At 41.3% G+C, this 144,179-nt stretch overlaps 1 protein-coding gene across 8 annotated transcripts; it reads left to right on the top strand.

Annotated features, from left to right (window-relative positions):
- The first annotated feature begins 37,017 nt into the window (after positions 1-37,017).
- KIT (KIT proto-oncogene, receptor tyrosine kinase) lies at positions 37,018-119,823 on the top strand. 8 transcript variants are annotated; one of them, XM_003806470.4, is made up of 21 exons: positions 37,018-37,210; positions 74,672-74,941; positions 77,444-77,725; positions 78,790-78,926; positions 82,892-83,060; positions 86,271-86,460; positions 88,596-88,711; positions 102,699-102,813; positions 104,972-105,153; positions 106,348-106,454; positions 106,546-106,672; positions 106,953-107,057; positions 107,141-107,251; positions 108,465-108,615; positions 110,458-110,549; positions 111,000-111,127; positions 112,195-112,317; positions 115,609-115,720; positions 115,832-115,931; positions 116,286-116,391; positions 117,539-119,823. In XM_003806470.4, the coding sequence occupies exons 1-21, from the start codon at positions 37,144-37,146 to the stop codon at positions 117,665-117,667; spliced, it is 2,919 nt and encodes a 972-aa protein (XP_003806518.3). In that variant the 5' UTR covers positions 37,018-37,143; the 3' UTR covers positions 117,668-119,823. The 8 variants fall into 8 exon arrangements, with proteins under 8 accessions (XP_003806518.3, XP_024784430.3, XP_054967524.2 ...); XM_024928662.4 differs by having other exon boundaries at positions 37,020-37,210; positions 110,461-110,549; XM_055111549.2 differs by having other exon boundaries at positions 37,027-37,210; positions 104,972-105,165; positions 110,461-110,549.
- Positions 119,824-144,179: the final 24,356 nt, after the last annotated feature.

Genomic DNA, 144,179 nt, shown 5'->3' with positions numbered 1-144,179 from the left:
TAATTCACAAACCCTAAAATTCAGCTTTTCAAAGTATAAAATTTAGTAGTTTTTAGTATACTCACAAAGTGATGCAACCATCACCACCATTCTAATTACAAATATTTTCATCATCCCAAAAAAGAAACCGTGTACCTTATTGGCAGTCACACCCCATTTCCCCTCTCCCAAGCCCCTGTCAATTACTAATCTATTTTCTGTCTCTGTGGATTTGTTTATTCTGAATATTTTGTACAAATGGAATCATACGATATGAGATCTTTTGTGTCTGGCTTCTTTCACTTAGCACAATGTTTTCAAGATTCATTCTTGTTCTAACAGGTATCAATACATCATTCCTTTTTATGGTTAATATTCCATTGTATAGATATGCCACATTTTGTTTATCCATTCATCCACTGAAGTATATGAAGTTTTGTGTTTTGTGATTTTGTGGGTTTTGTTTGTTTGTTTTTTGAGACAAGGTCTCATTCTGTTACCCTGGTTGGCGAGCAGTAGTGCAATCATGGTTCACTGTAGCCTCCACTCCCCAGGTCAGGCCATTCTCCTGCTTCAGCCTTCAGAGTAGCCGGGACTAAAGTCACACACCACTGGGCTTAGCTAATTTTGAAAAAATTTTTTGTAGAGACAGAATCCTGCTAAGTTGCCCAGGTTGGTCTCAAACCCCTGGGCTCAAGTTATCTCCCCCACCCCTACCCCACTTCAGACTCCCAAGGTGCTAGGATTATAGGCATGAGCCACCGCACCTGGCCTGCAGTCCATAAAGTTTTAATGAAATAAGAGTAGTCGGTCAGGTGCAGTGGCTCACGTCTATAATCTCAGGACTTTGGGAGGCCGAGGCAGGTGGATCACCTGAGGTCAAGAGTTCAAGACCAGCCTGGCCAACATGGCGAAACCCTGTCTCTACTAAAAATACAAAAAAAAAAAAAAATTAGCCAGACATGGAGGCAGGTGCCTGTAATCCCAGCTATTCCGGAGGCTGAGGCAGGAGGATCGCTTGAACCTGGGAGGGGGAGGTTACAGTGAGCCAAGATTGCGCCACTGCACTCCAGCCTGGATGACAAGAGCAAAAACTCCGTCTCAAAAAAAAAAAAAAAAGAGTAGTCGCTTGCTCCATTCTTTCCTACTTTTCCTACTCCCCAAAGGAAGCCACTTTCTAGTCTTTTGGTTACTTTTCCTGATATTTACCTGCGTTTCTATATATCATCTTTATACTCCTATTTATTTATAATTTATATATGTATTTATTATATTCTTACTTTGAGAGATGATCATGCATCATTTTTATACCTCTTCACATACTTATTCTTTCTTCTTCCTTTCTCTTAATAGAGTTACCTGGACAATTTTCAGTTGAATTACTATTTAGCAGTTAGATTACTGTGACCATGCCAAAGAATAGTCACTGCTGAGCCAAGAATTATATCCCTGTTACTTTTGCTTTTCTGAACTGGGAGAATCACCTCTCTTCCTGATCTCTCATGGGGAAATGCCACAGGGCCCAGGACTTTGGCTGCTGCTTTCCTCTGTCTACACTCCCTCCATAGCCATCCTCATGGCTTAAACAGTAATCATGTGCTTATGACTCCTAAATTCATACTGCCAGCCTGGTCTTCACCTGAATTCCAGTCTCTCTCTTTCTTTCATTTCTTTTTCTCTTTCTTTCTTTTCTTTCTTTCTTTCTTTCTTTCTTTCTTTCTTTCTTTCTTTCTTTCTTTCTTTCTTTCCTTCTTTCTTTCCTTCTTTGAAATAGAGTTTCTCTCTTGTTTCCCAGGCTGGAGTGCAATGGCGAGGCCTTGGCTCACTGCAACCTCCGCCTCCCGGGTTGAAGCGATTCACCTGCCTCAGCCTCCCAAGTAGCCTGGATTACAGGCGCCCGCCACCACGCCCGGCTAATTTTTGTATTTTTAGTAGAGAGTGTGTTTCACCATGTTGGCCAGGCTGGTCTCAAACTCGTGACCTCAGGTGATCTGCCCGCCTTGGCTTCCCAAAGTGCTGGGGTTACAGGTGTGAGTCACTGCGCCAGGCCTGAATTCCGGTCTTGAGTGGTTTTGTCCAAAGCTGACTTGACATTTGCTCTTGGATGTCTAACAGGCACCACGTACTTAAATTGTCCAAAACAGACCCATTTCCCCTCCTGGTGAGCCACAACCTTCACCATCTCAGTAAATGGCACTGCTATTTTTCCAGTTGGTTCATCCCCAAGCCTTGAAAAGATCCCTTTCTTGTTTTTCCTTTCGTACCCTATATCCAATCCACAGAAAATTCTGTTAACTCTATTATCAAAATATATCCAAAATCCAACCACTTCTCACCATCTCTACTAGTACCTTCCCAAAGCCAGAACAGCAGCATCATCCCTCACGGTTGTTACTGCAATAATCTCCTGATGGGTCTCCCTCCTGCCTTCCTGGCCCCCTGCAGTTTTAGACATCAGTCATTTTCACATCACCCCTATAGCCAAATCTCCCCAGTGATTTCCTATGTCACTCAGATAAAAGGTGGTGTAAGATCTGGCTCTGCTATCTTTGACCTCATCTCCTTCCACTCTCCCCCTCCTCACTCTGTTCCAGCAGCACTGGCTTCCTCGACATACTTGGAAGTTTCTAAGTTCATTCCAAGCTCAGGGCCTTTCCCCTTGCCATTCCTGCCTCCTGGAATGCTTTGCTCCCAAATAGCAGCATGACTTGCTCCCTTTCTTCTCAAAAGTCCTACTGGCTCAAATGTCACTTCATTGGAGTGGTTGTCCCTGATCAGCTTGTATAAATCAACACCCTACTATGACTCTCTCTATGCCTCTTATCCTGCTTTATTTCTCCCCATGATATCTATCACCCCCTGACACATTACTTATTTATTTATTGTCTGCTTTCTTCCTGTGGAAGGCAGGGATGTTGTCTGTTGTGTGTGCTATCATATCTCTAGTGTCTAGAATGTGCCTGGAATACAGTAAGCACTCAACAAATATTTGATGAGTAAATGAATTAATAGGAAGTGTCAATAAATGCATGTATTCAATCTACAAGTTGAATTTAGAAGCAGAGTTTCATATTCTGCATTAAATTCCATGTAGCTTCTCCTTATAAATGCATCCTTAGTCAGTAGGACTCCGTGTTTAAGTATCTTTCTCTCCACTAGAATGAAGCTTTGAGAGGAATTCTCAGTGCCTGCCTCAGAGGCTACCCTCAATAAAATGTTTGCGGGACTGTGCCACCTTAGAGAGCTGAAGAATTAATGGACATAACTGCTCATTAGAGTCACATGTTGCCCATCCCTAAAATATGTTTAGGAGTGAATGTAATACATCAAAGAAAGATGATTCCAAAACCTCATTCATCCATTCATTCATCCATTCAACAGTTATTGATCACATATGTATTAAGTACCTTCTCTGTGAAGTTTCTAGTTCCTAAACACTTTCTATTCTTGTGTCTAAATTACCACTCAATTCTCCCCCTCCTAGTGATCTAAAGCATTGTTTCTGGTTCTGACCTCAGTGGAGCTGGGGAACAGCTGGATACCAGCATCTACCTAATCACCCTTCATCCCTTGGCAACTGTTAAGACATGCCAGGATGCTCTTTGCTGATGCCTCTCAAATTTAAAATGGGAACACTGGGTATTCAATATAGAGGCCTTGACATTTAAAATACCTGACCCTTCTTTCTCAGCCTGAGAGAAATGCCTGGTTGTTGACATTCAGGGTCCAGCACAGGCCAGCCATCCTTCCTTGGGGCTGGTGTTTGGTTTGGTGGGTTGAGTTCACAGACAATGAGCACATTTTCCTAAGTCATCAAAGCAGGAGGAACCCACATCCTTGGAAGTAATTTATGGTAGCATGATAAAAGAGGAGTAATATTTTATATGAAAATTGAATTCTTTTTTTTCTTTTTCTTTTTCTTTTTTTTTTTTTGAGATGGAGTCTAACTCTGTCACCCAGGCTGGAGTGCAGTGATGCAATCTCCACTCACTGCAAGCTCCACCTCCCAGGTTCAAGCAATTCTCGTGCCTCAGCCTCCCTACTAGCTGGGACTACAGGTGCCTCCCACGATACTTGGCTAATTTTTTTGTATTTTTAGTAGAGACGGGGTTTCGCCATGTTGCCCAGGCTGATCTCCAACTCCTGGCTTCAAGTGATCCACCCACCTTAGCCTCCCGAAGTGCTGGGATTACAGGCGTGAGCTACCGCACCAGCACTGGAACTTGTATTCTATTCAGCTGGTATAGAACTATCTTATTTTATTTTATTTATTTTTTCTTTTTTTTTTTTTTGAGACGGAGTCTCACTCTGTTGCCCAGGCTGGAGCATGGCGACGTGATCTCGGCTCACTGAAACCTCCGCCTCCCGGGTTCAAGCAATTCTCCTCCCTTAGCCTCCCGAGTAGCTGGGATTACAGGCATGCGCCACCACGTCTGGCTAATTTTTTTGTATTTTTAGTAAAGATGGGGTTTCACCATGTTGGTCAGGCTGGTCTCGAATTCCTGACCTTAAATGATCCACCCACCTCGGCCTCCCAAAGTGCTGGTATTACAGGCACAAGTCACCACTCCCGGACAAATGGACCAATTTTAAAATGTGGGGAAAGAAATTAGGCCAAATTGGAAACAAAGCTCCCAAGTCATATAGGAGGGCTGTTTGTTGTCAGGAATTTGCAATTTCTCTACAGAGTCCCTGGCTCCTTGCACATTCTTCCAGACTTCTTGCTTTGGTTGGAATGAAAAGGTGTCCTTGGAATGAGTTTCCTGAAACTCTTCTCACTGTGTTACGTAAACAAACCAGTTTTATAAGAAAAGTGCCATGGGAGCCTTTTCCAGGATAGGTCAGAGGTCAAGCAAGGAGGACAATTAACAATAATATTTTGCAACATTTATTCACTGTTTTTGTTAGCATCATTTTAAAAAGCTGAGCACTTGCAGGTTAAAGATATGTTTCCTTCAAGAAAACAAGAGGCAAAAGTTTGTTCTTTAGAAATTTTTTTTTAAAAACCCTCAGAGACTAACTCTTTTAACTCAAGGAGGAAATCTGAAAAAGCAAGTTCCCCTGTTGTACTTGAGTGTTCTGTTTGCACATACGGGTTTACATACACACACTCTCTCACACAATTTGATTTATACCCGGCTTTTTGTTTGTTTTTTTTTCCTCTGGTTCAAAGGTATTGTGTAAAAGGAAGCTATAGCCATTGATTTGCCTGTGGGACATTAGTAGGGGAAATGGGCTCATCTGCCTGGAAGGGTGAGCGGGGATTTCAGGATATAGAACTGACTGGGACCTGATTCCTATCAGATACGTTTGCCCGTGAAATGACCCATTCAGCTGTAATGAGGTAGAGTTATTGCCGGTGGCCAGATTGTTGGGAGATCTCCCTGGAGCCGCTCAGGGACCTGCGGGTGAGGTGGGTGAGGTGAGCATTGGATGGGTTCCCCACACAGCTCCTGGGTTAAACTGGAGTCTTTTGTTTTCCTCTGGGAAGTTGGCTCAAGCCTTCGGAACCTTGCATGTGGCCAGTTCCCCTGCCAAGTGACTCGTCCTTGGGAAGGAATGGGCTGTAAACACAGGGACAGCCCAGGTAGGACACATGGTTTGTAATTTTTAACTAACACTGTGTTTCTCCCGATATGCCCAGCCTTTCTTCAGAATCATTCTTTCCTTTTGACCTCTTTCTACTAGGAGTGACTGTCTTTTTCTCTCTTTAAAGTATTTTCAAAATCCTGTGTTCTTTATCCTAACTTTACAAGTTTTACACTGTTCCCCATTGTTTCAGGGAAGAACACTCTCAAACTGCGTGTTTCCTCTGCTCTCAAACCACAACAGAAGACTTCTGTGACCAAAGATGTGGGGGTTTTTCCCCACGCACCAAGCAACAGAGATGGCTTGGTGGCCTCCAATTCAGTTCCGACACTATCTACCCAGAGATAATGTCAGATCCCACAGGTTGAGCGCTCAGTCCCACAAGACCTGTTCCCCCAATCCCCAGTCTCAAGTCCAAGCCTCCAGCACTTCTGACTCAGTGGCTTCAGGTTGGGGTTCCCACAACCCCCTCTTCAGGTTTGATTAATTTGCTAGAGCGGCTCACAGAACTCAGGGAAACACTTACTTATGTTTACCAGTTTCATAAGAAGAATATTTTATTTTATTTTTTTAAGAGATGGAGGTCTCACGATGTTGCCCAGGCTGGTCTTGAACTCCTGGCCTCAAGCGATCCCCTCCATCTCAGCCTCCCACAGTGCTGGGATTACAAGCATGAGCCACTGCACCCAGCCCTAGAAGGATATTTTTAAAAGTACAAATAAACAGGCAGACAAAGAGATACATCGGGGAGGACTGGAAGGGTGCCAGGCACAGGAGCTCCTGTCCTCATGAATTTGGGGTGTTCCACCCTCCTGGGTGCATGAGTTCTGCTATGCCTTCCTGTCAGCCTCCATGTATTCAGCTCTCCAGAAGCTCCCCAAAGCCTGTCCTTTGGGCCTTTTATGGAGACTTCATCAGTTGTCTGTGATGGAAGCATGGACAAATGTGAGGAAATGAGATTGGGCAAAAAGAGTGTGATCTAAACCCAGCAAGACCTGTCTGTTCAGATTCTTCTTAGCCTCTCTGTGCAGAATTTCTTCCTCCAGATTACGGGGCAGGACCCTCTTTAGAATGAGGGTCATAGGACCCACAATTAGGTTAGAGTCCTGCCTTGGGCAGGTGAAAGGAGGATAGGAGAAGGTCAGAGAGAGATATTTTGTTTCCTGAGCCCTGAAGTGCCCCCAACATTGTAACAAAAGACTGTAACAATGGCTATGAGAGTTAGGAGCTAGCAACCATGGACAAAAAATGATATTTATTAATATAATCATAATATCCCATCCATCCTACTCACCAGTTCCAGATCAGAATGTTCCACCCGCCTTGTGCCCTCAATTTCTATTTGAATCACATTTCCTCTTAGCAAGAATGCAAGCAGGTTGGGGATCTTTTGGACTGAGCCCTCCAAAGACCATGAGCAGTCAGGTCACCCATTGATACCTAACTAGACAAGCACTGTTTTTGATGCAGATAAATAATAAAGAAAAGAAAAGCAGCACATCTTAGGGAGTTAAGCAACAGAAACAGGTGACTGCAAATTCCTTTCTTAACTCTACCATCAACTCCCTGTGTGACCTTGAGTTTTTAAGACTTATCATGAATATAGAGAACCTCAGATAACTTCCTAGGGCTATTTTGAACAATACATATTAATTAATTGGTTAAATAATGCAGTGATTACAAATCATTTTGTATATGCAGAGCTTTCACTAAGTAATTCTGCATGACTTACTAAATGACTGAACTAAAAGCAATGGAGTGAAGTTCACATTGTTTTTTTCGCTATATAATGAAAGCTAACAAATATTAAATGTTTATTATATACCAGGTGCTTAGCTTAGATGATCTCGTTTAATTTTTCCCAACAGCCCTAAGTTGTCAATACTTTTGTTTTTCCCATTTTAGAGACGAGGACACTGAGGCACAAAGAAGTTAAATAACTTCCAAAAGTCTTGCAGCCAAAAGGAGCCAGAACGAGGATTTAGACTGTCATAGTTCATTTTTAAAGTTGATGCTTTTACTCATTCTGCCATAATGCTCACATACGTCTGTAAGTCTCTCAAACCATTGCAGGAAAGTTTTGACAATTCTTTCTTTAAAACATTCAGTCCCATGGATGAAATAATGAATAACTAACACTTATTGAACAATTACTATCTACAACTGCACATATTAAACCATTTAATTTTGACATTAACCCTATGAAGTTGGCATCGATATTATTCCCACTTTAAAGATGAGGCACAGAGATGTTAAGAAACTTGTCCAAGTTCCCACAGCTAGCAAGTGGCAGAGGCCAGCTTTGAACCCTGGGCTGTCTGGGTTCTGAGTTCATGCTCTTTATCAAGAAATATGCCCAATAAATGACTGAAAGTGTAGGGCAGCATGTAGAATGCTGTTATGGACTCAAGGAGTAGACTTGGCCACTAAACTAACTGTGTGACCTTAGGCTTGAGTTTCTTCATCTGAAAAATAGATGTTCTCCCTGACCCTGCCAGCTTTATAATTCTGTAATTTAACATGTGTGAATTTCTTTATCTTTTCTTCTTTCTTTCTTTTTTTTTTTTTTTTTTCTTCAGGGTCTGACTCTAATTGCCCAGGCTGGACTGCAGTGGCACAATTTTGGCTCACTGCAACCTCTGCCTCCCAGGGTCAAGCGATCCTCCCACCTCAGCCTCCTGAGTAGCTGGGATTAGGAGTGTGCATAACATATCCAGCTAATTTTTCTATTTTTTGTAGAGATGGGGTTTTGCCAAGTTGCCCAGGCTAGTCCTGAATTCCTGAACTCAAGCAATCCATCCTCCTTGGTCTCCCAAAGTGTTGGGATTACAGGCGTGAGCCACCACACCCAGCCATGTCTGCATTTAGTAATAAGAGTCCGGAGACAACCATTGCAGTTTCAGAAACAAATGGGTAGAAAAGATCAGTTTTAGGAATTTGAAAAGAGGCAGGAAGGATACACAGGTTTGGAGTTTCATTCAGGAGCCCTGGGATGCCGGAATCCAGTAGTGCTAGGGAGACTTCAAGGAGATGAAGCCACTTGGCAAGAGAACAGCATCTTGATTCCAGCAGGAGAGACAGCTGATGTGGCTTATGGAGATATGAACAGAGGGGCCCCACAGGATTCATCTGGAGCAGAGGTGCCAATGGAGAGGAAGGGGGGAAAAGTACAGTGTAGTAGACAACACTGGCATTGTGTTTTATGAACTGGGTCCTGATATTGGGGAAAGAGTAGTCACAAATCCATTATTCTTAAAATTCAAGGTTTTATTTATTTTTATTTTATTTTACTTTATTTTGTTTTATTTTATTTTATTTTTGAGACAAAGTCTTGCTCTGTTGCCCAGGCTGGCATGCAGTGGTGCTAACCCTAATCCCACTCCAGGTTCAAGCAATTCTCCTGCCTCAGCCTCCCGAGTAGCTGGGATTACAGGTGCACACCACCACACCTGGCTAATTTTTGTATTTTTAGTAGAGACAGGTTTCACTATTTTGGCCAGACTGGTCTCGAACTCCTGACCTCAGGTGATCCACCTGCCTTGGCCTCCCAAAGTGCTGGGATTACAGGCATGAGCTACCAAGCCCGGCCTAAAATTCAAGTTTTATGGTCAAGGCAGCATATAAAGAGCACCCCTAAGGGCTTTGCGGTGGGAGAGACATGGTTTGTTCCCTCCTCCACCACTTTTTAGCTTGGGATCCTGAGAAAGTGCCTTAATATTCTCCTTGGTAAAATAAGGATCATACAGACACTGAAGAGGGACTCAGTAAATGCTATTTTCCATCCCAACGGGCCAGGACGGCTTCTACCCAACCCCACCATAAACCTAAGAAAATCAAAACCCAACTAACTCCTAGCAGTGAGGAAAATCTTTGACCTTGAAGAGGAATGAAGATGTCATGTTTACTCCTGTTGTTCCTCTCAAGTTGCTGTAGATTTCTCAGAGAGCTTAGCCCTGATCTCAGAGAGGCAGGGATGGGAATACAGTGATAGGCAGCAAAACAAGCAACCCAAAATTAAAAGAGATGAACTTGCTCCCTATGGTAAGTACGGGAGGGTTCTAACAACATCGGAACAGGGGTTTCCCTTCCTCAGTCCTGTTTCCTCACCGCCATCCCAGGTAGAGTCAGCTAGGCAGATGCTGGCCGATGGCTGACCCACTTCAAAGGGCTGTTCAGAGAATGATATTTGCTTATACAGCTTCTCAGGGTCCCCCAAATGGAAGAAACATCAGGCTTCATGTCACTTCAGGGCAAAAGTGGGGAGATGAGAGTGTCACATACATAGATGCACGAGGACAAGAGGGAGAGAGTGGAAAAAGCCGACCTACATTAGCTTCCTATGGTTGCTACAACAAATTACCACAGACAGTGGCTTGAGACAACACAAATTTATTATCTCACGGCTCTTGAGGTCAGAAAGCTAAAATGGGTTAGCAGGGCACCACTCCTTCTAGAGGCTCTAGCGGGTAACTCGTTTCTTTGCCTTTTCCAGCTATTAGAGGCTGCCTGTGTTCCTTGACTATGGTTTTAAACCATTCCTACCTCTACTTCCTCTTCACATCTCTGACTCTGACTCTTCTGTTTCTCTCTTGCAAGAACCCTTGTGATTCCCTTGGGTCCATCTGGGTAATCCAAGATGTCTCCCTATCTCAAGATACTGAATTAAATCACATCTGCAAACTCGCTTTTGCCATGTGAAGTTAACATGTTCACAGATTCTGGGGATTAGGACGCAGACATCTTCAGGGTACCATTATTCAGGCTACCACGCTACCTAAATTTTGGTATCCAAAAATTTGGTTCATCTCCCTATTAATTTGTGACCTCAAACAAGTCACTTCTCTCTAACCTTGCCATCTATATCAGTAGCAGTATTTTACTTGATTTCTTTACTTTGAGGGTTTATGGGGTAATCCATATAAAATGTCTACCACTGAGCCTTGCATGGTGTAAGTGCTAGTTCCCCTCTCCCTTCTCTACCACATGAGTTAATATTGTGGAGATGATGGTTGGGAAAGGGCACTGGGACTCTTGCCAGCTGTCGCAGGCTGAATTCCTGAGAAAATTGACTTTGCAATGGAGATATGCATGCGGAAAGTATATTAAGGCATGGTCTTAAGGTGGACACCTGTACGGGGTGTGAAAGAAGCGGGACTTGGCAGAGGGAGAAGCTGGGCTGCCATGAAAAGGCAACAGAGGCCCATGGGGAACTCAGAGTTGACTCAAATTAGGACAAGGGGCCAGGCTTTTACATCCCTCCATGAACTAGTCATTATATGTGAGTTGCCCAGAGAGGGCCATGACATTGGCCAAGGTGGCTCTCTCCCATGGAGACAATCCTGGGGGGGAGGGACTCATCCGTGACCTACACTTCCAGCAGCTGGGGGAATGCATGCCCCAGTCATGCAGCAAAGACCTGGAGAATGTCCCATAGCATCCACTACAGCAGCTAACCCTCTTGGCTCATTAAGTGAAGACCAGAGAGAAAACAGAAGGTAAGTGTCCTAGCAAGGCTATATACCTCAGAGGTTCAGGGGTTTTGCTCCCAAGCAGGTAAGCCTGAATTCAAATCCCTTCTTCCCATTGTATGATTTGGGGCATGCCCTTTAACATCTTTGTGTCTCAGCTTCCTCATCTCTAATTTAGAGGATTTATCTCATAATTATTGTAAGGATTAAAAGGATAGTCAATGTCTCTGCAACCATGGACAGTTGGTCCCAAACATGTTAGATTTTGTGGTTAATAGCATTCTCAGAACCCCTTGCATACTTGTCCTTTTTGGCTCAAATCTAGATGTTTAAAATAGGGGCTGGAAAGAAAAAAGAAGACTCCTACAAGAACACTCATCATGATTTAAGACATGTTTCAGTAAAGACAGGGATCGGGGGTTGGAGGGTGGGAAGAGGGGGTGTTAATGAGAGGTGACAGCGTGCTGGCAGCCCTCGCAGCCCTCCCTCACTCTCGGCACCTCCTCTGCCTGGGCTCCCACTTTGGCGGCACTTGAGGAGCCCTTCAGCCCACTGCTGCACTGTGGGAGCTCCTTTCTGGGCTGGCCAAGGTTGGAGCCGGCTCCCCCAGCTTGCAGTGAGGCGTGGAGGGAGAGGCGAGAGCGGGAACCAGGGCTGCCGGCAGCACTTGTGGGCCAGCTGGAGTTCCGGGTGGGTGTGGGCTTGGCGGGCCCCGCACTCGAGCGACCGGCCGGCCCTGCCGGCCCCGGGTAATGAGGGGCTTAGCACCCGGGCCAGCGGCTGTGGAGGGTGTGCTGGGTCCCCCAGCAGTGCCGGCCCACTGGCGCTGCACTCGATTTCTCACGGGGCCTTAGCTGCCTCCCCACGGGGCAGGGCTCCGGACCCGCAGCCTGCCATGCCCGAGCCTCCCTCTGCCCCTTGGGCTCCTGTGTGGCCCAAGCCTCCCCGACGAGCGCTGCCCCCTGCTCCACGGCTCCCAGTCCCATTGACCACCCAAGGGCTGAGGAGTGCAGGCGCACAGCGCGGAACTGGCAGACAGCTCCACCTGCAGCCCCAGTGCGGGATCCACTGGGTGAAGCCAGCTGGGCTCCTGAGTCTGGTGGGGACGTGGAGAACTTTTGGGTCTAGCTCAGGGATTGTACACGCACCAATCAGCACCCTGTCAAAACGGACCAATCAGCACCCTGTCAAAACGGACCAATCAGCTCTCTGTAAAATGGACCAATCGGCTCTCTGTAAAATGGACCAATCAGCAGGATGAGGGTGAGGCCAGATAAGAGAATAAAAGCAGGGTGCCTCAGGTAGAAGTGGCAATCTGCTCGGTCGTCTTCCACGCTGCGGATGCTTTGTTCTTTCACTCTTTGCAATAAATGTTGCTGCTGCTCACTCTTTGGGTCCACACTGCCTTTGTGAGCTGTAACACTCACCTCGAAGGTCTGCAGTTTCACTTCTGAAGCTAGTGAGACCACGAACCCACCAGGAGGAACGAACAACTCCAGACGCACCGCCTTAAGAGCTGTAACACTCACCGCGAAGGTCTGCAGCTTCACTCCTGAGCCAGCAAGACCACGAACCCACCAGAAGGAAGAAACTCCGAACACATCCGAACATCAGAAGGAACAAACTCCAGTCACGTGTCCTTTAAGAACTGTAACACTCACCGCCAGGGTCCACGGCTTCATTGTTGAAGTCAGTGAGACCAAGAACCCACCAATTCCGGACGCATTAAGAGCACACAATCTGGAGCCAAGCTGTCTAGGTGAGATTCCCAGATGTGCCACTAACTACTAGCTGGATGACCTTGAAGGTCATTGTGAGAACTAAATAAGAGAAAGCAAGTAAATCTCGTAAGACACTGCCCGACACATACTAGGTGCCATATGTGTTATAATAGTATTCTTGAACTACAATATAATCCACAAAGGCAACATTGAGGGAAGATTCCAACCTCAAAGATTCTCCAAGAAGTTTAAAACACTGTAGATACACAAAACGGATTCCTAAAGTTGGCTACAGACCCTCTGTTTCATCTGTTACCAGGTTAATCCTTCGCTAGCACCAATTCTTTGGATTATGTATTTAATCATTCACAGTTACAACAGAATGGTCAAAGAGGATGATGTTTTCTATAGTTTCAGGGGGCATTAAGTGGAGAAAAGAGGTTCAGGAAAAATGATTCTAGGGATCAGCTAAAGGAATATGTATTCCTTGAGAATCCTGCCTGCCCCCACCCCCTTAAAGGTAAAACAAAGGTAAAAAAAGGTAAAAGAGTGTGGTAAGGTAGGCTGAAGTCTCCATGCATTATATGATCTTTTCATAATTGTTTTTTCCTACATGAAAAATTAAAACTTGTAGGCTGGGTGCACTGGCTTAACGCCTGTAATCCCAGCACTTTGGGAGGCCAAGGCAGGTGGATCACCTGAGGTCAGGAGTTTGAGACCAGCCTGGCTAACATGGAGAAACCCCGTCTCTACTAAAAATACAAAAATTAGCTAGGTGTGGTGGCGCACGCCTGTAGTCCCAGCTACTTGGGAGGCTGAGGTGGGAGAATTGCTTGAACCCAGGAGGCAGAGGTTGAAGTGAGCTGAGATTGTGCCACTGCACTCCAGCCTGGGCAACAGAGCGAGACTCCACCTCAAAAAATAAAAAAAATAAAAATTAAAACTTGAGGAACTTCAAACACCCTTGCAATTCTGCCATTTGCCCCCATTTTCGCTGTCTCCAATTCCTTTTTCCTCAATCCATCCTTGCCTGGCATACCCATGCTGGATAGGGCTGCAGAAGATTTGAATTATCAGAAAAAAGCTGGACCTATACTACTGGAATTGAGAGACACACAACATGGATTTAAGAGAACACTCCTCACAGATGGTCCAGGCTCCAAGCTGAGAGCACTTGCCCTAGCCTCTCTCCTCATCTTGCCCCTCGTTCTGCAACAGGTTGAAAAAAAAAAAATCAGATGTTTACTCTGATTTTACTTTTCACATGCTCTTGATTTTCAAGCCCAGCTTCTTTGGGATACTGCTCCACTAGGCCCAGGCTGGCTTTGTGGACGTGCTACTCCACAGAGTGAAAAAATACAAGTCACAGGAATCCCAAGTCACATAGCAAGTCAGTTTTTTGGGACTCATTTAAACTCTGTTCAAGATTAACTTTTCATTAGTTTTATTTGGTTAAATGTTGCTGTAAAGTTTCTTCTGCAACTATGGTATCAGATTATTTTTTATTTTATTTTTTTTAGCAAGTAAGCAGTAAAGTGCATGCACTAAGTATTTTCATAAAAGGGGAAACTATGCTGTTTCTATCTTTTATAATCTAACTCCTTGTGATGCATGATTTGGGCATTAAGGGAGCTATTTAGCAGACAGGATCACACCCCTGACTTTCATCTTTGTGGACTTAAAATCAGTGAAAGTTCACAGAGATGTTTTTATGAGGCTGCGGTGGACAGTTCCTTTCCTGCACTGACTTTTCATATCAGAAGACATAGTTAACTTTAAATCTTGTGATTTTTATTTCCTAGAAAAAGTCAAGAACAGCCTAACAAAGAGTCATGGGACTTGCGGAAAAAGCCCCTAAACAAACTACATCTGACATCTATGCCCTTCTCACTATCTGCAATGTCGCCATCCTAGGGCAGTCAGCCATACCTCTTCCTGAGGTCACTACTTACGATGGCCTCCTCATTGCTCTCTCTGTCAGTGAGCCTGATTCCTGTGTGCCTTCTGCACACAAAACAGCCAGGAGGATTTTTCAAAAAGTGTGAATTAGATCAAGTCATTCCCCAACTAAAATTCTATAGGAACTTCCCTTGTGCTTAGGGTAAACCTGAAGTTCTTACTGTGGACATATGTCTGTATGTGGTCTGGCTCCTGCTTGTCTCTCCAGGCTCAGTCCACTATTTTATAGCCCCACTGGATTTCAAGTTCTTGAGTAGCTCTTTCAGGCCTCAGGACCTTCACGCATGCTGCTCTATTTAGAAACTTTCTCTCCACCCCATCCCTTTCTTCCAAGTGATTTTGTCCTTATTCTTGAGACTTCAGCTTAAATAACATTTTCCCAGGGAGAACTTCCCTGACTATCCTATTTCAACTAGACTTCTCATTCTTGTCATTAGTCTATTTTAGACTTTTTCAGAGCATTTATCATGATTGTCATCATTTTTATTTTTCTTTTTTTCTGATTCCTGTGGTTGAATGTAGAGAGCCAAGATCATGATTTTGTCTTTTTCATTTGTATCCTTTTTGTGTAGGAGGCCACTTGGCACAAATTTAGGGACTCACCAAATAATTGTTGAATAAAGAAACACTTTATTCTGATAGAGAAAACGGCTGCATTTTCCAAGAAGTAGCCTTCTTTTTATTTATTTATTTAATTTTTATTCTTGGTTTTTTTTGTTGTTGTTGTTTTTGGAGGTAAGGTCGTGCTCTGTTGCCCAGGCTGGAGTGCAATGGTGCAATCACAGCTCATTGCAGCCTCAAACTCCTGGGCTCAAGCAATCCTCCTGCTTCAGCCTCCCAAGAAGCTAGGACTGCAGGTGCGTGCCACCATGCCCACCTATTTTTAAAAATTATTTTGTACAGACAGGGTCTTGCTGTGTTACCCTAGCTGGTCTTGAACTTCTCACCTCAAAAAATCCTCCTGCCTTGACCTCCCTAAGTGATGGGATTACGGGTATGAACCATCAAGCCTTGCCTGCCTTTAAAGCTTTAATTTTATTAAACTCTATATGACATTCTGAAGGGTCAAAATAGTCTAGTTATAACATTTTTTGAGATTTTTCCCATCCAATTCCTTATGTTTTGTGGTCTTGTCTATTGTGAATTCTATGAATATGAATGTAAGCTTCATTTTATCTGCCATATCTCCAGTATCTATAACAGTGCTTGGCATATAGTAGGTATTATATATGTACTGATGCTACACAAAAGCTATCCAGGATGAAATTTCTGAATTGATTTAGCACTAGGACCACAAACTCACAGAGCAGTGATTCTGAGAAAGTTTGCAAACTGGTAGCCTATCGGCTAGCAGTGTCCCAGAAAATTGTTATTATTTGACCTGGTTAATATTTTAACTTGTATTCAATCAGTTGCCAATATATTAGAATTGGGAGATTTCATATAAAAATCCTGATGTAACTTTTCTTAAAAAGCCACAAATCTGGCCATATGGGGCCCTCTTTGCCACGTGCCATAATGGGCTCAAGCTGCCCCTTTTGGGGGTGCATCTCCTCTCCATTTGCATTTTCTATTCATTTGTGTTGATGAAAGAATCATACCCCATTACAATCATCCTGAAAATAATAGTGGGGGATTTTAAAACTAGGTAAATATAGAATTCCAACAGAAAATTCATCAGAAATGAAGAACTAACTCAGGGAATATTTGTGCAAGACTGAGATGGCGTCAGGCCTGATCAGTTCTTCAGAGATTTGTTCAAAGCTCTCTGCAAGCGTTGCAGTAGGTAGTGGCTGGAATAGAAATTATTTACCCTTGAGGTCTTCTCTCTTGTTAAATTCTGGGCATGGAGTAAGAAGTTAAATCATTTTCTTCCTCTCAGGACCAAACTAACTTGGCTCATAGTTATTCAAGGATACCACACCCCTAACTTCCAAAGAAAGGAGGAAACAATATAAAGGCAATATTCAAATCTACTCCTGGGTCACATGCTTTGAAAGTTGGCAAACAACTAGTGCCTTGACGAGTCAAAGTGCACATTCCATCAATTGAGGATGAGTTAGCAGGAGCACAGCATCGCCTTCATCACCATCACCATCATTATCATCATTTTGGAAATCTGAGTTTTAATATGGACCTTTGGAAACAAGTTGCTATAAAGGGGGTGAAGTTAACATTTGATCAGAAAATACTTTGGCCATGTGGACAATAGGGTCAAAATAAGAAATGATCTATGAGAACTGGCGATGAGTTATTGGCTCAAGTAAATTTAGACTGACATCAAAATGATAATTAAGTTTATGATAATTTTGCTTTTAGAATTTGATTTTTTGCTTCCATTTACTGGTTTTGGTCATCATGGAAAAAAAATAGGCCTGATGAGGGTAAAAACATCCAGTATTGCTGAATTTGATTTGGCCTAGCAATTAGATACATTTTTATAAGTGCTACTAATTGTCCCTTAAAATAAACTGGAATGTCACAGTCTAAAATTACTCATCTATTTTGAAATCTAATTTATTGCTTCCACTTAAATGTTTACAGATTATAGTAAAAAATAAGAACTATCAAAATTATAAAATGTTTAAGTATAACTTTGAGGAATTTATCATTCATGATTTAATTAAGCAGTTTTTTGCAGCTGTTCATATTCATTCCTGGGTAAAAATATCTTGCTCCAGCAGTACTATTGAAAATCAGAATTTTTTCTACAACAAGATTTGCTCTTTTTTTTTTTCCTTAAAAATGTAAGAAAACAAGAATTTAGGAAATTAGAAAAGAATTATTTTTAAATGTGGAAAAAATTAACATGTAGTCACTCACTGGAATAGTAGCACTGCTCCATATTAACGGACCGCCACCTTGGATTGTGATTAATCTGCAATTTCTGGTCCACCTGGGCCCTTAGGATAGAGCAGCTGAGCTTCAGAATCACTGATGGAGTTAATTAAAATCATACATGTCCCTGGAGCTTCTAATTCCTTCATTCTAGGCTGAAACCTGAAAATCTGTATTTTTGTCAGGTGTATCTGAGGGTCACCCATATTAGGCAAGTGCTAGGCTAGTTCCAGAGGATTTAGAGACACTAGAGGGACCTGAAATGGATTTGTCATCTTGTTCTTCAAACTCAAGTGAGCCTGGAACCCATGATCTGAACCAGACAAGAGCCCCCCAGTCTGATTTGGTCCTTATATTCCATTAATCTCAGATTCAAATGCTTAATCTGAGTTGAATGATTTCAGGGGATTGGCAATCAGAAGACTTGGTTCTAGGCATCTTTTTGCTTCTAACTGGCGATATGTAGTCAATCTTTTTTTGGCATTACCATCTTGTAACTGTTACAGTTTTGTTGCCCAACGGCGCAGTGGTTCAACATACCAAGGAACCAGGGGTTGCAGCAGAGAAAGAGTTTAATCATCTCATAGGGCAGCAAAATGAGGAGATGGGAGGAAACCTCAAATCCACCTCCCTGAGAGATTGGGGTATGAAGTTTTTAAGGGATCTGGATGTGTAATGGGCCAAAGTGTGAGGATTGCTGATTGGTCACAAAGTAAGAGGTGAAACTGTGGAACAGAGAGATAAAGAATCTGCATTCTTATGCTGAGTCCCTTGGCAGGGTCTTCAGATGGGTTGGCGTTTGCTGGAATTCATAATCTGAAAAGTAATTTTGGGGAAAAAGGTCCAGTCCGAGATTCCATCTATAGGAGCAATGAAGGACCAGGTGGTCAGCGAGCTACCTGACTGTTGATTAGTTAGCAGCTGCAAGAAAGTGGGTCGAAGTGCACCAGCACAGCCTGATCAATGCCTCACTAAATCTGCCTAAAGCCTGGATTGTAATTCTCATTAACCCTGCGAGGGCAGTTTCAATCTGTAAAATAAAGAAGGTGGGATAAATGGTCCCTATGAAAAGGATTACAAAGCAGTGGTCCCAGGGCATATCCAACCTGCAGACTAATTCTACTTGGGCCTACATGGTCTTTGAAAATGAATTTCAGTTACGTTCCAAATAGGGATATCTCACCCTCTAAAAATCTGGATTTTCAGATTCTCTTGGAAAATTGAAAATTCTGGGCAATACTGGGTCTCCTGTTCTTATCTTGTAACTCTGCTGGGTAGAGTAGTATTTGTTCCTTTGAAATAGGCCATGTGTTCTTATATTCCAACAGTAGCTTCCGCTCTTCCCCAGCAGCCTGCTCATCCATTTATGTTTCCTGCTCAGCGCCTGGAGCCGCTGGAGCTGTTGACTCGCCCCTAGGTCATTTTCAGGGTTAAGGTTTCTGGATTCTCCAGTTTACATCTAAGAGCTGGGTCCTTTAACCAGGCCTGGCCTGAATGGCACCCTCCTTAATTTTTGAGTCTGAAAAGCAATTTTTGCTGTTTCTTTTTCAGGATACAGTGAGTCTTTAAAGAAGAGGTGGCCCTGCGTGCTTGCTCACACCTGTAATCCCAGCACTCTGGGAGGCCGGGGTGGGCGGATCATGAGGTCAAGAGATATTGAGACCATCCTGGCCTACATGGTGGAGCCCTGTCTCTACTGAAAATACAAAAATTAGCTGGGTGTGGTGCCGCGCGCCTGTAGTCCCAGCTACTCAGGAGGCTGAGGCAGGAGAATTGCTTGAACCCTGGAGGCGGAGGTTGCAGTGAGCCGAGATCGTGCCACGGCACTCCAGCCTGGTGACAGAGCGAGACTCCGTCTCAAAAAAAAAAAAAAAAAGGTGGGAGTGGTGGGCAAGACAGTAGAGGACTGAAGGAATGTGGTTGCTGCTTTTTCAGAAATGATCCAAAGAAACTAGAAAACTTCTATGTTTACAAATTCCTAAGTACAATATACCCAAGTGGATCTTATTTAGGCCAAATGTTTGTACCATGGGTTATGTGAAGTTCTAGCAAGAGCAAAGAGATTACTTAATTGCCAGGATTTTAATGACAATTGCACGGCACTGAGTCTAAAATCTTTGTACCAATATAATAATTGCTGGATGACTAGAATTACTGAAAGGAAGTGGCTTTTCTAGGAAAACAAACAGTGGGAAATTTTTTTTAGCTTTTTCAGAAGCATCTTAAGCCTAAAGGTGGGGCAGTTAGGGTTGAGAGGTATGTGTTTGAGATGCTGTGGAACTGATATAGACCTGCTTGTGAATTAATCAGATCTGACAGTTATCAAAGGGACTGACTTATCAGGATGTGCCCTTCACACCACTTCCACTTAAACTCAAAATATGCCTAATGCAGAGTGGGTAGAGCAGATATTCTTAGCTTCCCTAAGGCAAAGTGGTCTCAAAAGTACACTTCCTGTGATCTCTTACCTCAATTCAAATCAAGCATCCCTGGTCCCCAGTAATGGGCATGATTCTACGTTACAAAAGATGGACACAATTTGAGCCCAGAGCTAGTGTATGTTACAGATGTCTATGCATGTGACAATTTTTTTTTTTTTTTTTTTTTTTGAGACAGAGTCTCACTCTGTGGCCCAGGCTGGAGTGCAGTGGCGCGATCTTGGCTCACTGCAAGCTCCACCTCCCGGTTTCAAAGCATTCTCCTGCCTCAGCCTCGTGAGTAGCTGGGATTACAGGCGCCTGTCACCACGCCTGGCTAATTTTTTGTATTTTTTTTAGTAGAGGTGGGGTTTCACCGTGTTGGCCAGGATGGTCTCAATATCCTGATCTCGTGATCCGCCTGCCTTGGCCTCCCACAGTGCTGGGATTACAGGTGTGAGCCACCATGCCCGGCCAACTGTTGAATGTTTTAAAGGAGCCCATTTTTGAGAAATAAACAATGTGCTATGTAAATGAGAGAAGGATATCATTTAGATTGGGCCTGGAAGGATGAGTTGAGTTGGATGGTGAAATGACAAGGAGCATTTAGGCAAAGAATCTGTCAATAGCAACATGTGTTTTGGGGACCCCGAGTGATCTGCTGTGACTGGAGTTGAAGCTTCTTGGATGATGAGAGAAATAAAAAGGAATGAGAATTGGCAAGAAAAAAGGCTAGAAAGCTAAGTTATAGCCAAATTGAGTACAGTCTTGAATGCCATGCTATGGCATTGGAACATTATTTTTAGGTAATAGTGGGTGTCATTGAATGTTTTTGAGACAGGCGTCAGAAATACCTTTTTTTTTTTTTTTTTTTTGAGGTGGGGTTTCAGTCTGTTGCCCGGGCTGGAGTGCAGTGTTGCGATCATGGCTAACTGCAGTCTTAACCTTCCAGGCTGTGCCACCACACCTGGCTAATTTTTAAATTTTCTTCTGTAGACACAAAGCCTCGCTATGTTCCCCAGGCTGGTCTTGAATTCCTGGGCTCAAGCAATCTTCTCACCTTGTCCCCACAAATTGCTGGGATTACAGGTGTGAGTCACCATGCCCAGGCAGAAATATCGTATTTTTGTTTTAGAAAAATAACTCTCCCTGCAGTGTGCAGCATGGATTGGAGAGGCGGGAATGATGGAGGATGGGTGGGGCGCGGAAGAAGCAAAGTTCGATTGAGGTTTCTAACTTGGGTTTGTCATTATCTTCTGCCTTAAATCTAAAAAAATTAAAAAAGAAAACAAAAAAATTATCCATTCATATTTCGTTCATTAACATTTGTTAACTGTTAATTTAAGGTTAGATTTGAATAACAGTCCTTCCAGTAAATTGAATTATTCTGTTAAAATAAATAATATATATTATTTTATTCTAATATACTCTTTCATTAAAAGCATACATAAAAAATAATCACAGCTTAATTATTTAAGGATTCCTCTCACCTCCTTTATGAATTTCCCCTTTATGTCTTTCACTGTAGTCTAAGCAATTTTTTGGTACTTTATGAGCAATACAAGGAAGTTTGGCCACTGAATCAGTAATGGGAGTTTGAGGTTCAGGCTGGGGAACTGAATGATTCTGGATATCCCTGCTTTCATTTGCTGTCAAAGCTGAAAGTGTTGTAAGACATATAGAATGGAAATTATTAAGTCAAATGTAATAAACCAATAAGCAAGAAATCTTATTATGACAAGAAGTAACAATGAAAAAGATGCATAACCCATTGAGAAGGGGACGAAACATACATATTACTATTTCTAGCATGTTTTACATTGGTCCATTATATATGGGACCTGTTTCAGCCTCATAGAAAATGGATGATTTTCAGCAAAATCTACCAATGGCAGGCCTTTGGGGACACTGGAGGGAAAGGGAGCCCTTATGTATAAAATGCAATTATAGCCATGCAAAATGGCTTATTGCTGGGTCTGGCATTATTGTATTGCTCTGGTAGAGACATACTTAAAGGTTCTATTCCTATAAACTGTGGGAAATGATGGCTGGTAAAGAACATAAGGCTGTTTCATGAATTTCACATAACTTCAGATACATTCTGCCCACCAATATGCATGGGAAGAAGAATCCCATGGAATGAGAAAAGACTGAATTTGATATTTTATTACTTTGCTAATGCTTTTTATTATTTTGGAGAATTATAAACTTTATACGTGCCTTTATTAAGTAGGACTGTTACTAATTATAGATTCATATTATCTTAGTAAAAATAATACAATTTCAGAATGTTTTGGTTGGAAAGATGGCAAAGAGCAATTAATACACTCATAGAAATCACACTTTGAGCTAAGAGAACAGATGGAGTTGAAGACACCTGCCTCCAAGTTCCTATACGGTGACAGTGATGGACTCTAGGAATTTATGGCAGCAATTCTCTATCATGTAATCATAAAAGCCACAGTGTAACACAAGATTATTTGCTGCTTTCCTGCCAGTACACGGCGGTCAAGGTTAAGACCTCCAGAATCAGACAGGATTGCTCTGGAAAGCTGTTGTGCTGCTTACTAACTGTGTGGTCTGAAGCAACAGACCTACCTAGCCTTTCTGTAATTCAATTTTCTCATCTGTAAAATGGAAATGACACTATTCTAGGGTCGTTTTGGGTTTTAAATGAGATAATTTATTGAAAGCAGGATTTATCAACTTCAGCACTATTGCGATGTGGGCTGGATAATCCTTTGTTGTGGGAGGTTGTCCTGTGCATTGCAAGATGTTTAGCAGCACCCTGGCCTCCATCCACTAAATGCCAGTTTCACCTCCCCACTCTCCTCCTCCCCTAGTTGTGGCAACTGAAAATGTCTCCAGGCACTGCCAGATGTCCTCTGGTGTGCAAAACCACTCCTCCACTGTAACCAGTGATTTTAGGAATCTACCTGGCACACAGTAAACACACACAAAAAATTAGCTCTCACTATTATTATTAGTTTGTATTCCTATTAAGGAGCAGTAATTTTGTATTTACAAAATATTTGTTTCTTTTCTTGGCCTTCATGAAAATGTGTAGAAAACTGGTAAAATGCAAGGCATAGGGAAAAGATGAGCCACAAACTGTAGAACCAGCTTCTGAACAGTTTTGTTAAATGTAGTGATTATCTTTTTTTCTCGTTCTCTAAGGAGAAGAAGGTGACCCCATACCTAACCCTTGGATACTTTCTGATGTGTTCCAAATTTTACCATGCCCTGCAGATGCCTGAGTCAAGGGAATGTTGTCACCATACCAAGCCTGCTGTATGAGGAAAAGAGAAAAAGATAACATGGTTAAATCACTTGCATGCTATTAATACAAGTTGCGCTCTGGTGAGCCAAACCATCCCCGAATGTAATTTCCGTGTATTTCTTCACCTCTCACCTTCTACCATTGCTATTACTTAACCCACTGACCCAGATAGCTGCTTATTAACATTTAATACATGTTGAAGTGTTAGTGGGCTTTGAACAAAACATGAAGAAGTTTCTGATTTGCTTTTAGCTCATTGCCCTTGAACCATTACATGAGTAATTCTTTAAAGTCCTGCTCTGTCATTGCTATAACCGTGGTATGCATATTTTCTTTAAGATAAAAATGAACAATTTATGAAAAAGAATTTCCTCCTTTCTCCATGCATGCAAGCTTTCATTCATTTAATGAATGTTGATGAGTTCCTATTATGCTAGACATTCTAGGCTGGAGAGGTCACAATGAACAGACATGGTGTTTATTTTCCAGTTGCTTGTAGTAGGGGAGGTGGGAGGCTGGGAGACAGGAGCACGTAAGAGGGAGATTACAACACAGTGTGAGAAGTACAAAGACATAGAAGGTGTGTGTCTGTAGGCACACAGGGGACAAGTGAAATCCATCCAAGGGCCCCTAACCAGTCTTAGGGGTTAGAAATGTTTTCCCCATTTAAAAACAAATGAAAATAGAAGTATCCTCCTTCCCCTCCTAAATAAATAAATAGTCACACTGAGAAAAATACGGGATTCAATCAGGCGGGAACCTGAAAGTCTGTGACATCTGAAGTGTGTAGTCCTCATATATGGAAAATGCAAGAGCATTTCAGAATAGGGATGTTTAATTTGACATAAATATTTATTAATTCCTAAGTTCATTCCAGAAAATATTTGCCATAGCTAAATTGGGCAAATAGCAACTTATTTTTTTATTTCTTAAAATGTAAAAGTAATACATGAACATGTTTGAATAAAAGTTCAAACATTACAGAAACAAACAGAGGAAGAAGTGAACTCCTCTACCTAGCCCCCTCCCCCTCATTCCTTAATTTTACCCTCCTAGCCAAAGATGAGCAATTAACAGTTTGGTTCATGTCTTTTCAGAGATATATTTATATAAAGTCACATTATCAGCATCTTGGTATGATTTAAGCTAATATTTAACCTAATTCAAATTATCCTACACATATTATTCTGTGACTTTCTCTTTTCTTTCTTTTTGAGACGGAGTTTTGTTTTTGTTGCCCAGGCTGGAGTGCAATGGCGCAATCTCGGCTTACTGCAACCTCCGCCTCCCAGGTTCAAGCAATTCTCCTGCTGCTGCCTCCCAAGTAGCTGGGATTACAGGTGTGTGCCACCACACCTGGCTAATTTTTGTATTTTTAGTAGAGACGGGGTTTCACCATGTTGGTCAGGCCGGTGTCAAACTCCTGACCTCAGGTGATCCGCCGGCCTCAGCCTCCCAAAGTGCTGGGATTACAGGTGTGAGCCACCTCGCCTGGCCGACTTTCTCTTTTTCTTTAACAACACATCTTTAAACTTTGTGTGAACAAACAGAGATTAATCTTATTTCTTTGGCGCATGACATCTCTAAAAGCATTATTAAAAAATACTCTTGAGAAGATAGATTAATGCTACAGCAGAGATGCCAATGATGGAAGAGTTGCTGGAAAAATTACTAATAATAAGGGACAATTTCAAAAATAATTCCTGGTCACCTGAGGTCAGCCCAGAGGCCCAGTTCTTTCCAAAAGGCCCAGTGTACATGGTTAAGAAGCTTTTCAGTATGCAAACAAAAGAATGCCCCTGTCCCCTTCTCCCTGCTGGGCTGGCTTTTGCTGGCTGGTGTAATTTACCTTCCAGCCACCCAGCGCTCTCCAACTGCACTGTGCCAGGCTCCAAGCTGTCTGGAAGAGAGGCTGGCTGGCTCCAAGACCCAGAGGCCACAGTCTGAGACTCAGATGAAGTTTTTGTGGTTAACAACAAATGTTAACTTATTTTCTGATGACTGCTGGAGTCTTGGGATACTACCTGATCCTCCTAGATTGTTGTCTAGTATAATTTTTCATAATTTGCTTTTTTTCATAATAATGCCCTAAGAGGGCAATTTGAGTAGAAGCAACATTGGATTTATGGTTTAAACATTGCGTTTAAACGTCCACTCTCTCCACTGTTTATTAAAATGGATAGACTGGCTAAATCGCATATCCTCACTAAGCCACAATTAGTTTTAATAGCTATACAACTGGAATAGTAAAAAAATGTGTATCTGTCATTTATTGGGTGCTTCCTATATGCCAGGCACTGCTTTTAGCACTTTACATATATTAACTCATGTAATAGTCATCATAGCCCTAGGAGGTGGTTATGACCCTATTCTCACCCTATTTTACAGATGAAAAAATTGAGGTGCAGGAAGGTTAAATAACTTGCCCAAGGTCACATAGCTAGGGAGTGAAAGCAAAAGGTGCAGTGTTTGAAGAGGAATGAAGAGAGAAGTTGGAGTGGTTTCAGTAGCTCCACTTGGCCACCAGAGCTAGCCAGGACAAAGAGTTAGGGAACATTCTTTTTTCCTTTCACTTTTTTTTTCTTTTCTTTTCTTTTCTTTTCTTTTTGTTTTTTGAGACAGATTCTCACTTTGTTGCCCAGGCTGGAGTGCAATGGGTGAGCTCAGCTCACTGCAACCTCTGATTCCCGTGTTCAAGCCATTTTCCTGCCTCAGCCTCAAGCCATTTTCATGCCTCAGCCTCCTGAGTAGCTGGGACTACAGGAACATGCCACCATGCCTGGCTAATTTTTGTATCTTTAGTAGAGATGAGGTTTCACCATGTTGGCCATACTGTTCTTGAACTCCTGACCTCAGGTGATTCGCCTGCCTTGGCCTCCCAAAGTGCTGGGATTCCAGGCGTGAGCCACCGTACCCTGCCTTTTCCTTTAACTATTGCCCTCATATCAGATAATTAAAATTTTAGAGCTGGATGGTACCTTAGAGATAAGAGATCATCTGGGGCAAACCTCTCATTTTGAGAGGGACAACAGTAGGTCCAGAGCATTGAAGGGATTTGGACAAGGCTCAAACTTGCTGATAAGAGTGCAGGGCAAAGATTTTGCTGACTATGGTCCTGTCATTCCCTTGGTTTTCTCCATTTGGTTAAATACCATCAACAATTTAAAACCACTGTTTATTGTGGAAAAAGTTAAACATCTACAAAAGTATAACGAACCTCTGCAGCCTGCCTCCCAGACTTCAGCAACCATTTGGCCAATCCTGCTTCATCTATCTTCCCACCCACGTCCTACCGCCCCTCACCCCTGCTCCACTGGAAAATTTTGAAGTGACTCCCAGGCATCATAGGATTTCATCATAAGTACTGAATATATCACTAAACTATAAAGACTCTATTTTTAATGTTAGTACAATGCTATTATCACACCTTAAAAATTATCTTGCTTAAAATCATCAAATATCCTGTCGGTGTTCAAATTATCCCATTTGCCACACATATTTATTTTTATAGTTGGTCTGCAGGAAGCAAGTTTTGAACTTTTATTCAGTATAAGACACTGTAGAGGACACAGAGATGGCTAAAAAAAAAATCCCTTTGGTTCTAAACAGTAAAGTGTGAAGTTGAAAACCTACTATTAAAATGGAACAATAGTGCACTATAGTCCCGTGGTGCAGAGGGAGGCAGCAGTGTGGAGGTTTGCCTGGGTTCTTTTTATTTTATTTTATTCTATTCTATTCTATTCTATTCTATTCTATTCTATTCTATTCTATTCTATTCTATTCTATTCTATTCTATTCTATTTTTCTTTTTTTTTTTTGAGACGAAGTCTCGCTTTGTTGCCCAGGCTGGAGTGCAGTGGTGTGATCTCTGCTCACTGCAACCTCCATCTCCCGGGTTCAAACAATTCTCCTGCCTCAGCCTCCCGAGTAGCTGGGATTACAGGCGCCTACCACAATACCCAGCTAATTCTTGTATTTTTAGTAGAGATGGAGTTTCACCATGTTGGCTAGGCTGGTCTCGAACTCCTGACCTCAAGTGATCCACTGGCCTTGGCCTCCCAAAGTACTGGGATTACAGCTGTGAGCCACCACACCCGGCCTGTTTTATTTTATTTTATTTTATTTTGTTTTATTTTTGAGATAGAATCTTGCTATGTTGTCCAGGCTGATCTAGAACTCCTGGGCTCAAGTGATTCTCCTGCCTCAGCCTTCTGAGTAGCTGAGACTACAAGCATGGGTCCCGGCTGGCTACCTGGGTTCCAAGCCTACCTCCACCACTTCCTCACCAGGTGATCTCAAGTAAGTCACCTGACCTTTCAGTGCCTTCCTTTCCTTATCTGTAAAATGGGGCTAATGATAGACCTACCTCAAAGGGTTGTTTGAAGGAGAAATGCGATAATACAAGCAAACACTTCCATCAGCACATGAACCATCAGGATTAATTAATAAACATTAGCTAGTATTATATCTTGATATGGTTATGGCCCATAAATAAGTCTTAAAGTCACTTGTGTAGTAAAAAGATGGGTATTCCGATCATTATGCCATGAATATACAATTATGTATTATTATAATGATAATGAGAATGATGATTATTTTGGCCAGAAATTTTTTTTTTAATATGCAAGTGAATACTATTGGTGTTTTTCTTTCTTTCCTTTCCCTCTCTCTCTCTCTTTCTGGAGAGAGTCTTGCTCTGTCGCCCAGGCTGGAGTGCAGTAGCGTGATCTCGGCTCACCGCAACCTCCGCCTCCCGGGTTCAAGCGATTCTCCTGCTTCGGCCTCCCAAGTAGCTGAGAGCACGTGCCACCACACCCGGCTAATTTTTGTATTTTTAGTAGAGACGGGGTTTCACCATATTGGCCAGGCTGGTCTCGAACTCCTGACCTCATGATCCGCCTGCCTCTGCCTCCCAAAGTGCTGGGATTACAGGCGTGAGCCACTGTGCCCGGCCCCCTATTGGTGTTTTTCAACTGGCTTAAGCTCTTTCTCTCTCTCCCTGACACCCCACAATCTTCACACCTTCCTCCGAAGCTGAGGTCAAAAGCATTCAGTACTTGCAGCCACATTTCCAGGGCATTTCTGTCCTAAAGGGCCTTAGGGATAGAAGAGACCTGATTCCTAACTGAAAAGAGTGGCAGCAGAGAAGTTTCCACAACCCCTATCCTCAGGATAACCATTCATCCTGGAGTGCCTAGTTTATGCCTTTTGTTCTTTTTCACTACTAGAAGTGTCCTAGTATGGATGATAAATTATATGATCACCCTACTTATACGCAACTCAAAATATCAGGTGTGTTTTAAAAAACACACCTTGTAGAGTCAACCTTTCCTCATTTATCTCTTTCCTCTTGCCTCGGGGCCCTGCCAAGTAAATATCCCCAACTCCAGAGTCACTTTAACCACTGGAGGCCTGTGGTCTAGTGATGATCAGAGACTCCTGTCGCTCGGAATGGTTTATGCTACAGCACCTGTATAATAAAGGCCATGTTCATGTTGCTATTTTTCCATTGTGTTAATAGTTTCTGTCAATCAACAATGAGGGATAGATGGCTCATGCCTGTAATCCCAGCACTTTGGGAGGTTGAGGCAGGCGGATCATAAGGTCAGGAGTTCGAGACTAGCCTGTCCAACATGGTGAAACTCCATCTCTACTAAAAATATAGAAATTAGCTGGGTATTGTGGTGGGCGCCTGTAGTCCCAGCTACTCAGGAGGCTGAGGCAGGAGAATTGCTTAAACCCAGGAGGTGGAGGTTGCAGTGAGCTGAGATCATACCACTGCACTGTAGCCTGGGTGACGGAGCAAGATTCCATCTCAAAAAAAGAAAAAAAAAGAATGAGGGGCAGTCCCTAATCTGAGATCATTTAGTTGCAAATGTTAAGAATTGCATACAGATTATAAACAGTTCTGTCTCCCCAGTCCCCCACCAATCAGGAAACTTGATTTATCTTTACTCTTTCTTGTGTTAAACACATATTTACTCCTTGTATTTACTCAACCATTTAAGACTTTTATTCTTAAGAATAAAAAGAAGGGCCGGGCGAGGTGCTCACGCCTGTTATCCCAGCACTTTGGGAGGCTGAGTCCGGCAGATCACCTGAGGTTGGGAGTTTGAGACCAGCCTGACCGACATGCAGAAACCCTGTCTCTACTAAAAATACAAAAAATTAGCCGGGTGTGGTGGCACATGCCTGTAATCCCAGCTACTCGAGAGGCTGGAGACTGAGGCAGGAGAATCACTTGAACCTGGGAGGTGGAGGTTGCAGTGAGCCAAGATTATGCCATTGCACTCCAGCCTGGGCAACAAGAGCCAAACTCCATCTCAAAATAAAATAAAATAAAATAAAAATAAAAAGAAGAAGAAAACCAGGTTTTTCTCCTGCAGCAATGTAACTTCTTTATCAGATCAGAAGGAAAATAATAAAAGTAAAAAAAGTCATGATGTTCACTATGAGATTAACATAGATTTGGATTACACAAATTTATGACATAATAATAATATATTGGATTTCCTGGGGCCAAAACAAATCCTGATGAAGTAAAAAACATAGGGAAAAGCCTCCAGATGCATAATTTGTCAGCAATTATGGTTTTGTAAACACAGTGCCTATTGGGTGCCTGGCTTGCCTGGCTTTGATTTGGGCAAGCCCTTTGTTTGAGACTCACAGTTGACTTACAGTACAATTTCCTCAAATAATTTATTATTTAGTAAAGAGGCTGTGACAAGGTTACAAATAATTGTTATATAAGCCAGGAAAAGATGTATGACTTAAAAGATGTCTGAACCATGTGCTAAGGAGATTTACGGAACTCTAAAGTTTAGAAATACTCCTAAATCTGGGAAGCAACACAGATTTAGATAAGATGCCCTATTACTTTATGTATGTATGTACACGTGTATTTCTGTGCAGTGCCTGTGTTGTAGGAAGTTCTCAGGAATGATTGTTGATAATTATGAAAAAGTTATCTATTAGTATCATATTTTAAATACTCATATATACATTGGGACTCTAGGGTTTTTAAATTCACCCTACACACTTCCATTTCTCACTGGACTTGTTCCTTCTGGTTTCTAATGTTCATTCTTCCATCTTGGCTTCAGATTGTGTTTCCACTTCCCTTTTCAAATCACCCTCCCCCCTCACCTGGATCTTCCAGATCTGTTTTTTTTTTTTCTTTTTCTTTTTTTCTCTTTTGAGACAGGGTGTCACTCTGTTGCCCCGGCTCAAGCGATTCTCCCACCTCAGCCTCCTGAGTAGCTGAGAATATCAGCACACGCCACCAAACTCAGCCAATTTTTGTATTTTTTGTAGAGACGGGATTTTGCCATGTTACCTAGGCTGGTCTCAACTTCCAGGCTCAAGCCATCCTCCCACCTCAGCCTCTCAAAGTGCTGAGGTTATAGGAAAGAGCCACTGTGCCAGCCCAAGATCTGTTTTCTCTGGTGCTTTCAGTGGAGCCTACAAACACACAGGGCTCCCCAATCTTCCCTTAATCTCTTGCCTCTTCCCCCTCTTTCCTCATAACACCAAACCTGAAAACTTTCCAAGGAATAAATCCCTGGGCCTACCTCTTCACTTCTAACGTATTGTTCAACCCACTACATTCTGAATTCTGGCCCCACACACTGTGTATGTGTGTAGTGGGTGTGTAGGTGTGACAATATGTGTTTAAATTTACCAAAGACTTGTAGGTTTAGGGAAGTGAGATATTACAGTAATTAAGCACAGGGGCTATGTCAAGGGTTCCAATCCCTGCATAGGATTCAAATTTTGTGCCTTCCTTGTGCCTCAGTTTCCTCATTTGCAAAATGGGGAGAACAAGAGTATCTACCTGGTAGAGTTCTTGGGAACATTAAATGAGTTAGTGTATATAAAGAATTTAGAACTTTGGTAGATGTTGTCAGTTCTTATTATGATTACAAACTCCCGCTGATGCTTTTCTGCCCTTATCTTATTTGACCTCCCTAAGAGATATGATACAGTTGAACACTCCAGCTTTCCTGAAAATCTCCTTTTGCCACAGCCCTTTTTTGCCTTTCTGACCTCTGCTTATTGGGATCCTTTAAGGGGTATTTTTTTTTTTTCTTTTTTGAGACAAAGTATTGCTTTGTCACCCATGCTGGAGTGCAGTGGCACGATCTTGGTTCACTGCAACTTCCGCCTCCCAGACTCCAGTGATTCTCCTGCTTCAGCCTCCCGAGTAGCTGGGACTACAGAGGCCTGCCACCACACCCAGCTAATTTTTGTATTTTTAGTAGAGACAGGTTTCTGCCATGTTGGTCAGCCTGGTCTCAAAGTCCTGATCTCAAATGATCTGCTGCCTTGGCCTCCCAAAATGCTGGGATTACAGGTGTGAGGCACCATGCCCGGCCCCTTTATGGGGTACTCTCTGCCTGTCCCTTACGGGTATTCCCCAAGGAGAGGACATCTTTCCTCTGTTTTCTTTGTAATGTACATTTTATCCGGAGTGACCTCATGCAAATCTGAGGCTGCAGTCCCCTCTCTGCAGCCTGGTCCTGTGCTGAGCCCCAGGCTTCCATATCTAGTGTTAAGAAGTCTGGCCTGGTGCAGTGGCTCATGTCTGTAATCCCAGCACTTTGGGAGGCTGAGGTGGGAGGATCGCTTTAGCTCAGGAGTTTGAGATCAGCCTGGGCAACACAGTGAGACCTCATCTCTTTAAAAAAATTAGCGGAGTGTGATGGCATGTATCTGTACTCCCAGCTACTCAAGAGGCTGAGGCAGGAGGATGGCTTGATCCCAGGAGTTCGAGGCTGCAGGGAGCTATGAGGGCACCACTGCACTCCAGCCTGGACAACAGAAGGAGACCTTGTCTCTGAAAAAAATAATTAAAAAAAAAAAAAAGTCGGCCGGGCACAGTGGCTCATGCCTGTAATCCCAGCACTTTGGGAGGCTGAAGTCAGGAGACTGAGACCATCCTGGCTAACATGGTGAAACCCCATCTCTACTAAAAATACAAAAACAAAATTAGCCAGGCATGGTGGCGGGCGCCTGTAGTCCCAGCTACTCGGGAAGCTGAGGCAGGGGAATGGCGTGAACCCGGGAGGCGGAGCTTGCAGTGAGCTGAGATTGCACCACTGCACTCCAGCCTTGGCGACAGAGCGAGACTCCGTCTCAAAAAAAAAAAAAAAAAAAGTCCACAAGCATCTCGAAACAAACAGGCTCAACTCCAAATCCTTCACTGTCCACTAACAAGTTCCTCCATGTCTTGCTGGATGGGAGCACATGTAGCTCCACAATACTTTTGGTCACACAGGCCTATTGAATCTTAACTTCCTTATTCATCCCCTCTCACTATTCTCACCTCTGTGGACTTAATTCAGTTCCCTGTTTCTCCTGTGGATCACTGCATTAGGCTCCTTACCATTTTCTTCCTGCCTTAACTTTTGCCCCCTTTCAAGTCACCCTTCACTGAGTTTCTTCACTGTCTTTCCAAAAATATAAATCTTATCACAACAGGCTGCAGCTTAAAGTCCTTTAGTGACTCCTCGTAGCTCAGAGGATGAGGTTCTCATTTCGGAGTATTTACAGTTCTTGTCTATCTCTGTAGCCTCGACTCTCCCCACTCTCCTCCAAGCCCCATTTCCTTGACTGGGCAGCACTCCTTGTTCTTCCTATTCCTTATGCTGTTTCCTGCCTCTAGCCCCATGCATTTGTACTTCCCACTGCTGGAACATTCCTCTCTCCTTTCCCTTTCCCCCCTCCTGATCCTTCAGAGTCTAATACCCACCTCTCTGGGAGGCCACATGAGCTCACTGGACAGGTGCTCCTCTGTGTGCAAACATCACTGTGCATGGCTCTGTTAGAGTACTTCATGCCATGTAATTTTTGCCCCTTTATTCATCTCTCCCCTCATTTGCTGGAAATCCTGTGAGGGCAGCATCTGTGTCTTGTCTAACTTGGTATCCCTGACACCTAATATACTACATCTGACACAGAGATGTTCAATTAATACTGAATGAAAGCTGGAACGAAGACCATACATTATCTCCTTTCAGATTCACAAACTGTGAAGTGGTTATTGTTAGTATAGAATCTAACCGGGGGATTGTATTAATCTATTCATTTCTTCAACTTTATGGACAAAAGACTTTCAGATGATTGCTGAAAACCAAGAAAAGCTATTAAAAAGCAAACTTGAAAAGGATTATACTCTTGCTGTAGTAATTCCACCCCTGGTTAGGAATGCATACTTAATAACTAATCAGAAGCAGGCAAGTTTTATTCACCAAGACATTAATCATCAAGTAATTTATGATAGTAAAAAAATTGGAAAAAAAAGAGAGAGATGATTAAACACCCAGAATTATGGTACATCCATAAAATTGAACATTATACTGCCATTAAACAGTATGTTTCCAAAGGATTTTTAGTGATCTGTAATAATGCTCATGTTATTTGTGAAAAAACTGGATAGAAAACTGAAAATATACCAAGATCTTAAATTATGTAAAGGGAAAAAAACCTCACATATAAATAGAGAAAAAAGAAAGGAACATATTAAAACAAACTCTTCAGTGATTGTATCTTGAGTGCCTTTTTTGTTTTTTATAGTTTTTGGTATTTTCCAAATTTTCTTCAATAAGCATCTTTTACAGTCAGAAATATAATAAAATATTTTCAAGTTCGAGATTTTAGCTGTGTTAGTTGTATTTGTGTGGCATTATTACTCTTTCTTCTGTTGATGGTGCATCAATTTTTCTTTGGGGATGCACCCTTCCCCATCTCAGGCCTCTGGTGTGAAGTGGATCCCTGACCCCGGCTTCAGGGGTGGGCACATGACTCAGACATGGCCAATCAGCGTACTCCATCCCTCTGGCTCCTTCCCAATGGGCACATGATTTAAGCCAGGTCAGTGAGACTCGGTTTCTCCCATAAACTTTTATAGGAGATGTTTATGGGGGCAGGAAAACTCTACTTCCGTTGGTACTAGTGAGCTGTAAGCCTAGAGCTGCCCTGAGTGTATACAAGGTTGGCAAAACAACACAGGAAAGTATTGAGGATAAAGGTGGAGGAAAGTGTACGTGCACTTGTGCACACATGCATCCACACACACTCGCCCTTCAAGTCCTGATAACTTTGAGTCCTTGGATCTAGGAAAGTCTGAAACACTATCATCCCTGGATTTCTGGTTATAAGAGCCAATACATTTAGGCTTCTTTGTTTGCTTGCTTAATTTAAGCTGCTTCTATAAGTTGCAATCGAGAGTCCTTGCTAAAAGAATTATGAAAACAATGAAATACGTAAAGCACAATCCCTGAACATGCCCAGGACTATCACAAAATACAGTATAGAATTAATCCATACATCCTATCTGAGATATAAAACATTTCCATCATTGCCAATGTTCCATTGGACACTGCTGATCTATAATATAGTTCCTTATATATTACAGCATATATGTCCACTCATAGTGCCTTATATATATGCTTCCTTTCTTTATGTAACAGGCAGTGGGTATTATTAAAAACAGCTAACAACCCTAAAGGTACAAGTACTGGAGGCTCTCTGTTGTGGCCAGCATTAAAATTTTAATTCCTGGATCTAAGGAGATTTAGTGTGTCTCAAGGTTGGACTGGGAGATATTTTAGGGTATGGTTTTTTTTGTAATCAGTACAGAAGGATTTCAATATTGTGTCAACCAATAAGGCCAAATTGGTGTGTACTGGCTGAACATAAGCTCTGTTAGCAAATATTATAGTTTCTTACTTGAGTACCTATTTTCCCTGCTGGACTGTGAATTCCCCTAGACAGAGAGTTTGTCTTACTCATTTTTGTAGGTCTTATGCCTACCTAGGTGCTCAAAAGATATTTGCTGAATGAAAAACAGGAATGACAGTCCAACATGGTATAACTCCCTATTCAGTTTTTTTTTTTCCTGATAGAAGTTCCTTGCCTAGAATTAAATTGCAATATGGTCTCTTTTCACCCACTCTTTTGAAGATGTTATCCTCTCCAATATCAGCTGATTGAAGAAGAAAACTGTAAATTTTCTCTCTCAGGCATAATGTTGATATTTTAACTCATAGTGATTTTTTCTCAATACAAAATGAATTTTAGAAATAAATCAAGATCCCAGAAACTTATGATTGCTTTGAGTGGTATCTTTTATCTGTCATCCTAAGAAAAACATGAGATCTGATGGCCCAGAGCACAGAGACCTTCTGTATTTCAGTTCTCCTACAGCCGCATGACTCGAAACTTTTGCTGGGAGATTGGGATGTAGGTCCCCGTACTTGATTATAAGGACTGTGAGGGCAGGGGCCACATCTGCATATCTGTCTATTAATAATAGTACTCCTGGTACCTAGCTCCTCCTTGCTTCACAGCAGACACTAAACAAATGCTTGCTGAGTGAATAAATACTTACATTTAAAGAGACGCAATTATACACATTGATCATTTGATCACCCTCTAGCACTGATAATTTTTAAGTGATTAGCTTTAAAAATCATTTTTCTTACATCAACCTGGGTCCTCACACTATTAAACAACAGGAGAGCTTTCAATATTAAACGAAGTGGGGCAGCTGGGCAACTATAAATTTTGGATGCTACTTCAGAGAAGAGTCTAGATGTATCTGTTCTATCCCTTTTTCTGATGGGCATCTGCCATTTATTTTTCCATTCTTAAGCTCTCAGGAGGGATGTCTTATTAGTTTATCAGAATGCATAGGGAAAGCTCATCTTTCTTGGAGGAGGTCTTCCAATAAGTGTTCAAGCCCTGGGTCTTCCCTCACTACAATAATAAACATACCTGCTCTACCCTCCTCACAAAGCTGTTATCGTGAGCATGAAAAGACGAGTCGCTGTGGGGAAGAACTATTAACCCCTATACAGATACTGTTGTTGCTTTCCGTTCAAGGATCCACCATGAGACTGTGGGTAAGGCACTTTCTGGGCAGTGAAATCGGGCTTAAGAGAATCATTGTACTTTTATTTTGCTCCTGGGACCGGCGAGGGCAGTTAAGAGCAACACAGGGATCCCTAGCCCTAAAACTGTCGTCTGTTACAGAGGCAGAGAAATCATGACTGGGGTTGGCAGCGTTGGGGGGAGGGGGGAAAACGTGTATGAAAACCTGGGCTCCCAGAGCAAACTTAGCCACGCGCCCTCCATCGCCCCAGTCTCCGCACAAGTCCCGGCAGGGGCTTCTTGGGCGGAGGCCACGCCGACCAATAGGAACCCACTGTGTTCCTACAGGTTACGAAGCAGGTGGAGAAATTGAGCAGAAACAATTAGCGAAACCGGGCTCAGCCTTTACCGCGGTGCCAGGAGCTCCTAACAGGCCTGGAGGGGAATGTCGGGGCTCAATTTCCTAACGCTCCCCTCCCCATCCCCATGCCACCTCCACGAGCAGCGGCGTCCAGCCTCCTCCCGCCCGAACGTGCTCGAGGGGCGGGCAGCCGACCTTTATTGTCTGGGGAGCACCTGGCAGGTGGCGGGCCCGTGCCCTAACGTGTGCGTGGTGCCCAGCTTCACAAAGCGAGCGGGCAGCACCTCCTTGGTCCGGGAACGGCCTCAGCCTGGCCGTCCACATCCCAGGGGTGGAAAGGTGGAGAGAGAAAGGGGCTCCGGAGTCAAGAGCGGGGAGCGAGGGCGCGCGCGCCCTCCTCCTCCCGGCGGGCACAGCCCCCCGGCATTAACACGTCGAAAGAGCAGGGGCCAGACGCCGCCGGGAAGAAGCGAGACCCGGGCGGGCGCGAGGGAGGGGAGGCGAGGAGGGGCGTGGCCGGCGCGCAGAAGGAGGGCGCTGGGAGGAGGGGCTGCTGCTCGGCGCTCGCGGCTCTCGGGGCTCGGCTTTGCCGCGCTCGCTGCACTTGGGCGAGAGCTGGAACGTGGACCAGAGCTCGGATCCCATCGCAGCTACCGCGATGAGAGGCGCTCGCGGCGCCTGGGATTTTCTCTGCGTTCTGCTCCTACTGCTTCGCGTCCAGACAGGTGGGACACCGCGGCTGGCACCCCGACCGTGCGACTACTCGGCGAAGCCTGTGTCCGGGAGGGTGATACCCGCCAGGGTGCATCCGGAGAGAGGACTGCGGGCCCTCAGTGCCCGTGCGTTCCAGCCTCCGGGGAGACTCCAGGTGGCCCTCGGACTCTCCGGCGCCCTGCCTCGCTCACCTGCGCGAGGAGACCCCAGCTGCTGGTGGTGGGGGACGCGAATCCGGGGTTCTTCGGGAATGGGGACAGCAAGAGGGGGTTAGGCGTGAGCGAGGCTGCAGGCTGCGTGCGAGTTTGGGGTGGCTTTTGTGCCGACGTTGCGCCGGGGGCGGAGGCGGGGGGCTCAGGGGTTTGCACCGACCGCCTTCTCTTGCCGTGCGAGGCGCGGCCGCAGCTTCCTTTTGTTAAAAGTTGCGTGTGTGTGACCGGCGCCCGGGAGGACCTGCCTGCAGGTTCTCCGCCGCGCGGAGGGCAAAGTTAGCCCTTTCTCTGCTCTGCGGCTGCTGCCTTCCAACCGCAGGCGCTCTTTGTGCCCAGAGCTGGGGACCGACCCGCTGCCGCCTCTGCTCGCGGCGCCACCCGTGGAGACGAATCGAAGGCTGCGGCGTTTCCCCGCCTCCGGGTTAGGCTTTTGCGCTGGGAGTGCGCGGCGTGGGGCTGTTGTGGGGCCGGACTCCCGCGAGCCTGGAGGTGGTGGCGACAGGGACAACTTGGGCAGGGCGTGTGGAAAGCAGCCGCTAGGTTGCAGACTTTTTGCTTTCGTACATCCCGTGCTCGCCCCTTTCTGCCGCGGCGCCGTTTCATTCCTGCCGCGCGCCCCGGGGCGGCTGGAGGCTGTGTTTGCCGCCTGCTCCGGGAAGGCAAGGGACAGCGTGCTGGGACTCTGCGTTCCCTGACTCCGACCGCCTAGCACGCCGGCCAGAGTGCCCGGCCTGCCTGGCGGGTTCTGAAAGCCCCTAGTTCCCGGTGTCTGCGACCTGTATTCGCAGGTCCTGTTTTCTTCGGAAATTTTTGAGATTCGTGACCGCCCGCCTCCCCGCCCCCGGGACTTCTATACTTCAGGGCTGCCTGGGGGTGGGGTGGGAGATGGCGTGGAACTTTCTGCAAATCCTACTCAGTTCTTAAAGCTATAACAGAAATCCAGGTATATCCGCGCGGGAACTGGGTCTTAGGTGAAGGATTTGCAGGTTGCTGGAGCCCCTTGGTCAGATTCCTGCCTCCCGTTCCCTTTTTTCCAGGTGTCGCTGGTGCGGGCGAGTGCAGGTCGCCCAGCTCACCCCTGAAGCCCTGCTATCTCCCAGGTCATTTTTTAAAACAAACCTTTAAGGTTACCCTGATGATGTAAGGATAGAAAGTGAGTCTTAGCTGGAATCAAGCGCTTGAAAGGAAGCGGCACAATGAACGGTTGTGAGACTGTCGACTACCGGTCAGTTTCTCTATAAAGTCTCCAGGCGCAGTGTGCAGCGTCCTGGACTTGTAACTATTGTGAGGGCTTTCCTGTGGGGGGCAGAGAGGCCTTGCATCTGGACCCCTGTGCAGCAGGAGGGGTCAGCAGGGGTCACGAGGGAGTGTTCGGATTCCCTGGAGGATTTGATCACCTAGCTTGAAACAACACATCTGGTCTTTATGTTTTTGTGCCTTGACCTTTTTAATATCAGTTAAGCTATGTGAACTAGACCCTAGTAGGAGACTAGAAAGACCACATCGAATATCTCCCTTTTAAAAAATTAAAAGAATCAATGGTTTTCTTCTCCCCAATAGATTTTTGGCAAAGGGAATTTTAAGGTCTGTCTCCTGGGGGGGCAGTGTGGTGTAACGACAAAGCCTTGCTCTGTCCCCTGGGTTCTCGGTTTCTCTGCCATTTCTTGGCTGCGTGCCCTTGGCCAGGTTGCTTAGGGCAGGTTGCTTAAATTCTGGGAAACCCAGTGTCCTCCAGAGTACAAGGAGGCATCTGCATCATGAAGGATCCTTTGGGTCCAGAATTCTCCAATGTTCTGAGTGTAGACTCAGCACTCTTTTTAACTATTCCCCTGGCCCCTGTCTGCCTCTTTGAAATTCCTCTGCCTCTCCTGCTCACGGGGAAGTCATAGAGTATGGGTGCATCTGACCGGTCTGCCCCTGACTGAAGCAAGGAGCTGTGGCTTATGCTTACTGCCCTTCAATTCCCATATATTCCTCTGCATTGCCCTTTGAGGGCCCCCGCCCCCCCCAGTATTACAGCTCCTGTGCCTAACAGGATGAACCTGCAAGGAATAGTGAATCATACCTTCCCCGTTTCGTTCCTGCAGGTGTGAGGCTGGAGTCATTCTCAGCAGCTGGACACAAGGCACTCTAAATTATTATCCTGCTGGAAATAAGAGATCCCAGATAATTCATTTATCCCTATTCTGTTTTTTCACCCACTCGTTCCCATTTTTTTTCTGATGACTCTGTAAATCATGTAATGCTGTGCATTTATAGCATGCTTTCTTATGGGCCTTAAGTTTCGTATGACATGTGTGGTGTACATAGTTGTTGCTCTTCAGTTGGAAACTGTGTGCCAGGCCTTTTGCTTGGGGCTTTACCTATTTCTAGTAGTCTCAATGAGCCTAGGAAGTAGTACTATTATTACCCCTAACATTTTACAGCTTGAGAAACTGGCTAAGAATAAGCCCTAAATCATCAGTGGTGAAGCCTGATGAGATTGGCTGCATGTGCCCAGCTCTATATCCATTCACATGATTCACCAGAATCTGTTGTAAGACTCATTCAAAAATATTTAATGAGTTTTTACTATGTGCCAGGGATTGTTGGAAGTTCTGGGAATACAGGATGGCCAATGTCACTACCTTCCCAATTTTGGTGAAAAATATTTAGAATTGCTTGTCTTATGAAAGCGGAGTATTTGTGGAGGAAGGACTAATTAAATTTTAGCTTGGAGGAAGGGCTGTAGGCATTTGACCCTGTGGTATGCTGGCTTAGTTGTTAGCTGTCTCATTCCAGTTAGCGTCCCTCAGAAATGAAGGTAAGCTGTTTCTAAAATGATGATGCAAGCCAGTTAAAAATCCATCTCCCACTCCAAAACACAAAAATGGTCTTGTGCATAGGTGTGAAAGAGAACACCCCCAATAATGGCTGATGCCATTGGCTATTTACCCTGGATAGCACGGTGAGAAATAACGACAATCTACCATCCAAAGCCGTTTTTTCTCCCAAAAGAAATTCTCGTCAGAAATGTGCCAAGTATTCTGCGGGCTTCCCTTGGAACACATTTATGTACAGGTGTTGTGGTGCTGATGAATTCTGCTGCTGTTGTTGACAGCCCTTCGAAGTTACCCTTAGGGTTTTGACTCATTTCCTCAAGTCTCTTCCAGCTGATTAAAGAAGGACACGAGGAAATGAACCTCGGTGTCTCTAGCGGAATTCTCAGAGCTGGCCTGCAGTGTGGGGACCCCTTCAAGGTAGTGGTCAAGGCTGTGGCAGCTTTTTCTTCAGAATGAATGTAGTTTAAGAGTTGGCAGGCTAGGATGTGGGAAGTGCTTTCTTTTGCTGTATTAATGTGCGGTAACTTTTAAAAGTTGAGATTGAATGACATTTGCAGGAATCCAAATATGCAAATTTCATGTGCAGTTTTGGTAACTTGAATAGATATTGCCACAGCTATAAGTCCGGATTGAAGAAGGCCTGGGGAAGAGTTAGAGGAGGTAAAAGTTTGCCTGGAAGGCAAATCCAGTGTAAATCTTTGTTGTACTTAAAGAGGAATTGAGTTGAGTCATAGAGAGGAATTGAGTTGAGTCGGCTTGGCCCAGCAGCTCTGATTTCTGACATTTTTTGGACGTGATCATACAGCTCATCTTTTGACCTAAGACTCTTAATAAGTAAAGAGCAGTTGTAATCTGATAGCCCGCGGAGACATGTTTTCTTTGGCCTACATGATGCTTTTTAGAAAACATTGAGGCGATATTAAACAATCTAGAGATTTTTTTTAAATCAAGATCTCTATTTCTGTCTCCTCTTTAAGAATTGAAGGTCATGGCCCCTGTAGATGAGGCCTGTGCTCTTCAGGTTGCATTAGGCTCTAGGGCTTTATCCTGCCATCCCTTAGGCATTCCCTACTGGGCCCTGGTGAGTGCAGGATCCAAATATGCCCCTGGGACCAGGCAGATGACAATTGGGAGGAGACAGGCCGCCTACCTTGTGTTGGTCTGATGGCTTCATGACTGACAGCTCGATGGCCTTAGAGCAAATTGTTTAACCTTTTTGAGCTTTCATTGTCCATCCTAGTTTTGCCACTTATTAGCTCTGTGACTTTGGGCAGATTACTTAACCTCTCTGTGCCAGTAAATGTGTTGCTACATGTAAAACTTTTAGAATGGTGCCTCATAGTACAGGCTCAATATGTGTTAGCCATAATTATCATCTGTAAAACAGGAATTATTATTGTCCCTAAAATGGGAATAATGCCTACTCTTTTAAGATGATTGCCCTAAAGATTAGAAAGGCATTTTTTTTGTTTGTTTTAAAGACAGTATCTTGCCCTGTTGCCCAGGCTGGAGTGCAATAGCGCAATCTCGTCTCACTGCAACCTCCAACTCCTGGGTTCAAGCGATTCTCCTGCCTCAGCCTCCTGAGTAGCTGGGATTACAGGCACCCGCCACCATGCTCGGCTAATTTTTGTACTTTTAGTAGAGATGGGGTTTCACCATGTTGGCCAGGCTGGTCTCGAACCCCTGACCTCAGGTGATCCACCTGCCTCGGCCTCCCAAAGTGCTAGGATTACAGGCATGAGCCACCATGCCTGGCCTACAGTTTTTAAAATAAACTTTAATTTTTTTGGTCTTGTTTTATTTAGCTTTTGATAAGAGTTAGGAAATCACTAGTCCTAGAGATTGAATAGATCTTCAACTTTTTTTTTCTCTGGGGGAAAAAAAAACTACACATCTTGTAAGATTCTCCAACATAAACATTTGTGTCTGGTACTTTTCCCATTCATCTTATGTTTTAGCTTTCATGCTTACATTTTGGTTATGACACACTTTTGTTAGACATCTTCCCATGCATACCTTTCTGACAGGTTTTCAACATTTTTGCAAAATTTAAGGTTTAAGCCAAATTATTATTCAGGACATGTGGCATCAGTTAATTACGAGCTTGGGCTCTGAAATTGACACCCTGGATTTTTATTCCAGTTCTGCCTCTTCCCTGCTGTGTGCTCTGGGACAAGACACTTAACCTCTCCTTAAGCTTCATTTCCTCATCTGTAAAATGGAGATGATGACATAGGGCCCCTGTGAGGATTAAATGAGATTCTGCATGTAATATGCTTAGCATAGTGCCCCGCATAGAGGAAGTGTGTGGACTCCACTATCAGGCTGATTTTCTTATGTTCCCCTTTCAGCTTTGCCTCTTAGAAAAAAATTGAAAATGTGTAAACAGATATTTAGAGTGGGTTTTTTTTCGTTTTAAGATGAAGTTGTTACATTTAATTAATATACCACAATTAGTGGTAATGCATGTTTATCTGCTTGGCTCTTTGTTTAGCCGTATTCTTGGGTTACTTTCCACCAAAAGCGATACAAATTTCTTGATAAGAGTTTAGGTTGGGGGAATGTCTGCAAATGGCCATTTTCTATAGGTGAATAAGTACATGTAGTTCACCTAGGGTCCATGAAAGCAGTCAAGGAGCTTTTCCATGACTGCTTTCACTAGGAGTTCAAGGACCAAGCTGAACTTGTCCATTGCCCCAGGCTAGACACAGCGGTTAGTGTTCAGTAAGTATTAGTTTAACATCTTTTCTATTCTCCAGCACTTTAGACTAAGCTTTGAACATAATAAATGGTCAGTAAACATTTTGGATTCAGTTTAACAAAGGCTTATCAATCCGCATGCCTTGGTCCTACGTTACAGGCTGGGGGCGGAGGAGGGCCAGGGCAAGAGCACAGCCCCTGATTCGAAGTAGAATTTGGTTGTCTTAAGTGTAAAGTGCTCTGGGCAGGATTTTCAAGGAGATGAGCTTAAATCTTGATGGGCAGGTAATAGAGATCAGGAATCAGTAAAAGCATCCACATAGGAGATAATATTTGAGATTAATTTCTGAACCTTAAAGGAAGAGGGCAGTGTAGTTGTGGCTTCAGCTGAAAAAAACTACAGTACATGGAACAAGGCATTAGGATCTTACTTCAGGATTATCAAACCTTTCTATTGGTATGATGGCTGGGGGTAGGGAATTGGCTGGGAAGGTAAGACTCCTCCTACTAGCCTCAAGGAGCATGGAGGGAATGTGTATTTAGTGCTGAGTTTGGTCTCGGTTATGAAGAATGCTTTGAAGTCAAGGCTAAGGTGGACTTGACCCAGGAGTGGCCCCCCAGGCTTTGCGTACTAGTCCAGGGCTGCCTGTTCCACCATTCTGTCCAATTAGACATACTCCCCAGCCTGTTCCAATAGTCTGACGAAGCGAGAGGCCAAGCCCTGCCTTAAAACTTGGACACTCCCTTGCTGTGGGCAACCAACACTAAGGGAGAGTCTGTTTTTATTATTTATTTATTTATTTATTTATTTATTTATTTATTTATTTATGAGACAGGGTCTTGCTCTGTTGCCAGGCTGGAGTGCAGTGGCACGATCATAGTTCACCGCAGCCTCCACCTCCTGAACTCAAGTGATCCTCTCATCTCAGCCTCCTGAGTAGCTGGGACCCCAGGTGTGTGCCACCACACCGGCTAATTTTTTTATTTTTTATTTCGTAGAGAATAGTCTCGAACTTATGAGCTCAAGCGATCCCCCAGCCTCAGCCTCCCAAAATGCAGGGGTTACAGGTGTAAGCCACCACACCTGGCCTGTTTTTTTTTTAATAGTAAAACATACATAAAATGAAATTTACTATCTTAATCATCTTTAAATGTATATTTCAATAGTGTTAAGTACATTCATACTGTTGAACACTTTCATCTTGCAAAACTGAAATTCTATACCCATTGAAGAGCAGCTCCCCTCTCCTTCCCCCAGCTTCTGGCAACCACCATTCTACTTTCTGTCTCTGAATTTGACTATTCCAGGTACCTCGCAAATGCAGAACCATACTGAATTTGTCTGTTTTTTGACTGGTTTATTTCACATACCATAACATCCTCAAGGTTCACCCCTGTTGTAGTATAAGTCAGAATTTTCTTCCTTTTTAAGACTGAAAAATATTCCATTGTATGTATAGACCACATTCTGTTTACCTGTTCCTCCTTTGATGGACATTTGGGTTGCAAACAATGCTGTAATGAACATTTGCATATAAGTATCTAAGGGAGATTTTTTGTGGAGACTATTTAGGAGGGTTAAACTCATGGCTGCGAGCTACGTGGTGGGGAGCTGGGCAGGAGATGGGCTCTTTAGATTATCTCTGAGTGAAGGGGTAGTGGACCTGGGTATTAGGGTACATGCTTTGGAAAGAAAGCACCCTTAAGAGACACGAGGAGGATAAAGGTGCAGGTCTTCTCTCATTCGTCGTATTTATGGGCACCTTCTGTGTGTCAGGCACTGATGAGATTGAGGGGAAGGAGAACTGGAATTATCATGGGTGTAGGTAACTGGGAGTATTGTTGATACTATGGAATTAGTGGAAATAAAGCCAAGAGGAGGGGTGGCCTATTTGAGGGAGAGAATATGATGTTGGACTCTGCTGTGTTTATTCATTGATTATTTGTGAGCTGCATTTTCTTGAAACTCAATTTCACAGACATGGAGGGAAGACGTCAATGAAATCTTAGGGTCAGGTCCCTGTAAGAAATAAAACTGAACTCCAAAGTCACAAAACATGGCTCTATAATATTATGGTAGCATTGGGGATTATAAAGAATGGTGTGTTAACTGTGAACCAGTCTTATGGTGAAAAGTAAGTTTTCATGAAAAGGAGTGTATACTAGGAAGAGAATCCTGTATTCTTCTCTGCATTAGGCCATGTTTAAGGTATGTTTTTTGTTTTTCTCAGAATAAAATGGCCATATTGGGTATAGAGGAGGACATAGAATTGATGAAAGCTTTGGGAAATAGGTCCTTTGAAAGCAACTTAAAGAAATTAGATTTATTAAGCCTGGAGAAGATAAGGTGAGGGAAGGTTTAGTGAATGACAGTCTTCAAATATTTTTAGTGTGTGAGTGAAAAGTAGAACAAAATGAGAGTCATTTAAATTGCCCCAGAAGGAAATTGAAAATTTTTTTGTTTTTTTTTGGTTTTTTGTTTTGTTTTGTTTTGAGACAGAGTCTCGCTCTGTCGCCAGGCTGGAGTGCAGTGGTGTGATCTCCGCTCACTGCAGCCTCCACCTCCCGGGTTCAAGAGATTCTCCTGCCTCAGCCTCCTGAGTAGCTGGGACTACAGGCGCACGCCACCATGCCCAGCTAATTTTTGTATTTTTAGTAGAGACGGGGTTTCACCATGTTGGCCAGGATGGTCTTGATCTCTTGACCTCGTGATCCACCCACCTCGGCCTCCCAAAGTGCTGGGATTACAGGCGTGAGCCCTTGCACCCAGCAATTTTTTTTTTTTAAGGGAAAATTCTTTCATTAGAAGGGTTGGCAGAGACTTTATTCAGTTATAGGGCCTTTGCTGGAGCTGTGAAGAAAACCAAGTAATTGTCATTTTGAAATGGTTCTTAGGTCCTCCCCAACTCAGTTGGTTTGATGGCCCTTTAAGGGCCTGCCTGAAATCGTTTGGGAATAATTCAGAAATGGGAAAATAACCAACTGTTTTTCTTTCCTCACTGCCTTGGCTGTGGGGCAGAGTTTCTCATAAATGCTGAATAGACTCTAACATAATCCACTACTATAGTCACAATTTTGGCTATATTGATAACAGCAAGTAAAGAACCCACAGCCTAAAAATGGGTTATTGATCTGTTAGGTGTGGCGGGATCTAAACACAGAAGAAATTGTACGGTGTGGTAGCTTAAACTGAGTGTCAAAGTAAGACAAATAAAGGAAGCTCAAGGTCTAGAGAAATCCATAATCAATCATTTAGCCCTACCCTAAGAATCGCTGTGCTATAACGCAGCATGTAGGCAGAAAGTCTGTAAGGATGAAGGACGGCTCCCAAAGTCCTTTTCTCTTGATTACTCAGGGATGGATTGGTTACCCACCACTCTGACTACCCTTTCCATCTGTCCTTTCCCTCTGGTCATTTTGTGGTCATGGCTCAGTGGCACGTTTGAGATCAGCCCATGGTCCAGTGGGGAAGGTGGTAGAAATGACATTGCAATTCAGCAGCTACTGGTTGATAACATTTTATTAATACCTGTCACTTTGAAATTGATGAGTCTAAGATGAGATCCTTGCCTTTAAGGAGCCTAGGACCTATAGGAAGATGGTCCTGGGTAGGCGCCAATGTTACAGGATTTGTAATAAGATTTAAGTTAACAATTCCAGTCCTATTCATTACCATTGGTTTGGAGGACGTAGGCATCACTTCTTGAATGGCCAATTGAAAGGAAGATAGGGGCCTGAATTAAATCTTAAAAGAGTGGGGTGGAATTTGGTCAAGATGTGAAGAGGAAAAGCAAAGGTTAGAGTTAGCCGGAAGGCTCTGCTCCCGCCGACAGAACGTCTGTAGAGAGTAGCGGAAGATGAGATGGGATAATTTTTAGGGCACCTGGATTTTTATTCTTCAATAATTGAAGTCTTTCCTGCAGTGCTATATGTGATGAGATTTTTGTAAATGTAATCTGGCTAAGTAGTTGCCTATTCAGAGAAATAACTTTTAAAAATGGAAAAGTATGGATATCACTTTTGCATGTATTACCTGTGTTGTATGTTCAATGCACATCCAGTATGGATATGTATTTTGAGTTGTTTTTAAGTCCAAGGCTAATTCTGCTCCCTTCTCCCTACCGACCTTCCCCACTCCTAGCCAAGATTAGAGATTTTGTGGGCTCAACTTCTGATTGTGGCAGTAGATGACCTTTCATTTGCTTATTAACATATTTTAAATATTTAGCAAAATAATATACCTTGTTTATGTCAGTTTGTTCATTGAAGCAAAGATAGCAACAAACAAGCCTGCAAACCTTGATAAGGGGCCTGTGTGGTTTGGAACATCTTGAGATTCTTCCCTGGATCCCCCCCAGTCCTGTTTTAGAAAGCTATTAGGGGCACACTGGTGGCTGCCCTCCCCAACCCAGGGAGTCTTCGGAGGGAGGAGGAGGTGGCTGTTTGTGGTGGGCAGAACTCTGTCACTTAAGGAAGAGGCGTGTCTGATAGCACTTGCCAGTAGTGAATGCCTCATTCTTGACCAAGTAGAAAAAAGATAAGAGGGAAAATGAAAAAGGTGAAACGGTTCTCCTTTACCTTGTATTTTAAATTGCTTAGTGAGGCAAAATATCCACCTTCATTTGGGTTTACCCCAGGTAACTCATTTCAGAGGGTGTTAGAACATTTCAGAGGGTGTTAGAAAATTCCAAACAATGGCCAGGACTCCCGGTAATTTAAATATAATGGCCTATGCAGGTTCTTAAGCAGAGGAATTAGTTGACAGAGTTAGAACAAAGGAGAGCATTATCACAAAGAGCTCTGGAAGTTAATGTATCTCTTTTTATTGGAAAAGAAGTATTTCTAGAACAGGATTCAATTGGCTTCTGGGGAAACTATTTACTGGAGATTTTAGAAGTGTGAAAGGTGGCAGGAGACGTTGGCTGTCTGTTATTCTACTTGGCTAGTGCATACTTAAAAATAAAACAAGACTATGTTAAAAAGATCTTGAGAATTCTACTTGGAAAGACTGAAGTAAAGATAGTACAGGTACTTTTCAAAGGATATAAATTTTGGCTTATAAAGTATTTTAAATGCAATTCCATCCCAACTTTCACAATGCAGACTTTCTTTTTAATGGCTGATGTTGAAAGAAGGTACCTTAGAAAGATTTTCCATTTAAGAAATGGTTGATATTTATTTGGCTGATAAAACACCACAAGGACTGGTTTTTAGATTTTTTTGTCATTGTTAAATCAAGCCAGGATTCTTAACCTAAAATATGTTAGGATAGCTAATGAAAATACTTAATTGGAATGTTTCAATGTTTCTCTACTTATTTTAGTATAGTCTGTATATGTGCTGCTGGGAAATAGTATATACATTTTTAGCCGCACCAAAAAGCATCACTTTGATAAAAGAGGACCCCCCCCTTGCTTTTTTAAAATAAACCAGCATATGTAGAAGGGTTTGTGAGTTTTTTTAGTAGATCTGAATGTGTTGCCCAATTTACATTCCAGCATTTTCAAGGGATATTATTTAACACGATCATCTTGGTTTCAGAACCACTGCCTTTCAAAGAGTCTGGCCCAGAGCACTGTGTGTGCCTGCGAGTGAGGTGGGTCCCCCACGGGGTCTAGTGGCTTTGCGCCATACTGGCCACTGGGAACACCAGCTCTGGCGGTACAGCAGGGGTACTTAACATTACAGCTTTATTCTTCATTCTTTTGATCCCTTCTGTGTCTTTAATTTGCCCTTATACCAGAAATCCATAGATTTATTCACAAATAATTATTGAAGCATCGGAGGTGTGGCAGTGAACATACCAGGCAAAAGTCTTTGTCCTCTCTTGGGGCTTATGTTTTAGTGAATTATTTTTCTCTCCAGGAGAGAGAAAAGTCCAGGAGTCCAGAAGGAAAAAAAAAAAAAAAAAAGATGTAATTTGAGGGGCTGTCATAGAAAGCAGTTTAATTTAGACTTATTTTAGTTCCATATTATGGTTAGTTAAGGAAGAAAGAGAAAAGAAAGGTGATGCAGAGGGTCAGAGGGTACCAGTTCAAAAAAGGAAAGCCAAAGAAAGCAACTAGAACAACAGGAAAAGGAGATTCAGGGGCTGGGGGAGATGGGCAGGAGTGGAGTCAGGGAAGCTTTGTGAGGTGCTTTTCACTACCTGCCACCAGTGCTGCCCTCCAGAGGGCTGAGCACCAGCTCCATCCCGTCATGTCCCTGCCCCAGTTTCTGTAACTTCAGAGCAGCAGGCCTCTTGATTCAACAGGTGTTTTTGATGGAGGATTTACCCAAGAGGATTGACTAGTGATAGGTGTCTTCACTTTCAGGACCTTTGGAGCCTTTAATGTGCTTTAGTCTGCAGGTTTGGAACTGTTTGTTCTGGAATGTGCGGCAGTGCTCTTTCACAGCTGAGAGAGATGTTTCAGGGTCCAGGCTAGATGCTCTTTGGTATCTCTCCAAGGACTGGAGATTCTGCCCCTCTTTTTAAAATTCATTCATGTTTTTCTTAAAATATGACCGAACTCCTAACTCTTGCTAACCTTACACCTGGGATTCTTAGGCCCTCAGCTGAAGAACTTGATGAATTTCAGCTTTAAAGAGGTTCTTCTAACACTTGGCCATTTCAGCCAGGCTTTGCTATAAAGTCCTGTGAAATTGGGGGACTGAAAGCTAATTACTTGGATCACAAGTTGCCTGTGAAAACTGCAAGGACCTGCTGTCAGGGCTCATTAAACCCCAAAGTATGGCACCTTGGCGTGCGAACTACTCTGACCGAGAGGAGACTGGAAAGCCTCAGAAGCCAGGTCTCTGTTCTTTCCTCCTGGTTCCTGCTCCCTTTTCTCCCGCAAAGTGAGTCACAGAAACCAGAATTCTTTTTCCCCAAGGCAGGTCATAGAAACTAGAACTCCTCTCTCCCAAAGCCAGTCATAAAACCTAGCAAGTTCACTCTCCCTTCTTCCTGGAAGACCCTCATTCCTGAGGGGTCCTGCCCCATCCCCAGGGGAAGGGGAATTGTACAGAGCGGCCTTGCTGAGTTTCCCCACTCCGTCCATCACTGTTAGGCCAGATCCTTTGTGTCCAATCACATTTCTGCATGGCTGTTCATTCATCAAACCTAAATATAAAAACAAAGGTTTTCCCTGGGGAAAAAAATATGACAGACTTCAGTTTTAATAATAACTGTTGTAATAACTGTCGGTCTGTTTGACACGGTACCATTTAGCCACCATCAGCCCTACTGCATGTCAAGTTTCAATGCTCTTGTTACTGTAGCTGGCCTGGGTGAGGTGCCAGCAGAGAGGTGACAGGGTGACTTCATCCGGCTTTTTGTGTTTTCACTTTAGAGTGGCCTTTCACAGTTCCATGAAATGATAAGCTCTCCAGTTTCAAATGAAGGACGCCTCAAATTGAGAACTGACACCATTGCATTCCTCAGGATGGGAAAGTTCCTTCTCCATCAATTCTTGGGCACTGGAGTAGGACTCTTGCTGCAGATGGTATTGTTCTGGTTCTCGAGAAGGAATCCAAGATAAAGGCTGTCTGGGGATAAAAAGTGGTACCCTCTTGGAATATGGGCAGGAAGGCATCCCTAGTGACCATAGCCTTGGTTGAAGGTATTAAGGAGGAATCTTGAGGTGCTTGTCTGGGTGTCAGTTGACAATTTCAATGAAATTAGCAGCATTAGGTCTATAGGTGGCTGCTTAACTAATTATGAACTCAGCTGCTTAAATATATTTGCTCCAGGTTTCACAATTCCTTTTATTTACAGTAATTATCACTGGTTAGCAGCTATTGTTTTGGGTGAGAATTTCAGGGTCTACATTTAAGTAAACCCTATTTAAATTTATTAGTTGACTAGGGAAGGGTTAAAAAAGCAGTAAGGAGTCTATGACTTCTAGAGGATTCCCTGGCTTGTTTGAAAATGTGTTAGCAGCCATTTTTCAATATGAAAGAACTGAACTTTAAAAAAAAGTATATTTTTATTTATGGCAACATTTCAAATAGGATAGTGTAATGAACCCTCATATAACCATCTAGCTTCAACACTTACCAATACGGCCTCTACCCACTTTATCTTCCCATTATTGGGAAGCATGTCTCAAGCATCATAGAATTTCATCTATAAATATTTTCAGTATGTAGTCCTAAACTACAAAGACCTTCTTTTCTGAACATAATGATGATGCCAATGTCAAACACTTCCAAATAAATATAATTACATAATGTCATTGAATAGTATTCACATTTTCCTATTGAAGATAAATAAAAATATAAACAAATGTATGTACATTTAAAAGAAAGCAAACAAGATCTACACATTGTAATTGGTTGATATGTCCTTTAAGTCATTTCTTCTCTGTAGGTGTTAGCCCCGTTTTTGTTAAGGAAACTGCAGTTGTCCTGTGCAGCTTTTCATTCTGATTGCATTACTTGGTCTCTTCACCTGTACCATTTTGAATATTTCCTGTAAATTGGTGACTTAGACGTTTGATCATATTCAGTTTGGTTTTTTTTTTAATGAGGGTACTGTGTAAGTGGTGTGTTCTCTTGTTCTGCTTTCTCTTTTTGGTGTACCTTTGGGTATTTGTGAAGATTCATATTTTTTGTTAGATTTGTATTTTTGGTTTTAATGGTTGCCTTCAGACTGATACCTTTCTATAATACCCTTGTCTGCTGTTTTTTGGGGGACTATTTTCCATTGTTGCTACCATAATATTTAAATTAGCCAGCGTTTGTTCTTTGCTCTCTCTTTACTCTCCTGAGCTGGGGATTGGAAGTAATATTCTTTTACTTCCAGTTAATATCTAAAAGGCAATCAGCAAGCATATTCTACTTTTCGGAACTTCACCTATTCCCCATTTTTCTGATGGCTATACTCATTTTTCAGAGCATACAGCAATTATATACTCTGCTATCTCCCTTGTTACCATCATTTAGTCTTAGCTGTACAGGTAAATATCTGTTTAATGCTGGCGGCCAGTCTTTATATCATGGCTTTCCTGGCATTTTGGTTTTCTGAAACGCACCCTCTAATAGATGCCTTATGGGAAGTAGTTCCTGAATTATATGTCCACAACGGCGAGTGTGTAGTCTGTATATTTAAAGGTCAGATTGGCTAGTATAAAATTGCTGGCCCATCTTATCTTTGCTTGGATACCTTTATTATTTTACTGTATTGCATTTTGCCATAAAGTGGCGTCAAAATCTGATGATAATCTTATTTTCTATCCCTCAAATTTAACTTGGTATGTTTGCCTAGATACCCAAAGGAATGTTTCTCCACCTTTATTCTTTAAAGTCCACTAGTTAGTTTTATAGTATTGGCTGCTGTAGGTTGATTTTTTTTTTCCATACACACAATGTGCTTGCTGCTTTAATGTGTAATTTTAAGAGTTCTTTTTTATTTCCTCTCCAATAAAGATTTCATTTACCATTTGTTCTGATCTTTGTTGGCTTTAGGAACTCCCATTATTCATGTTAGACCTTCTTAGCCTGTATTCTGTATCTGCCACTTTCTCTCAAATCCTTTTAACCACGTCATAATTCATTTGAATTGAAAAATTTTCCTCCTTTCCATCTTCTGGTTCATTTAAGACACTGTTCATTTTTATTTGCTCTCGTGTTGTCTTTACCTGTCATTTCTGAAATGATTATTTTCTTTATTTTTAATTCTTAGTTCTTTTGCCTCCATTTTTAAATTTTAATTTTCTAATTTTCTTCAATCAACTCATTTCTGAGTTTTAAAAATTCTGATTTATGCTGTTCTTCATAGCTTTTTTCATTTAGTTAATTTCTCTTGGCTCCTTCTGAAATATTAGGTCATAGCTTTCCTTTGTGCCCTTCTGGCATGATTTTATTGTTTACACGATGGATGTCATTCTGCTCCTTAGTTTTTCTTTAAAAATAACTATATGGAATTCAACTGGATTCTTTTCTGTTGTTAACTGAGTTTTCCTATACTTTTAGGAGGGCCAGTGTAGATTTCCTAGCATCAGAGATTTAGGAGACTCTCTTAGTTGTTTTCATTTTATTTTATTTTATTTTTGAGACAGAGTCTTGCTCTGCCTCCCTGGTTCAAGTGATTCTCGTGCCTCAGCCTCCCGAGTAGCTGGGATTATAGGCATGTGCCACCACGCCCAGCTAATTTTTTGTATTTTTAGTAGAGACGGGGTTTCACCATGTTGGCCAGTCTGGTCTTGAACTCCTGAGCTCAGGCAATTCAGCCGCCTTGGCCTCCCAAAGTGCTAGGATTACAGGCATGAGCCACCGTGCCCGGCCTCATAGTTGTTTTCATAAAGTGGTAATAAAAATATGAACTCTACTTTCCTATATCCTAAGACTTTTTTTTTTGTCCCTACCCACACTGCTCACCTGCCCAGACTTTCCCTTACCTTTGCCCCTATTTCCTCATCTTAGATCTCATCCCCAGCAGCTTCTCCCCAGTGTGGGGCTTTGCCTTGGCTTGCTAATTCATAGGAATCAGACCCCTCCCACTCCAGAACATTCTGGCACATTGGACATACAGGTGGCACAGCCCTCTCCGCACTCACTAATTAAACTGGAACTTTTTTCTCTGTCTACTCTCAGGATGACCCTCTGAGCTTTCCAGTGAGTGCCTGATAGTGGTTCCTGTAGCTGATGGTAGTTTGTCATCTAGAGTTGTTGTGGATGTTGTCCATGGTTTTTGAGTCTGCTCTCTGTCAGTTTTTATGGTTGGGGAGAGTCAATAATTATGCTGCCACCACCATCTTCCCAGAATCTATATTGACATTTTAACATAAAATTTGGCAACCTTTGGGTCAACGAAATCTGGACTAAAGTCCTGTCTTGAAATCTCAACTCAGAGGTGTAGCTGTTTTTCAAAATGCTTTGCTTCCAAAATAAGTTATTAAAAATTTGTAACTATCTGAAAACTGATTACTATGGAAATGAACACTGTATGGCCTACCTAACATTAGCTTTCTAAGCTTATTGTTTATGAGAAAATATAGTGGCTGAAATCATCCGAGTGCCAGGAAACTCACTGCTGAGCTGTTATTTCTGAGAAAAATTTATAAGAACTGACATGCTTTTGTCATTATTTGTTTGGTGTGAGATTCCTTGAGTTCTGAAGGAGAGAGTGCTATTTTACAGTTCTAAAAGTATTAAATCACATTTATACTTAATATCATCTAATAAAGATAACAGCATTTCTTAATTAGGTGTATTTTTCTCTGATTTTTTTCCCCCACTGAAAAATTTGCATATCTCTAATTATAATCATTTCTGGAAAAAATGCTGCTAGGGATTGACATGATATTAATTTAGATTTCCAGAAATACTAAATTTCCTTCCTCCAACCTGAGTTTTCCTCCAATTGGCCATTGATTTAAATTACCTACTAAAAGGTTACAATTTTAGAATTGACCTCTTACCCCTCTGCTTTTGGGAATGGCCATTATCCTAAAGCCATATAAAGAATAAGGACAGATTTCTCAATAGACATACTGGAAACTTTTGTTATTTAAATTCTGGAAGATAGAGCAAGATTGTTTTTAGACATTTCCTCTTGTTTTCCACAAAAAGATTGAGAAGAAGTCATTTCAAACACAGGGCTGGTTGTTAAGAATTCTTTGCAAAGGGAAACAGGCTTAATGTATTGCTCTAAGTGAATGTCACCCAAGAAAAATTAAGGGAAAAGTGAATACTCATTAAGCAAATTGACCAGCAAGCGTTCTGATGAATGTTGAAACAAATTTGAATAAACCAATTTTGTCCATTAGTGTGCTTTTAAACCAATGTGATTGTTTTGGCCTAATTATTTTCTGTTTTGCTTATTCAAATGTAGAATGGCTGCAGAATTAACTATTGCAGCAATTATCTGATTAGCAATTTAGAAAATTGGTGAATGGTATCTGACTACTCACCAAGAAATATCTGGTATTTCATAGGGCTGTGTGGAAGAACACAGACTGTCCAAGGAGGATATTTGCTGTTTTTCACTCACTACAAATGGCAGCTCAGAGGATCTCACTGGATTAGTATGGGCTGTGGATGTGGGCTCCGGGCTCTCGGATGTAGTGCACCAGATTGAGGTCTGATGTGCTGCAGAAGTTGTATTTGCCACCCGGTGTCACTATTCTGGAGTCCCGTAGCTGTGACTGGAGAATTCTGCAACATTTCCCACTTCTAAAGCTTGGTGATTCGAGAAATCTGTGCCCGACTGGCTGCCAAAGCTTGTCAGGGGGACCCAGTGCTAGGCCGATTTCTAGGTGTAAAAGCCAGGCAGATTTGCTCACTCAAGAAAATCTGTTTTTGCAGGTTTGCTTTGAGTTCCAAGATACAGATCCTGGTAAAATTGTTTGCTGCGCTAATGCCCTGAGTTTCTTCTGGTAGCTGGGTTCCCGAGTGTGGTCTGGACCAGCAGCATCAGGATCACCTGGGACTTGTTAGAAATGCAAACTCTCCGCCCCCACCCGGGAACCCGCTGAGTTGGAAACTCTTGAGAGCAGGGCCCAGCCATCTGTTTTAACAAGCTCTCCAGGTGATTCTGCTGCAGGCGAAAGTTTGAGAACCACTGGCCTTGAGTGTAAAAATTACTGGGCTTTGTCACAGCTGTCAGGCTGTGCTAGTTAAAAGGTTAAAGCCCTCGTGGATTCTTCAATTCTCTTAATGTCAGAACGTCAGACCAGGGTGCAATTCTGAGTTCTCCTTGTGTCAGACTAAGAAAGATAGATATGAGTTTCGGTTAGTCCAGACAGGAAAACAGACAATTGGAGTACCATGGGACAGTGCTGCAGTAGAGGCTTCGAGAAACCTGCGTGGGTGGAGGGAGCAGGGGAAGAGTGGTATTTTCAGAGGACAAATACGATTGTGTCCTACCCTGATTAAAACCTTTCAGAGACTGCCCAGTGCTCTTGGAATAAAGTCTGTCTCCGTAGATCCCTTTCAAGCCTCCAGTATCTCGTTTTGATCTCCATTTTGCACACAGCACTTGCCTCATTGTTGGCTGTGAGTGCACGCTGCACCCCCAAAGGTGTCCAGCTCCTATCCACCCATCTGTGGCCTCTGCAGGAGCTGCCCTTCTGTCCACTGCCAGGGGCCTCATGCTTCTCCCTGGCCTCCTAGTGCACTTCACAGCCCAGCTCCCACCCGTCCTTTGCAATCTTCTCTGACCTCCCAGGGTAGGTCAGATCAGCCCTCATTGTACAGCGTGCTTGTTCGAACTTATCACATTGTAATTACCTAATTGTATAATTATTGGTTTATTGCTGATGTGGAGTTAAATATAAACTCTATGGGTGAGGGGTGGGGAATTCTTGCCCTCTTGACTGTCCCAAGGGCCCAGCACACAGCAAGCTTTATTATTGGATGAATGAATGGTGGAGCAGTCCTCATCTTTGTTGTTAGGACATACGGGCTGGTTAATATATTACATTTTGATTGAGGTGTCACCTGAGCTTTAGACCCCTCCATCCCTCCCACCCCCATCCCCACTCTCATCCCCACCCTCGTCCCAGGAACATTTGCCACCACCATCTCATTCTACTATGGGAAAGGCAGGTCCCTGGCACTGTGGCAGCGAAATTTCATAACTTGGTTCTAACTTGGGGTCTGCCCTGTGGGACACCAGAGAGAAATTCTTGAGTATCAGTATTTCAGGGATATGGGGAAGGAAGAACTCCTTTGCTTTTGCAGACATTCATAATACATGGGTCAGAAGTCAGCAGCCTGGAGTAAAGGTGGCCCCGGAAGGTTTTCAGGGAAAATGACTCTTGCCTCCTCTTTCCTCGGGGCTTCCAAGAAACACTGCCTCCTTCTGTCACAGAAGTTGATGGCAGGCTGGGGGTTGTGGGTTGTTGGGTTGTGTTTCTTCCCACCCACTTCCAAATCTATTTGTTAGAAGATATGCACTCCTTTGCCTTTTAGTCAATTTACTTTGGCCTGGTTGAAGCCAGTGTTTTTTATTCCTATTCTAGAAGGTAAAGGCATGGAAGTTGCCCTTCAGAAGCAACAGCTGCGCAACATTGGGACATTTGTCTAAAATAAGAAACTCAGCCTTGCTGATTTAATAGAAAGCTTGACAATAGCTTATAAAAATACATATATTGAGAATGAGGGCTCATGTTTTGTGAAAGATTGGGGTTTCAAGACCTAGAGGGTAAAGAGGCTGACGTGCTTAATGGGAATCTTGCTTTTGATAGAGGAACTGGTAATCTGTTCACTATTTTATTTGCACGTTGATTGATTGTTGTGTGGTTTTTGTTTTTTACATTTGAGGCTCAACATATTCTCTTATACCTATTGTAAACGTCTACTAGATTAAGTGAATGTAATAAAACAGTTAATTTGGGAAAAATTATAAACACAATTCCTCACTCACTGTCAGAATACTGTAGCTACCATCTGCCAGGAGTGTTGATAGCAGGAAGAACTATAATTTTGTGCTTTGATAACCTATGTTGTCTGTTTCCTTTATCTTCATCAGCTGCCATTTTTCTTCATAGCTTCAATGCATTCCATGGCTGGCTCGCTCGCTCCTTCCTTCCTTCCTTCCTTCCTTCCTTCCTTCCTTCCTTCCTTCCTTCCTTCCTTCCTTCCTTCTCTCCCTCCCCCAATCCCTGTGAGGCTGTCTCCCTGCTCCTTCACGTTGCCTTACCCCCTTCTCTTCTCTTCTTGCTGTCAAGTGCAGTAATTATAGTAGTAGTAACCACAGGACCATTTTATTTGAGTATAAAGCATTTAAAGGATTTGAAGGTGGAGATTCTGACCTATTTTACCCCTATAGATGTCAAAACTGAAGTTTGTAGAGGTCAAATGAGTTTTCCCAAAGTCTCACATTGCAATCCATGCATGTCTGACTCCAAAACCCACACCTGTTTTCATAATATTCCTCTTGTTTTCATCTGCTCACCCAAGCTCAGAGAAGCACCTTAATTTCCAGTGTCTGATCCTCCTTCTAGACTTTCCAATATTGCTGAGTAAAGTTACAAAGCTGGACCCACTTTTTGTTTTAAAGCTCCTTTTTTGGAAATAATTTCAAACTTACAGGAAAATTGCAAGATTAGTACAGAGAACTCCAGTACACCAGTTGTTAACATTTTGCCACATGTATTTTGTTTTATATACATATTTTTTTCTGAACCATTTGAGAGTAAGTTGCTAACATGACCCCCTCCCCCACCTTTGCTGTGCCCCCTTGAAGACTCACTGAAGGAGACAGCCTTGTATTATTCTATGAGAAACACCGAGGCCACCCAGGGTGAGTTCCTCTGCCTCCACCCAAGTGCACCCTTTACCTTGTCCCTCTAGAGCTGAGGGCCCTGCTCCAAGGAGTGACACTGTGAGCTGCTCACTTGTGAGCCCTTTAAATTAAACTCATATTCTAAAACACATGCACTGCCTTCCTGGAAATTGGCTCTCTCTAGCACTTAAAAAACAGATCCTCCTCTATGGCAGGGTAACACAAAGGCAAGTGAAAAGGGGCTCCCTGAATGTTTCTACCAACTCCAGAGAGGGGAGAAAGGAGATTTGCCTCTGCTTGTTATCCGGAGCTGTAGGTGAACTGTTCTGCTGCTGATAATTGAAGTCTATCTGCAGAACAATTATCAAGGGCAGTAACCTTTTTTCTAGCAATGGCCTCAGATAAAACTTGTTTTTCTTATTAATAATTTGTTTTTACTTCCTTTGGTATAAACCATCCCTATGGCTATAAAGTGACATTTTTGAAAGTGGAAATAGAAGGAAAAATGTCCTGTCTGTTCAGTGTGGGATGGAGGGGAAGGTGCAATTTTCCCTATTTGACAGGCCCATTAAAGCAGGATTTCAGAGTATGTTCACTAGCAAAATGTACTGATTTACCCATTATAATGAAAATTAGCTTAAGTATCTGAGTCAAGTATAATTTATAGCATTTTTAAGAGCTAGAAAATCAGGCCTTTATAAAATGTAGATCATAATTGAAGACAGGTTTTAAAAATGCCTTAGGGAAATAATATTAATAAAATGTCAAGACGAATGGATAAACAAAAATATAGCATATACACAGTGGACTATTATTCAGCCTTAAAAGGGAAGTCAACTTTTACAAATGATACAACATAGATGAACCTTGCAGACATTATATTGAGTTAAACAAGCAAGAGACAAAAGGACAAATAGTGTATGATTCCACTTATATGAGGTACCTAGAATAATGAAATTCATCCAGACAGAAAGTAGAATCATGTTGATCAGGGGTTGGAGGGAGCAGAGAATGGTGAGTCATTATGCAATATTTCTGTTTGGGATGATGAAAAAGTTCTGGAAATGGATAATGGTGATGGCCATACAACAATGTGAATGTACTTAATGCCACTGAACTGTATACTTGCAAGGTTAAAATGGTAAATCTTATGTCATGTATATTTTACCATAGTAAAACATTTCTTAAATGCCCCAGTTGCCAGATATATGTGTATATATACACATGCACACAGATAGGCATATGTGTATGTATAAATGTTAATCAGCCTCTCACTTATCTATGTTTCATTTGATATCATTCAAATTAGATGCCATAAGTTAGAACTAGAGTTTAGGGTTGTCACACTTTTTTATGTCTTGAAGTTTTCATTCGTCTTTTTTTTTTTTTTTTTTATGAGAAGGAGTTTTGCTCTTGTTGCCCAGGCTAGAATGCAGTGGCATGATCTCGGCTCACTGCAACCTCCGCCTCCCCAGTTCAAGCGATTCTCCTGCCTCAGCCTGCCGAGTAGCTGGGACTACAGGCGCCCACCACCACGCCCGGCTAATTTTTTATATTTTAGGTAGAGATGAGGTTTCACGGTGTTGGGCAGGCTGGTCTTGAACTCTTGACCTCAGGTGATCCACATGCCCCGGCCTCCCAAAGTGCTGGGATTACAGGTATGAGCCACCGTGCCGGCCTTATTTGTCTTCCTCAAAACCCCATTTCCCCTTCTGAGCCTGCAGGGAATTGACATTTTGCAGAAGTTTGAGTTTCCTGATAGGAGGAAATTTGGTGATTAGTGAATATTGGAGCGCCTAGCTCACACTCGCCCACACCCGCACCTGTCCAGGACAGTGCTAACATGAAGGCAGTTTGCACTTGACAGGTCCTCCTGCAGGATCTTGTTGCAAGAATCTGGCGATGCCCATCTGTTTGTGGAGTGTGCAGCCAGGAGGATCTGCTCGGAGGTGAGACTGCACCAGGGCTCCCTTTTGTATGTCCTAGGTCTTGGGGGGTGAAGTCTTTGACTAGTGTGGCTGACCTTTGCCATGCTCTTTTGACCTGTTTCTTTTTACTTTGTTCTGAATTGTTCTTTAAGTGAAGGAAGCAAATGTTCAAAGAAGGGACGAGCTCGCTACCCTGACCCCAAACTTCACAGATGGTGAGGGCCTTGTTCTGGTGTTTATTGGATTCCAATCCTTAGTGCTTTTCTGGTTCACGTTTCAATATGTGCTTTCCAGAAATCAAAACACAGAAATCTACATATTTACGGCAGCGGGGATGGGGTGGGGGGTGCGGGGAAACGGGAGACTGTGCTGGGCTGTTGGGAAGAACCCACTGGAAATGAGAAAGTTCCTCCTTTCTGCTCAGGGATGGATCCCAGTATATTTTGCTTGTCACATCCAGACCTTATCCAACTCCCCAAAGACTGACTTCGTAATGGCAGAGAAAGGTTTCCTCTTAGTCTGTCTCTGAGATCAAAAGGGGAGGTCTTTCCTCAAGCATTAGGTTGTATTTTTGTTAGGATGAGTGAGTGAGAAGAGAATATATTAAGTAGTCCTATGAAGGTCTTTGCTGCTGGTAAGGTGTGTGTATCTAGGAGAAGTCTGACCACATAATTAGCTAAGAAAGGTCCGTCTTTGAGTGTTGAATGATACTTGCATCTTCATAGTTAATTATAAGATGTCAGAGCCGTAAGTCAAATTTCATGTTTAGGTCCTTATTCTAATTCTGTGTCCAAAGAGTAGTATAAAAACAACGTAGGCCTGGCATGGTGGCTCACACCTGTAATCCTAGCACTTTGAGAGGCCAAGTTGAGTGGATCACCTGAGGCCAGGAGTTTGAGATCAGCCTGGCCAACGTGGCGAAAACCCGACTCTACTAAAAATACAAAAATTAGCTGGGCATGGTGGCGGAGGTTGCAGTGAGCCGAGATCGTGCCACTTCATTCCAGCCTGGGAAAGCGAGACTCCATCTCAAAAACAAACAAAAACAAAGTAGATGTTTAGTTATATATTTATATTATAAGAGAATCACTGCTATTCATTCTTGCCACAAACATTTGAGTGCTTTCTACGTACAAGAACTGAATTTTCTTTTCTTTTTTTTTTTTTGAGACTGGATCTCTCTTTGTCTCCCAGGCTGGAGTGTAGTGGCACGATCACAGCTCACTGCAGCCTCAACTTCCTGGGCTCAAGCGATCCTCCCACCTCAGCCTCCCAAGGAGCTGGGAGTACAGGCACATGCCACCATGCCCGACTAATTTTTGTATTTTTTGCAGAGATGATGTTTAGCCACATTGCACAAGCTGGTCTCGAGCTCCCGGGTAAGCAATCCTCCCGCCTTGACCTCCCAAATTTCTGGGATTAAAGGCATGGGCCACCGTGCCTGGCCCAAGCACTGAATTTTTATTAATGTAAGAGATTTCTTTGTCTTTTTTTTCTTTTTTTTTTTTTTTTTGAGATGGAGTCTTGCTCTATTTCCCAGGCTAGAGTGAAGTGGCACAGTCTTGGCTCACTGTAACCTCCACATCCCAGGTTCAAGTGATCCTCCTCCCTCAGCCTCCTAAGCTGAGATTACAGGCACATGTCACCATATCCGGCTAATTTTTTTGGTATTTTTAGTAGAGACAGGGTTTCAGCAAATTGGCCAAGACTGGTCTTGAACTCCTAACCTCAAGTGATCCATCTGCCTCGGCCTCCCAAAGTGCTGGGATTACAGATGTGAGCCACTGCGTCCGGCCGATATTTCTTTGTCTTGACCGTTTTTTTTTTTTTTTTTTTTTTTTTAAAGACAGAGTCTCGCCCTGTCACCCGAGCTGGAGTGCAGTGGCGCAATCTCGGCTCACTGCAACCTCTGCCTCCCTGGTTCAAACGATTCTTGTGCCTCAGCCTCCTGAGTAGCTGGGATTACAGGCATGCTACACCAAACCTGGCTAAATTTTGTATTTTTAGTAGAGACGGGGTTTCGCCATATTGGCCATGCTGGTCTCAAACTCCTGGTCTCAAGTGATCCTCCCGCCTCTGCTTCCCACAGTGCTGGGATTACAGGTGTGAGCTACTGTGCCCGGCCTATCTTAACCTTCCAATGGCCTACGTGTTTAATTCCAAACATACAATGTAGGATGATTAAATCAGGATAATTGGGGTTATCCCATCGCCTCAGCATTTATTTCTTCTAAGCATTTAATTACAGATCTTAGAATTGTTAGTGGCTTTAGACTAACTCTTTACTTTGTCAAATGAGAAAAACAAGGCCTAGAGAACCTAAGTAACTTGCCTAATGATTTAGAATCCAGAACTGCTATGTCTCTACCAGTATATATTTTCCCCTTCACATCCTTCACTAATTGCTTAAGAGCAAAAGTATGCAGTTATGGCCGGGCGCGGTGGCTCACACCTGTAATTCCAGCCCTTAGGAAGGCAGAGGCAGGAGAATAGCGTGAGCCCAGGAGTTCGAGATCTGCCTGGGCAACATAGTGAGACCTCGTTCTCCACCAAAATGCGGGGGGGGGTGGGGAAGACAAAACCCCCAAAACCCAAGTGTAACTACCTGCAAAAGTATGCATTTATACATTTCATCTAATATATACAAATATTAAATATTTAACAGACACCGAACATTTAATAATTTTGCTTGTCTTCTCCAGCCTGAGAAAAGCTTTGACAGATGTCCTGTCTCTAAAACACACTCACTGGAAGCTTGAGTCGTTGCTGCTGGGTCCTCTTAGTAAGTTTCCTTAGAAGCACACAGAACATTTAACATGTTCTCTATCTTGGGAGTGCTGTTCAAAAAGCAGAAGCAGCCCAAGGGCATCTTCTTTTGCCACCAGGTGGCACGCTTGTGAATTGGGAACTGGTGGAAGGAATGAGTCAAGGTGAGGGTTGCACTAAAATGAATCTCCCAGCTGGGCAATGTTGAGGAATGTGAGTGGGGAAATGCTTCATTGCAGAGAATGAAGTCTGTCTGATTTGCCCAGAGATCACAAAAATAAAAGACAGAAAAGCAGAACATGAAAATGCTACAGGAAAGGTGGGATCGGCACAAATGATACCTTGGCCTATGTCCGTGTGGTTTAAGGCAGAAAATTGAAGGGCTGACTTGGCCCTGAGGAGGAAACTACTCAGTAGCAGAGGCAGGAAGGGCTCAAACCACAGGTGAATCCACCCAGGTTGAACGCCCACACAGAGGTGCGCGGGTGGAAGGTGGGTGGGGTGGGGTGGTGCAGCCTGACTGCCTCCGCTGCAAAGGATGTGCCTTTGTGTGCAGTGTGACATCCCTCTCTAGCCTTGGCGAGCCTGGGAACCACTTCGTCTCACATGTCCTTGGAAATGTGGGACCCACATGTACCATGGGCTCCTTTGTACCACTGAGAGTTTCCTGAAAAGAGTAGGTCCAAAAAAGGGGGGGCTTGAGCCCAAAATAGGCTTCTGCACCTTATGGACACATGCATCAGCTCCTGGGCAGGTCAACTTAGGAGCCCTTCTAGTCATCCCTCTGGCTATCCCTCCCCTGAGTTCCTTCTTACTTTATTGCCATCTTCCTCTGTGGATGTTCATCTCCCCAACTCTTCATTCTGAGCCCTCTGGAAGCACCCTGTGTCTTCATGCTGCCATCAGGCACTGTCCCCCACACTCACTCACTCTGAGGGTCATCCCTCCACCTCGTCCCCCAAACTCCTCCCTGACACCAGCCAGTCCCCACAGTTGCTGCTCCCCCAGCAGCACGACAAAGCTCCCTTCTTCCATGTCCCACTTCTGCCATACCAATGGCCAGGCCTGCTTTTGCTGTACCAGTTGCCAGGCCCTGCATCTAGAGATCGTGGTTTGACTACTGTGGGCAAAGCTCTGGTGGTTCCGACATGCAGCTGGGATTGCTAATGAGTGTATGAGTTCTATGATTGTTTCTCCTCACTGCTGTCAGTGGCCAGTCCTGTGCCCTGGAGACTTGGGGGTGGGTTCCCCATCCTTCTCTCCTCCCCAGCCTACTACCTTGTCCTGAGGTTCTAGTGTCCATCTATTTTGCCATTCAAAGTAATGGCAAAAACCACAATTACTTTTGCACCAACCTTCTATAGAAGGCCCTGTGCACTGTCTGATCTGGAATTTCCTGGTTCTCCTTTAGCAGTGGAGTCATTGTCATCTCTATCCTACTTCAGCCACCCTGGGCCTTGTCATTTCTCCCTGGCCCCTCTGTTCTTTGTAGTCTCCACTCCCTCCCTGGGGGATTTCATGGACACCACTACCACCCTCTGTGTGCCAGTAAGACTCCAGAGTGTATCTGTGGATATACCCCACCTCCTGCCTCCAGTTTCCAGAACCTTTTTGCTGCTGCCTGCTGGGCCAAATGCCTCAAAATCTGTTTTACCCCTCCAATCTATTGGCACCCCATCTCCCCATCATGTAAGACAAAACCAGGGATATTTTTCTCCTTGCTTCTTCACTGTCCAGGGCCAGCCCACCCAAGGTCCCAGGCTCACCTGGCATAAAGCCACCCCTCCCCTTCATCCCACCACCTCTGGTTGATGCCCTCATCAGCTCTTTTCTGGGTCGCTGACTGGTTGTCTCCTGGCTGACCTTTCTCCAATTCTGTTCCCCTTGCACTGTCCTTCACTGCTCCCAGAGGAGTCCTCCTAAAACATACATCTGCAGCTCACCCCCTTACCATGACGGAGGAGGCCTCCGGGGGTTCTGCCCTCTGTCCCTCTCTAGCCTCACACCGGCAGCAATTCTGAATGATTTTGTGACTCCTAGGCACTGACTCCACTAGTTCTGTGATATTTGGTCTTGAATGTCTCTCCCTTCTCCCCTGACCCAAGTGATAGACCTTTCTCCTCTTCTACCCCTCAGCCTGGCCGCACACATCACTTGCTTTGAGCCCTAGGAATCTTTTTCTGAGCCTTCTCCACTTGCCCACTGCCTTAGTTTCCCAGCTCAGTTCTACATAATACTCTGCCCTGTTTTAGCCTGTACTTGCTTCATTGTATGGTAATTAGGTGAGTCTGTCTTCCCCACCGGGCTGTGAGCCCCTTCTTTGTACTCCCAGGCCAAATGATAGGAGCTCAATTCCCATTTCATCAATGAGGACACGTTACACAAGTGCTTGCTTTGTTACTGATCCAGCCTTGTTTGCCATTAATTACTGACACTCTAGCTTTAGCTTTATTTCTCTGTTCTGTGATTCCCCTGTGTCAATTCATTCATCATCTTTAGACCAACCTTGAAATATACTTAAGGAGCTACTTCTTTAAAAAAAAAAACTAAATATGCTGTAATGAAGTCTGTTATTTTGTGAATTTTAAATGGCTAATCATTTTTAAATGGTATAGTGCTATTGCTTGAAACCTTAAACTGTCCAAATTCTGTAAAATCACTAAATATCATGTACATAATACAGTACTGAGACCTGGCATGCAGATAGAACATATCTTTAATTTTTAAAAGCTAAACAGAAATTTGCATTGTCCAAAGGAACTGGTTTCTCAGGCCTGGCATGGGAATATTACAATGAAAGGTAAGGAGGAGATGATGTCAAACAGTTACCTATCATTCACCTCGTGACTAAACCTGAGTAGGTTTTTTGTTTTTCTTGAAATGGGGCCTTACTCTGCTCCTCAGGCTGGAGTGCAGTGGCACAATCTCAGCTCACTGCAGCCTCGACCTCTTGGGCTTAGGTGATCCTCTCAAGTCAGCCTCCTGAGTACCTGGGACTACAGGAGTGTGCCACCACACCCGGCTAATTTTTGTATTTTTTTGTAGAAATGTGGTCTCACCATACTGCCTAGGCTGGTCTATAACTCCTGGACTCAAGTGATCTGCCTGCCTCGGCCTCCCAAAGTGCTAAGATTACAGGTGTCAGCCACCACTCCTGGCCCTGAGCAGATTTTAATCATGAGTTCTGCCTAAATAATTGCTTTAATCTCTGTATTACTGGATTAAAGATAGATCTGAACTTAAGAGAAAGTGTGATCTGTCCAGGCATATTCTCAAACTTTTCCATGGAACTACTTTTAAAGATTGGAGGTACCACGGGTTTAAGTGGGACATTTGGGAATATGTGGTTGTAAAGTAATTCAGTTTCTTCGAAAGCTCATTTATTTCCTCCTGAAAAAAATACATTTGATTTTACCTTCTATATTACAATATGTAAAACAATATGAAAGACTGTTTAAAATTATTTACCACTGAGTGAAATCAACCTTCAAGAAGACTCATAATCAACTTTGGGAGGCCGAGGCGGGTGGATTACCTGAGGTCAAAAGTTCGAGACCAGACTGGCCAACATAGTGAAACTGCATTGCTACTAAAAATGCAAAAATTAGCTGGGTATGGTTATGTGCCCCTGTAATCCCAGCTACTTGAGAGGCTGAGGTGGGAGAATTGCTTGAACCCAGGAGGCAGAGGCTGTAGTGAGCCGAGATCGCGCCACTGCCCTCCAGCCTGGGCGACGACAGAGCAAGACCCCATCTCCAAAAAAAAAATAAAAAAAAGACTTACAATCAAACATCCTCAATGAAAAAGCATTGCTCTTTAGGGTGATGCCACAAATTATTTAACCATTCTTTCCTTTCTGCCCCTTTGCATCTTCTGTACTGTAGACATTCCTTCCCCCTGCACTTAGCAGGTGGTATATTCCTGGCACTGGACAGAGACCTTACTTTGGATTGTGAGAGCTCACAGTTTGGTTGGGTTGGGGTCCCCATAGGACTAGCTTTTCCTGAAGCACCACACCCCTTCATGCTTTGAGAACTTTGTTTTCGCCTTCCTTTTCCTTGAATACACATAGAAACACATACACGTGCAAACACATATACAAAGTCTTACTGGCTCAGCTCTCCCCTATGCCCTTTCATGGTCCTTCTGGGCAGCACAGGCCTGTAGCACGTGTGTCACCTCTTGATGTTTTATTTCATTAGCATTATGTCTTTGTCTGCACAAGGCTGTGAGCTCCCCCATGAGCATCTAGTTCTGGTTACACAGTACATGCGTGTTGAAAGGTCAGACTTTAATGACGACGGTGCATTGAGCTCCCCATAGTAGAACAGGGACATTTTAGGGATTCTCTGTTGCATGGCTTCCTTTGGTTCATGTGGGTGATTCAGAGTTGATTTAGTCTCCCCACTGCTGGGCAAGAGTGTTTTGAGGACTTGTGTGGTTTTCACTGAGCTCATACTCCCCCTCCCCCATCTGCACGCTATTTCCAGTATCATCTCTTTGTTTGTAAAGCCTCATGGGTGTTGTGGGCGATTACTGGGATCCTTCCATCATGGTTTTCATCCAGTTTATTCCTATGGGGATATAAAAGTGTGTCAGAAACAGTATAATATACAAATCATTAGCTTTTTTATTACGAATTGTGGTTAAACACTATGTGAACCGAAGAGTAGTTGAACTACAATGCACAGGCTCTGCCCCAGTCACAGTTCTTCCTGCTCTACTTCCCCAAAACTAGAATAGGCCTAATGTGGTGGGTTTTCTTCCCTGCCATTATTTTGTCTAGTTCCTTATATTTGTGTCCAAAAGAGGACAGGTTTAGAAAGGACTTCCTTACTTTTAACCGCAGCTATCAATCCAGTTGTTGGAGCTTTAGCCTTTTGTGAAGGATAGAAAGACCTTGCAGTCATGGTTGACGTGGGCCAGCCACTGCCGAAGTTGCCGGGGAGCACCCTTGGGCTCCATCAACAGGTCACTCCTACTTCCACAGATCACTGCGCCTAGAATCGCAGTCTCAACTAGTCTGTGAATTGACATGTTAAAAAAATACTACAGGTATGCTTTGAATATTTTATTTTTACGAATTGTGGTTAAACACTATGTGAACCGAAGAGTAGTTGAACTACAATGCACAGGCTCTGCCCCAGTCGCAGTTCTTCCTGCTCTACTTCCCCAAAACTAGAATAGGCCTAATGGACAGCTAGGAGATGGACAGCTGCCTGTCTTTTGATGGAGGGCCAAAGCCTCTTCTTTGAGTTTTGGTTGAGTGATGGGCTTTCTCAGGAAAGTTCTGAGCTGCCATTCTTTCCATACACCACACCCACAATGCAGAGTCTGTGATTCCTTATTTCTGTGTCCTTAAATGGAGTACTTGTGAAACAATCCAAATGCAGAACCCACGCCAAGTTTTTGTAAATTGGAGGCCCTCCTCCGATCTGCTAATGTTTGCCCACATTTAATTCAATAGTAGACTTTCTTTAGTTGAGCGACCCATATAAAGCCTTTCTTAGTTACGGAAGAATTAGCAGCTTTCTCCCCATAAGCACACACTCATTTTTCACCAATTTCCATAATGTGCACTTTATACATGTAATTTATACATAATAAAATATCGAATACAACTCCCATAAGCAGGTTTGGGGATAAAACCAGATGACTCATGGTGTGAGCAGAAGAGCAAAGATACACTAGAGAAGAACTTAATGGTATTGGACATTAAAAATGCCTTGGGCAGGGTCAGTGTGGTTTAAAATAAGAGCTTGCAGGTCTTTCCGCTCAGAGAGTTAAAAGACCTTTTCCTGCCAATGCTTATTTAGTATAAGCTCAACTGTATAGAAAAACTAAATAAAAATAGTGAAGCAATTAATTTTTTAATGACATGAATTAAAACAACATTGAGGGGCTCACAGAGGCTAATAATAGAGGCCAGTGTGATCAGATAAAAAAGCGTCAAGATAGCTGAGGCAGGTTTTAGGTTTAGCCGGGCCTTAAAGAATTGTTGAGTTTTTAAAACATTAATTGCAGTAAAATACATGTAACTTAGGATGTACTATTTTTAAGTGTCCCAATTCTGTGTGGCACCAAGTATCTTCACAATGTTGTGTAACCATCACTACTAACCATTTCCAGAACTTCTTCATATCCCAAACAGAAACTCTACTTATTAAATAATAACTGTCCATCCCCCCTCTGTACTCCCTCCCCACACCTTGATAACCTGTTCTACTTTCTGTCTCTGTGAATTAGCCTATCCTAGGTACGTCATATAACTGGTATCATACAATACGCCTTTGTGTCTGGCACATTTGACCTAGCATACTGTTTGCAAGGTTCATTCATGTGTGGCATGTATAGAATGTTACTTTTTTTTGGGGGGGTGCTGAGTAATGTTCCATTGTATGTATATACCACATTTTATCCAAGTTATTGGACCACATTGGGTTTTATAAGTTATTGGACCACATTTGGGTTGTTTCCACCTTTTGGCTATGGTGAATAATACTGCTGGGAACATTGGTGTACAAGTATGGGTTTGAGTTTCTGCTTTCAATTATGTAGGTTGAATTTTATACTACTATTGATGAGGGAGACATAGCAAGTACCTGAAGAGGTTATAAGCCAGAGGCATTTCTTTTATTTTGAGCTATCACTGAAATCTTGCATTGTTGACTCTTCATAAGTGTCCGCTTCCTCCTCTATGCTCTTTGAGAGCGAAGGCCATTTTCTAGGTTCAGCACTTATCAAGTAGCTGGGATAAGTATTTACTGAATAAATAGTTCCTGGAGTTCCTAGCTTAAAGCCATCATTCCTTATAGTGTTAGTTGGTCTCCAGAGTGTTGGGTTTTGCCACCTATCCTTTTTTTGGGTTAATTAATTAACATGTGTTCAGGGAACAGAAAATAACTCTTAATATTAGCCTTAGCCAAACATAATTTGGGAAGTACATTTGCTAATGCAAAAAGTCCTGGTGTAAATAAAACACAATTCAACAAACATTTGTTAAGAACTTGCTGTCTACCACGCACATTTCAAAATTTGGAATTTCAGAGCAATTTCAAAGCTAAGTTGGAATACCTTTTTGAAAGGCGTTCTCTTAATACGAACCTCTACTCTTTTAAAAAAACTTTGTTTTTTAAAAATTGTGAGACTACTATAACAATATTAAAGACAATTTAAAAAAGAGAATAAACATTACAGTCCCACCCTAATAAAAGCCCTATTTTCATTTTATAATGTGAGTTTATAAATCATTTATTTTGAAAATAAAACCCTGAATACTTCTGGTGGCAATTATTTTAATTATTTTTTAAAACTCTAGAAGTGAAGCATGAACTCATGATCTTGAATTTAGAGAGCCCTTATTTGGAGGGATGCATGGCTGTTTGACTTGATGAAGCCAAGCTTTTCTTGGTGGAGCAGCAGAATTGACATGGGTCATCTTTTGGGGATAGATCTGTAGACTGTTGACATCTGTTATAGGGACTGGGTATTTAGGAGCCTGTCCTGTCTTTATTCTTTCATATGTTCAGGATTGAAGAAAATGTTTTTATTACTGTGCTAGAGGGAAAAGTACGATTTAGGATCCTTACCTGCAGGATCTAAGACCTTGGAGTGGATGTAGGAGATACGGACACAGTTTTGAACATCAGTACAAGGCAAATGAGTGATGGGCTGCCTCTGTTGGTGGGATTTAGTGAGGACAGGTTATTGCAACATGGAGTGGCTAGGGAACAACATCCATGAAGAGGCTGTCTTCAGCGGGGCTTTACACAAGACAAGATGTGTCCCAGGGACACAGGCAGAAGGGATGATGGGCATGACAACGGATAAAGAATGTTTTCAGGATCCTTAGCCAGTCAGCCTAAGGAGAGGCAGGTTGGGTCCGGGGAAAACAGCTAGAAGTTAACCCCATGGCAGTTCCTTTAAAGTTGTAAGAGCTGCTACTGTTAGCTGCTGCTGCCTCTGTTGTGGTTTTGAGGCTGGGGATGGAATTGTTAAAAGGATATTGTTTTAGGCTGATGGACCTCAGAGTTTTGAGGGAGGATGAGTTGGGGTGGGGTGGGTGGCGGCTGGCGGGGAGTCTTTTAGGAGAGGATATTACTTCTGTGAAGTAGTTGGCTGGTCTCAGGTGGGACAGCAGGAATGGAAGGGATACAGGGTGTGTGGAGGGGGCTCTGAAGGAAAGAATGCTAGGATGTGCTGCCCGAGAGGGGGAAGTCAGGTAGGAACATGTTTGGCAGATGATGGAAACTCTTCCCATACATAGGAAGTGGGTGAGTCCGGACTGATTTGGAAGGCCAATAAGAAGTTCCATTTCTGGAATAAGTGTGCCTAACATTTATTATGTGTTTTCCATGTACCAAAACATAGTTCTAAGAGCTTTACATAACAGCCTTATAAAATAAGTACTGTTACTATCCCCACTTTACAGATGAGAAACTGAGGGCAGAGTTGAGTAGGAACTTGCCTCAGGGTTACGCACTTAGTGGCAGAGCCGAGATGCAAGTCTAGACAGTCCTAACTCAAAAGCCAAGCTCTCACTTGGTATGCTAAAAGGCTTTCCTGCTTTTCTATGATAGCATGTATTAAAAACTATCCAGTCCTGTTTTAATCTCCTTGCATGTGTTACTTCACTTGATTCTCAGAAAAACTCTATGAGATGAGGGTATTTTTATCCTCATTTTCCAGGTGTGGAAACTTGGACACAGAGTTAGGGTGATATGCCTGTGTCACACAGCTAGACTTAGCTGCATTGGCCTGGTGTGTCTCAGGAAGTCAAGGATGTTTATTTGACTGGATTGTAATTATCTATATCCATCAGATCAACCCATGAGAAAATGGAATTGATTGAAATAGATTGCAGTATAAATTCTTTAAGAATTAGTGGGTCAAATTTGCTATCAATATCATGCACGTTCATTGGGAACTGTTCTTTTTTAAAAGGAATAAATAATATAAATAATAGCATCTCTATTTATTGCTGCCTCTGTTTTTATTATTTAGTGCTCTGTACAACTCTGAAAATAATCCTGGCCACTGCGTGCCCATATTCTTGCTGCCACATTTAGATGCTGCACCTAGCGGACTCAACATCACACTCTATAGCCTTTATGACGTTGTTGCTGCCTAATAATATTTAATGCTTATAATTGGACTTATTGTCTTTTGATCTGGGGTGTACTTTGCTTGACATAATGGGGCTACAGTTGATGCCACCACAGGCAATATTTGGCTAATAAACAGGAATTGAGACTGGTCATCTGTACACACACCTGCGGGAAACAATTTCCACCCTCCTATAAAGCACCTTCATTCAGTCTGTCCCTACCCAAAAGTGCTCTTCTTTCTGTCTCACATGTGAGGGAGTCTCCTGTTTTCTTTACCTTTAAGTCTGGTTTGGCTACAGATCTCTATTTCTGTCTTGTACTGCCAGAACTACCCAAGGGAGAGGTCTGCATTTGCAGCCTGTAGCCTTGGAGCAAACAACACTTCCCACTCAATTGAAATTGTACTTTAGAATTTCCAGCAGTCTCTTTGTAACCAGATTAGGGGTCTTTTGTTCATTCCCTGCCATCTTACTGTGGCATCTGCCCTTAGAGCCACCACCCTGTCTTTGAAACTTTGTACTGCATTGCCTTCTTTGCCACTTAGCCTCTCTCCCTTGTCTTCCTGGTGGTTCTTTTTCTTAAATCTCTCATGACCCTTTCCTACACCCTCTTGGCTGGAAGAGCCCTTTAAGATCAGTGCTTGGTTGGTTCCTCAAACCCTTTTCTTTAATGATCTGATCTTGTTTTTTAACTTCACAAGGTGTCACTGGACCACCGTCATCTGAATTCCGGGTCATAAGCAACCCACTGCTGAGAAGTCCCATTACTGGCCAGGTTGTACCTGTGAGCAAATTACACCTCTCACGTCCCCTCCCCTCAGAATATGCCCCCATCCCCTATCCTCACCCATCCCGAACTTGTGTGGCTCACTCAGATCAGTCCTCATCTGCAACCTTGCATGTGGTGGCAGGGGACATAAATCTGATGTGCATGAACCATTCCCTTCACCATTCTGCAAGAGGTGACTGAGGGCCCCAGGGAATCTTGTTATCACACTGCCCCAGCCCACCTCACCTGGGGACCTTGCCTTCTGCCTCCTCACTGAGGTCTTCCCTGAGTCAACCTTTTGCTTTTTCATCTCGCTGATAGGGCCTTCCTCTGACAATCTATGGTGTCTTTTCCTCTTTATTCTGAATTCCTTACTGTAGGTTCTTATTACTTCTGCCTGCGACCAGCATGTTTCACTCATTTCCTTGAATCTAGTTGATTCTCTGGGATCTCACTTTGCATGTCACTTCTCTGCTGAAAAACCTGGATTGAATCTACAGGGTCCCTGAGGTACATTCCCAGAATTTACACCCAGAAGTTCAGGACCCTTGATGGATCTGGTTTCACTCCACGTAGTTTCACCTGTCATGTGCTCCGCAAGGTACCCTGTTTTTTAGCCAGGCTGGTTTCTGAATAACTCTAGAGGCTCTGTGCTCACTTCACTGCCAGCTCTTTCTTCATGCTGTCATCTTCTCCTCCTCCTCCTCCTCCTTTGCCCTTGTGATATGGTTACACTCCAGCCCACCTCTTGCTTTTTCTTCAGATTGACAGTAAACCTCATAGCTATGTTTTACTTCAGTACTTTGTTCTATTGTTTTTAGAGAGACAGAGTCTTACTCTGTCACTCAGGCTGGAGTGCAGTGTTGCAATCACAGTTTGCTGCAGCCTCAACCTCCTGGGCTTAAGTGATCTCCCACCTCAGCCTCCCATGTAGCTGGGAATACAGGTTCCCACTACCATGCCCAGCTAATGTTTTTTCTAGTTTTTGTAGATGTGTTGGGCGCGGGGGTCGGGGGGGGCCTCACTACGTTGCCCAGGCTGGTCTCGAACTCCTAGGCTCAAGCAATCTTCCCACAGCCTCCCAAAGTGCTGGGATTACAGGCGTGAGCCACGGCACCTGGCCAGCAGTTTGTTCTTTAAACCCTGAAATGTATGTGAGGACCATGTGTCACACTAGCATGGACTTTTCCCCAGCATCTAGCATGGTGCTTTTGTAGATGATAATTAATGAATAGGTATTTGAATACATGGAGGCATGCATGGCTGAATGAATTGGCTGTTGTAAAATTTCTAGGGTTCAGGTTTCATATTCAGAGCCTAAAGTTTGCATCTTTATAAACGAAATAGTTTCCTATCTAGGAAACCTATTTAGGCATTAGGGTGTTAAAACAGGTGTATCATTTTCTGCCTTAGTGTTTAGAGATTTGTGAATAGTTCTCCTTTTGATGAACATTGCCATGTAAAGAGAGTTATATAGAAATAACTGAATTCACAAAGTTTTAAGGAAAAGCTATTCTATGTCATGGTCATGTATATTCTGCCAAAGAGAGTGACAGGCCAGTAGTTTCTTTTTTCTTTTTCCCCATAGTGTGAGATTTTGTTTCTGTTGTTTCTAAGCTGGGTGTCTGCATGTCCACACTGCGAAGATGGCCCATATTCAGAATGAAAACTTGACCCAATTGTATGTTTAGCCCAGAGAAGGCTGGGGCATTCAGCACATCCTGGCTTGGGGACCAAATGTGACCCTCAGGATTAATTGAGGGTTGGAGAAAATAATTTTCTAGATGAACTTAAGACATTTTAGACAGAACTCTCTTTTCAGCCATAAATAGCAGGGCAGCTTTGTCCTATTTTTATTGTAGAGTACACAGAAGATGGAACTCAGTATTGGAAGAAGTGCTTTATTTCGCCAAGGAAGAAGATCATACTCAACACGATTCTGTTTTTCTTGGCAGGCTCTTCTCAACCATCTGTGAGTCCAGGGGAACCGTCTCCACCATCCATCCATCCAGGAAAATCAGACTTAATAGTCCGCGTGGGCGACGAGATTAGGCTGTTATGCACTGATCCGGGCTTTGTCAAATGGACTTTTGAGATCCTGGATGAAACGAATGAGAATAAGCAGAATGAATGGATCACGGAGAAGGCAGAAGCCACCAACACCGGCAAATACACGTGCACCAACAAACACGGCTTAAGCAATTCCATTTATGTGTTTGTTAGAGGTAAATGCTTGGCTTTCTGCAGTGCCGTGCTTTCAAGAATTTAATATCCTGCTCTTAATTTTGGATGACATATGGATGACTGAGCCATAGATAAAATATTTCTGGCTGGGTCTAGAAGGCCTAAAACACATGTTTCTTCACTGTTCTCTCCCATCTTTTGATATGATACATAGTGGCTTTGGGTATGGCCCCAGCTGGAGGACTGCAGGACTGTGATACTCTTCCTAATGAGATTACAGTAGGTTTAGCCCATTTGTGCTGGTGCTTTGAGTAAACCCTAAGAATCAATTAGGCCCTTTGGGAAAGCTGCATTTTAATGCCTTGAGATACTAGATACTCCCACTTAGTAAAAACACTTCAGGGAACCGAAGGCCTCTCAAGGCCTAACCAGACCGACCCTTCGAAAGATGTGGCCCACTCTTAAGGAGTAAATTTCAGAAAAATAATTTGGTCAGCTAAACATCCCATGTCTGTCATGGGTTCTTCGTAGAGTTGTCCATAGAAAAAAATGTGACCTCTTATAAACAAAAGAAAAATAAATATGGTAGTTGGAGTTCTTTGCTTTATTTCCTATGACAAGTTCAGTGATTTGTCTGTGATTTTAATAGCCTTTTCAAGAGTAAGCATGCTGGGCAGGGGTGTATCTTGTAGTTGATGTAAAAACTGATCCACTGGCAGCTTAAGGGACATATCCAAGTGACGGGAGGAGAAATAGAGTTCTATTTTCTAGTTCTGGGTGTCCCTGGACTGGGGCTGTCTTTGAAACAGCCCTGAGAGGCCTTATCCATGGTATTGTGAATGAATAATGGATACTTTTATTCTAGATTGGAGATCTTAGGTACCTCCTGAGTTCAGTTCCTCACTACAGTATTTGGATAAGATGATCTGTTCTGTCTTCCTTACGTAATTGTTAGGGAGCCAGGATGGTACAAATTCTAACATGCTCCATCAGGAGCGAATAAAGCTGACTCTAAAGTTTGACTGTGCCTCTCCGCTTTATCAGTTGTCCTTTCCGAAGTAGGTAGCTGCAAAGAGATATACCCTGGTAAGTCACCACTTCGCCTCAGGGCATGCTTCTGTAATTGCTGAGCTAATCCATGTGCTGTTCTTTACATTCAGGAAGGTATTCTGCAATTTCCAGGTGGCAATGGAGTATCATGACAATTGAATAAATGAGGAAAACTGTTGAATTGGTTAAATCACTCTAACAGGGCTCACAAACATTCTTCATAGGGAAAGTCATCTTCTGTATCTTGGAACTATCCTTAATTATAACAAATGTAAGATGTTTGAATACTTAAGTAATCTCTGTTACAGCAATGAAGGAAGGTGGGGCATCATTGTAGGAGCTAGACTCAAGTGACCTACAAAGAGTAGATAAAACAGTAACTAGCTATGGCCTGGGACCATCCATAGTGCAACCATCATGAGGTCATTTATTTGCAGAATAAATTAGTAAGGTTGGGAGATGCATAATTTATCTTGGAAAACTTTTTTTCAAAATTGGTCAAGGATAAAACACAAACCTATTTCAATGATGTCAAGTTCGTGTTTGTGAAGCACCTGAGTTTCAGATGGAAAGGACAGTTTAAAAACAGATTTTAAATGTAATCTGTGGGCCTAAACATGTGTCTGTATTATTACACTGTAGAGAGTGGCAGCATATTGTGTATACGAAATTAAGTTTGTCTGGCTTCTATGAGGCCCCAGTCAGCCTGAGCCACTCCGAGTCTGTGCCTGGTGTCCTGTCATAAACACTAATAGTGTTCACTTTCACTCACAAGTGTCCTGGTGGGCTACGGTATTTGCCACAGAATTCCTGAAACTCACAAGTTCCCCTTGTGCATTTGAAATTATTTGATTTCCAGAAGCTACATTTACATGTTTCTTCAGAGGAATATGAATCAAGTGAGACTCACCTATCATGGGTACTGGGTGGTCTGGTGAGAGTTTTCTGGATTCTCTTTAGAAGCCGAAAGACTCTGGACCCTGGAAAGGGTCCTGCACCAAGTGGTTAGAAGGAGGAAGCCTTTCCTGCTCTCACTAGGAATCATCACACTGGCTTATTGGCAGATGATCCCTGGAGTTGTAATAAAGTTTTCCCAAAGTTTTAAGAGCTCAAATATTGCTCTCTGTTGGACCTGGGTTTGAGTTCCAATCAGCCATTTCCAGGTCATGTCACTTGAGGAGGGTTGCTTTTATGACACCGCAGTTTCATCTATGAAATGGCAATAATGATAGTACTGATCATGGGAGGGGCAATTTGAAGATTAAATGAGATTAAGTGTAATGGTCCAAGCTTAGTGCGTGATACATGGAAAGCGTTTAATAAATGTTAATTCTCAATAGTACTAGATGGATAAATTTTGCTTTTGTTTATACAGAAAAAAGCAGCCATTTGGGCCACTAGTCATGAAAGGCAACATATTAGATCTTTTAAAAAGTGTTTTCAGTGTCTGTGACCAGCCATTCCAACTACTGATTTTGGATATGCTTCTATAGATCCTGCCAAGCTTTTCCTTGTTGACCGCTCCTTGTATGGGAAAGAAGACAACGACACGCTGGTCCGCTGTCCTCTCACAGACCCAGAAGTGACCAATTATTCCCTCAAAGGGTGCCAGGGGAAGCCTCTTCCCAAGGACTTGAGGTTTGTTCCTGACCCCAAGGCGGGCATCATGATCAAAAGTGTGAAACGCGCCTACCATCGGCTCTGTCTGCATTGTTCTGTGGACCAGGAGGGCAAGTCAGTGCTGTCGGAAAAATTCATCCTGAAAGTGAGGCCAGGTACTGGCTCTTTCTTATCTGCCTCTGGGAGTTGAGAACTCACTTATCTAAAGAAGACTTCTCTTCTCGTTGATCCACCTTAGTGTAGTCAATCAGGGACCTGGCTGTTCATAGTTCCCCCAGCTTCAAAAAATGTCATCTGCTTTTGAATTTGTTTATTTCATAGTCCTGACCCCGTGTGGCAGTTCCATAACTGCCTCTCATAGAGGTGAATGTATCTGCCATAGATTGGCATTTAGACTGGACTGACTTAAGTCAGCCCAAAGTTTCATAATTGCATCAAGTACTCCTTCCAAGGGAAACCCATTGGGTAGCTTGAATTATGTTGGTTGAAAAGATTAGCATGCAGATGATTCATTCTTTGATTTACTATTGACATATGAATTGGCTTTGCCTTCAGCTGATCAATTGCAGTGCATCCTCAAACTGTTTGAGATCTGAGGAGGAAAATTCCAGTTGACTGTGGAACTTGTTATGGTTGTGCCATTATGTAGAATATTTCGTTAGCTGGAAGATAATCTAGGTTTTAAATCTCAGAGATCATCTAATTCAACACCAGTTGGCATTCAGCTATTGAGTACAGTTTTTATTAAGGCTTTTGAAAAAGTATACTTATTGAAATTAGGGAAAATTTGATTATTTAAAACCTGGGATTTCCAGAGGTGAGCAGGGTAGGATTTGCATGAGAAAGACGCCTGTTTGCTTAAAAGAATATAAGTAGTTGTTGGTCACATCCTACTGACACCATCAAGGTTGTCTGAAGTAAAGATTAAAGCAGCTTCTCTATGCTAGGGCTTCTACTTGGTTTGGAAAAAGCGTTTTCCAGAAGCATTGTAATCTCACAGTGGGCATTTCTGTCTTTTTCACTCAATTTACTTGAAGGATGCATGATTTAATTGCTGGTACCTTCAGATATGCAAGTAGTACAGATAGGTTAGCACCATGCTTTGTATTTTATTTAAAAGATGACAAAGTAAGCTGTACACATTTGAGGAGAAATGGTAAATCAAAATTTCATGCTATAATACAAATTATTTGAGGGGCCACATTTCTTTTCATTCTAGCCTTCAAAGCTGTGCCTGTTGTGTCTGTGTCCAAAGCAAGCTATCTTCTTAGGGAAGGGGAAGAATTCACAGTGACGTGCACAATAAAAGATGTGTCTAGTTCTGTGTACTCAACGTGGAAAAGAGAAAACAGTCAGGTGAGTGAATCGCTTCATTCTTCTCAACATATTGTTCTGACTCTGTGGGAGATGATAAGTTTTCTCTTTCAGAAGAGTCTGTCCTGAAACTGCCTCGGCTAGTGTATCTGTCAGAGGTAGATTGTCTGGGAGAGTGTTGGGATTGCATATTTCCCCCTTTCATACCTCCACATGGAGATATATACATTTATTATTAGTAACAAATAAATTTCATTTTATACATTTATTTTGAGAAACTTGAGAGAACTTCAGATTCATGTTATTACTTCATGCTGTTTCTTTGAAAAACTCTGTTAGGGACTTAAAAAACATGGTTAACTGCATGAATACTTTGATTTAAAGCTATTGTTGATACTGTTTAGGCCAGACTATTTAAAATATTGAAAAGAGTTGCCACTTCCATACTTAAAAAGAATAGACAGTCTCAATTATTCACCAGAAAAGCCTTCCCTCACCCACAAATTGGCCTATCCATTTGAAGATGGGTTTCTTTTTGTAAGGATCTGATTTCCTCCTTTGAGGCTGGTTACCTGAGATTAAGTTGCTAATGGTTTTCTATTTGTTTTAGTCACTATTAATAAAATTGTTATCCTTAATCTGAAACATCTGGGCATGCTTACGTTCCCATTCATTTAACAAATGCATATTCAATGCCATTATACCTCAGATACTGGGTTAGGCATATCTTAAATAAATTTTAGCTAGTTATTGAAATTTTCTCCCTACTAAAAGAGCAGAGTTTTTACATTGTCTTAATTTCCAAATACTTTGCTTTAAACTTCCCATTGACCAAGTTTTCAGTAATTTTTGTTTGAATAGTCTTGGCCATCTAGTTAATTAGCTATCACAGTGGTTTTTATTCATTACCCATGCAAGCATTATATTGGAAAAAAGAAATACTATATTTTCTTTCTCATCCTTTTCCTCCTCCTGCCCCATGTTCAACATTGGCAATTTTATGCCTGTTTAAAAAACTCTTTGCTAAACAAATAACCATGGTGATTGCCATAATGCAAAGACAGTGTGATGATATTCATGTAGACCTGTGATGGATGATATATTGCTAAATGAAGCCTGCCATTGACTGGTAGAATGGATTGTACCATAGACTTATTCTTTCAAACCAATGACTCAGAGAAACATTTTAGTTTTTGTATCATATAATGTAATACAAAAATAGCTTATGTATGGATTTTTGGCTAACCTTACAGAATACAATCTCATATTAATTGGCTTTCTATAATCCTTGATTTCAGATGAGAGAACAATTTAGACTGGGTGTGCATTTGAGCCTCTGTATAACTTGAACGTTATCCTTTTTTGAGATGAGAAATTAAATTGCCCCAGGCAGTTTTGTTCTGAACCATTTTTCCCAGGAGCCCTGCATGCCAGTCCCAATTAATCCACTGGTGCTGGTAGATAAGCCTTCAGTGTTAGGAGCTCTTTGGGGAAATCCCAGTGTGTACCTCCAAGGGTTAAGGAAAACCAAATCACGTGCAAACAATATGTAATGTGTGACTTGCAGATGGGGCTCATGGCTGTCTGCCAAGGTTCATCCATGAATCTTTTATTGATATCTTTTGGCTTAATTTAGAATACTATTAGCACTATCAAATTATTAAAAAATCCATAATATTTTATTCTGACCCTTTGGAATAAGTTTAACTCACAATGTAATTTAGGGTAAAATGACTTTTTAGCATTGTTGCCATTGTTTAAGCGCAAGGGAGTCTTGGAGTTTGTTCAATACTGTTAATCTTGGTTGGTTAGCTTTCTTAATGCCTCTAAACCCTCACATTTTTACTTGCTTGTAATCAGAATCTTTGACAGTATCCTAACTTATGGGCTTTGGGTTTGGATGTTCATGCTGCATCTCTTATGACTGCACTATTCCTTTCAGCGCTGACAAGTTCAGAGTTCCTGTTTGAGTTCTGTTGTGGACTCTTGGGCTCTTGAAAGAACTAGAAGGAAGATACCTTAAATTGAGACTTTGATATGTTATCTGTCCATTGTCACTCTGCCTTTGTGGAGAAGTCTGTGAAACTATGAACTGGGAAAAGCCAGTTTGAAAATGTTGCTTCACCTTGCTCTTACGTCTTCTTGACAATTGATCTTATACTGTGAAATGGTAGATTTCTGCCAATTATTAGAAGACTCTCTTAGAAGGGGGTAGTAGGAAATCTACATAGTGTTACAAACTAGAAAAGCCTTTAAAGATAGTTTTGTTCCCAACATACCCTTTTAGAAACTAAAAGTTAAGACTAGTGATGCTCTTGACTTACCTAAGATCTCACGATTAGTTAACAGCAAAGCAGGTTTCTGTTCTTTTTAGTTTGAAACATTCAGCTTCAGCAGTCAACTTTTGTGTGTGGTTACTTTAATGTAAAAATGTTTGTAAAACCTTAATAACATTAAAAAATAGGTATAATTCCACCGTCATAGATAGCAATGCTGTGTAATAGAAATACATGAACCTTATATGTAATTTTAAATTTTCTAGTAGGTACATTACAAAAAATAAAAAAGTAAAATTGATTTTAATAATATATTTTATTTGACTCAGTGTATCTAAAATATTATTTCATAATGTAATTAACATAAAAATTACTAATTAGGTGTTTTACATTTTTTTAAATGTAAGTCTTCAAAATCCAGGACATATTTTATATTTACAACACAACTTACTTTGGACTACCAGATTTCAAATGCTTAGTAGTCCCAAGTGTCTAGTCCTTATAAATGCTATATAGTCTGCATTTTTTCATATTTTTTCTCTTTTCCCCTATGCATATGTATTATCACATAATTGCAATTTTAAGGTACATTCAATTTGTGCTTTTTAAGTAGGTAAACACCTCTCTTATAGTCATAATGCTATACTTGATATACATTTAGGTCGTTTCTGAGTTTTTACCACAACCAACATATTGAAGCTTTTATTTTCTGTTGAGCAATTTCCTTGAGTTAAATTTGCTGCAGTTGATCAGAGGGTATGAACATCCTGGTAAGCTCCTTTCCAGAAGGATTTTTCTGATTTATAATACTGTCAGATGCTTTAACTCTATTAGGTTTACCAAAGCCTCGCCAAGGAATCACCCTTGATCTCATTCCATGTCAATATTAGCTCCTTTTACTTTAATTGGTTGTTTTTTTCCCCATTGTAATAGGAGTGTGTGTACATTACAGAAAATTTGGAAGATGCAGAAAGCTATATTAGACTTTCTTTAATCTTTTCAGAAAGCTGCTGTAGCTTATGTTATGGTTTCCCCATGACTTTTTAAATACAAGAAATCTCTCCATGTCTTGCCTGCAGACAAAAAATGAGTGAGATGGTGATATCACAAGGGTAAATTCACAACCTTTTCTTTTCAGCTCATGCTTAAATAATTTGGGCCTTGTTCTTAGATGTCTCTCATACCTTGGAACTCCCTTCAGTAGTTCACAAGATTCTGCTGGGTGAGAACTGCAGGATGAGTTTCCAAGCTAGTTGTTGACATTGTGATTCTGTTTTCATTCTTGCAAATAATAAATTTTAATAAAATAGAACATTATTGTTATTAGCAATGTGTTCGCTCTCAGTCATTGGGACATAGAATAGAAAAAGACATGACAAAAATATGCTGACTCATATTACAAAATATCAGTATCCCATAATATTTCAGAGATAGCAACTTTTAAAATTTAGCGTTGCATAGAATTTGGAATTATACATACTAGTGTTAAGAAATGAATTTTCATTTTTTTCCCAATCGTTAATAATGACTGTCTTTCAACATAATCCTGTAATATGAAGTGTTCCAATGACAGACTTGTCATGATGCTTTATTATTCTTACTTAAGTAGTGTATAATGAAAGTTAATATGGAGAAGTTAATTGCTGCTATTTTTAATTTATCTAGGAAAGATTCTGAATATAAATTATATGGTAATCTTCATTTTTTTTTCTCCTTTTCTGAAACCAGCAGACTAAACTACAGGAGAAATATAATAGCTGGCATCACGGTGACTTCAATTATGAACGTCAGGCAACGTTGACTATCAGTTCAGCGAGAGTTAATGATTCTGGAGTGTTCATGTGTTATGCCAATAATACTTTTGGATCAGCAAATGTCACAACAACCTTGGAAGTAGTAGGTAAATACCTCTATGGGAATGTTTAAATTACTGGCAGTAGTGAAAGAAGAAATTATTAAATAGTTTCTTTTTTATGTAAATGGAATGTTGAACAGATTCTTAGAATTTTGTTATCACTGAATGAATGAATGAAAATTATCATTGTAGCCTCTTGCAATGAAAGCACAAAACCAAATTCTACCAGTTTAGTGGAGGAAAGTGGAAAGCTGTTACTAAAATTGTTCAAACCTATTATTCTTTGTGCACCTCACCCTCCTTTCCCCACCAAACAAAACAAAAGTTGAGATTTTTCAAAAATGCTAGTGCTCACTGAATGACTTGAGTTTGGAAATGGATGTAGAATTTATCAAGGAGCACAAATGCTTAGAGCCTGAAGTATTTCTCTGAAACTTTTGGTAGGGGGTGTGCCCCTTGGTTTATTGTTTTGCCACTCATCAGATCTAGTTCCTTCTAGTAAGGACTGAACTGGACTTTTCCTCCCTAGTATTCCCTACCTCCTTATCTCACCTGTTCTCTAAGCATAAAGATTATAGCATAAACCTTCAGGAAGGAGTGCCACTGGGACACAGGTCATTGGTTCTACGGAGCATAAACTACAACATGGTAATCTGTCCCCGGACCCCATCATATCTGGTATGCACAATTGGTTCAGCCTTATCTTCTCTACTCTAGAAATTTCACTAAATATTTATTTTCCAAGCATCTTTATTTAAAGAGAGCAGAGCATAGTGAGTTTCTTCATGCTTTTGATTTACTGAGAATAATAATAATTTTAAAATTACTTTGTTTACAGTTTTTTTGTCGTTTGAGTATTGTTTGAATTTAATCCATTTTTCTGTCTTTTTAGTACAACCATATTCCTAGTGTTAGACTTTCATTAAATACTTCTAGGGTGGCAAAATTCTTGATCAAGAACAATAATAAAGTGATGCGGTATTTGTTTTCATCTCTTTCCCCGCCTCACCAAATTTCTTCAATAATTTATGTAGCAGTATTAAAGCTTTGTGATTATCCCACAATAATCTCGTAAAATGTTGGCGTTTCTGCCCATGTCATAATGGAAAGTTTCTCCCCAGACTGAACATGGAAAATATACTTTACTTGCAATTATAGTCAGCACACAGAAAGTGTACTACTTTGTTCCTAAACATGATTGTGAACCATTTATTAATTTGAATAGAAGGCTATGCTTTTAAAATATTAAACTCCATAAGCACTAATTTGCTAAGTTGATTAGGGAGCATGTTGATATATCAGCTTCAGCTCCAGAAAGCAATTAGTAAGGATGTTTTGAGAACATTGTTGTATGTAATCGGATTTTTAAAATCCATTCATCAATTTCCAAGAATTATCACTGTATGACTGGAAGGACCTGTGGCTGTGAAACCTGAATCTGGTTTTGTATTGTTTTGAGAATGGGTTGAGGTGGAACAGGAACAGGAGGAGACAAACAGAAAAGTAATTTTTTAGTGGCTGGGAGGAGGGTTTGGATCCATGATGGAGTGATGAAGAGAACAGGGCTTTGGTATCACTCTTTTTTTAAGAAATAACTTTTTTATTGTATATTTTTAAGATATACAACATGAGGTTATGGGGTACATATAGATAGTAAGAAGATTACTATAGTGAAGCAAATTAATGTATTCATCATCTCACAAAGTTACCCTTTCTTTGTTTTTGGTTTTGTGATAAGAGCTATTAACATTTTACCTGGTTTTGAATTGGAGGCTCTGCCTGTAATCCCAGCACTTTGGGAGGCTGAGGCGGGCAGATCTCTTAAGTCCAGGAGTTTGAAACCAGCCTGAGCAACATGGCGAAACCCCATTTCTACAAAAAATACAAAAATGAGCCGGGCATGGTACCACATGCTTGAGTTGCAGCTACTTGGGAGGCTGAGGCAGGAGGATTGCTTGAGCCCAGGAAGTCGAGGCTTTAGTGAGCTGTGATCGTGCCACTGTGCTCCAGCCTGGGCAACAGAGGGATACCCTGTTTCAAACAAAACAAAACAAAAGATTAAGTGTCACAATTATTAAGTAAAAGGTATGCTAAAGTACTTAAAGCAGTTCTTAGCACATAGTAAGCACATAAATGGTGGCCATAAAAATAATGTTAGCAATTACTTTATTGCTCTCTTTTTCAAGATCTTTTTTATATTATTATATCACCTTTTCTAAGGACTCCATTATTTATTTAACCGGTTTTCTATTTTGCCATTTTATATTATAATAGCTTATAATAGTGTAAATAGCACTTTTGTTTTTGGCCTGTAGCTATCTATCTCATTTTAAGAAGAGTTCTCAAATGGAAATTACAAGATTTAATCAAGGAATAGATAATTTTAAAAAAATCTATATTGCTAAATGCTTCCTAAAAGAATTATGCCAATTTACAGTGTGTAATTCAGCATGCTACTTTTACCACACTTGCAAAATTATTGAGTTTAGTTAAAATTAGTTTTGCTATTTTTAATAAGTGAAAAGTGATGTCTTATTTTAATTACTAGTTTAGCTAAACATTTTTTCTACATTTTATTCTCCTCTTTTTCCTGTTACATTAATTATTTTACTATATAGACATTTAAAAATATTTATGGATTTAAATTTGTCTTCTATGATGTTTTTCTTCTGTTGCTTCTAAAAAGCCTAGAAACTTCCCCTCTGTAGAAATTTCATAGGAGTCAATTGTTATTTAGTTAAAAATAACATTTTATTGTTAAAATGCTCTTTGATTTATCTGTGATATATAAGAAGACCTAAGGTTATTTTTCTTCAAATACTAAAGAACATTCTTTGAACATTTTTATTAAACATTAGGGCTCTCTTGTTTTCCCTTAATTTATGACACCTTATCACATATATAATTATATATTGGTTCTGTGTATGAACTCACTATTTATTCCAAATACTTTTAACCTAATAAACATCAAGACTAGTAGATTTAGAAGACTTTTAAGATGGTGATAGATCTTTAAGAGAATTGCTTAAGAGGCAGAGATGGGAGAATCAGTATTTCAAATGTGTGTCCTTTCTCACTTGTGACAGTGATTCTACAAGAGCAAAATAAAATGAAAAACGGCTAGTTAAAATTCTCTTATTGCCAATTAATACTGGAAATCAACCAATTGTCTTTGTAATTCCAAGATGAGGTTCTGTTTTTTTGTCCAGTAGTTGTAGATAATGGTTTCTTTCTGTCTTATTTCATTCTAATTAGATAAAGGATTCATTAATATCTTCCCCATGATAAACACTACAGTATTTGTAAATGATGGAGAAAATGTAGATTTGATTGTTGAATATGAAGCATTCCCCAAACCTGAACACCAGCAGTGGATCTATATGAACAGAACCTTCACTGATAAATGGGAAGATTATCCCAAGTCTGAGAATGAAAGTAATATCAGGTAAGAAACGGACCTTGCCCTGGGGGATTACACATTACCCCCTTTTCCAGTGGGCTTATCAGATCTTATTTCTGTAACCCGTAAATCCACGAGAAGATACTTGGTAAAGAAGAAAGTCTGGGGCTGCCTCCTATGTCCTCATCCTAGTATTCCATTTTGTTGTGTGTTTAGAGCATGCACACTCTTGCACACGCATGCACACACACACCTGTGTGCCTCAGTTTTCTCACTTGTAAAATGGAGGACAGTTTTCTAGAGATCTGAGCTTAGCTCAAAGCAGTAACTGGCATGTACTCGGGATACAGCAAGTCTCTTCAGAGAAAAAGGGAAGTTAGTACCTATAATTGTTTCTTAAAGCTGTAAGAAAACTAAGAGCCAAATAGCTTCGCTTCAGGCAGTGAACCCATGTTCTTTTACACTAGACCTCTCATTTGATCCTCAAAACATTATAGTAAAAATAGTAGCAATAGTAATACTTCAGGTAAGACATAAGTGCTTTTATTCTGAAGCATGGTTCTAAGTACTTTACGTGTATTCACCCACTGACCTGAAGCCTCACAGACTTTGTGAGTAGACATTCTTATTTCCCACCATTTTTATAGAAGAGGAGACAGAGGTACAGAGGGGTGAAGTAATTTGACCAAGACCGAACGGCTAATAAGGGCTAAGTGCCTGGATAAGGTTTTGCTCTATTTTTCCAGTCAGGACTGTTGACTGTTGGAAAAATACGGGTGAGAGATGATAGCGTCCTGGGCCAAGGACTAAAGGTTGGAGGGAAGAGGATAAATTTGGGAGGTCTCCAGGTGATTGAGAGGGCAGGAGAGGGAGGGAGGAGTTGAAGATGCCTTTAGGTTGGGTGGTGAGAGACCATACCATTCAGGGAGAGCAGGAGGAGGAGGAGGGACAAGTTTCTGAGGAAAGACAGTGACTTTGTTTTGGGGTTTGTTGGATTTGAGATTGGTAGTGGGATCTTGAGTGGGATTGTTCAGGTAGGAAGTATCTTTTGTCAAACGCCCTAGAAGCAGAGCCTGAGACAGGGATTCTGAGGCAAGTGACTTATGCAGGGAGAGACTGACCAGGGAGTAGGGGAAGAGGCATGGGAGGGAAAGGAGGCAAGTAAGGATGTGGCTCAGATGACCCCAAGCCTCGGTCTTATCCAGGAGCTGAGCGGGGCTTTTGCACCTCTCCAGCTATCAGTCACTTACTGGCTGCAGACCTGGCTGCACGGTCAGCGTCTTCCAAGGATTGCGCAAGGGCAGTCCTTGGGAGAAGGCTGCAGGCAAGTGTTTGGGGGCATGAAGTAGCTCTGTAGAGGAGACATGGTACAGAGAACCCTGCGCTGGAAGTAAAGACGTGAAGGTTGTGAGCCAGCAGCCAGCAGCTCAGTGTGAGAGAGTGGGCTGCCCAGGGAGCTTGCATAGTGTGAGAGTTGGCACACCGCCTATGGCAAGTTGGTGTTGTGGCCCATGTGGATCGTGTGGGTCGTGGGCTGCCCAGGGTGACACATGTACATCGGAGCCCCTGCCAGTAACCCCGACAGGGTTGTAGGGTGCTCAGTGTACACAGCCCTATATGGTGGTCCTGCAAGAAGTCAAAAGCTTGAGTGGCAAATACTGCCAGGAGCACTGAGAAGTGTCCGGGGTGGAGGAAAACCAGGAGATGGGGGTGTTGCAAGAAGGAAGGTGAGCAGTGTGGACCTTGCTGAGGGCCCAGAGTGTCTGTGTGAGGGCAGTGAGCATGTGCATGCAGGGCAGGCGAGTTCAGGACACTGTGGAGATCAGGCTCCTGCAGCACCATGGGCAGGGGAGGAAGTGGTATGGGGACAGCCCAGGGTGGTGGGGGGAGGGGGGAGGCGGGAGGCGGTGGGCCAGTGGAGAGGCTGCAGCCTCTGTCAGGTTGCCTTTGTGCTTAACCTTTCCCCACTCTGTGGTCTCTCACAACAGGCGTTGGTCCCAGATGGAATATGTGTGTGCGTGTTTATGTATTTGTTAATGTGGATTTTGCTAATACTTACTGAATTAAATGAGTTATATTTTTCCTCAAACAGGCATAGATTTCCAGGTAGAAACTGAAAAAGACATGCCTTCCAAGGCATGCTATCCACAGGTGATTGACTAGTTGTCTTTTCTTTGTAGATACGTAAGTGAACTTCATCTAACGAGATTAAAAGGCACCGAAGGAGGCACTTACACATTCCTAGTGTCCAATTCTGACGTCAATGCTTCCATAGCATTTAATGTTTATGTGAATAGTAAGTAACATGAAGGGCTCCTTTTAATTTTTTTATTCTTTTAAAGTTGTGGCTCGTGTTTGTAACAGCTGCAAGGACTCAACTTGTGTACTATGTAAATAACGTTTCATGATAATCTTGACCTTCACAGAGACTTCGTGGTTTGGTGGTTAGAGTGTGTCAAAAAACCAGTTCCTTGTCCTACATTTCACTGATCACATGACCTTGTAGAAGTTGCTCAAATTCTGCCTGCTGCCTTTGAAGTAAACAGAGGAGCCAAACAAGTTGAACATACAGTCGTTTGAGGGAAAATGTATTATTATTGATTGTTGGAATGGGGGGCTAGTGGTTGAATAGGAGCTGAATTACTGCGTTAGGTAGGGAAGAGATGCTATCGAGCCCTGACGTGATTTCTTTGTTCAGTGCTGTCTCTTTTGAGGCTGTGATGTTATTTGTGTTTAGATTGTTCTTCCACTGAGACAAATGCAATACTGACAGGCCCATGGCTCACTACTGAGTACCATGTGGTATGTGGGAGAAGGTAGCAGATGGTTTAGGATGGGAGATGGCCATGGGCACCTGAGCACCCGAGTCCTGCACTGCTGGGGTCCTACCGACCCCACTCCTGCAGCCCACCATGTCTTAGAGAAATGTCTGCTCTGAAGTTAAGGCCAAGGGAGCCCGATCATGAGCTGGACCTTTTGCCAAGTGCAGGGCTTCTTCCTGGCTCCACTCTGGGCCCCGTGTGCATTTCCAAGGAAGGTGCCTCCCACACCATACCTGCTAGTGCAAGGGAGGCCCCCAAAGACTAGGAGTTCCAAGGGAGTGGCCCAATAAATGACTATTGGAATTGGCTTTCCTGGGTGTGTGGAGGATGAGAAGACACCTGGAATATTTCATAGAAAAGAGCTTAGGCGTTATGCTGGGCACTTTATGTGTGTTGGGTTATAGGGTGTTGTGGGAACAAAGGACTGGGGCCAATTCCTTGTCTTGAAGGAGCTTACTTTCTGTACGAGATGTTGTGGTTTTGTTTTTTTTTGTTTTTGAGACAGAGTCTCTCGCTGTCTCTCCCTGGCTGGAGTGCAGTGACATGATCTCGATTCACTGCAACCTCCACCTCCCAGGTTCAAGTGATTCTCCTGCCACAGCCTCTTGAGTATCTGGGACTCTAGGCATGCCACCACACCCAGCTGATTTCTGTATTTTTAGTAGAGATGGGGTTTCACCATGTTGGCCAGGATGGTCTTGAACTCTCGACCACAAGTGATCACCCGCTTCAGCCTCCCAAAGTGCTGGGATTATAGGCATGAGCCACCGCGCCCAGCTAGATGTTTTGTTTGTTTGATTTTGAGACAAACATGTTTTTGTTTTCAAACATGTTGACAAACATGTTGAGCCAGCATCTGTCTCTGTCACCCAGGCTGGAGTGATCATAGCTCACTATATCCTTGCACTCCTAGGCTCAAGAGATCCTTCCGCTTCAGCTTACCAAGTAGCTGGGAGTACAGGCATGCATCACCACGCACAGCTAATTTTTAAATGTTTTTTAGAGATGGGGGTCTTGCTTTGTTGCCTAGACTGGTCTTGAATTCCTGGACTAAAGCGATCCTTCTGCCTTGTCCTCCCAAAGCACTGGGATTACAGGAGTGAGCCACAACGCTCAACCTGTGTGAAGTGATTTTACATAATTGTCTTATTTGATGCTACAGCTCAGGAAAGATGGTAGGGTGGGTGGTGTAAGCCAATGAAAAGAAATAGCTGGACAGATTTTTTATTGCTAATCCAGAGTCTTTTGACTATGAACATTTCAAAAATTGTGTTTTCTGAATAAGACATTCATATGAGTTTAGATGAAGAAGGTCACATTCGTGTAATTAAACACATATCTTTATTACTGGCCTTCCCAGAATCCTAGTATGCTAATGTGACTTTGCCAGAGGGGGCCATGGGATAGGATGTATATATCCCAAACTCGTTTGATCACACAGTTCTCCCTTTTCAAGGGAAACATTAATTATTATCTGAGTTCCAGCAAACAGTTTTGATTACATAGCATTTCTCTGGTTCTCAATTCAAGTATCTCTAGATTAATTTCAATGTGAATCAGAAAGTAATAGTATATAGAGGCTGGACGCGGTGGCTCACGCCTGTAATCCCAGCACTTTGGGAGGCTGAAGCAGGTGGATAACCTGAGGTTGGGAGTTCGAGACCAGCCTGGCCAACATGGTGAAACCCCTTCTCTACTAAAAATAGAAAAATTCAGCTGGTTGCGATGATGAGTGCGTGTAATCCCAGCTACTAGGGAGGCTGAGGCAGGAGAAGCACTTGAACCTCAACCTGGGAGACAGAGGTTGCAGTGAGCTGAGATCTCACCGTTGCACTCCAGCCTGGGCGACAGAACGAGAGTCCGTCTCAAAAAAAAAAAAAAAAAAAAAAGATAATAGTATATAGAGCTTAGTATATTACCCATGGACAAAATTACCTGCTTCTGAAAAGTCTTAATGTTCATCTCATTTAAGAGATGACCATAGGTAAATCGGTATCCTTGCAAGCATAATATGCATATTGTTCATACAGAATTTTATTGTGGCTGCTCTTGTGTGATGCTTCTCAACCTTTCTATGTTAAAAGACTTTCTTTTCTAAGATTCCCAATACATTGTGGATCAATACTTCTTGTAAAATATAGTAAAAACCAATTACTGGAAAAGTGAAATGAAAAAGAACAATATACAAAATACAAGCTCAGGTTTTTTTATTTTTTAGATTCAATAGATATAACAATTACTCTTTGTCAAGTTGCTCCTCCTCAGTGCTTCTTCTCAGTTTCTGTATTTATCTCCTGTGCACCAGCAACAGCAGATCGTGGGTGGGGCCCACTCCACAGACCTCACTTTGAGAGCTCAGTGGTTGGGAATTTTATGAAGTGAGGTACTTTGTGTTACCACTGTTTCCCTGGCTTTAAGTCCAAAGGGGTGTTTAAATGTGTCTCTTTTCTTCTTTTTTCATGCTTCCATTTGCCAGTGTGTGGTCTGCCAGTTGGTCATGAGATATTGACCTCAGGAAGATGTTTCTGACTTTTCTCTGGTGGGGGCGAAATTGCTACTAGGCTAATTTGCCATTCCAGCAGGCTCAGTTTTAATTAGTGCTGCTGGTGAACCCATGCTTATTTGAAACTAGATAGGATATGTTGTTAACCTTCCAAAAGGATATCTTCTTGGATTGCCTGTAAGTAGGAGGTCTTTTCTGCATTCTAGGGTGTGGGTCTCTAATACCCACCCAGCACTTCCTGAGGTCCCGCTGTATTTCACTGGATATACAGATGAGGATCATGTTGGTCCTGACCTCAAGCTCTTCAGAAAGTCTTTTCCTTGAAGTTAGTTTGTTACAAATAACAAACTGACAAAGGCATTTATTTCACTTACCTAATACGTTGGATTTCTTGATTTGCAAACGTTTGGACAGAGGTAGTAGCATTTATGTTTGAGCTTTAAACTGTCTATGAGGTACATCCCAGTTGCTCTTTACAGATATAGTTAGCTGATTTGTTGATTTTTTTAATTGAAAAAAAATCTAGTTAATATTATTATGTGGTAGTATTTTTAAAAATTTTATTTCAATAGTTTTTGGGGAACAGATGGGTTTTAGTTACATAGATAAGTTCTTTTATGGTGATTTCTGAGATTTTGGTGCACCTGTCACCCAAGCAGTGTACACTATACCCGTGTATAGTCTTTATCCCTCACCCCCCTCCCACCCTTCTTCCTAGGTCCCCAAAGTTCATTCTGTCATTCTCATGATTTTGCATCCTCATTGCTTAGCTCATGAGGTAGGATTTTTTTCATGTTAAATTTTAAAATCAAAAGCTAAAATAATTCTACAATTTTAAACTTAGAATAGTTGTGGCCTTTTTGACATCATTTTAGCTGAGCCAGTTACATATGTAGGTGTACTGTATGGCTTATTTTGTAAATAAGCTGAGCCTCAAGGACAAAAGGGATTGTGTTCTGCAAAAATCAGAATTGATAAAAATCAGAATAATGAATGCATAGTGTTTGTTAGTGCAGAAATTCAGCCTACTTTTACTCTGTGACACTAATGCGTAATTGCTTAATAGATTCATCTGCAAGAAATGCTATTGAAAATCCTTGATTTGGCATGGTTAAATATTTGGCGGTTGAAAAATCTATTTGTTTTGAAAATTCCACATGTAAATTTCAGTATAGTGAATGTGGGGAAGGGGCATGTTTTAATTGCTTATATGGTAGACTTTTAAAAAATATTGTGCTCTGACAATTTGTGTTAAGAAAACACGTATATAACATGTTAAGCTTGAAAATGTTCTAATACTGTTTCTAACCTCTCTAATCAAGCCATGATTTACATGGGCCTATTAAACTGACTCAGTGACATTTAAGGTGGTTTATAATGGCCAAGAGCCATTATAACATGGTTGCCATCTTTGAGTAGAACTTCTAGTGGAAACTGATAGGAATTTTCATTAAAAAACAAAGCAAAACCAAAAATTAGTGATTATATCTGCATTGAATTTGCATTACTCTAATTACTTTTGGAATTGCTTATCCAAGATGTGTATAGACATCAAATTCTTAGATCTGAAATGTTTGATATCCTTCAGCGAAAATGGTGATTTGTTTTTCTTGGAAATGAAAATCAGGAAAAAAGTAGAGTTTTGAAACCTTACCTCAAAGTGCTTTCTTAATAGGCATTACCCTTTCCAAAACTCTTGGAAATATTAGAAAAAAATGACATTGCCAAGATGCTATGGGTAGCTTATGCTACTTATTTAGGAACTGATGGCCTCTTTGGTTATATTAAATGTCACACAATGAGGTTTTTTTTGCCAGATCCAGGACAAATAAAAGGCCAAATATGCACTTTAATCCCAATATATCCATTTGGCTTTTTTCCCCACTCCATCTAGTATTTCTTGAATAAATAACAAACTTTATAGTGGACTTAAAGGATAATCAGTAAAGTAAATATTTTGTAGGTTTATTTTGGCTTCAATTTTAAATACCCATGTGACTCCTGAAATAATTTACATAATTGTAGAAATAAATTATGGTTGATACGATAAACCAGTTGTTTTTCAAACCTTTGGAATAATTTTAAGAAGATCCTGTAACCTTAAAGTGGATAGTTCAAAACATGATCTGGTAGCATTTCTAGGGCGGTATTATGCATTTAAAATATGTGGCAAATGGTATTTACGGATCATAAATAGATCCCTCTCCCATTTTGAAAGCTTATCCTTTAATGACGAGCTTCAGCCAGTGCGGTGGGAGTACTGTGATCCTCACGTGGTGGTGACGGGGAGGCAGACATTGAGAACTGAAGGGCTCCCTTTGATCATTAGCCTTACATAGGATGCCTTTAATGTTGAGCTAGATTGGAAGCCCAAGTGACTGCTGAAGTGCACCAAATTAACTCAGAAGTCACCAATTTCACTCCATTTATGGAAGGGTATTAACAGGGGGTTGAGAAACAATTTAAGGAAATGTTAAATAATGTATTATTTCCAAATCACTGCATCATATAATTAACATCCTACCTGTCGTTAGCAATTATTTATAGGTCATACAGTATACCAAAATCAGCCAAAGCAATAAATCACCCAGAATAAGGCTTCTCAATGAGAAAGATCCCCTTTGACCATGTATGCAAAGTCTGGGCTACCTTTTAGTAGTTTTGGTCACAGTTAAATCCAGTTATGGATGGTGGAACCAATTCTGGGCGAAGCTCCTGCAGATAAAGCACATAGCCATCTAGCTTTTGGCCAGCCAACCAGAAATGATCACAGGCAGACTATCAGTGCATTTGTGTTGCTGTTAAAAAAAAAAAAATGCCCGGGGCTGGGTGATTTATAAAGAAAAGAAGTTTATTTGGCTCACAGTTCTGCAGGCTGTAAGAAACATCTGCTTCTGGTGAGGGCTTCAGGAAGCTTCCACTCATGGTGGAAGCGGAAGGGGAACAGGCATCACATGGCAAGAGAGGAGGAAAGAGAGAGAGGAGAAGAAGGGTGCCAGGTTGTTTTTAAAAATCGGATCTCGAGAGAGCTAATAGTGTGAGGAGTCACTCATTACCTCTAGTACAGCACCAGGCTAATCATGAAAGATCTGTCCCCATGACCCAGACACCTCCCATCAGGCCCCACCTCCAGTATTCAGGATCAGTTTTTAAACATGAGATTTGAAGGGGACAAATATTCAAACTGTATCATAGACCCGTGAAGCCAGCCATATAGATGGCTTCACCTGTTTGCCAGCTCTCTGGGTCACCCACCTGGCTGGAATCTCCAACTACCTTTATCCAGAGTAAAATAATAATGGCAGTCTTGCCTGCAAGGACTGCTCAGATTTGGTCCTTAAGGCCACTGTGCCCTTCAGGAAGATCCTCACAAAACAGAGCAAAGTTACTAGAACTTCAACTTTTTTGGAAGATGGCAATGTCTTCCCACCACTTAACCTATTAGCCTTTTCTTTCCATTTTTTAAAAAAATAGTAGGACCTTTCAAACACATGCGCGTCCAAACCATACTTGTGTTAGAGGCCACAAATTTGAAGACTTGCTGTTAATTTTTGCTTGAAAGTCTTTGCTTTTCAGTGTTTTCCCCATTAGGTGGATACTATTAGCGTGACTTCCTCTTATAGTAAATAATTGTAAATTTTAAACGTTAAATAAAGTGCTGAATAGAACTCCTTTCTGATTTATTTACTTGCTTTTGAGAGTTTGCTCTAAGGCTGCAACAGTAACTGGAACATAGCTTCGTTTGTGTGAACATTTGATGCTGCATATGTTTTTAAATTAAAACAATTTTTTCTTATTACAAAAGCATTATGTGAAGGGTAGAACAATTAGAAAATGTAAATAAGCAAAAATAAAAATCAAGTTTTATTTTTACTTTTTATGTTTATTTACTTTTTATAGGTTACCGTTACTAATATTCTTTATTATACATTCCTCCAGACCATTAATTTTTTTTTAAATAAAAATGAGGTCATATTGCTTTATAACCTGGATTTTTGGTGCTGCACAACAAAAGCATTGTGAATATCTTTCTATAACATCATTTTGGCATCTCAGTGTATGGATCTTTTATAATTTCTCTAGCCCATGCCTGATGCAATTTTGAGACATCCACAAGTGAGGCGGGACTCTGAAATGATGTGACTGAATTTTAAAAGAAACCTGTCAGATGATTATTTAAAGTTTATAATTATCTTGTTTAATGTCTAATGAGTGACCTTGCTTAAGTGGCTGGAAGTTAATAAGGTTATCATCTGTTGTTATCTTTCATGCTCTGTGTCTTCAACATACGATATGGCAGATATACTGTGCTGGCTTTCAGGACAGTTCTAAATTAAGGAATAATTTTCAGATCTTCTTAGTGTGGTAGCTAATCTATGTAAAAATCATTGCTTGTCTTTTCACATTAATCTTTTTATAGATAATATGTGTTCATTTGAGATATCTGACAGTGTTTGAACTCTGTTTGTATTTTCTGTTCCTGAACTTGAAATGAGTTTTTGTTCTCAAATTGCTTGGGAATCATGAATGTTGTTTTTGATGTGACACTCTAATATCTCTTTCTCCTTATAAAGAGAATGTCTGTGGAGGCAAGAATTGTTATAGATGTTTAAATTGGAAAAAAAAAAGATATAATGGCAACCTACTTTTAAAGTAGAACTTGATTCTCTTCTGTTCTGAAAAAATTTAGCAGATGTAGCTCTGAACTAAGCTAAACATCTTTCCCTCCTCAAAGGCTGGCGTCATTACTCTTCCTCCCTATCTCATAAGAAAGTTGATCTGGTGGGTGTGTTGCTAATTTAGGGGCCTTGATGTAAACACTGAACCTGTAAGAGAACCAGGTAAACTCTCTGGATCCATAGCCCTTGGTTGCCCCCGTTTGTGTGGTTTGGCCATTTTTTTATGTTGATGGTGGAAAAGCAGGAGAAACAGGTTTAGGTATGTAGCCATGTAAATTTCTGCTGGAATTGACTCTAAACTTGGGTACATAGACTTTGCTAAAAGCAGTGAGTGGTCCCTTTTATATTGTGGAACTTCCACTCTGTGGAGATTTTCTTTTCAGTTGAGCCACTTGTTTTTACATCAAATTAGCTTCCTTCATTTACAGATGTATGCAAGGTCACCTGTAATGTAGTGAAATTTAAATTAATCCAAGAATAGGGACATAATGTTTCCATGGGCATTCTGTCAATACCCTTCTCCTCCACTTCTGAATTATGTTGCAAAATGAATTAGCTACTTTTCCAGAGTAGGAAAAAAGAGGCTTTTGTCCCATGCCTGCACTCCTTGGCAGCAAGCAGAGTGGCATTGTGATGTGTGTACAGGTCTTCCTCCCCACGGCTGGGTGATACAGCAATGGTGCTCCTGTAAGTTGAGCAGTGATTCTGGCTGAAGAAGTCTCTCTCCAAGTAGTTTCATCATTTTTCAACGTAATCTCGTGATTGGGATATCTTTTTGATTGCTGTTTAGAACAGGGGTTGGTAGAACTATAGCCTGCTGGCCAGAATTGGCCTGTAGCCTGTTTTTGTTTTGTTTTGTTTTTTGCTTTTGAGACAGAGTCTTGTTCTGTCGCCTAAGCTGTAGTGCAGTGGCACAATCTTGGCTCACTGCAACCTCCACTTCCCAGGTTCAAGCAGTTCTCCTGCCTCAGCCTCCCGAGTAGCTGGTATTACAGGCACCTGCCACCATGCCTGGCTTATTTTTGTATTTTTAGTAGAGATGGGATTTCACCATGTTGGCCAGGCTGGTCTTTCTCCTGCCTTGGCCTCCCAAAGTGCTGGGATTACAAGCGTGAGCCGCTGCACCCGGCCTATAACCTGTTTTTGAATGGCTCACAAACTAAGAACGTTATTTAATTTATTTCTGATTAGTTTTAAAAAATCAGGAGATTTAATGAGACATGAGAATACAACTCAAATGTTAGTGTCCACAAGGAAAGTTTTATTGAAAACAGCCATGCCTCTTTGATTATATAATGTCTATGGGCACATTTGTACTACAGCTGCAGAGTTGAGTTGCAGGAAAGACCTTATGGCCCACAAATATAAAATATTTACCTGAAATATGTATCTCGCCCTTTATAGTAAAAGTTTGCTGAGCCCTAGTTGAGAAAATCACTTCATTAAGAGAATGATTTTTTTTCTTTTTAAAATGACAGTCACTGTTAAAATAAATAGGTACAGGAGATTATAGTTGAAGTTTTATTTTGTTTGTTAAATAAACTTCTGTTAGTGTCCATATGCCAATTTCTGGATATCTTTAAGAATGTATAAGACACAGTATATGTCCAAAATATCTATTCTGGGAATTTTTTAAAAAGTATAATATTCCTTTTATAAGTAAGGTTATTTTTCTACTCCAATTTTAGCTGACTTAAATTTCTTTATTATAATGGTATTATGGCACAAGTGTAGGTTTTACACAGACCAAAACCGGGATAGTGAAAAATTCCAGAAAAGCATTGCTTCATTGCCTTTAAACACCAGCAAACCTCGAATTTTAAAAACAGAAATTCATTCTTATGATCCCTCTTCATTTAGTCTTTTATTATTTGGAGACTTAAGTGTTTGTGTTTTTTGTCCTGCCGATTATAAAATATGGGCAAATGTGCATTTATAGCGGAAGTTGGTTAAAGTGGCTGGGTGAGAGAACTCTAATCAAAAAATGCCTCCCTGCATTTAGATGAAGAAAGGAAGACCCCTTCTACCATTGGCTTGTGTATTGCCTTTCAGCCACCAGCCCTCAGCTTTGTTATCTGTACTATGTTCTTAAAATTCATTTTGTTCTTGCTTTCCACATGGACTGGATGGTGATGAAAAGGAATATTTTCCAAGATCACAAATCTGTGGGGTAAATCACTGGATGTGTAGGATTTTTAATTGCATGAGCAATAAATTCTCAGCAGAGTTACAAGCATCTGAAATCTGCCTACAAGCTGATCGGTGTTGTTGGCGATATCAGAATGACTCAGGTCCATGATGTTTTTAAAGGCAAAAAGGCTATTTTTTTTTTATCTCCACAGGAAATGCATAACTTATACACCTCTTAGGCTTATCTAAACCTCCAACTTGGGAGGAATTAGAGAATGTGTCATTTGCTATACTGCTTATTGCAGAATATCTAAGAAGCCACAGCTCAGATTTAACCTGGAGAACTGCAGAGTTATGTATCTTTAAAAGCAAGATGTATATTTAATGCCAAACACGGTGCATTGAGGCACTTATAAAATGCAGATGAGCCCAGATTTTCATTTTTAGGAATTAGATTTCCACCTGGCTCATTCTTTATGCATTAAACATTTTCATAATGCAACTTGCCAGGTACAGCTCATGCTGTACTAGTGTGTCTCATCCTTTGCAGAAGGAGGTCTCTTAGCACCAATGTTAGGGAAAGGGCTGGACCGAGGTGAGGCAAGAAAGGCACCTAGAGTGTGAAATGTAAGGAGGTGCTCTCACAGATACCCACTCATAGGCCCTTTAGGGTTAGTGCCTTCTTATTTTTATGCCCTGGGTGCTTCTCTTGCCTTACTCTTGTCCTGGCTTTGATAAGGGTTCCTTAAAGGCCCTTTAAAAAGGTACATTGCTGGGTCATACCCTCAGCTTACTAGATCTCTGGAGGTGCGGCCCAGGAATGTGCATTTATTCTCTTCCCTTAGAGAGTCTAAGGCATATTGAAGATTTAGGACCCTGTCAGCTTGGTTGGCCAACCTAAGGCCAGCAGGACAAAAGCTGCTCAATTAGCCTCAGGTTATGACCCACCTGGGATAGAAACTTAACAAAACTGCTTAATTAACCGGCACATGGGAACAAGTAGGCCAGCCAGACCACACCGTTGCCAGCCATGGCTGTTGTATAACTGCTACCAGGTGTCACGCTAGAAGGCTTGGATGTTAGAGCATACTTGTAACCAAAGCTAAATGGAATTGATTATGTAATTTTGAGCTGTTCCAATTTTTTAATTAAACAATGTTTTATAGGTTCACTTTCAGCTACCCATTCATTGCAAAATAAAATTAGAAATAAAAGAATAAAATAGAAACTTTTCATCGCCATACTACCCAGAGATAACCATTGTTAACATCATCTTAAAGTGTTCTTTCAGCCTTTCCTCCGCCTATTAAGTTAATATTTAATTCCACTAAGAATTTACCATGTAGTGTTATGAGCATTAGGAAGTATGAGTATTAAGGGAATATAGGTATGAGTACATCTATGTTGTGAACTTAGCTCCTATTTGAGTCCTATTCAGTTATCTCTACCATCTTTGTGTAGACTGGTCCCACTCATCATTCATCTCAGTGTTATAAAAAATTCATGTTGTCAGGCACTTGGATTTCTTATCTCATGGCCCTCCATTGCAAAAATAATAGAAATAGTGCCGTATTTACGAAAGTCACCATTAGGCTGTTCTCACAGGTCTCTTCTTGTGAATCTATAATTGAATGCCTTTGGAATCTTAGATACTTGTTCCTTTGGGTGGGATCTTCATCATTCAACAGTGCTTACTGTGTGCCTGCTGTGGGTCGCACTGAGCTAGGAGTCACAAGTATACTCAATCAGTAAGATGTCGTTTCTGCCCTCGAGAACATCGAGTCTGATGGAGGAGGCAGACCAAGATCTTGCATACCAGCGTCAGGTGTTCTTAAATGCTTTGGGAATAAGGAAAGGAGAGAGACCAGCTTGGCATCAGAGAGTTTAGGCTTGCTTAGAAAAGGAGGTGACACTTAAACTGAGTCCAGAGAGACCCACAGTATGGCACCTAGAGTCCCTAGCAAATAGCACTCTCCTAAGGGTCTGCTGATTTCTTGTGTCGTGTCCTACTTTTCAGCCTGATCACACAGTTGCCCATGATAATTAAATGAAACTTGCCAGATGGATGCTTTCGCAAGACGATGGCTTGTCTTCTTGCTCTATTTGTGAAAGCTGGCATTGGATCCAAACTCTCAAGGATGCCCCTACCTTGAGATTGTTTTGGAGAGTTTCTCTTTTGTGTATATTAGCCAAATGGCCTGCTCATCAGCAGGGCCAGGTTGAGTGACAGGTGGGTGTGTCATGCATGTGGATACTCTGATCTCCGCCAACTCCAGGGAGGTGCCTCCAGGGAGGTGAGGTGCTGAGAGGTTATTCTACAAAGATGTCATTTATCAGTGTTACCTTCCTTTGGGGAAATAAACTTCCTAAGTTTCTGATCTGTCAGTCTTTCCTTCTCACTGCATATATTTTCCCTATCAGTTGCAATATAATTGATGTTGAATTCCCTGCGCATTGGGTTAAAATATACACCTTATCAGACTATTCTAAAGAAGGAATTTTTAGATTATTAAGGAGAATATTTAGAGTGGCAAATACAGTTCACTTCATTTGTAGTGAAATTGGTTATCCAAGAAAGGTAGATATTCTGATTATAAAATAATAACTCAGTATTAATAGTAATAATAAATTTTATTGAGATGGAGTCCCACTCTGTCACCCAGGCTGGAGTGCAGTGGTGCTCACTGCAACCTCTGCCTCCTGGGTTCAAGCCATCCTCCTGCCTCAGCCTACCGAGTAGCTGGGACTACAGGCGCATGTCACTGTGCCCAGCTAATTTTTGTGTTTTTAGTAGAGATGCGGTTTCACTGTGTTGCTCAGGCTAGTCTCAAACTCCTGACCTCAGGCGATCCACTGCCTCAGCCTCAGCCTCCCAAAGTGCTGGGATTATAGGCTTGAGCCACCGTGCCCAGCAATAATAATAATAAATAATTGTTTCATTTCTATAAGTCATTCTTAGCTCTCTGTATGTGCCATCTCATTTAATTGTCTCAATATCCCTATGAGATGGGCACAGTTATTATTCCCATTTTACACATGAGGGAACAAAAATTTAGAGAGATGTAGAAACTTACTCAAGTTCAAAGAACTGAGAAATGTAAGAGCTGGTATTCAGATGTGTCCACTATGCATGGGGCTCCCGTAATTCTGTGCTTAGACTTGGCACAATCAATGCTATTCTTCCGAGTACAGGGTGAGCATATCAGCATCCCTGCCATCCTGTTGCTTCTGTTGAGCTTATTTATTCTTAGAGGGTTGGAATCCTTCAGATGTATTGCCATCAGAACCACCGAGTATAAGTGCATCTTCCTTTCACTTTGTAAATAACTTCAAAAATTAGAAATTCTTGAGTGTTAGCTGGTTATTGTAGTTACATAGAAATACCAAATTAGAGCATTTCTGCTGTTACAGTGAATATATTCAGATTTATATATATATATTTATATATATGTATTTATATATATATATTCACGTTCATAATATACATAAATATATAAATCTTAGGCTGGTTTTCTCTTCTAGTTTTCTGTTCATATTTTGCATTTGAAACAAAGATTTGAAGTAAAGCCCATATTGTATTTTACTCTTTATGTTCTAGCTTCCCTGTAAATAGAGTGATTCGGCTTTTAATCGGCACCACCCTTCCACCCCCAAAAAGGAGAAAATTCATGTAAGAGCAAAAGAGTGGGGCTTATATTTTCCTCTAACAACTCCTAATTTCATCCATTCCAGTTCCCACAATAACTTGAAATTCCTAGGGCAGGTACAGTTGCTTGAAATCCCATTGGCAGGAATCCTTTAAAGTGGATTTTTACCTGTGGAACACTTTGGAGTCCTAGAGTTTGATTAGAAACAGTCTTCAGATCCCTACTCCCTGAAAGCAGAAACCCTGCAGTTGGCCCTGCCACCTCTGCCTCAGCCATCTCCTCTGGGGCTGGGCCACTGTGGCTGGGAAAGCCTTTCTGGGTTGGACCCTGACAGCCGCCTCCTTGTACCTTCCACTCCTTGGTTCAGATTCTGCCCTTTGAACTTGCTCCCTCAGGCTACTCAGCAGCCTCAGGAAGGTTGTAGGGATTAGAGAGGGAGTGAAGTGAATGTTGCTGAGGTTTTCCAGCACTCTGACATATGGCCATTTCTGTTTTCCTGCAGCAAAACCAGAAATCCTGACTTACGACAGGCTCGTGAATGGCATGCTCCAATGTGTGGCAGCAGGATTCCCAGAGCCCACAATAGATTGGTATTTTTGTCCAGGAACTGAGCAGAGGTGAGATGATTATTTTTGGCACTGCTTATAATGCAGAGGGGAAGGACTGCAATTCACTTGAATTTCAAATATGTTTTCTGATTTTTTTAAAAAAGCTTTGTTTTGATTATTGTTTTTTTTCTAGCCATGTGGCTTTTTAGAAGGGATAATTGCTATATTTTTCTTGGTAGACATTAATTTTGTTTGCTGAAAAATCATTACTGAATGACTTCTCTATTTTGGTGTTATCTTTCTGGATTTATCATGCAATTTCTAGCCTGCAGGTAGATAAAGCAATTTTGCAGGACAGAGTAATTAGATTTCCATTCTATACACAGGAGGTAATGTGTGTGGGAAATGTGACTGTAGTTATCATGAAAAAATTACCTCAGTAGTTAATTGCCAAGTTACCAAAAAGTAATGATCGCACAATTACAACATACATATGGCGTTTGCAAGCGACCGCTTTTAAAAAGGGTTTCTTCTTGATTATGTGCCCAGCCCCTGAACAGAGAACATCTGGCACTGTGCTGCTTGCCCCTCACCATCCACACTTAAGCCTTAAATTGCCCTTTTGCATTACCTGAAGACGAAAATGGGGTCACCGCAGCTGTTTTTATCCATCAATTGCTATTTTATGCTCAGGCTTTAAAAGCCCAGGTTAACATCACAATTGAATAGTTAGTATGGTCGCAGAAATTTTATTTTTCATGGAATAAGCCTCTTTATCACAACAAGTTGGAAGGGGTTACATCGGATTGCTGTTTTCAGCTGGGTTTTAGGAGAGTGTTTTCTTTTGGGGAATACTAAGTAGGGTTCAAGGCCCCTGGGAGGAATGGCCACAGCAGAAGCAAGCCCCGTAGTTACAGGCATTCATTCAGTAGATACACAGGGAGTGGCAAGTGTGTACCAGACACTACTCTAATGGACAGAACACACCCAAGTCTTTTTGCCTTTATGAGTTTATGTTCTAGTGCAGGGGTGTTCAATCTTTTAGCTTCCCTGGGCCACATTGGAGGAAGACGACTGTCTTAGGCCACACATAAAATACAGTAACACTAACGATAGCTGATGAGCTAAAAAAAAAAAATTGCAAAAAAATCTCATAATGTTTTAAGCTTCATGAATTTGTGTTGGGTCGCATTCAAAGCCGTCCTGGGCCACATGGGGGCTGCAGGTTGGATAAGCTTGTTCTAGTGGGTAGAAACACATAATAGATGGAATAAACAATGAATGTATGTAGGTGTTAAGAAAGGAAACAGGGAATAGCTAGGTGTTTAGAATAGGGAAGTCGGGGTCTGGCTCATGAAAAGGATCCCTTGCAGTGGTGGTCTCAGCCACCTGCAGTATAACTAGGCCTTCCTGCTTAGAACTCAAACTTCAGTCCTCACTTTGACTATTTTCTGGTCCACATCCTTGATTTTGTTGTTGTTGTTGTTGTTGTTGAGACCGAGTCTCACTCTGTTGCCCAGGCTGGAGTGCAATGGAGTGATCTTGGCTCACTGCAACCTCTGCCTCCAGGGTTCAAGTGATTCTCCTGCCTCAGCCTCCCGAGTAGCTGGGATTACAGGCGCCTGCCACCATGCCCAGCTAATTGTTGTATTTTTAGTAGAGACAAGGTTTCACCATGTTGGCCAGTCTGGTCTTGAACTCCTGACCTCAGGTGATCTGCCCACCTCGGCCTCCTAAAGTGCTGAGATTACAGGTGTGAGCTACTGCGCCTGGCCCCTTGAAGATTTTTTATGCTTTCCTCCTCTATGCTATTTCTTTTCAACCATTCGTGTACCCTTTTGAAGCTTGTTTATTTTAGGGATCTACTGTGTACCAGCATATATGCCTGCCATTTTATTGAATTCCTTTCCAATCCTTTCAGTAACCCTCTGCAATGGGTATTACTATCCCTGTTTTACAGTCGTAGAAACTCAGTCTTGGTGGGGGTTAAAAACTCATCAGGATTCAAACCTGCATCTGACTCCGAAGCCTCCTCTGCCTTCTCTTCCCCAGTGCTTTTTTCACTCACTAGGTCACCAAAGTGCTTATTCTTAGACACTTGTAAAAGGACATTTTCTGTTGATTATGAACCTCTAACTTTGTTTTAAAAGTATGCCACATCCCAAGTGTTTTATGTGTTTATTTATTTTCCTAGAGTAAGCCGGGGCTTTTGTTTTCTTCCCTTTAGATGCTCTGCTTCTGTACTGCCAGTGGATGTGCAGACACTAAACTCATCTGGGCCACCGTTTGGAAAGCTAGTGGTTCAGAGTTCTATAGATTCTAGTGCATTCAAGCACAATGGCACGGTTGAATGTAAGGCTTACAACGATGTTGGCAAGACTTCTGCCTATTTTAACTTTGCATTTAAAGGTAACAACAAAGGTATATTTCTTTTTAATCCAATTTAAGGGGATGTTTAGGCTCTGTCTACCATATCAGTCATGATTTTAAGTTCATTCCAACGTTGACCATGTCATTTCTGGTAATACATGCATCACACCATCCTGTCATCAAACTCACTAAGTTTCATTTTGTACTAGCTTGTTAAGTATATGCTTTTACCAGAGCAATTTTAACCATGCTACTTTATATATTTTATATGTATGTGTGTCTCTATTAGTTGTATATTTACAATTGTCTCCATTAAAAAGGGCTAGAGAAAGCAAATGGGGGAATATATTTACCTTACACCCAAACAGAATTAGAACAATCTAAAATTTAAATTCAATTAAAAATTTCAGTTATTTAAAATGAATTATTTTAACACTTTGCCAGACACTGTATCCAAAAGTTAACACTGCCTTTATGAAGTCATGTTAGCAAGTTATTTCTTTAAAATATTTAAAATTTGATTCATGTGTGACTAACTCTCTTAACAAGTTAAAAGATCTTTTGGGCAAACTGATGAATTGGTACAAAGTGGGAAGACAAAGAAACTGGGCACTTACTTTTTAGGCCTTCTTGGGGTTTTGTTTGTTTCTTTGTTGTTTTCGTTTTTTGAGTCGGCAAAGACTAGTGCCAAAAAGTGGCGTGTTTTCTCAGGTTTTGAGTAGTGAGGGGAAGAATCTTCCATGTTTTTCAGACAGGGCAACTAAAAGAATACCTTAAAAATGTTGGTTTTTTTTTTTTTGTTTTTTGTTTTTGGTTGTGAAAGACATTCATGCTCAGTGTAGAAAATTTGGAAAATACTGGAAAGCTTAAAGAAGAAAATATAAACCATCCATAAAGAAAGCTTCTTTTTTTTAAAGTTGTACAAGGCAGGAATTTGATTGAAGTATAAAGTGCATTCAGATGTTGCTTTTCATTGAAAAACAGCATAAATTATTCCTTTTCTACAGAAATCTCAACTTCTATTCTGCAGTATTGTGGTTTCAAGTTATATTTTTAAAGATTCATTTGAATAACAAGAGTACAATGTAACCAAGGTGAAGCTCTGAGACTCACATAGCTTTGCATCCTGCCATGGGCTGTGAGTTGGGAGGTGGGTCAGTTTGGGACTGAGTGGCTGTGGTAGAGATCCCATCCTGCCAAAGTTTGTGATTCCACATTTCTCTTCCATTGTAGAGCAAATCCATCCCCACACCCTGTTCACTCCTTTGCTGATTGGTTTCGTAATCGTAGCTGGCATGATGTGCATTATTGTGATGATTCTGACCTACAAATATTTACAGGTAACCATTTATTTGTTCTCTCTCCAGAGTGCTCTAATGACTGAGACAATAATTATTAAAAGGTGATCTGTTTTTCCCTTTCTCCCCACAGAAACCCATGTATGAAGTACAGTGGAAGGTTGTTGAGGAGATAAATGGAAACAATTACGTTTACATAGACCCAACACAACTTCCTTATGATCACAAATGGGAGTTTCCCAGAAACAGGCTGAGTTTTGGTCAGTATGAAACAGGGGCTTTCCATGTCACCTTTTTGGGTACACATAACAATGACTTTAAGGAACTCCAGTGGCTTCCTTTGTTTTGTTCCACCTGAAACAATGAGTTTTCTGTGAAATTGCACCCCTTTTGATAGGTTTGGCATAGAGAACATTGTAGGAAAATGTCTCTAGACAAAATTGTTTTTAATTCCTTTATTGATTTTGAAACTGCACAAATGGTCCTTCAATTCCACCACCAGCACCACCACCACTTACCTTGTTGTCTTCCTTCCTACAGGGAAAACCCTGGGTGCTGGAGCTTTCGGGAAGGTTGTTGAGGCAACTGCTTATGGCTTAATTAAGTCAGATGCGGCCATGACTGTCGCTGTGAAGATGCTCAAACGTAAGTTCCTGTATGGTACTGCATGCACTTGACATCAGTTTGCCAATTGTGCTTTTTGCTAAAATGCATGTTTCCAATTTTAGCAAGTGCCCATTTAACAGAACGGGAAGCCCTCATGTCTGAACTCAAAGTCCTGAGTTACCTTGGTAATCACATGAATATTGTGAATCTACTTGGAGCCTGCACCATTGGAGGTAAAGCCATGTCCAAACAGCCTTTTATTGTCTGTCAGGTTATCAAAACATGACATTTTAATATGATTTTGACAATGCTAGATTATAAACTGCTTGGAAGATTTTTTTACCCAGACTATTGTTCTCTCTTGCTAGATTTTGTTTTCCTTATTGTTCTTAAGAATGCAGATTTTAATTTTATCATTATGGGGTAGAACAGCCCAGGACATACCCTAGTTATTGTCGTGTTTGTAACATCAACGACATCAGCCTCTTGAATATCTCATCCCGACCAGAAGGCTTCTGTTATCTTGTAAGCTTTATACATTTCTTGATCATATGTAGCCACTGAAAGGGTTAATATTAATTTGCATACTACAATTTAAAATAGGCGCCTAAGCCTACTGGTTCTCAAATATACACCAAATGAGGCAAACATTTCACTTCTCTAAAAATAAGTTTCCAATTTGAAGCCTTAGTTGAAGTTCCCATCAAGGATGTCTGTGATGTTTGCAGAAAGTATTTCAGTTGAAAGAAACAAAGATGTGTAAAATGAGCTGTTTCTGGAGATCCACGATAAAGTTGACAGCCTTATATAATGTCTTCAAATAATCCCCATAAATGTTGCTTCACCACATCATGAATTGTTCATGAGAAAATTTCTTACCCAAGTTAATTAGTTGCCTGTTACTTCTAAACTACAGTTTAAACATTCAGAGCACCAAAAAATTTCTCAACTAGTAGCGCTCAGAACACAGGTCATTTTAGGTTTTCACTCACTTTCCAGTCTTGTCCCAGCTGGCTGCTCCTTGTGGCTGATTTTCCCACTATGCCACAGTTTGTGCCTTCATTATTTCCATAATAACGTTACAGAGAGTGTGTGAAGCCCTGCTGTAAACAGAAGTGAACCAAAGGATTCACATAGGAAGCTTGATAATAGTAGAATCTTTGAAAGCAGTAACTTCTCTCTGTAAAACCAGCAGTCATGCTTGGCCCCAAATACTAATGTCACTTAGAAATTCAGGTTAAAAGAGGCTTGCTTGTTTTATGTTACTCCACATAATGCTGCTTTTTTGATAAGCAGTGTTAATATATAGGATTGTATTAGGACTAAGTAGTCTTATCCACTGAAGCTGAATATTAATGGCCATGACCACCCTTGGGTATTTTTATGGGAGGCAGAATTAATCTATATATCTCACCTTCTTTCTAACCTTTTCTTATGTGCTTTTAGGGCCCACCCTGGTCATTACAGAATATTGTTGCTATGGTGATCTTTTGAATTTTTTGAGAAGAAAACGTGATTCATTTATTTGTTCAAAGCAGGAAGATCATGCAGAAGCTGCACTTTATAAGAATCTTCTGCATTCAAAGGAGTCTTCCTGGTAAGACTGATTTACATAAATAGTTAGCTGTTGACAGGCAGTTCATGGGGTCATAAGGGTTTGCAATCAAGGCTGATTCTTTAAAAAATGAACTGAGGTACTCTGAGGTATGAAATCAAAATTATTAAATCATTTAAATGTGATTAACAGTTTAGAAAGTTAAATTGTGTTTTTAAAGATTCAAACCTAGATTTTTGCTGATTTTTTAAAAATGTATTTTCAGTTTTCTTCTACACTTTAGTTCCATGCAACTGAATGAATTCTATATCTGTTTCTCTTACGGTTCTGTCCTGCATGTATTTCCATTTATACTATTGAGCTTGGTACTATATGCATGTTTCCAGTGAGATACTGTTTATAGGGAAAATGCTAAAGCCTCTCAAGTTGCCACAGTAAAGTCCCTTTAAAACCTTTAGCAGAATGACAAAGAGCTCTGAACATATCTCCACATGTAGGCTTTTTGCCATCGACCTCTGGATTATTCCTATATACCTTGCCTCTTGCCCTTTTTATTTCATCATGCTATTAAAAGACATAACTACTCCAGCACATTTTTTTAAAATTCTGGACATTATTCTCATCTCTTTCATCATTGATGCCATTCTGAATTTGAATCATGTATAAAGAGCTTTGAGTTTGACTTACAACCAGAAAAGAATTCTTCTCATATCTTGCCTATTCTTTCTTTGGAAATGCTCTTAAGGGCCACCATTTGAGAAGACTTCCTAGATGTACCCAGTCCAACAGAAGTCATGGTTATTTTGCCCAATCCCCTATACTGTATATTGCTGCAGTTGTGTGGTAGATTTCTCCTATCCTTTTCATGCACTTTATATCCACTGCATCTTGCAATGGCAAGACATTGCCTCCTGAACTCTTAACACCAGGCCCTCAAGGAGACCTCAGTAAATATTATTGATGGGCAATTACCTCTTAAAGCCATTTTCTGTACCTCTGGCTAAAGTTTAAAACCCCAGGTGAAACTTTTTATTTTTTTTAAATCCTATAAACTTGAGTAGTTTAAAGTGGTAGTAGAAACTGTACAAAACCACTTTTTGTTAGTTTCTCCTGGGCATGTGCTCATTATATGAAGAAATGAGCCATTTTACTTCTTTCCGAAACCTTGGCCCTATATATATCCTTTAACTTTCTGATATAATGGCCTAAATTGTTCAATCCTGTGTGATGTTCTTTGTGCTTTGGGATCCCATATGGGATTGGAACCACCAGCACACTCTGAAGGAGATTGTTGTCATGGTGTTTCTATGCTAATCAGAAGCAGGAAGTACTAGAAATCTTGAAGAGTCTCCAGCCAAATGTTGCAGATTGAAGAGGTCCAGATGGTTCAGAAAATCATCCAAATTATTGGTGTTTATCTGAACCAACTTGATTTTTTTTTAAGCCTTCTTCCATCAGTCACTATATGTTAACGATCTCTGCCTCCTGCGTAACACGTCTTGGAAGCTCTTCTTTGTCTTTCTTTCATCTTGTCTCCTGGGGCTCATTTAGAGAGTTTGAGGTAATACGGGATACCATATTTGGCTCTCTGTCTCCCATTAAATTCGTTGTGTCAAGAGATGGGAAATGTCTAACCTGAGTCCTCTATATGATTATACACAAAAAGGACACCTAGTTTCTGGGCATGGACCTCAATATCGATTATTAAAAACTCATTTCTTACAGAACAGGATTTTCAAACTCTTTATTCAAACTTTACATGACTTTCCTCAAATTGGTCCAGTCTATTATGTAGCAAAGGGGATGAGGAGGTAGAGCCTGACCCATGAGTGCCCTTCTACACGTCCCACTTGATTCAGTCATGACTTGTTTCATCTCTCCCAGCAGCGATAGTACTAATGAGTACATGGACATGAAACCTGGAGTTTCTTATGTTGTCCCAACCAAGGCCGACAAAAGGAGATCTGCGAGAATAGGTGAGTACCTACCTATCAAGCAACAAGAGTAACTTTACAGAGAGTATGTATATCATGCTAATATGGAATATAACATCATTCCCAGTAGCAGTGATGCAGACCAGTTCTGCTTTATGGTAGCAGTGCCAATGGTCAATGGCAGTTAGGGTTGCAAGTGGGTGTTTGGGGTCAGAGCATATGTTTTTGTGCCTGAGTATCTTTCTATAGATATGGGATCTTTGCTTTAATTCGCCATCCCTCTCCTCTATGGATTTTGTAACCCAGCCTAGGATTGTTAAATATTAACTTTGTGATTCAGCATCTACCTTTCCTGGACACCAGGGAAGTGATCTGCCTGCAAGTTCACATTAGTTCATTCATTACCAGCCTTTGGTATGTCATTGCCACTGTCTTTTCCTTTCCTGACCTTTATGGTTTTAATTGCTAAGAAAAATCCTCTCTTCCTCACAGGCTCATACATAGAAAGAGATGTGACTCCCGCCATCATGGAGGATGACGAGTTGGCCCTAGACTTAGAAGACTTGCTGAGCTTTTCTTACCAGGTGGCAAAGGGCATGGCTTTCCTCGCCTCCAAGAATGTAAGTGGGAGTGATTCTCAAAAGAGTTTTGTGTTTTGTTTTTTTGATTTTTTTTTTTTTTTTTTTTTGAGAACAGAGCATTTTAGAGCCATAGTTAAAATGCAGAATGTCATTTTGAAGTGTGGTAACCAAAAGCAGAGGAAATTTAGTTTCTTCATGTTCCAACTGCTGTCTCTTTGGAATTCCTGTTCTAATTTATAAGCTGTAAAGTACAAGCCTGTCTAAATGAGTTTTTCTATGAATATTCTTTTATATGCAGTGAAATTCTTTTAAAACTTTTGGCTTTTAGGATATAGGATATGTTCCTAGAGAACAGAATCATTTTATCAGTAAAAGCAGAGGGCACCTCATAGTTACAAGGCTTGGGGTGAAGCATAGACTTGAGTTTTATTGAAGTTAGATCCAAATATTATATGTGTGGCTTATGAAGTGTCAGGAAATAAGGGGTCAGAGAGAGTAATAAACACTTGGGAGAAGGATAGGAATGGAAAGAATGATGGAACCAAAACAAGGAGCATGGTCTGTGGAAGGGTGAAAGGAGTTCCTTAGGAAGTAAGATTAACCGAACAGAATGAGTTACCAGTCCTACCCTTAAATGTCATGGGTGACATTTCCCAACAATTACCAAACTAAGAAAGGATATAAGATGGCTGAAATAAAGACCTTCTTCCGTGTGTCCTTGGGAGATGTCAGATTGAAGTTGCAAAGGCATATTAGGAACTCTGTGAAAGGACATTCAAAGAGATGCGTGCAAAATGAATTTTCAGTTTAAACAATATGATATGACTATTTCTTATGTATTTCCCTATGAATGAAAGCAGTCCTGAGAAGAAAACAGCATTTATTAGAATTGCTTTTAAAAGAGATTATAATAATTAGACTCTTGATTATGTGAACATCATTCAAGGCGTACTTTTGATTTTTATTTTTGGTGTACTGAATACTTTAAAACAAAAGTATTGGATTTTTTATAATATAAGCAACACTATAATATTAAAAAGTTAGTTTTCACTCTTTACAAGTTAAAATGAATTTAAATGGTTTTCTTTTCTCCTCCAACCTAATAGTGTATTCACAGAGACTTGGCAGCCAGAAATATCCTCCTTACTCATGGTCGGATCACAAAGATTTGTGATTTTGGCCTAGCCAGAGACATCAAGAATGATTCTAATTATGTGGTTAAAGGAAACGTGAGTACCCATTCTCTGCTTGACAGTCCTGCAAAGGATTTTTAGTTTCAACTTTCGATAAAAATTGTTTCCTGTGATTTTCATAATGTAAATCCTGTCTAGGAATATCACACATTTTAGCAGTCAAATTAAGTGTACTTCAGCAAAATTTGCATGGTATGCTGAACATTACTACAACTAACATTCAATAATAGAAGTCCTAATTCTAATTGTGTAATTATGGGGCATGTGAAGGAAACAGAAATAGCCTTAATTTTCATTATAGCCTGAGAATAGCAATGAACTTGATTTTGCTCAAGTGTAACAAATGTAGGTCATTGAAGGTCACAGCAGGAGAAATTTTGGGGGGATTGACATGCCGTGTGAAAAATATTAAAATCTAAGATCATATGCAGAGTTAGCCATATAGAATGTTGGATCCTAGAATACACGGAGAGCTATTAAATAGGTTCATAAGTAATAATGGGTTTGTAGAACATAGCAAATGTTTTTCAAAGTGCTGTATTTCCTTGCCAATTTTTATTGAATCCTCAGAACAAACCCTTGTCCTATAATTGCAGCACCTTCCTATTTTAAAAGTTGGAGAAACTAAGGCATGGCATATTTTAGTGCTTTTTATCTGAGGTGACACAGGACAATAGAGGCTGAAACTAGAGCCTGTGATTTCCAGAGTGGCATCCCATCGCCATGGAAAACCATATTGCCCTTTATAATATTCTCTGCCTGTCTTCCTGGGCCCATTTCTGCAGTCCAGATTTATTCCTGGAGGTGGATTTTTGTGCCCCTTAGGATAATGTAATGTTTTCCCCCCATCACCGTGGCATCTCTATTGGTAGCCTGTACTTGATTTGGTTTTGTAAGAGTGTTTCTGTGTTTATCTCCTGGCCAAAGCATGAATTTCTGAAAAGGCTGCCCTGAAGCTAGATATTATCATGAGGAGTGATAATAAAAACAACTTCTCTTCATCCTGGTGCAATTTTGGAAGGAAGAATGATAAGTCGTTAATTATCCAGTCCTCTGAATATTGACCAAAGGGAGGAGGAAGAAGGTGGCAGCCTCCAGGCCCAGTCTTGATGAATTCTGCAATCTGTCTCCATTATTTCATGCCTGTGTCATTTTGTCAAGAGTTGTCCAATACCTCTGAATCTTTGTTTTTCTCCCCTTGGGAATAATAGTGATTCCTGACTCAGAAAGTTATGAGTTAATATATGTAAAGTGCTTATGACAGTGCCAGACATATTGTTACTATTCTTTATAGATGTCTTATTTACAATCTAAATAATCGTGACGGTGGTTACATACTGTCTTGTTATTGGTTAGTGACCTTAGTTTGAATTGACAAAGAGGGGTTGGCTCTATCAGGCTTCCAGATTGTAGACTCCAGTTCAAGTCAGTTGAACTAACCAATCACAGATCTCGCTTTCACCAAGCTAGTGGGTAGGGAGAATTTCTGGAACAAGATAAGAAGAAGGAAACTCACATATGTTACCGCCCCACATTTTTGTCATCATCATTTGAGATCTCCTTGTTGTGTCAGGTTCTCTGAAGTTCTTTCCTTTCACATGAGTTCTTCATTGTTTTTCATGTCATGGCCCCTTTTAGAGCCTGGTAAAGCCTATGGGACCCTTATCAGAACACTGTTTTCAACGCCTATGATGAAATACATAGGAATACCAAGGAAAACAGTTAAATCGAAATAGCTATGAAGACACTAAGTAAATTTGTGATATGTCAGTACATGTGTTTACTATAGAGAGTAACAGGCTCTGTTAGGTTGGTGTAAAAGTAATTGGGTTTTGCTATTTTTTCTAAAAACCACTGTAATTTTAGAGTGGTGATTAATGTAAATATGATTTTGAGATACCTGTAAAGACTTAATAGGATATGAAGATATTTATGATTACTGTTCATGACAAAGTCACAGGTACAGCTGATACTACTGTGTTTTATCACCTTTGTTAGTAATTTAAAGAAATGCTAAATTTCATCTAGAAATTAGCGAAAATAAGGATGTCATTTTTCCTTTCCAAGTTCACAGGCCCCTGAATTTGACACCCATAGATCTCAGGTTAAGAGCCCTTATAGGAACTTTAGCACAACATCTAGGAAGGGAAGGGATATTGGAAGTTTTTTGTTTTGTTTTTGTAAGCTGACTAAAATAACTTTAACACCAAAAAAAAAAAAAAAAAAGCTTTCCCAGTTTTCAATCCTAAATGGATTAAGAGAAGGATTGATTTAGCTTTTTATGGCAGATTAAGATTGGGAATCCAGAATGCATCTAAAAGGACTAGTTACAGAAAGTTTAGCTCAACTTTAATGGAGAGAGTTCTCCAAAGAGTCATGATCACAAGCCACTACTGTTTATCAAGTACTTGCCTTTCTTCTAGGCAATTTTTCAGATAGCACTGAGTCAGGCGGTGCTAAGCATTTTCACCCACATTATCTTATTTAACCCACAAGACAATTCATAAAATTAAAAGTATTCATTTTGTTTTACAGAAGAAGATACTGAGGCTTAATTACAAATATTTTAGTGACTTTCCCAGTGTATTAGAGAAAGTTTTGGGTTTTGACAGAAAACCCAAAATAAAAGAAGTCTAGGAGTAGCAGGCCAGGATTGGTATAAAGGCTCCATGGAGTACCCGGGCAAGTCTTTCCTTTCCATGCTTAGCCATTCCTGAGTGTAACCCCCATGTCCATGGTCCAAGATGACCACCAGGTGGATAGCCAGCCATCATATCCAGAAGGCAGGGGGCCCTTGCACTAGAGAAGAGAGGGCAGAGGGCACGTGCCAGCTATATTGTAAGGAGGTTTTCCTGAAGCTGCTATACAGCACTTACAACTTAGTGGCCAAAACCGAGTCACCTAACTACAGCTAGCTAGCTGCAAAGGAGGCTGGGAAATGTAGTCCTAATTGTGAGAGGCCGTGTTTCTGTTTTTAAGGAAGGAGAGGGACATATTCAGTGGAAACTAACAAATCTCTGCATTACCTAAGGCCCATGGTGGAGCCAGGGCTAAAATGTCTGGCTGTCTCTGACGTTTGTGCTCTTAATCTCCATGCCGTACTGACATAGTGCTCACATCTTAAAATGGGGATAATGCACTTGTGAGCCATGTATTTCAGAGGTGATTGGGATCATCTGAGTTCATATAGGTAAAAGGTTTTTGTGAGATGGTACTCAAGTTATCACTCCACATTTCAGCAACAGCAGCATCTATAAGAATATCTTGTGTTCAATTTTGTTGAGCTTCTGAATTAACATTATTGACTCTGTTGTGCTTCTATTACAGGCTCGACTACCTGTGAAGTGGATGGCACCTGAAAGCATTTTCAACTGTGTATACACGTTTGAAAGTGACGTCTGGTCCTATGGGATTTTTCTTTGGGAGCTGTTCTCTTTAGGTAAAATGATCCTTGCCAAAGACAACTTCATTAGACTCAGAGCATCTTCTTGAAGTTTCATTGGTGTCCTGCTTCCTTGTGATTAACACTGCTTTGCAAACTGTGTCTCAGGAAGCAGCCCCTATCCTGGAATGCCGGTCGATTCTAAGTTCTACAAGATGATCAAGGAAGGCTTCCGGATGCTCAGCCCTGAACACGCACCTGCTGAAATGTAAGAGCCAAAAAATTTTTCCTTTAGGTCACGTTTTCCCTTTTATTTTTCTTTTTAAAGACAGAAACCCAGATGTTGAGGGTTTTCATAACACAGTTTGAAATGTCACTTGGATTCTTTATGACACACTGGTCAAATGTCATTTCTGTAGTTTATTTTCATAATCTCTTGTCACCAAAAATACAGAAAGTTTCAGCAATATTTCATACATGCAGTGTTTTATGTTATCTATATGTCAGTCCATATGTCCAGTTGCATAGCCCTGGAATTATTACTGAAGTTGCTGGATGCCCATACATTTGAAAACAAGCTGAGGGCATTGAGGAGGGATAGTAAATGGCCCTTGTCTTGCAGGTATGACATAATGAAGACTTGCTGGGATGCAGATCCCCTAAAAAGACCAACATTCAAGCAAATTGTTCAGCTAATTGAGAAGCAGATTTCAGAGAGCACCAATCATGTGAGTATACCCTGGCCAGGCATAGAATCCCCCTTCTCCCAGTTCCAGGTGTGTCCTCCTCCTCAGGCTTTCAGGGTGAGGACTAACCTCCCAACCCCTTCTCTCCTCATCTTAGATTGCAAATTGGGCTTCAGGTAGGGGAAGTAAAGCAATGGAAACTAGTTCTTTCTGCCCAGCCCTCCTGTTCTGAGCCAAAGAAGGATGTGAGATTGAGGGGGAAGGGTGGAGAGTTTTGTACTCACTGGAAGTAGAAGTTTCCATAAGGATTTGCCATGTTTCCTCCCTCATCTCAAATGCTGGTCATGGGGTCAGTATTTTCTCCCTCTCACATGTCAGGGCCATGCATCCTTTGGAGGGTTGGGGTGATGTGAACTAGAATAAAAGCATAGAAAAGACAGCTTGTTACTGCAGTGAAATAAGCCTTCTGATCAAACAAGCATAGCCAGAAAATGGCAGATAGCTGTCATGCCCACAAGCCATATAGAATGAAGAGCTGTTTGAAGTTGGGAGATCCCTCCCAGTGATTTGGGAAGTGTGGGGGAATGAAAACTCAAATCCATTATTTCCTCTCTTTTTAAGCAAGAATTAGTGATACTTTGACTCAGATTTTTTTAAGCTGCTTTCTTTCCTGGGCTGTGTGCTTGGAGCTATCTTTTCTTTCCTAATAGCACACCACTGATAATTTTTGGGTTAAAGCTTGTTCTTCTGGGTGTCAAAGCATGTTTCAAATTGAACAGCATTTTCCACCCAGTTGCTTTGATTCTTGACAAGAGACCCCTGGAAGGGCCGTGGGTTTCCCAGCAAATTACATTGGTTATTGGGTTGTAGTTGCTGTAGAGATTTACAAGCCTTTTAAATAGGTAAGATAGTGCTTGGTGCCTGGTGTGCCCTTTTAGAAGAGCGAAGCTTGTGCATGTTTTGTCCCCACTTCTTGTATAAAGTTATTTCCTTGGAAAAATGAAGGGGAAAACAAAGCTTATATTTGTTTTGTCAGTATGACTTGGGTTTTGGCCACAAAGTTCTTGTAAACCACTTCTCTCTTAAGAGTTTCCATCAGTTAGTTGTGATCTTGACACTGTAAGTATGCCTTTTGTTGCTATGTTCGTTGTAGGGACTACTGTATTGACTATGGGCTTGTTTTCTCCAGATTTACTCCAACTTAGCAAACTGCAGCCCCAACCGACAGAAGCCCGTGGTGGACCATTCTGTGCGGATCAATTCTGTCGGCAGCACCGCTTCCTCCTCCCAGCCTCTGCTTGTGCACGACGATGTCTGAGCAGAATCAGTGTTTGGGTCACCCCTCCAGGAATGATCTCTTCTTTTGGCTTCCATGATGGTTATTTTCTTTTCTTTCAACTTGCATCCGACTCCAGGATAGTGGGCACCCCACTGCAATCCTGTCTTTCTGAGCACACTTCAGTGGCCGATGATTTTTGTCATCAGCCACCATCCTATTGCAAAGGTTCCAACTGTATATATTCCCAATAGCAACGTAGCTTCTACCATGAACAGAAAACATTCTGATTTGGAAAAAGAGAGGGAGGTATGGGACTGGGGGCCAGAGTCCTTTCCAAGGCTTCTCCAATTCTGCCCAAAAATATGGTTGATAGTTTACCTGAATAAATGGTAGTAATCACAGTTGGCCTTCAGAACCATCCATAGTAGTATGATGATACAAGATTAGAAGCGGAAAACCTAAGTCCTTTATGTGGAAAACAGAACATCATTAGAACAAAGGACAGAGTATGAACACCTGGGCTTAAGAAATCTAGTATTTCATGCTGGGAATGAGACATAGGCCATGAAAAAAATGATCCCCAAGTGTGAACAAAAGATGCTCTTCTGTGGACCACTGCATGAGCTTTTATACTACCGACCTGGTTTTTAAATAGAGTTTGCTATTAGAGCATTGAATTGGAGAGAAGGCCTCCCTAGCCAGCACTTGTATATACGCATCTATAAATTGTCCGTGTTCATACATTTGAGGGGAAAACACCATAAGGTTTCGTTTCTGTATACAACCCTGGCATTATGTCCACTGTGTATAGAAGTAGATTAAGAGCCATATAAGTTTGAAGGAAACAGTTAATACCATTTTTTAAGGAAACAATATAACCACAAAGCACAGTTTGAACAAAATCTCCTCTTTTAGCTGATGAACTTATTCTGTAGATTCTGTGGAACAAGCCTATCAGCTTCAGAATGGCATTGTACTCAATGGATTTGATGCTGTTTGACAAAGTTACTGATTCACTGCATGGCTCCCACAGGAGTGGGAAAACACTGCTATCTTAGTTTGGATTCTTATGTAGCAGGAAATAAAGTATAGGTTTAGCCTCCTTCGCAGGCATGTCCTGGACACCGGGCCAGTATCTATATATGTGTATGTACGTTTGTATGTGTGTAGACAAGTATTTGGAGGGGTATTTTTGCCCTGAGTCCAAGAGGGTCCTTTAGTACCTGAAAAGTAACTTGGCTTTCATTATTAGTACTGTTCTTGTTTCTTTTCACATAGCTGTCTAGAGTAGCTTACCAGAAGCTTCCATAGTGGTGCAGAGGAAGTGGAAGGCATCAGTCCCTATGTATTTGCAGTTCACCTGCACTTAAGGCATTCTGTTATTTAGACTCATCTTACTGTACCTGTTCCTTAGACCTTCCATAATGCTACTGTCTCACTGAAACATTTAAATTTTACCCTTTAGACTGTAGCCTGGATATTCTTGTAGTTTACCTCTTTAAAAACAAAACAAAACAAAACAAAAAACTCCCCTTCCTCACTGCCCAATATAAAAGGCAAATGTGTACATGGCAGAGTTTGTGTGTTGTCTTGAAAGATTCAGGTATGTTGCCTTTATGGTTTCCCCCTTCTACATTTCTTAGACTACATTTAGAGAACTGTGGCCGTTATCTGGAAGTAACCATTTGCACTGGAGTTCTATGCTCTCACACCTTTCCAAAGTTAACAGATTTTGGGGTTGTGTTGTCACCCAAGAGATTGTTGTTTGCCATACTTTGTCTGAAAAATTCCTTTGTGTTTCTATTGACTTCAATGATAGTAAGAAAAGTGGTTGTTAGTTATAGATGTCTAGGTACTTCAGGGGCACTTCATTGAGAGTTTTGTCTTGGATATTCTTGAAAGTTTATATTTTTATAATTTTTTCTTACATCAGATGTTTCTTTGCAGTGGCTTAATGTTTGAAATTATTTTGTGGCTTTTTTTGTAAATATTGAAATGTAGCAATAATGTCTTTTGAATATTCCCAAGCCCACGAGTCCTTGAAAATATTTTTTATATATACAGTAACTTTATGTGTAAATACATAAGCGGCGTAAGTTTAAAGGATGTTGGTGTTCCACGTGTTTTATTCCTGTATGTTGTCCAATTGTTGACAGTTCTGAAGAATTCTAATAAAATGTACATATATAAATCAAGTGGAGTCATTTGATTGTTGAGATTCGTGAGATTAAACTTTAAAGCATTAAAGTGCAATCATCCTGACAAAGTTTTGTACGCAGTTTTCATAAAATATGTGCAGGGCTATCAGATCACACTAGGATTTACATGCTTCAAGATGCAACAGATATTAAGAATTTTCATACATGTGATATTTTCTCATTTTAGTCTTACAACCTGAGGTCTCTATTTAAATTGAAAAATAGATACAGAGAAGGTGCTTAGTATGTATGAGCTGGGTGCTGTCATGTGGGTGAAACATTATGCATGCCCCATTGGTACCGTCCAGACCACTGGAACCCAAACAGAGGCTGAGAGTTCTTCAGCTTGAAACAAAAGGAAGCACCCTGAATCACATAATCCTATTAAGAATGAGGCACCCACACACCCTCAGTCATGACTGTCTTTATTGACATGACATCTACACCTGCAGAAATGTCTCCTGAAAGGAAAGGGAAGGGGTGAAAAGTGACCTGTAATGAAAAGGAATCCTTTTAAAATCAAGAGGGAATTGTGTGGCAAGGAATGCGTCAATAATCAGTGAAAAACAGACCCACATTTCAGTCAGGCAATTCCCATTATTTTATTGCAGACAGGAATGAATGCTAATTGACCACAAAACAAAGAAGTCTTTTCTTTCCAAATGTTTTCACTGTCATTTAGCCTTTGTCATGTGTGAGAAATTTGCGTTAGAAGCAGTTGACAGTCCCCTGTGTTAAGAGTCTAGCTAATTTTCCTCACCAGCCTAGCTTTTCATTGGAAAGGAATACCAGGTCTTGGTGCCCAGGCTCAAACTTGGTTCGAATCTCAGTGCCACCCCTGTGTCTACCACTTAACCACTGTGTGACATTAGGCAGATTAGCTCTTGAAATCTCAGCTCATGGGAGTAGTGTCTACCTTGATGTATTAATGTGAGGCTGTCAAGACCAGCTCGTTCATATGCCTAATAAGTTTTGCCACGGCCAATTCACCTTATTAAGCAGGGAGGGCGGTGTTCCTGTACTGACATAACCCATGTAGAATTATACAGTCAAAAGCTTGATTCTAATTTTCTTTCTCTTAGGTGCAAACAGTATTGTACAAGTGTGTTGTACAACTTGACATTGCTATAAAGATTTCTGGGTGGTGGTGGTGGTTTTTTTTCTTTTTTAATCCCAGTGTTTGACCAGGAATTCAAAGCTCTCTATTCTTGCTCCAGCCTTCCTTCCTACTTCTCTCCTATTATCGAAGGCCCATGAGTATGCCCCATGCTCTTCTCTGCTTCCATTCTCAGACTGCATACTGTCTCTTCTCTCCAGCAAGACCCCATCTTTCAAGACCAGCAAAATCATCTCAATGGGAAGCTGTCGCTGAACTCCCACAACACTCTTTACTTTTTATGGCTCTTACAATTGATTTTTTTATTATTTTGGCTCGTCTTGTCCCCACCCATACTATATCCAGACTTAAAATCGGTTAACATAAAATTCCCGTATGTGCCAGGGGTTACTGGTGTCAGTGGTATCATTTACTTGTTAAATATTGAATTGTCCGGACGCTCAGGGGTTAAATTGCCCAAGAGGTTGCAAGAGTTACATTTTGCCCAAGTTCATGGAGCAGTACATGAAGCCAGACTTGGAATCCAGATCTGTACCTCAGTGATGGCAAACACCTGGTCTTCCCATGCTGGTGTCTCCCACCACCCTGGCCATGCAGACATCACTCATCTGCCACCACACCCTCCAACTGAGCCCAGGTGCCTTAGAAGTCACAGTCTTTTCCAACAAGCTGATAGGAGTCAACTGGTGTTAGCCTGCAGGGAGACTTACCTGTCCCCCTTAAATGATGACCAAGTTTCCATCTTCCTGAGGGACAGATGTTCTTCATCTCAGACACCCCAAAGCTGCTAGCAGAGTACTTCAAGAGTGGTTCTTTTTGAACAAATAATTAAACATCCCATCAGTGTTTGGAGTGAGAGAGAGCCATTAGGGAGGAAATGGGCCCAAGAAAGAGAGGAAATAGAAGAAGACAGAAGCTAGTGAAGTTAGCTTAATTTCACATGAGGGGGTGGCGCTTTGGGGAGAAGAGAAAGGGGAACTAGAAACATTCCTTCGGACAGCCTTACTGAGGCCTATACAGAGGCTTTGTGGGAACAAGGAGAAGAGAAGAAAAGGAGGGCGTTGGTAGTTGGGGAAGGGTGGAGAGGAAGGGAAAGTGGCAGGAGTGCTCTTCCTTATTCAGAAGTAGGGAGAGGAGCTGCAGCTGACAAGCAGTTTCAGGGCTTAAGGCGCAGAAGCTGAAGACAGGAAGACCGCACCACCCCACACTTGGTCTTGGAGAAGGTCAGCAGCACCAGCGTCTGCATGAGAAAATGCCCCATGGGAGAGGTCTCGGGATGAGCAAGGCTTCAGGAAGCACCACCTGGGCAGCCTTTGAGTGAACCTTTATGAAGAAAAGTGTATTGGTTTGCTAGGGCTGCCATAACAAAGCACTTGAAACTGGCTGGCTTCCATATGGAAATTGATTGTCTCACAGTCCTGCAGGCTAGAAGTCTGAGATCAGGATGTCGGCAGGGTCGGTTCTTTCGGAGCACTGTGAGAATCTGTCCCATGCCTCTCCCAGCTTCTGGTGGTTTGCTGGCAGTCTTTGGCATTCTTTGTACATCTCTGTCTTCAACTTCACATGGTGCTCTCCCTGTGTGTGTGTCTGTGTCCAAGTTCCCCCTTTTGATGAAGACAGATTCGGGGTTCAACCTACTCCAGTACAACTTCATCTTAACTAATTACATCTCCCAAGACCTTATTTCCAGTAAGGCCATATTCTCAAGAACTGGGAGTTATGGATATGACTTCAACATAGGAATTTGGGAGAGACACAATTCAACCCAGAACAGAAAAATCTCAAAACCCTCTTGATTGCAGGTGACCTGGTTCTCCCTAGAGTACTAAATGGGCTCTCTAAAAACTCTTGAGTGATCTCCAAAGTTCCAGTTTCAGAGCACTCTGTTCAATCATTCCATTGCCTAGAGCAGTGTTTAGAACAGAGCCTGGTCAGTAGCAACCACTCAATTGTCAAATAAATGAAGCTTTATGCATTGAAGGACTCCTCCTTGAAACTTGCCTTCTTGCCTGCATTCGCCGGTCCTCCTCTTTGTCTTCCTCCAGCACCCCTTTAAAAGTGGGAGTTCCAGCGTTTGGTCCTTTCTTGTCTTATTTCAGCTGATATGTTCTCCAATCTCTGGTCAATCTCATCTAATCCCTGAGATGTGGCTGTCATCTACCAACCTACAATTTCCAACTCTGACATCTCTCCCTTTGTATAGGCTAGAATTGTCAGATAAAATAGAGGACATCCAGTTAAATTTGAATTTCAACATTTAATGTAAGTATGTACCCTTAAGTATTTAGAACATATGGATCCTAAAAAACTATTGTGCACTTGAAGTTCAAAGTCAACTTGATGACCAGTATTTTGTTTACTAAATCTGGTAACCCTTGTCTAGATTGTGAGACTCTTGAAGTTAAGGATGACACTTAATTAATTATTGGATATTCTAGGTCCAGCACATGAAAGAAATGCAGTTTCAAAGATACTAAAATATAGAAGAGGAACTTTATTTTATTGAAGGTCTGCAGGTGGCAAACCCTTTACTTTTTGATGTCTAAATTGTCATTTCACCTTCATTCTTAAAAATATATTTGCACTAGATACAGAACTCAAGGCTGGCAGTTATATTTTTTAGCACATTCATTTCCACCCTCTTCGAGTTTCCATTTTTTGCTATTGAGAAGTCTTTTCAGGTTGTCATTCTCCTGAAGATATTATTTTTTTGTTTTCATTATTGCCTCTAACATTTTCTCTTTGTCTTTGGTCTTTACAGTTTCACTATGATATGCCTAAGATTGAATTTCTCCTTACTTATCTTATTTGAAATTCTTTGGACTTCTTGAATCTATAGATTGGTGTCTTTCATCAATACTGGAAAAATCTCAGTCCTTTTAAAATTGTTCAGTCTTTTAAAAATCTTTCTTCTCCATCTTATTTCTCTTCTCCTTCTGGGACTCCAATTCAATGCATCTTAAAGTCTCACTGTATCCTTCATGTCTCTTAATCTGGCTTTCATATTTTCCTTCTTTTTGTCTTTCTATGCTACATGCAAGGTAATGTCTGTTATTCCTGTTAACTGAATCCCCCTTCAGCTCCTGTCCATGGAGAACCATTTTAGTACCTTTACTGAGGCATAATTAACATACCATAGACCCCACTGGCCATTGTAAGTATATAATTCAATGATTTTATTAAATTACAGAATTGTGCAACTATTCCCACAATTCAGCTTTAGAACATTGCTGTTATCCGCAAAATTTCCCTTATGCCTGTTTGCAGTTAAAAGGTATTCAAATAATTTTAATGGATTAATTTTCAGTTATTTTTGCCCTGTGAGATAATACCACATATTTCACTTTCTCTTAGATTACTCACTCATTGAGTCTCTGGGTTCTTTCCAGATGTTTTGGTCACATAAATAACAGTAATAATCAACAGGTTGCCTTGGTTGGAGAATTATCAGTGGTGATAATACTGATGATAATGAGAGCTACCATTTATGTAATGCCTATTATGTCCCTGGATCTTTATTGGGTGTGTTATACGTATTACCTTATTTAAGCTTCACAACAATCCTGGAAGGTAGGTATTATTTGTCTCCATTTAAAGGTGAGAAAACTTGGCCTCTGAGAGGCTTGCTATCTTGCCCTAAACTTCATGGCTATGGGCAATGGAATTGAGAGGTAAGCTCTAGTTTGACCCTTGAATCATAGGATTTTAAGCAGCAACTTCATCAAGATGAGCAAGTCCTTTCTTGTCTGTTTCTCAGTGTTGGATGATCTTTGAGCCATTTCATTTCACTTTTAAAAATACAAGAGAAGGCTGAGCATGGTGGTTCATGCCTATAATCCCAACACTTTGGGAGGCCAAGGGGGAGGATTGCTTCAGCCCAGGAGTTTGAGATGAGCCTGGGTAACACAGTGAGACCCCATCTCTATAAAAAATAAAATAAGATAAATAAAAATACAAGAAGGTAAGGAAATCAAATCAGCCACTTTGCTACTTATTACTAATTCCTCTAAAATGTTGGTGAGAATGTGGTTGAAGTAAATGCTAATGGAGCTAATATAGGCTCCAGAATTATCTGTTGATGTCACAGGTTTGTGATCTGCCCACTTCCTGGTGTGCCATGAGAACTTCCCCATGTCCTTCAGGGACATTTATCCCCCTCTGTTTCAAAGAATAATCTGGTTCATTTGAGCCTAGTGAGAAAAACAAAATGGTGGATTTACAGAGGGGTGTGGGGTCTGAAGTGTGGAGAGGAGCATTAGATAGAGCCAATCAGGAATTTCAGATAAATGAGAGTGTGGGTGAAAATACTGCCTTTCTCTTGATCCAACAGTTGTTATTGTTGGTTATACATTAACAAGCTGTTACCCTTATGTCTCCTCCACTGTTGATTCCATGTTCATTGGTTGAATGCAGCTTCTATGATGTGGGTTCTTCTATGAAGGATTTAACTTCACAAGGGCTAAGTCCTCAGGGTAAACGCTCCTAGTTGAAATAAAAGTTCTCGAGTGGCTCAGCTGTGTGTCTCCATCCATGGCTGACTTTGAAGTGTGCGTGCCTCTTTGAGCACATCAGCAGGGCTGTGGTGTATTTTATGAGGCTGACCTTTTTCTTTGTGGTCTGTGGCTTAGCAGCCACTCTCGTTCTATAGCAAATGAAGAATGAGGACAGGCAAAAGGACTTTCTTCATGGCTGCTTGTCTCAGGATATGCACAGGCATCCTAGGGAAACTGAAAACACTTGTGTCCACACAACAGGCCACCTGGGTGGCCTGAGTGCCAAACCCTCTTATATGGCATAATTTGCTTCTAATCAGGGTGCATTTTACTCCTATGGAGTGTTTGGTACAGAAAGCGGGTATGTGTGAACTGAATTTCTCTACTGCTACATTCAGATACTCCAGTTGACACGATAGCATGATGTGACAATAGGTTTTATTGAGTGATCTGGTTCATTAGCAAAGACATGAAGTGACTTTTTTGAGAAGGATACAGAGGTTTCCAATAGGTTCAGTGAGAAAGTATGCTGTGGTTAAGTTCTGTCTGCTTGGACATAGGCATGAGGAATTGTATTTTGTTTGCTAACTCTTACATAGCACCAATATATAGCTCGTATGTTCTCAGTGCTTTACTTACATTCATTAGTCTAATCCTCTCAAAAACCATACGTAATAGTTATTATTTTACAGATGAGGAAAATAAGGCACAGAGAGGTCAAACAGCCTGCCCAATGTTACAAAGCTAGTGAGTGGCCAAGGCAGGACTGGAATCCAAGGAGCCTGGGTCAGAGTTTGGGTTCTGAACCACTATGCCAAACTGCCTCTCTATGTACTTATTTTCCTGTTCTAATCAAGACAGACTACCTAGGTCAGCCAGGTTCCATACAGGCCTCATATTTTTCCCTGGCCTAGGATGCAAGAGGGGATCTTCTCCACATGGATGCCTCCTACACATGAGTTTCATGGGACTTGAATGTCCTTCTTTTCTCCTAGGCTGACAAGGATTTAGATTCCTGACCTTGCAAAATGAGACGGCTTTTTCAGGAAGACAGTGATGAAGCCCCAAGGATAAACAGGCACCCAGAGCACATGTTAGTGACAATTGAACTGTCTTTGACATGCATGATATCTAAGGATGACAGGGAAAGTTGAAGACAATGGTACAGTGTAAGGCAGCAGTCCCCAACCATTTTAGCACCAGGGACCAATTTTGTGGAAGACACTATTTTCATGGACAGGGGTGGGGAGAATGGTTTTGGGATGAAACTGTTCCACCTCAGATCATCAGGCATTAGATTCTCATAAGAAGTGGGCAACGTAGATCCCTCACATGTACTGGTTAACAATAGGATTCATGCTCCTATGAGAATCTAAAGCCGCCTCTGATCTGACAGGAAGCTGAGCTCAGGCAGTAATGCTCCCTTGCCCTTGCAATGCGGCCTAGTTTCTAACAGGCCATGGACCAGTACCGGTCCCTGTTGAGGACCCAGGTTGTAAGGAGTCCCAAGCCCATCCTGTTGCCTTAGTTGTGCTACTATTTACCACTTACCTTACCTCCTTTCTTAAGCAACCATTTATTAAGCCTTAAACACTTAACTTGCATTATTTCATCCTATCCTCACAACAGCCCTAGGAGATAGGGAGTTATCTGTATTGCAAAGATGAGGAAACTAAGACTCAAGGAGTTTAAGTAAATTTTGTTTAACTCCAAATTCCTTCTCAATGGATTCCACAGAAAATTTCCACTGTTGTTGCTGCTGAACTCCAAATTAAGTTAAAAGTCCCAATAAGCAAAATAGACAATAGCGACAGGGGTCCCTGAAGTCCACTTGCCTGCCCAGCTCTTCCTCCACAGCTACCCCTCAGACTCTCTAGTCCTTCACAGACCACATTTGGGAAATCACTGAAAGTTCCCTGCAGTTCAGCAGCTTAAAATCCCACCCTGTCATGATGTGGTTGACTGTGGCTTAGGTCTCCTCTTCCTGAAAGACTTCCAGTCCCTGGGGCACCTTGGGGGCATTCCCCAGTCTCTTAAATGCAGACTCTTCTATTGACTCAAACAGGAAGATATGGAAGGAAGCACACCTTCCCTGTCTACAAGTTTCTGAGATTTCTCCAGCACTAAGGCTCTTGTTTTTAAATTTCTTTTTAATTTTTATGTAATATACTATTATTTTCAAAAGATCTGCTCAGCTCTTATTTTCCTTGAGGTAATCAATGTTAACTTTCATATAATAACTTTCATACCTTTCTATTCTTGTGCATATATTTATATCTATTATTTAAAGAAATGGGATTATTCTATTAAGGAAGGCAAAGAATTTTTATCTGAGGAATGTGAGCCCTTTCTAACTTCTAGGCCTAAAAAGCCATTAAAATGAGAAAACAATCACATCCTACTTCCCTGCTTTGTGAGCTATGCATTCATCCATTGAACCTGCTTGCTATTGCCTATAAATTAATCTAATAATGCCACATCAAACACTATAACCCACACTCTAGAGTTTAACAATGTATAGCCAATCACTAATCAATGTTATTTCTGTAAACCAATGAGAATTCCTGACAAACAATGAATGTCCTATCATCTCCCTGTCCCTTTTTTTTTTCCATTAAAAATCCATTTGTAACTGCCACTAATTGAAGTATACGTTCATGGCAACTTGAATCTATCCAAGTTGCAGTCCTCAACCTTGGCCCAAATAAACTCTCTGCTTATATTAATTTTGCCTCAGTTTCTTCCTTTCCTTTTATGTCAATGTTATATATATATATATATATGTTATATATATACACACACATATATATGCAACTAACATTGCATTGCATATATATATATATGCATTGCATGTATATATTCTGCAACTAGCATTTTTAACTTACAATGTATTATGATTATCACTCCATATCATCACATATAGATTAAATTTACAATTTTCCACCGTATGGGTCTACCACAAACCTGATATTTTCAGGTAAGAACTTGTCACGTTGGCTATTGGCAGTCTAAGATCTTATCATTTTTGGTCCACTTCTGCCAAATGTAGAGGATGGCATACATTTGTTTGTTTGGACTAAAAGCTAAGTCAGGGGAAAGTATGTGATATACTATTTTGGTCAGTTTAGCAAATAAAGATAATTTATATAAGAGGGCCTAGTGCAGTGCCAGTTGAGGCACATGTACTCATTAAAGGTTAGTTAAATCTCAAAATATAATATGCTTTGGTAAGTAAGAATGAACTGAGAAAGTAAAAGGAATATTAGTGTGCCTGGACAGATTTTTATTGAATGTATTTTAAAAGTAAGATTATTAGCTTTTTGTAGATGTCTAAAGGAAATTGGAAGAAAAGGAGTTATTTTCCCATCATACACATACTTCTACAGATTGGCTGCCTATGATTAAAATAGAGCCAAACCACACCAGGGTTGCTTTAGACATTCACCCTTCAGATAACAATAGGTTATCACTTTCATTTTGAACTGCTCTCCAATGAATGCAACCCCCCTCCTCCCAAGAATGTCAATCAATCCTTACTCCAGTTTGGGCTGATTGGTAAAGTATTAGCCTGCTCTTAACCACATGAAAATAGCTGCACTCCAGGTACTTGTCAGGCAGTATAAGCTCCAACTCCCTGGCATTCAGAATCCATCAAAAGCCTGGTTGATAGAAACAATACTTATGCACAATTGTCTAAAGAATAATCAGTTCATCTGCCCTCTGTTTTGAAATTCAAGTTCTATTCATGAACTTAAGAAATCTGTGTGTATGGATTGGGTTATATTGTACCATAACCCCAGAAATGCTTTTGCCAAATTATGCTTTGGGTTTAATCCATCAGCTTCCACCGCAAATTAAAGAAATTGTTAAAAAAAGAACATTATTATGATTAATGTTTATTGTTTGGAGTCCAGAAGAGTTGAGTTTTCATTCCACCTCTGCCATCTATTAGCCATAAGACTTTAAGGGAGTCATATAATTCTCTAATATACAGAATTTAAAAGGAGCAGCAACAACAACAAATAATCCCATTCACAAATGGGCAAAGGACATTTTTCAAAACAAAACAAGTTAAATGGACAAGAATATGAAAAAATGTTCAATATCACTAGTTATCAGAGAAATGTAAATTAAAACCACAATGAGACATCATCTTATACTAATCAGAATGACTATTATAAAAATGACAAAAAATAACAGATGTCAGTGAGGATGTGGAGAAAAGGGAACTCATACACTGTTGGTGGAAATGTAAATTAGTACAACCTCTATGGAAAACAGTATGGAGATTTCTCAAAGAACTAAAAATAGAACTTTCATTCTATCCAGCAATCCCACTACTGGGTATCCAATCAAAGAAAAAGAAATCAGGCCAGGCATGGTGGCTAATGCCCATAATTCCAGCATTTTGGGATGCTGAGGCATGTGAATTTCTTGAGTTCAGGAGTTCAAGACCAGCCTGGGCAACATGGTGAGACCCCCGTCTCTACAAAACATTCAAAAATTAGCCGCATGGTGGCTCTCACCTGTGGTCCCAACTACTTGGGAGGCTGAGGTGGGACGATCACTTGAGCCCGGGAGACGGAGTTTGCAGTGAGCTGAGATCATGCCACTGCACCTCAACCTGGGCTGAATGAGACTCTGTTTCAAAAAAAGAAAAAGAGATTACATCAAAAGATACCTGTACTCATATGATTATCTCATCACTATTCACAATAGCAAAGATAAGTAATCAATCTAAGTGTCCATCAGTAGAAGACTGGATAAAGAAAACGTGGTATATATACACAATGGAATACTATTCTGCCATTAAAAAAAAATAAAATCACATGTTTCGTAGCAACGTGGATGGAACTGGAGGCCATTATCTTAAGTGAAACAGCTCAGACACAGAAAGATGAATACTACCATGTTCTCACCTATAAGTGGGAGATAATAATGCATACACATGGAAGCAGATTGTGAAATGATAGACAATGAAGACTTGGAGGGGTTGGGGTGTGAGGGAGTGGATAGTAGGAGGTTGCTCTGGTGGGTACAATATGCATTGCTCCAGTGTTGGATGCATTGCTCCAGTGTTGGATGCACTGAAGGTCCTAACTTCACTGCAATGCAACACATCAATGTAGCAAATTGCACCTGTACTCCATGCATATATACAAATAAAAAAATTTTAATGAGGAAAATACTATTTAAAAGTCTAGAAGAAATATATAATCAAAATGCTTCAAAAATTGTGTAATTTCACACTCCAATTTAAATAAACTGAAATTCAAAATCATAGATGATGTATTGTGGATGTGATTTATATGAGAAAAATGGCACCATAATTCAAATCAGAGGACTTTTAATCAAAGAAAGGGCATTGAAAGATTGGGGAACGAATGTATGTTCATAGAATTAATTTACATAAAAGGTTTAAGGTATTACTGAGTGGTTTTTTTTTTTTTTTTGGCTTTTGTTTTTGTTTTCAATCGGCCAGTGAATTACTAGACCCATATAATTTCTATTGTATTATTTTCACTAACAGCACTTTTAAGACTCATGAAGGAAATCTCATGAAACAGAATGTTTTGGCTTAATGGATTTTGTGAATCAAATAATGTTTTTTTCTCTTTGTAGTTACTCCTAGAAAGCTTGGAGCCAAATGAGTGATTTACCCCTTGCAAATGGAGACCATTTGATGATACTCATTTTGTATTAATCTTGTGCCTGGCTCCTTGTTTCCTCCCTCATTTCATTTCCCTTTATTTGTTTTAAAGATTTATGTTATTTTATGTAACTGTATGTATCATTCAAGATACAGATACCAAACCTGCGACCTTTCTATCTCAAGCAGAGAGGGATTTAGTGTAGAATTAGGTGCTTAATCAGGGGCTGGAATGGTGGGCTCTAGGCTGGTTCTCCAAGAATATCTTCTTGAAAAACACAGCTAAACTGACCATATGGGCTGCTGCTGCCTCTGGCATAGCCAGGATATGGAAATTGGGAGGCCACCACTGGAATCATTGATCTCAAAAGCTCACTTCGTAGCTGTATCCCAAAGGTGAGGAAACTACTGTTGCTAAGATTGCTGCCTCTGCCTTCTCATGCCCATAAAACTAGGAGCTGGACAATGTAATACAGAAAAACACCATTTCCTATGCCCGTCTTTCCCAACAGCAGCAGCTGAAGCAGGAGAGAAACGATCGTCTCCACTTCACTTCCTCCTGCTACACCTCAGATAAGTACTGCTGACGGGTGGAATCGAATTCACAGCAAGAATCCTAGCTTCAAGAGAGTCCAGGAAATACTTCTCACCAAGTACTCTGCAGCACTGCAACCAAACTAGAAGAAGGCTGCAATGAACGCTAAGAGCCAATCCAACTGTAAGTATTTTTGTGAGTCGCCATAAATCCTTTCCGGTCTAAGGTAGGGTGGGCAGGGATATAATTAGCAAAATGCCCCCAATCCCTTCACCTTTTAAAAAATAAAAGTAGCATATCCTCTCGTTATGTTATATCTAACATACCTGTTTTTTCCCCTCACACAAATATTAACAGTAACACTTGGAGGAAAGAGGAGACTGGAAATTAATAAACTAGAGCTGAGCACTGATTCTACTGGCCTTGGGACATGAAACAAGACTGAGACCCAGTTATCTCACTAATACAATGAGAATAACAGTAACACCTTCCCTAACTACCTCACATTATATTGTAGGGATAAGGATCTCTTTATTTTTGCCTTTAAGAGACATGTGACATTTATGTTTCTAAATCACATTTTGTCTGCTGTACACCCCTTGTCCTACCAAGCTGGCAAGAGATTTAATCTAAGTCAGAATTGGGCTTCCTTTCTTCCCCAGAGATGTGTGGAAATGCACTGGGACTTACACAGTAAGAGAGGAGAGATGGTTCTTTGCCTTTGGTCGGTAGTAGTCAATGTAAGATCCTCATTTAAAAGTCATGCATGGGCCCTTGAAACCAGGCATTTCTGTTGCTCCTGTACCAGCTGGGGAGCCAGGTCTTTGGTGCCAGATATACATTGATAAATAAGGCATAGACAGCATCCTTAAGAAGCAGATGGGCTCCTGGGAGATAGAGATCATAAATATATAATTTATTACAATGGGATCAGGGGTAGGTATACAGAATGCCTTAAAAACATAGAGAAGAGAACGATTAGTTTTGTCTGGGGAGTCGGAAGAGACTTTATGGTGCCTGTCATATAGTAGCTACTCAATAAACCTGGGACCTGGCTCTTCTTTGCTTTTCGGAGTATTCCTACCAGAGTATTGTGGTGTTGCAATGCATGATCCCCACTTACTTGCTGCATTGCAAAACTCCTATTTCCTTGCGAGTCTCAGGAAATTTCCCCAAATATCCCTTACCCTCTCTGAGAAAACCTAGCATAATGCATTTTATAAGACCAGGTTTTTAAAAATGAAGGCCACAAAAAGGAACGGGTGTTGTCTTCTGGCAACTTCTGCCTGCCACACAAATTAATCTCTCAACAAATTATACTGCCACATCTGAAAGAGTTCTCAGACGTGTCAAGTGTTATATAAATGCATAGAACATAACTCAAGGCTTTGCTGTTTGTCTAATCTACTATGAGGCTGGTCCTAACAAGTAGCAGCATTTTGGCTGCAAGATTCAGAGAATGCCCTGAAAATTGTACAGATTAGAAAATATGCAGCATTATTTTAATTGTTACTTTTAGAAGATTAGAAAGAAAGGAAGCAGAGGGTCAAAATGAAAGAAAACCTTCTTCAGTTCTGTCTAATCCCACCAATATGCTGCCAAGCAGCTGGGGGGCTTTGCACAGGTCATTTAAGGTTTGTGGGAGCTGGATTTGTCATCTTTGAAATGAGATGGCCGTGATATAGCAATGGTTTTCAACATATTCAGTGGGCATGAGGATGGGAGTGGATAGGTCTCTAACCTTATTTTAACTAGAGCTGCTTGACATTTATCTGGTTTATAGATTAGGTTAGAAGAACCCAATCTTGCACTCAAAGCAAGAAAAGGTTTTGAAAACCACTAGACAGATTGATCTCTAGGGTCTATGCTTCTGTGAATGCAGGTGAATCTTCTGAGAACAGGTGGTGCATGCTGTCCCATCGAGGTTCTCTATTAGATGCCAGAAAATGATGGCTGCAGCCCCAGCCATGGGCTCAGAACCCAAAAATGTAACAGGACTAACCCTCCTGGGATGTGCATAGCTCCTTGGGAAATAGGAGTTGATGGTGCAATGCCTCCTACCCTGGCTTTGCCAATCCCTCACCCTTGTTTTCTTTTTGAATTTTTTTTTCCCGTAATCTTGCCTTGGGGTGCACATGTTTGAGGTAAATGAATCAGGACACAGGCAGACAATCTTACACTTCTCTTTTGGCTGCCTTCATGGCTGATCTGTCATTTTCCATACTAGTCAAATGAAGCCCACAATTCTAGAATCTAAGCCACTAGCTCCAAAGTCACAGCAGATAACATAAATTATTTAACCACCACAGTCTTCCATCCAAAAAAACATTTTCTGCATACCTGCTCTGTGTGAGGCACAAGAGTAGGTGGCAGACATACATTGATAAAGAAGGCATAGACAGACAGCGTCCTTAAGAAATATATGGGCTCCTGGGAGATAGAGGTCATAAATATATAATTTATTGCAATGGGATCAGGGGTAGGTATACACAATGCCTTAAAAGCCTAGAGAAGGGAACAATTACTTTTGTCTGGGGGGTCGGAAGAGACTTTATGGTGCCTGTCATATAGTAGCTACTCAATAAATATTTATCAATGAGAAGATGTTTGAGGTGATAGACTTTGAAGTTAGACTGCGTGGAATTGGGTCCCAGCTTCATCACTTTATCAGCTGTGTAACTTTGGGCAAGATATTTAAGTTTTCTGTGTCTCAGTTTTCCTATCTGAAAAAAATGGGGTAAATTGTACTGGGGTCAACAGTTGTGAGGATTAAGAGTTAATGTAGATAAGGTACTAAAACAGTGTCTGGCATATGGTAAATGCACTGCATAGGCTTGCGGCTTACTGTGGGCATTGAACTGGAGTTTGCAGGGTACAGAAAAGAAGGACAGATAGTGCCTGGGATCCAGATTAAAAACAGAATTTTTCAATAACTCAGTGAGGAAACTTGCTCTGAGTGGAATTAAAGAAAAGGGGTGGGGCTTGGGGGGCAATGCGGGAGCCCCAGCTCCCTGTACTTGTCCTCCCTTCTTCTCTGCCTCTGGCCTCCTGTCATCTTCCTTCTCTATCTCTGATTTTTTTGTAACGTTTTGTTCTCCTTTCTTTCCTTCTCCTTTTTTTGACCCCAATTCCCTTTTCCTTCCTCCGTCTTTCTTCTACTCTCTGCTTCCTCCTCCCCTTTCCTCTATCTCTCTTCAGCCTCCTGAGACCTGCTCTTTGCATCCTCTGTTTCCTCTTTTTTTTTTTTTTTCCGAGACGGAGTCTTGCTCTGTCGCCCAGGCTGGAGCGCAGTGGCGCGATCTCGGCTAACTTCAAGCTCCACTTCCCGGGTTCACGCTAGTCTCCTGCGGAGTAGCTGGGACTACAGGCGCCCGCCACCATGCCCGGCTAATTTTTTTGTATTTTTAGTAGAGACGGGGTTTCACTGTGTTAGCCAAAATGGTCTCGATCTCCTGACCTCGTGATCCGCCCGCCTCGGCCTCACACAGTGCTGGGATTACAGGCGTGAGTCACCGCGCCCGGCCTCCTCCCCTTTTTAATTTCCCTGTATCCCTGTTCTTCCTCCCCCTGCCTACTCAACCAAGCTGGCTCTACAGATACTTCTCCAAGGCCTGAAAAACCAGACCTTCTTCTTCTCTCTGCCCCACTGCCCCTGGCAAGAAGCATAGTAATAGGCTTAGGACAGACCAGAACAGATAAGTAAATCTTTTTTGTTATTGTTGCTTCTCCGAGAATGATACCAGTGGTTGCCCCTTTGTTCCAACACAGCCAGGGCTCTCTTTATGACATGTGTAGCTTGGGGTGATCGTGGCTTTTGGTCTTCTAACTTCTCACTGTCAAACATTCTAACAGTTTTCAGGGTTTAAATGGCAGTCATTGATATGAACAGAACCACCCCTGCTGACACCCTGAAGGGGATAAAGCCGGAATCTTCAGAAGGAAAAATTCATGAGTTTTCTACACTCAGAAATTAATGCTCAGGCATGAAGAGTAAGCCTGGAGCTGGGGCAGAAGGCCTTTGAGAAGTCTGGCCTGGGCATCTCCTGAGAGGGGCTTTCATTCTTTTTTTTTTTCATTCTACAAATGATTCCTGCACATCGACTGCATTCAAGGGGATGCAACGTTGACAAGACAGACAAGGTCCTTGCCCTCCTGGGATGACTTCTAAGCAGGCAGGTAGACCATAACAAGTCAAAACATGAATAAGTTACATTTACATAATAGCGCTATAGTTACTTTGAAATTACTGGTGCTATAAAGAAATTAAGACAGTTATTAACACAGGGATTTTTATGGGGAAAGAATTTGCTTCAAATCACATAGTGAAGTCCTCCCCGAAGAGGAGCTGTTTGAGCTGGTTCTTCAATAATAGTAAGAAGCCACAGAAAGACCTGGGGAAGGGAATTCCAGCAGCCAGAAGGGCAAGTGCCAAAGACTGGAGATGGGAAGAATTTAGAGGAAAAAGACCCCAACAGGTGGAGAGTAGGGACTGAGTGGGAAGGGTGGTATGTGATGAAGCTGAGGAAGGAGGCAGTGACCAGGATATACAAGCCCTTCTAAGTCATGTGTGTAAGTCCATTTTGTAAGTGACAGAGACTGATTGGCTGATTATATTAGAAAAGTAATTTGTTGAAAGGAGCTTAGGTGTCCCACAGGATTGCCAGGGAAAGATATGGAAAAGAGATCAGATCACAGGCAGTAGCTGGGCACTTGCAACACCAGTGTTGTACTTCCACCCTTGTCATCACTAGACAGCAGCCTTGTTGCCTCTTCCCAACACCTGGATGGAGTGGTGGGAAGATTAACATTCGAATGTTAATCTCATTCAAAAACACCTTTGCAGACAAACCCAGGATAAATGATTAACCAAATATCTGGGCACCCATGGCTCAGTCAAGTTGACGTGTGAAATTAACCATCACAATGAGCAAATGCAGCTAATTGGCTGAGTGGTCATGAGCCTATTCCTTCAGAATGTGAAAGCCTGGGAAAGTGAGTATATAAAGTATTCTTGAGTGAAAAGCAAAGTCCACCACGCAAAACTCAAAAGGTGGGGAATTTCCCAAGGGTAGAAAGTGGATTAGGATTCTGGATAACCAAGGAAATGACAAATGTCCACTTTAACTTAGCAAGAGTTATCTTTTTATTTAAGTGCAATGGGAATTCATTGGAGGACTTTAAACAGGAAGTGATATAATCAAACATATTTTTAAAAGGTCACCCTGGTTACAAGGTAGAGAGTAAATTATAAGGGGGCAAGAGTGAAGTCAGGACTGTCCTGCAAGAGATAATGTTGAGAGATGATGTTGACTTGACCAGCATGTCTGCAGTGAAGGGGGTAAGAAATGGTTAGATTCAGGTTTATTGGAGGTAAAGTGAACAAGACTTCCTGATGATTTAAATATAAGGGATTAGGGAATGGGGCTAATCAAGGGTGACTCTAGTTTTCCACTTAAAAGATTTGCTGGATGGTGATGCAAGCTACTGGGATGGGATGGGGAGAAAGAGGAAGATGGGGTGAAAGAGGAAGGGAAAAATCAAGAGTTCACTATTGACATGTTAATTTCGACATGGATGAGGTTCCTATTAGTTATCGAAGTAGTGATATAAAGTACATATATAGATGTCATAGGCTTGACTCGGGAGAGAAGTCAAGGTCAGAGATAGAAAATGGCAGGATGGGCTTTAGAGCCAGACAGCTTTGCTTTGACTTTTGCTTCTGCAAATTACTAGCTGCATAAACTGGAGCAAGTTGCATAATGTCTTTGAGTTACAGTGTCCTCAACTGTAAAACAGGAGCATATTAGTTTTATCAGGCTACTGTAACAAAGTACCACAAATTAGGTAGCTTAAAACAAAAGAAATGTATAGTCTCACAGATCCGGGGGCCAGAAGTCCAAAATCAAGTTGTCAGCAAGGCCAGCCACCCTCTGAAGATTCTAGAGAAAAACTCCTTCCTGGCAATCATTGGTATTTCTTGGCCTGATGCTCCAGTCTCTGACTCTGACATCAAAGGACATTCTCTTCTCCCCTTTCTGTTTGTTTTTGTGTGTCTGTGTTCAGTCTCCTTTCTTTTATAAATATACTAGTCACTGGGTTAGGGGCAACCCCAATTCAGTATGACCTACCTCACCTTAACTTCATTACATCTGCAAAGATCCTATTTTCCAAATAAGGTCACGTTCAGGACTTCAACATATCTTTGGTGGGACACAATTCAACCCACAAGAAGGGATATCTATTTTAAGTGCCTGCTACCGAGTTAATTGCTCAATAAATGCGTGCGTTTATTCTTAAAAATGTTTTTTTTGTTTCCATAGGTTATTGAGGAACAGGTAGTATTTGGTTACATGAGTAAGTTCCTTCGTGGTGATTTGTGAGATTTAGAGCAGACATCACCAGAGCAGTATGCACTGCACCCTATTTGTAGTCTTTTATCTCTCACCCCCTTCCCACCCTTTTCTTCTGAGTCCCCAAAGGCCATTCTTATGCCTTTGCATCCTCATAGCTTAGCTCCCACTTATGACTGAGAACATACAATGTTTGGTTTTCCTTTTCTCAGTTGCTTCACTTAGAATAATAGTCTCCAATCTCATCCAGGTCGCTGAAAATGCCATTAATTTATTCCTTTTAATGGCTGAGTGGTATTCCATCATATATATATATATATTTTTTTTTTATATATATATATAATCATATGTATATAACTGTGGGCATTTGGGTTGGTTCCATGTTTTCGCAATTATAAATTTTGCTGCTTTCGTATAATGACTTCTTTCCCTCTGGGTAGATACCAGTAGTGGAATTGCTGGATCAAATGATAGTTCTACTTTTAGTTCTTTAAGTAATCTCTACACTATTTTCCATAGCAGTTGTACTAGTTTACATTCCCACCAGCAGTGTAGAAGTATTCCCTCTTCACCACATCCACGCAAACATCTACTATTTTTTGATTATGGCCATTCTTGCAGGAGTAAGGTGGTATTGCTTTGTGGTTTTGATTTGCATTTGCCTGATCATTAGTGACGTTGAGCATTTTTTCATATGTTTGTTGGCCATTTGTATATATTCTTTTGAGAATTGTCTATTCATGCCCTTAGCCCACTTTTTGATGGGATTGTTAGTTTTTTTTCTTGTGGATTTTTTTTTATTTCATGTAGACTCTGGATATTAGTCCTTTGTCAGATGTATAGATTGTGAAGATTTTCTCCCACTCTGTGGGTTGTCTGTTTACTCTGCTGATTGTTCCTTTTGCCATGGAAAAGCTGTTAAGTTTAATTAAGTTCCAGCAATTTATCTTTGTTTTTATTTCATTTGCTTTTGGGTTCTTGGTCATGAATCCTTGCCTAAGCCAATGTCTAGAAGGATTTTTCCAATGTTATCTTTTAGAATTTTTATAGTTTCAGGTCTTAGATTTAAGGCCTTAATCCATTTCGAGTTGATTTTTGTATAAGGCGAGAGATGAGGATCCAGTTTCATTCTCCTACATGTGGCTAACCGATTATCCCAGCACCATTTGTTGACTAGGGTGTTCTTTCCCCACTTTATGTTTTTGTTTGCTTTGTTGAAGATTAGTTGGCTGTAAGTATTTGGGCTTATTTCTGGGTTCTCTATTCTCTTCCATTGGTCTATGTGCCTATTTTTATACCAGTAACATGCTGTTTTGGTGACTATGGCCTTATAGTATAGTTTGAAGTCAGGTAATGTGATGCCTCCAGATTTGCTCTTTTTTCTTAGTGTTGCTTTGGCTGTAAGGGCTCTTTTTTGGTTCCATATGAATTTTAGAACTGTTTTTCCCAATGCATGAAGAATGATGGTGGTATTTTGATGGGAATTGTGTTGAATTTATAGACTGCTTTAGGCAGTATGGTCATTTTCGCAGTATTGATTCTACTCATCCATAAGCATGGTATGTATTCCATTTGTTTGTGTCATCTATGATTTCTTTCAGCAGTGTTTTGTAGTTTTCCTTGTAGAGGTCTTTCACCTCCTTGGTTAGGTATATTCCTAAGTACTTTATGTTTTTTTGTTTTTTGTTTTTTTTTTTTGTAGCTACTGTAAAAGGGGTTGAGTTCTTGATTTGATTCTCCACTTCGTTGCTGTTAGTGTATAGAAGAGCTACTGATTTGTGTACATTAATTTAGTATCCAGAAATTTTGCTGAATTCTTTTATCATGGGCTCTAGGAGCTTTCTGGAGGAGTCTTTAGGGTTTTCTAGGTAAATGATCATATCATCAGCAAACAACAACAGTCTGACTTCCTCTTTACTGATTTGGATGCCCTTTATTTCTTTCTCTTGTCTGATTGCTTTGGCTAGGACTTCCAGTACCACGTTGAAGAGGAGTGGTGAGAGTGGGCATCCTTGTCTTGTTCCTGTTCTCAGAGAGAATGCTTTTAACTTTTCCCCATTCAGTATTATGTTGGCTCTGGGATTGTCCTAGATGGTTTTTATTATATTGAGATATGTCCCTTGTATGCCAATTTTGGTGATAGTTTTAATCATCATAAAGTGATGCAGGATTTTTGTCAAATGCTTTTCTGCACCTATTGAGATGATCATGTGATTTTTGTTTTAAATTCTGTTTATGTGGTGTATCACATTTATTGACTTGCATATGTCAAATCATCCCTGCATCCCTGGTGTGCCACCTTCTTCATCATGGTGAATTATCTTTTTGATATGTTGTTGGATTCAGTTAGCTAGTATTTTGTTAAGAATTTTAGCATCTCTTTTCATCAGGGATATTGGTCTGTAGTTTTCTTTTTTGGTTATACCCTTTTCTGATTTGGATATTAGGGTGATACTGGCTTCATAGAATGATTTAGGGAGAGTTCCCTGTTTCTCTATCTTGTGGAATAGTGTCAATGGGATTGGTGCCATTTCTTCTTTGACTGTCTGGTAGAATTCGGCTGTGAATTCATCTGGTCCTGGACTTTTTTTTTGTTGGTAATTCTTAAATTACCATTTCAATCTCACTGCTTGTTATTGATCTGTTCAGGGTATCTAATTCTTCCTGATTTAAGCTAGGAGTGTTGTATCTTTCCAGGAATTTATCCATCTCTTCTAGGTTTTCTAGCTTATGTGGGTAAAGGTGTTCATAGTAGCCTTGAGTGCTCTTTTGTATTTCAGTGGTGTCAGTTGTAATATTTCCTGTTTTGTTTCTTATGGAGCTTATTAGGATTTTCTCTCTTCTTTTCTTGGTTAATCTTGCTAATGGTCTGTCAGTTTTATTTATCTTTTCAAGGAATCAGCTTTTTGTTTCACTTATGTTTTGTATTTTTTTGTTTGTTTGTTTCAATTTCATTTAGTTCTGCTCTGACCTTAGTTACTTCCTTTTTTCTGCTGTGTTTGCATTTGATTTGTTCTTGTTTCTCTAGTTCCTTCAGGTGTGACCTTAGATTGTCTGTTTGTGCTCTTTCAGACTTTTTGATGTAGGCATTTAGGGCTATGGGCTTTTCTGTTAACATGCCTTTTCTGTGTCCCAGAGGTTTTGATATATTGTGTCACTATTGTTGAATTTTAGAATTTCTATCTTGATTTCATTGTTGACCCAATGATCATTCAGGAGCAGGTTATTTAATTTCCATGTATTTGCATAGCTTTGGAGGTTCCTTTTGGAGTTGATTTCCAGTTTTATTCCACTGTGGTCTGAAAGAGTACTTGTTATAATTTCAATTTTCTTAAATTTATTGAGGCTCATTTTGTGGTCTATCATATGGTCTATCTTGGAGAATCTTCCATGTGCTATTGAATAGAATGTATATCCTGCAGTTGTTGGATGGAATGTTCCATATATATCTGTTAAGTCCATTTGTTCCAGGGTATAGTTTAAATCCATTGTTTCTTTGTTGACTTTCTGTCTTGATGACCTGTTGAGTGCTGTCAGTGGAGTATTAAAGTCCATTTCTTAGGTCTGTTAGTAATTGCTTTATAAACTTAGGAGCTCCAGTGTTAGGTGCATTTATGTTTAGGATTGCGATATTTTCCTGTTGCACAAGGCCTTTTATCATTATATAATGTCCCTCTTTGTATTTTTTAACTGCTGTTGCTTTAAAGTATGTTTTGTCTGATATAAGAATAGCCACTCCTGATCGCTTTTGGTTTCCATTTGCATGAAATGCCTTTTTCCACCCCTTTACCTTAAGTTTGTGGGAGTCCTTATGTGTTAGGTGAGTCTATTGAAGACAGCAGATGGTTGGTTGGTGCGTTCTTATCCATTCTGCAATTCTGTATCTTTTAAGTGGAGCATTTAGGCAATTCACATTCAATGTTAGAGATGTGAGGTACCATTCCATTCATCATTATATTTATTGCCTGTATACCTTGGTTTTCTGTTTTTTGTTATTGTTTTTTAAATTGTATTTTTGTTTTATAGGTTTTGTGAGATTTATGCTTTAACGAGGTTATGTTTTGATGTGTTTCCAGGATTTGTTTCAAGATTTAGAGCTCCTTCTAGCAGTTCTTATAGTGGTTACTTGGTAGTGGCTTCTTTCAGCATGTGTTTGTCTGAAAAAGACTGTATCTTTCCTTTACATATGAAGCTTAGTTTTGCTGGATGCAAAATTCTTGGCTGATAATTGTTTGATTTGAGGAGGCTGAAGATAGGGCCCCAATCCCTTCTAGCTTGTAGCGTTTCTGCTGAGAAATCTGCTGTTAACCTGATAGGTTTTCCTTTATATAGGTTACCTGGTGCTGTTGTCTCACAGCTCTGAAGATTCTTTCTTTCGTCTTAACTTTAGATAACCCAATGACAATGTGCCTAGGGGATGATCTTTTGGCAATGAATTTCCCAAATTTTCTTTGTGCTTCTTGTATTTGAATGTCAAGGTCTCTAGCAAGGCTGGAGAAGTTTTCTTCAATTATTCCCCCAGATATGTTTTCTAAACTTTTAGATTTCTCTTCTTCCTCAGGAACACCAATTATTCTTAGGTTTGGCCATTTAACATAATCCCAGACTTCTTGGAGGCTTTGTTCATATCTTCTTATTCTTTTTTTCTTTGTCTTTGTTAGATTGGGTTAATTTGAAGACTTTACCTTCGAGCTCTGCATTTCTTTCTTCTCCCTATTCAATTCTATTGCTGAGATCTTCCAGAGCATTTTGCATTTCTATAAGTGTGTCCATTGTTTCCTGAAGTTTTGGTTGTTTTTTTATTTATGGTATCTATTTCCTTGAATATTTCTCCCTTTACTTCTTGTATCATTTTTTAAATTTCCTTACATTGGGCTTCACACTTCTCTGGTGCCTCCCTGATTGATTAGCTTAATTACTAACCTCCTGAATTCTTTTTGTTTTTTCAGATGGAGTTTCACTCTTCTTGCCCAACCTGGAGTGCAATTCTGTGATCTCAGCTTGCTGAAACCTCCACCTCCTGGGTTCAAGTGATTCTCTTGCCTCAGCCTCCCGAGTAGCTGGAATTACAGGCGCGTGCCACCACGCTCGGCTAATTTTTGGTATTTGTGGTAGAAACAGGGTTTCACCGTGTTAGCTAGGCTGGTCTTGAACCCTTGACCTAAGGTGATCCACCCACCTCAGCCTCCCAAAGTGCTGGGATTACAGGCATGAACCACTGCACCTGGCCTAACCTCCTGAATTCTTTTTCAAGTAAATCAGGGATTTCTTCTTGATTTGAATCCATTGTTGTTGAGCTAGTGTGGTTTTTTTGGTGGTGTTAAAGAACCTTGTTTTGTCATCTTACCAGAGTTGGTTTTCTGGTTCCTTCTCATTTGGGTAGGCTCTGTCAGAGGGAAGATCTTGGACTGAAGGCTGTTGTTCAGATTTTTTTGTCTTACAGGGTATTCCCTTGATGTAGTATTCTCCCCCTTTTCCTACGGATGTGGCTTCCCAAGAGCTGAGCTGTAGTGATTGTTATCTCTCTTCTGGATCTACCCACCCAGCAAGTCTACCAGGCTCTGGGCTGGTACTGGGGGTTGTCTGCACAGAATCCTGTGATGTGAACCATCTGTGGGTATCTCAGCCATGGATACCAGTAACTGTTCTGGTGGAGGTGGCAGGGGGCTTGAAATGGACTCTGTTAGGGTTCTTAGCTTTGGTGGTTTAATGCATTATTTCTGTGCTGGTTGGCCTCCTGCCAGGTGGTGGCACTTTCCAGAGAACATCAGCTGTGGTAGTATGGGCAGGAACAGGTAGGGGGGCAGGGCCTAGAAATCCCAAGAGTATATGCCCTTTGTCTTCAGTTACCAGGGTGGGTAGGGAGGGACTATTGGGTGGGGGCAGGGCTAGGCGTGTCTGAGCTCAGACTCTCCTTGGGCAGGTCTTGTCGCAGCTGAGTATTTGGGGTGTCTCCAGGGTCCTGCAGGAGCAATCCACTTCCTTCAGGTGGTCTGTGGGTCCTCTCAGGTTTCCCGATTTATTCCTGCAGTCCTTCCGGAGCAAAAATTCATAATGCAAGCCTCCACACACTGCTCTGTCTGTCGGAGTGGGAGCTGCAATCTAGTCCTGCCTCCCGACTGCCATGATCCCCTCGTGCACTTACTCTTTTTGTCCTTTTTGGTATGGATTCCACAGGAAGCTGTTATGATAAGATTGTGCTGAATAT

Source organism: Pan paniscus, chromosome 3 (assembly GCF_029289425.2).
Source record: "Pan paniscus chromosome 3, NHGRI_mPanPan1-v2.0_pri, whole genome shotgun sequence".
Taxonomy (NCBI): Eukaryota; Metazoa; Chordata; class Mammalia; order Primates; family Hominidae; genus Pan; species Pan paniscus.
Note: the sequence above shows the minus strand (reverse complement) of the source record. Positions and strands in the feature narration are given on the sequence as shown.

Excerpts from the sequence above, each read along its gene's own strand:
- KIT (XM_008954177.4), top strand. The coding sequence starts at position 37,144 with ATGAGAGGCGCTCGCGGCGCCTGGGATTTTCTCTGCGTTCTGCTCCTA. Across the intron at positions 105,166-106,347 it reads ATTTAAAGGTAACAACAAAG|AGCAAATCCATCCCCACACC; the intron begins GTATATTTCTTT and ends CTTCCATTGTAG. Across the intron at positions 110,550-110,999 it reads AAGGAGATCTGCGAGAATAG|GCTCATACATAGAAAGAGAT; the intron begins GTGAGTACCTAC and ends TCTTCCTCACAG.